Genomic DNA, 141,623 nt, shown 5'->3' with positions numbered 1-141,623 from the left:
TCACAGATAATCAAACTGTAATTATTGTCTGTAAGTCTCTGAAAAACTCAGCATCTCTGCATAATGCAGCTTGCAGATGATCCCTGATGTGGAAAAAGTGTAAAGGTATGGTGCACAAATAGGGACATTCTATCTGATGAGAAAGTTGCTTTCTTCAAAGATCAGCTGCAGAGTTGAAATAGCTCTGGAAAGAACTTGAAGTCACTGCTGTATAGCTCTCGCCCAGAACTCATCTGCTGGTTTGAGTGAGGTACGAAGCTTTGCCAGAAGTTTCCTCTAGTCCCTTTATTCCTGAAAGACTGCTGGAGGCTGTAAACAAAAGTAGATCATTAGGTACTTCAGTGATTACTAGCCACTTATGGGGCTATGCTAGTATTAAATATCAAAAGTAAAGAATTTAGAATGCTGCCCATTAGTTTAATTTTATTATCCAGAATTACGATTGACAAAAGAGAATACAAGCAGGAGTGAGATGCATTACAAATGGTTGATAAATCCAGTTGATATAGTCTACTTGGATTTCCAACAGGCTTTCAACAGTAACTCACCAAAGGCTTTTAAAGACAATAAGCAGCCATGGGGTAAGAGGGAAGATCTCTGTATGGATGAAAGATTGATTAAAAGGCAGGAAATGGCAGGTAGGAGAAAATGTTGTATTTTTGCAATGGAGGGAGGTCACTGGTGGAGTTCTGCTGGGACCTGTGTTGGGAGCAAGGCTGTTTAATATATCCCTAGATGAAATGGAAAAGAGAGTGAGCATTGATGTGAGAAAATAAATTAGCTGATATCAAGTTAGTCTGGATAGTGAAGACAGGAACAGACTGAGGAATTTCAGAAGGATTTTATGAACCTGAGAGACAGGAGAGTAGACTGTGACACAAAATTCAGAGCAAATAAATACGGAGCAATTTACAGAGTGAAAGGTAATCCTTATTTCATGTAAAAAAGATAGGCTGTGAGCAGACACAAGGTCGTCTTCCTGTTACCATGCAGGAAGATGATCTTGGAGGTGTAGACAGTTCCACAGAAGCATCAGCTCAATGCTCACTGGCAGTCAAGAATACACTTCAAAGAGTAGAGAACAAAACAGAAAAAAAACCTGCTATGCTGCTGTCTGCATCATGACTCTTTCTACACTTGAGTACTCTGTGTGGTTCTGATCTTCTCATCTCTAACAGGGTATAGCAGAATTGGAGAAGATTCAGAGAAGTAGAATAAGGATCATGTCTGTGGTGATCTGGTTTCTATACAAGAAAGCATTGAGTAGACTGAGATGCTTCAGCCTGGAAAAAAAGATGTTAGGGAGGGGAAGGGGCTCTACATAGGCCATATAGTAGTTTATGTTAACCTCTGATAGAGATCTACCAAATTGTGACTGGCAGGTGGAATGTGGACAGGCATCTGCTGTTTGCTGCCTCTTCCAATACAAGAACAAAGTGTCAAGAAATGAAACTAGTAGGACTCAGGTTGAAAACAAACAAAGGCAGATGGTCTGCCATGTACCAGGCAGCTGACCTGCAGGACTCACCAAAGGGTGTTGTAAGCACCAAAAACTTACACAGGCTTCAGAGGAGACTGATCAGGTACTTGGATGGAGAGCTACTGAGGGTTACTAAAGAGACAGAAACATCATACTCTGATGCTGGTAGAGTACTAGGTATCGTATTGTATGTTCTTCTCCCTTTTACTGTTCTCTGAGTATCTCCTCACAGCTCCAGTTGTATCAGAGATACTGGCTGAATGGTCAGAGTAGTTCTAAACCAGAACAAGAGGTCTATCAGTAGACTGGACGTGACCTAGCCACCATGCTGCAGGATGCTGCCTTCCATTGGCAAGGGAAACATCTACTTGCTTGGCACCTTCCACCTCCCGTTTCTGCTTTGAATACAAGAAATATGGGATCAATTTCTCTGAAAAAGGAATCAAGTCTACTGCATTGCCTTGGAATCTGTGCTTTTTTTTTCAAAGCAGTTTTTGTCCCTGCAGGACTTGAATTGCTGTGGCAGAGTAACCAATGGCACTGGATGCTGTCGTAGTGAGAGGGAAAACAGTATGGTAAGCTGAATTTTAAAAGCCATAACCTCAATTTGCAATATAGTATTAGAGTTTTGATGTATTAGTCACCTCTCTAGCTCTACTGTGGTGCAGACATTCAGAGCTATCTGAGCTGATTTGAGTGTCTGTCTCTTGCGAAACACTGTGACTGCATATGTCCTGGTTAGCATCGCTAGCCATCGTGACACAGGTTTTACAGTAGTGAGCTAGATACGTTCCTTCTGAATCTGTGAGGTGCAACACTTCTGTGAGATGGCATGGTGATAACTATAAGCAATGTGTTGCCAGCTTCTGGTATATTGAAGCAATCCATCTTTCTGTGACAACAGATCTAAAAAACAGTTAATTCCCAAATATGATCTTTCCCAAACCTTGAAGTCCAATGGTGAATGAAGTAATATAATGACCATTCCAATAAATTGTACAGTTGGAACTTTTTTGAATATCTGGATGAAAAAGGTTAATCACATTTTATGTACCAGTTGAGGTACAAACAGTGGGGGGATGAAAGCAAGGAACTAGGACATAAGGTAGTGTGAGCATAAAATGAATTTAGGAATGAGAGAATATAATGAAATTCTTTGTCAGATAATTCCAGTCAATTCCTGTGGATTCTTTATTTGGAAGTATCCAGTGCTGTGTGGAATACTCTAGCAATTAAGACTTCTTGGAGTTCTTTTGTCAAAGTAGTTTATTAATCAAAAACATTACTGTGATTCTCTATATTCCAGGAATTGATAAAAGGGGAAGAATATAGCCTGTAAAAATTGTAATGTTCTGACTTTGTGCAGAATAACTGAAGCATGCTTGTTTTGTCTTCAGAATGGGGGCTGCTGTGGAGGAAAAGCCAATGGTCCAGGCTGCTGCATGAATGGAAAAGAAGACAATGTGGTAAGATGCCTGTCAACTATTAGTTTTTTCCCTATTTCTGATGTTTTGAAGCCTTAGCTCTGGCTTGTTCTGTGCCTAAGCCCAGTGCTTTTAATTTAGCTATATTTATGCAAAGCAATTTAGACTTATTTATGCTTTATGCTGGTCCTACATCAGAAAGGATACCTTTGATGTGATTTAACATGCCAGTGTGAAAGTGATGTCACTTTTGATTGGCAAAAAACTGTTAATATGTTCAGGGTTCAGGTTTCTGACCAGACATGCATTGTGATCAGAAAAATACGGCTGCAGAACCTGAAACAATGGATCAGGTGGCATCTTTTTGTTGTGTTTGCCATTCTTTGCTCCATGAAATAGTAACAGGGATTTGACTGGAAAGAGGAATGAGTTAGTGTTTTGTGTGGATAGATTTCTCGTCTGCTGCCTATCCATTTGCATTTTCTCTGTCACAGACAATGATGTCCTCCAGCCTGTTCAATTCTTCTGAGTTCCAACCATTGGACCCTACACAGGAGCCAATCTTCCCACCAGAGTTAATGGTAGGCTCATTCAGAAATAAATAGTATGTGGTTTTGTTGTTCTACACAGGGTTTGAGTGTTTGCAGTGTGTTTCTCCTGTGAGGAAATGGCAGTGCAAAAGATGGCTGCTGATAAAAGGAGATGCATGGGGATGAACACTTCCCTGTTTTACAAAAGGGAAGGCTTTCAAGCTGGAATAGCTTAAGAGAGATGCAGGCCAAGTGCCTGCTCCAGCTGTCTGACTTTCTTCTCTGTTTCTCACCATACATGGCTGCTCTTGTGTTGCCTTCCTTTCCGGTCACTGCCTATCCAGGGGTGGAACAGTTGCTGACATCTAGATTTCAATTTACTAGGTCAGATGTGAGCTTCTGCATTAAATACAGCCATATTTGAGCTAATAGCCTTATGCTCCCTTTGCAGTGTAGGAAGAGAAGTAGGAACTATGGGATGTAGCTGAATATATGTTTCAGCTAGGTGACTTCCTGAAAGGACCAACTTCTCTCCACTCAGTGTAGCAGGAGTAGAAGTTGGCTAGCTCACATTGACATCAAAAATTAGGTAAGATTAATTTCTCTCCATGTGTCATTCCTATCTTTTTTGGAGGTAGTTTTTCCCTAAGCAAATGTGTTCCAGCTAGGAATCTAGTCCAGCACATGGCATGTTTACAGCTTTCTTCACGTTTAACAAACAACCAAAATTCAGTTGTTAGTTGTGCTGCTGCACCCAGCCTATATGTGTCCTGAGCTACAGCATGAGTAGGTTCTCCTAGAACATAGCACAATATATATTTAGCTTAAGATAGGTCCTCTCGGTTCCCTAAGATGTTCTCTTGCCTAAGGGTTGATCTCATGTTGCTGGGAGGCGGCCATGTTAGCCTGTTTTCTTCAGTCACTGGATGAAGGAATTAAAAATGGAACCGGAATCTGGCCTTCCTGCTGGGAGCTCAAATTCAGCAGTGCTGAAGACTGACATTTTTGCAGTGAGATGAGAATGGAAAACCCATTACTTCTAAGATGGCTGAAACTACAGGTATCTGACAGAACTTTGGTCAGATGGAGCTTGCTGGCAGAGGTCTTGCTAGGGAGATGTGGCAGCAGGATGCACCTGACAATATCGGAAAGGAAAAACTTTTGTCAGCATGAAAAAGACTCTTGTCACTGCTAGCAGAAGGATGGGGAATGCCTAACTGCCAACAGCAGTGTGGATATCACAGGCACCTGTCAGTAACTGGACTGAGATGGAGCCTGGCCTGGCATAGGCATGAGCAGCATGTGAGCAGGGATTCTTGGCTTGATGTAGAGTCTGAGCTCTATCTGAATTCACTTTTTCAGACTCGGAGTAACAAACAGCAGAAACAACTGTGTTTCAAAGGTGAGCGTGTGATGTGGATCCAACCTACAACTCTCAAGGAACTGGTGGCTCTCAAATCCCAGTACCCCAATGCCAAGCTCGTTGTGGGGAACACGGAAGTAGGTAAGAGGAAGAGCTGATGCTCATTATGAGCAGTTGGAAAACCTTCCATGGATTATTTTGTGAGAACAGTGCAAATGTAAACCTCCTTCATGCCATTGCTGTTAAATAGCTGTTTAGTCTTCAGGCTGTACATAGGAATAAATTTTCTTCTCAGGTAGATCAGTCTCACAGTGAATGTTTTCCCTGTTCTTTGCTGTATCAGGCGAAAAAAAAAAAAAAAAGCTTATCTAGACCTCTGAGCTTTTGTGCTAGTTTTGTGGAATTTTGAGAAGAGGGGAGTGGCAAGGTGTAAAATGACCTCATAATCAATGAATTCAGTTGTGAAACCTGTATTTTGAAATATTTTTCAGTGACTAAACTCTCAAGAAGTGAAATCTTACTGTTTTTTTCCCCCAAAATATAGGCTTCTGCAAACGTTAATGCTGAGGAGGAGGGTTCAGACACATTTAGTAATTCTGTTATCCTGAGCAATTGGTTCAGGGGACAATTCCCAAACTTTGTATGGCTCATTGTATTCATTGTTCTTTCCTGAAGGATTATGTACAACAATAGCCAGGTTACACAAGTACTAAACAGTCTATTTAAGGTTATTGTAAGCCTAGAAAAGAGTCTCTAATACTTCCCTATGAGAATTCTGATATTAGTGGAAAAGAGCTTTTAGATTGCTATCTCTGTGACCTTATATAATCTGTGTAACAGATGGTCAATGAATTGACTCTTTAACAGGCCTGCTGCCATTTTATCAGGAAATGGTTAACTTACTTAGGCTCTTTATCACCTATGTGTAACTGAAGGAGTCCTACTTTTCTTTAAGGTATTGAGATGAGGTTAAAGAACATGTTGTATCCAGTGATAATAGCACCAACATGGATCTCTGAAATGAATGCTGTTCAGCACACTGAAACAGGTGAGCAAAAAAGAGGCAGAATGCCTGTGAAGTGAGTGGGGACTCCACGGCATAGTAAAAAGTATATGAAGGAAAATCGCCAGCTTAAAAGCTGCTTTTTTTATATGCATAGAACTTCCCATGCATGGAACCGTGTGCTATTGCAGAATCATAGAATAGTTTGGGTTGGAAGGGACCTTTAAAGGTCACCTAGTTCAACTCCCCTGCAAGGAGTAGGGACATCTCCAGCCAGATCAAGTTGCTCAGAGCCCCATCCAAACTGGCCTTGAATGTTTCCAGGGATGGGGCACCCACCACCTCTCTGGGCAACCTGTTCCAGTGTTCCACCACCCTCACTGTAAAAATTTTTCCCTATATCTAGTCTAAATCTAACCCCCCTCTATTTTAAAACCATTACCCCTTGTCCTATCACAACAGGCCCTGCTAAAAAGTTTCTCTCCATCTTAAAAGTAATTTGAGAATCAGAGGGCTTTCACTAGAAGGTATATTAGACATTTTATCTGCTTGATGCATTGTGTTTTACATGTATTAACTGGGTTAATAATGGGTTTAAATGGGCAATCTTTTTATTTAGAAGGATTTTAAAATTAGTAACTGGGGGAGAGATGCTGGGTTCGACATTCTAAATGAGTAAATGAAGTATTGCATTTATATTTGTGTTGGAAACAGATCAACCTTACAAACAGTTAGAAGTAATAGGACAATGTAGTGCATGTGTAAGGTGTGGAAACTCGAGAGTCCTTGGAGTTCACTCCTCAAAGGACAAACTAGTATCTATAGGAGAGCAATATCATTCCTAATAGGCTGAGGCAAAAGGGCTGTGGGTTACTGTCATGTGAGGGGCAGTACCACCATGAAGTGTGATTTAAGGGTGAATTTTGTTCTGAGGATGTGATGTTTATACGCAGTGCATACAAAATAGTCTAGTGTGACTGCATGTCTTCTCTTAACCCTACTGTCTGGTTAAACTCAGTGGCATCTAAGCTTTGTAGACACAGTTATAACTGTCCTCCTGTACCTTAATGTTTGGGAGAACAAGAATTATTTTCATTTGTTTCTTTACAGGGGTCACCTTTGGTGCTGCCTGTACCTTGAGCTCAGTAGAGGAGGTGCTGAGAAAAGCAGTGGCAGAGCTTCCTCCTTACAAAACAGAGGTCTTCCAGGCTGTCCTTGAACAGCTGAGGTGGTTTGCAGGGCCACAGATCAGGAATGTTGCTGTAAGTGTTTTCCCACTTCATTAAAGGACTGAAATTGCTGATTGAGCAAAAAGAATTTATCAAAGCAAACTCAAGCAGAGTTAACACCTAGTGCGCAGTGTCTAGAGTAATGTACATGTTATGGCTGTATCTTCAAGTTTTTTGATATTTATCTGATACATACATTCTCACTCTAGGCTCTTGGTGGGAACATAATGACAGCAAGCCCGATTTCTGACCTAAATCCTGTGTTAATGGCAAGTGGAAGCAAACTGACTCTGGTATCAAATGGTGAGTTAGTTACATTTCCTTGTGGCACTGAGGGGAGTGGGATAGTCAACAGTCCTCTGCCATGGGCTGTCAGGTCAGGTCAGAACTTGAAAGTGGAAGATAACATTATGTAAAAAAGTCTTAGTTTGAATCTTCAGGAGTTTTGCCCTTCTTGAAGCTGAAGTTCTAAGACTAGGCCTAAGGTGGGCTTCCTAAATAATTTTGAACTTCTCTGCCAGAATGGATCTTTGGTACTGTGTATGTACCTACAGATGGATCCTTGTGAAGAGCTAGTTGAGAATGTCTATTCATTAAAAAAAAATAGGCATGAAATTGTTTCTGTCACTGTCATACTTTAATCCTTGTGGATTTTTCAGATAAAGATTGAAACTTGTTTAGTTTTTTGTTTGTTTTTTTTTTCCTTGAAGAAAGCCAACTATCTCAATTTGTATTTGCTCTTAGGAAAATTTTTTTTTAAAATAGGATCCTCAAAGTAAGTGAACAATCTGATCAGTGACTTTCTCTTGTACTAGTTTGTGTGCAGGCAAAGGAAAGGGGAAAGAAGGAATTGCATTGGGATGTTGGAAACTAGTTCACCTGGAGGCTCAGCTTTAATTAGATAAAGAAGGAGAGGGATCTCTTTGATGGGTTCCTGTGCAAATAAAAGTTTGTATGTAGGCAGAAGCTGCCATAGATTCCATAAGGACAAAACTAAATCTGAGAAAATCCTTCCTGATTTGATGAAAGAGGATGGAAAAATGAGAACTGATATATCAAGAGTGATCTGTGTAGGTAGAAGCCTCTTTCACACATACTATTGCCATTCTTCGTCTGAGTTATTAATTCATCTGCCGTTGATCTCTCCTTGCTCTACAGAGGGCAAAAGGACTATCACGATGGACGAGAAGTTTTTCACCGGATACAGAAAGACAATAGTTAAGCCTGAAGAAGTACTTCTGTCTGTTGAAATACCCTACAGCAAGAAGGTAGGCTTGTAGGAAAAGACTTCAGTGTCTATGCAGCTAAAATGCTGTTAGTTGAGTGTTATTTTCAATGTTAGGCACTTTTTTTTTCTGTGGAAACTGACCTCCAAATGCTTATGTAGCCCCAAGTGGACTAGGAAGCAAGTAAATTATTTCATTAAAATGTAGCAACATTCTCTTTTTGACAAGCAACAGGAGCTGGGCTTTATGACAAAGTACAGTAAGTCCAAGAAGTTTTCTAGTGAAAGAAATATAAATTTCACTTTATTCTCTGGAGCTTTCTGAGTGCATTCAGTAATGATGAAAGGCGACAAAGTGATGTTCCCAGAGGTCTAAGTTCTGTTTGCAAAATAGTACAGCAAACATGCTAGCAGTTCCTAGTAAAGTGAAGTTAAAGTTCTTGAAATTTCCACTTTATTTCTGTGAACTGAAATGGGAAAAGAAATGGGGAAAAGTGTGTATGGATAAAAGGGAAATTCAATTTCTACATCCTTGCCTTGCAAGACTGAAACCACAAGGACTGATTATTAGGGAATTTTGACAACATGGACTTGCAACTTCAAATGAGCCTGCAAAACTTCCTTCAAATAGAGCAATGAACACTTCTCCTCTATAGCAGCATAAACCATAGCTGATTCAGAGTGTCTAAGAGGTAAAGCTCTCCTTTTTTTCCCTTTAGGGCTGAGAACATCAGGCTGTAATTTTATGGCTGTGAAGGTACTTTTTTAGGGCTTGAGGCTACAACTTATAAGATGCTAGGATTCACAGGGTAGTGACACATTTTCTTTATCTACAGAAAACACTGATATACTTGAAATGCCATCATATTATGGGATAGAACCAATAAATTCTTTGTCTATCCTCTCTAATTTTTGTATCTAACTATTAAGGGAACATAGCTATTTTATTTATGGTCTTTTTCCATCTATTTCTGTGTGATTCTTCTTTCATCTTGTGGTAATTGCAGGAAGCATCACTTTCTGCCAAAATGAGAAACAACTTGAGGTAGTCAATGGAAAACACCATATTCCTCCATCCGCATGACAGTCATACGGCAATTTAACAAAACAAACAAATGTTTACCAGCAGGGCAAGGGCTTCATCTCTAGGTTGTATGCAGCTCATTGATCTGAAAAACTAAAACAACTTTTGAACTCTCTACTTCATGGTTTCTTGGCTGACCTTTGTTCACAAACACTAAGTCAAGGAGACTAAAGTTCTTCAGAGGATGTCTGAAAGTGCTGGCATGTGGCAAACAAAGTCTCCTGGAACTATGATTTCCTTACAATTGGAAGCAGGGCTGTGTCAGCATACAGCTAGATCGAATTTTTTGGTGTATGTTTGTTTAAAACTGATGTACCCTCTTGCATGGATGTGACTTGTCACACCAAGGGTAAGACTGCCCAAACCACAGAAAGCATTAGACTAAAGAAGTTTAGCAGTTTACATGATTCAGTGTTACTGCAGAGGGACTGAGCTCAGGGTAGGCTTTACCATAGAGAGGCTGTTAAGGGATAGGAGGTAACACCTTTTTCCCCTGCTAACTTGTGTGTCAGATATTTAAGATATTCAGGGAAAAAAGATTTTTGAGTCTATGCTTGTAAGGGGATTAGAGCTGAGCAAAAACAGTATTTAGAAAAGGAAACAGCTCACTGGATTAAAGATAAACAAATTCCAGAAAAGATAACTGCTTAGCTTTTTGTATATAGCAAGACATTCCTAGAACAGGACATATCATTTATTTAACAATCCTCTTTCTCTTCTGGACTGTAAAAACATTCCTTGTGTCCCAGATAATTTTCAGAAATGTTATGCACCACTTGCATTATTACTCACTTAGTGACCATCCGCTTTCCATGTCCTTTCCCTTGCATACAACTTTCTCTATCGTATTTGTCACTGTTAGTTAACTTTTATGAAAATAGTATTCTGTATCACATAGACATTTCCTGATTTTCAAATAGAAAAAGCCTGACAACACAGCACGTATATGTTTCCATCTTTGGGAAACAATTTTGACCTACTGTTTGCTCAGTATTGCCATCATAGGCTCAGAGTATCACAATTTTTGCTCTGCTAAAGGGAGAGGAAGTGCTCATGAAGTCTTACTCCATGCTTTAAATTAGTATCCTCCAGCCTTCATCCGTATTGATCTTTATATTCCACGGTGGTGAACTGAAAAATTGACATGGAAACAATGTTTTTGCAGTTGTGAATATTGCCTGTGAATCTTTTAGAGCCGGTGTTCCTACCTGATGTTGCATCTTGTCCAGAAGGGGAGACTAATCTAGGTCCCTAATATGCTGCCCTTAAGAGTAAGCCTTGCTTGGTTTTCCTGTGAGGATAACTAACACTTAGGAGCTTTCACTGTGGTACTTTAGAGGGGACGTGCTCTGTTCTTTTGCCAACAGGTAGGGCAGACCTGGGCAGCTGATATGATGGCTACCTTCCCTACACTCCTAGTGAGGAAAAATAGTGAGTGCCTTTTCTCCCACAGGACTCTGCCAAGAAAATTAAGGTGTCTTGTAAGGAGTGAAGGCAAATATTGTCCTCTTGTTGCAATTGTGTTATTGGAAAGCTTTTCTGAAGTGTGCGGTAGAAGAGGCTGCTTTTTCTCCTCTGTGAAAGCTAATTGCTTTAACAAGTGGAATGACAGAATGTCCTCATTGGGGTGATGCTACTGATGCTTCTCTCCTATTATCTGCTGGCTGCCCACTAGTTACTTGAATTCAGGAAATGAAACACACCCTTCAGTTATATCTCCAGTAACAAATTCTCGAGGCACAAAAGGGGCCTCTTGTGAAACTGTTCCCATTGCCAACAATAGAGGAATTGTTCTTTACAATAAGGAAAGAATTGCTGTCCACTTCTGATTAGAAATAATTAATGGAACAGGCTGCTGTGCTGTGCAGAGTCACTTGGCTAAGCTATCAGAAAAGAAACTTGGCAGAAAAATCTCCAGAAGGGCCACGCAAAGACATTGGATCTGATTCCTCTCCTAGTCTGCAGGATGCGTGAACAGCAATTTGTCATAATCTTCAGGACAGGCAAAGGGAAAAACAGACTGTACTGTGACTCCAGGGTCACACTGTCACTCGGTGTATACTGGTAGAGTGTTAATCTCATATTTACCGCCACTGCTCATAGGTCAGCTGCTGAGTTTTGTGAGTTGTAGTTGCTGGTGCATTTAGAAGAATTTTCTTGCTCTGTGGAGACCAGCAGAGGATTCAGGATGGATACTGAGAATTATATTTGCAGTAACAGATTGAAATTGTCTCATATCAATTAGTCTGGTCTGTTCTAGAACTGTGAAACCTCTGTGATTATTGATTTCAATTCTTGCAGAGTTCAAAGACTTAGGACAGAGCAGAAAGTGAATGGGTTTACCAATTAGACTTCCAGCTTAGCAGCCTAGGAGAAAGAAAAAGTTGCTAAGGAGCAATAAGCTTGTTTATGTACAAAAACAATGTCCTGGTTCTTCCTTTTAAGATAGGGAAAAAATGTGACAGGTACGAGCAGATCTCTGTCAAAGCCTATTTCCCACACCGTCCTAGGTTGGCTAATAACCACTGATCTAATACATTAGAATTGAATCATGTGAAAGTGTAGAGCTGAACAAACATGTCCTACTTGGTCCTGCAAGATGAACTGGATACAGTTCCCTGGAACAGCTTATCCATGTAGGGACAGGTTAACAGCTTGTCTGTATTTATACTCCAAAGCATGCCAAGGTAAAGAATAAAGAAATATTTTCCTGTCTTCTAGGGTGAATACTTCTCAGCTTTCAAGCAGGCTTCCCGCCGGGAGGATGACATTGCTATTGTGACCTGTGGGATGAGAGTCCTGTTCCAAGATGGCACTAGCCAAGTGGAGGAGATAAAACTAAGCTATGGAGGAATGGCTCCTACAACTGTCCTGGCCCTAAAAACTTGCCAGCAGCTCACAGGCAGGTAGGATTTTCTTTTTGTGATAGGAAGGCTCTCTAATGGAATGGTGTTGATTTTTACAGAAGCAGTTCAAATACCTTAAATACTCTCTGATAGTACACAGAACGAGAAAGGGGAAGAAGTGTAGCTACAGTTCTGAAGCAGTCTGTTTTGTGTGATGCTTTGCTTCCTCCAGTATTCCTTACCCTTACAGATGCATGTCAGTTTCTGATTCAGAGAGCCATTTCCTTGCTAAATTCACTCATCTGTTGAAGTGGGCAGAAGCCAGGTGTGGGCATGTGTGGAGGCAGAGAGTGCAATATTGACGAATTTGGGCTATGTCCTTGAACACCATTTGCTCAATAACAAAAAACCAGCAATTAGAACAAGATAAGGAAATACCAAAGGCAAAAATAGTAAAGACAACCAAAAAACTATTACCAATCCAAATGAAGCATAAGGCGCATGAACAGTATATGGCTACCAATCAAATTAGATGATTAAGTGCGTGCACTTCGCGTGTAACTTAGGTAGACTATAAAAGACTAATGCTGACTAACAATAAAGGTCTCCGTAACACCATCCATGGAGTCCGTGTTTTTACTGCAACAGGCATGACCTACAAAACTGATTTTCTTTCAAATTGAACTGAGAAATCTGTGCTTTTCCCTAATAGCTTTGCCACATCTTTAGAAAAGATAACAAGAGCCCAAGAAGAAAGCAAAGCTGACATACAGAATCATAGAATAGTTTGGGTTGGAAGGGACTGTTAAAGATCATCTAGTCCAACCCCTCTGCAAGGAGCAGGGACATCTCCAACCAGATCAGGTTGCTCAGAGCCCCATCCAAACTGGCCTTGAATGTTTCCAGGGATGGGGCACCCACCACCTCTCTGGGCAACCTGTTCCAGTGTTCCACCACCCTCATTGTAAAAAATGACTTCCTAATATCTAATCTGACTCTACCTCCCTCTATTTTAAAACCATTACCCCTTGTCCTATCACAACAGGCCCTGCTGAAGAGTTTCTCCCTATCTTTCTTATAAGCCCCCTTTAGATACTGGAAGGCCACTATAAGGTCTCCCTGGAGCCTTCTCCTCTCCAGGCTGAGCAGCCCCAACTGTCTCAGCCTGTCCTCATAGGAGAGGTGCTCCATCCCTGTTGTCATCTTTGTGGCCCTCCTCTGGACTCACTCCAACAGGTCCATGTCCTTCTTATGTTGGGGGCTCCAGAGCTGGATGCAGTACTCCAGGTGGGGTCTCACGAGAGCAGAGTAGAGCGGTAGAATCACCTCCATTGACCTGCTGGCCACGCTTCTTTTGATGCAGCCCAGGATGTGGTTGGATTTCTGGGCTGCAAGCGCACACTGTCAACTCCTGTTGAGCTTCTCGTCCACCAGTACCCCAATATATACTATAAATAGTATATAGTATATATACTATACTCAGAGATAGAACAGGTGGCTGTTGCTTGAGAGCTTGCGGGGCTGCCATGTCAGAAGAGTTAGTCTGTGCTGGTGATATTTAGGGCTGAGAAGGGCCCTCTGTCACTTTTGTTCCCTTGCAGAGACTGGAATGAGAAGCTGCTGCAGGATGCCTGCCACTTACTGGCAGGTGAGATGGATCTGTCTCCTTCTGCGCCTGGTGGGATGGTGGATTTCCGACGCACGCTCACGCTCAGCTTCTTCTTCAAGTTCTACCTGACAGTCCTTCAGAAACTGAGCAAGAACCACAATGACACTGTGAGTGCTGCTAAGGAATGCAGATTTGGGGAAGGAAGACCTGTATGTGCTGTCTTGGTGGGGAAGGCGTGAGGAGAGTTCAGATTCCAGCAGTCATACCTGGTAACAAACTCCACGTTGCAATAGCTGCCAGAGCTACTCTACTTCTTCCCTGCATGACAGTGACTAGTGTATGTTCCCACTTACTTCCTTGTGGCATCCCCACCTTGCTGTGGAAGGATGGAAGGATGCTGATCTGTGGGTTCACAAGAGGATTCCTGGGCTTCTCCCCTACATTGCATTACAACTGCTCTCATGGGTCTGTGGCTATTCTTTGCACAGAGCCTGAGCCCTGTTTGCCTTTCACCCAGTAGAAGATGAATTATCTTTTCATTAAAACATGGAGAATGGAGGATATCCTGGGCTACTGGGGAATGTGAGAACAGGACTGGCAGGGAGGATGATTGTTCTTTAATATGTCTCTGGCAGAACAATCTGTGTGAGCCCATCCCCTCGAACTACATCAGTGCTACAGAACTGTTTCACAAAGATCCCATTGCAAATGCCCAGCTCTTCCAAGTAAGTAGCAGTATCTGCATGATGTAGACCTGTACTTTTCTGTAGCTCAAACTATGCTTATCTTGTTGCTTCCCTGCGTATGAGCAATACATTTACCTACAGAATGCCATTCGTGAGGCTCGTATTTGTGTCTCACTCCCTTCCTTGCTTTAGGATACAATGTTCTTTCCTATTGTTGCCCAACACTGCTCCTGATGTGTACGGCTTCATAAAAATTGATGTGGGTAGCACTCCTGCATCTGGCTCCATATCCAAATCTAAATTACCCACCTGTTTTCCACAGTTACACCTGTGTCTCTTTGCATCTCTCAGGCTACAGATTCAGGATATATCTCCTTCCTTATTTCTCTGCTAATGATCTGTCTTCTTTAGCTTTGAGAGGAGAATCAAGCTGCAGAACTTGAACCTTTTATGTGAGCTGTCACATCAAACCCTTCTCTTCCATAGTGGTTTCAAAAAACAAAGCCTTTTCACTTCTTTCTCCATGTAGCCTCCTTGTATAGCCACTCTGTCTTGTTTACCTTCCTTTTCCTTGGTTCTGAGCCTCCACCCCGTTCCCCATCTTATTAGAATGTCTCACCTTGCCTTTTGCTCTCCCATCAATGCTTCTATCCCCTGCAATACAAGCAGTAGTAGTCAGTCATGTGCTTTACTCCAGGAAGTGCCCAGGGGGCAGGCAGTTGAAGATATGGTGGGCCGGCCTCTGATGCACGTTTCAGCAGCCAAACAAGCATGTGGAGAAGCTGTTTACTGTGACGACATCCCTCACTATGAGAATGAGCTGTATCTAACGCTGGTGACCAGCACCAAAGCCCACGCTAAGATCCTGTAAGTGTTGCTTCTGAGTTTCAGATGCTGGAAGCATCCTATGCCTGGTGGCTTAGAAAACATTGATCTGTTGAGTTGCAGTTGAGGGAAAGGTTTTTGCATTAGTGGGAATGCCACTTCATTGTGCATCATTACATGGAGGTGAGCTGTACACATTACAGCTGCCTTGCAATTCCGTGTCAGTGGGAACTGAGGGAATTAACACCAAACTCAGAACTTTGCTGGAGCACAAAGTCCTTAGCCCTAGGCAACTTTCTTGTATGTCCCATCTCCTACAGTCAGGCATGAAGAATTAAAAAGGAGCAGTGTAGGAGAGCACCACGGTGTCTGAGAAGATGTAATTTTAATCACTGACCAGAGCATGTGGCTTGAATGTGCCCTTTCCTATCTGCCTAAAAATTTAGTTTGTAACATGCAATTCTACCACAGCTCTCCTGCTGGTGTGTAGTCAGCTGTGTGTATACTGTCTTCTCATTTTTGCCAGGCGCAGTGGTTTTTTTGCACTAGCCACGATCAAGCCCTTTGCATAACAGAGTTTGCTTTGGCTATTAAATGTAGAGCTGTTAGTGCTTAGCTGTAGCAAGGTAAAGAGGTCAGTATTTGGAAGTGCAGCTGTCTCTGAAAACATCTTGTCCATACAGAGCATGACTGATGCATAATTTATAACAATAGTGACTAACCAGCTCTAAAAAGCCTATCCTGGCAGGTAATGCCATCTACGTGCTCATATGAGTTTTAATGCTGTTATACTGTGGGACTAACTGCCCCCCACAATCCCTAATTGTGCTTACAGTGTGGTGGCTCTGCAGGTTCTCATCTGCGCCCAGCTGCTTTGATGTGGGACACTGTGTTACATTGCCTCATGTCAATAGCCTTGCGATGTGCTTTTTGTTCCTTAGGCAATACTTCCTGCCTATTTAGGCTTCCTGTCCAGAGGTTTGCCACAGTGGTCTAACACGGGATGGGCAGCATGGTGGTCATGGATACATAGATGTAGTAGTTTACTCCCAGGTTATGAAATGAATTGCTGTGTCATCGTAGTTGAATCTTAAGTGCTGCAACGTGGTCGTTGATGAATGCTACAAATGCATAAGCATTGTTACTACTACCAGTGCAGAAGGGGTAGTAGAAAAGGCATCAGATCTGTGCTTGTGACCACAATATGCAGTATTTTCTAGAGGTTGCTGTACACATAGCATTTGAATCGCACATTCATGTTTCAAGCTGTGAGCCTGGGTTGTTCTGTAGAGGAAGTGGCAGACTATTTCATCAGGTGACACAAGTATCTAGGCCTATGGTTTTCTTGGTCAAAATATTGCCTCTGAAAACTTCCACTTCGACCAAGACAGATTTTGACCACCAAGAGTAAACTGGAAATCATCTGCCTCTGTGTTTCTAACTAAGGGAAACAGTCAGGGGATTCTTTCTGAGGCATTACTGCAGAAGCATGGGAAAGTGAACTTTTTGAAGAAAAATAGCATTGTTTTCAGATTCTACTGTCTAAGAGTTCATGTGTGAAAGTTCATTCATACACTTCAAGTCTTTTTTAAAAAGTTTGTAGCTCACTGAGATGCATAAACAGCTACTTTGGGGCACAGTTTGTATTGGAGTTTCAGGAACATAAACAAGCATGCTGAAAAAATTACCGCAATTTACAGAAGACAATAAATCATTCAGTTAGCAGAAACAAAGCCACAGCTTTTCTATTCGCAACAGTTCCCTTGTAAAGCGAGCCAGTTACAGAGCCAATGCACAAAATATTGCAAAAGGAGCTTGGAAGACTTTTAAATACATTTTTAATTAAGTGTTCCATATAAAAATTAAATTATATTGCACTTTTCTGATTCCTTTCTGTCCTGCTTGTCATTTAGTTTTAAATCTGTATATGATTAAAGCAGACAAGCATTTTGGTTAGATAACTCTTTTGCTGATTACCAAAGACAGTCTTTCATGAAGCTTTTTGATTTTGGGGAGTTATTTCTTTTTCATCCTTTTAAAATATCCTACAGCTTCCTTGTGATTGATACTCAACAACTTCTCCCTGAATGACAGCCGCGTTTTTCTCTAGAAGTGAACCCATGGTAGACGATACGTGTGTGCAGTAAAATTTCATGTTTATCAACAGACAGGGAGAAATCTTGCCTTCACAGAATCATGGCAGCTAAGGAGACAGTGGAGGCATATCATCACTAACACCAATCTGTCTTTGGTAAAGATGTCAAGAGATCTTTAGTACACATGACAATTGGATCAAATTCAGATATGTCTTAGGGAAAAGATGTATGATACAATATAGTACAAAGAAGCAGACTGGTGGTCAGACTCACAGTCAGAATTCAGATTATAATATAGATTCCAAATTATTTTAGTGTAATATGTTGCCCTTTCTACCTTGGTCTCACATGATATTCATATGACAAACTCCTCCTCTTCTGCATAGCCAGACTTCAGGGAATCAGGCCTGAAAATGCCTCGTATATGATGGGTGCTTACAGAAAGAAAAATAGGAAATAATAACACTGCCTCTCCTCCATTCTTTCTTTAGTTCCATAGATGCATCTGAAGCCCAGAGCGTTCCTGGGTTTGTGTGTTTCATCTCCGCCAAGGATGTTCCTGGCAGTAACATCACTGGCATCGCTAATGATGAGACTGTTTTTGCTGAGAATGTGGTATGTGGTTAAAAATAGCCCTTTTCAATCACGCTGCTCAGGAGATAAGATTTCTCATATTGTCCAGTGAAGTCCTCTACCATACACAGAGATAAATCCTGACTGCACTGGAGTCAGTAGAAGTCTTGGTGCCAAATTCAATAAGGCCTGAGTGCCCTTGCCCCATGCCCCTCACCTCTGTGTATCTCTACTATTCTCTTCTAAGGTGCAGGCTGCTGGGATAGGCTCACTCACTCGCGTACTGTCTGAAGTTGTTTGAGACAGGTTTCCCTTGACTGCTTTTAAATAGACCGATCTGAACAAACAGACCAAAAATTGCACAAAAGGAGCAGATGAAGAGAATTATAACGAGCTGCATATATACACACCAAATGATGGTGGATCTTAATCTTGCTTGTAGGTCACTTGTGTTGGTCATATCATTGGTGCAGTTCTTGCAGACACACAAGAACATTCCAGAAGAGCAGCTAAAGCTGTGAAGATTAAGTATGAAGAGCTCAAACCTATTGTCACAATTCAGGTAAGATAGCTCAGATCTGCTTCTGCAGTTAGCTTGGGACACCCTGATGTCTAGTTAACTTCTGTTCTCACACGTGATTATTTAGCCACATGTTTTGTTAGTCTTTGTGGATGCAGCAGGATATAGATAGAAAGAATAATTTGTATATTTAAATATAAAGAGGACGCACCTTTGATGTAGTACTGATTGGGAGTAAGTTAGCTTGTTCTGTGTTATTTAAAGCTAAAACAAATAAACCAAATTCTGACAGTTATATTGTGCTTAGCACAAATTTGTTTAAATTAACAAGGTTACTTTCGGTTACATTCTCACCCACAAGTGCTTACTTTCAATATTCTCTGGTATAACTCTGCTGTCTTGATTGATATTAATTCATTCTTCGTTCTCTGATTTATAACACTCAATAAGAGGGTGTGAAAAAGTCTCTTCTAGGTCTGTCTCTGCACTGCTTTTCTGAGATTTCTGCAGATCACTTATCTAGTTTCTAAAACTGAAGAAATTAATTTTAAAATGTTCACTCTGCACTGTGACTGTTTCCACTGACTATATGGACGCAGCTCTTAAGTAGTTTTTCTCAAAGCTGGAGAAATTTATGTCAACAATTGTGACCATTTAATGTGTTGGGTTTTTTTTAACTAGAAGGCTTGTTAACAAGATTTCCTTATGTGACAGTGAAAGCAATATAATATATTAGCAAAATAATATAATACCTAATACAGTATTCACATCTAGAACTGAGAAAAACATGTATGAAGCCATTTTTACCGGGGAGAGATTGGAACCATGGGATTCTAATTTTTTTTTAATGGTCAATATTTCATGCCATGTGTTTTGTAATGTGAATAGTATTCATGCAAATACAAAGAGTCTGTGCATTGGCTAGTACAGACATTGGTATTGTCATTTATGAAGAGAGGTTTTGATTTGAATGATTTGTGAGTTCACAAACAGCATGTGAGAACTTTTTTTTTCCTTTTCTGAGGCTTCTAGTTGTTTATTCAGACAGGGAAAATTACATAGGAGCCAAAAATGTGCTGGTTTTTTTATTGTTTGATCACTCTGTGGTTTTTCTTCATTATGGAAAGCAAAAGTGAAATGCAGTTATAAATTTCCCAAGAAAGATTAGCTCGGATGTGAACTGCTTCTGCAGAAGTTCTCATCCTGTCTGAGAAGTTTAGTTTTCTCCTTCTGGGCCATGGACTATAGTTAAGACAAATTTTAAGTCATAGCTCTTTAAGTGGCTACAGACCCTGTGGTTCTCGGTCCATAGGTAAATTGAGTCACAAGGAACAATCTAAGATTGTCCAATTATGATGTTTGCTGTGAAATTGCTGTGTTGCCAAAATTTACTTTGTACTGCATTAAGTCAAGTCATTTGGGTATTTGCATAGTTAGGGTCTGGTAAGTTTTTGTGTGTTTCATCTTGGATATTTCTTCTTCAGTCAGAGGAAACTTTTTTTTTCACTCTGCTTCCACAAAAAAAAATTCATTGTATCATATTTTGTAGGAAGCTATTGAGAAACAATCATTTCTTAAGTCTATAAAGAGGATTAATAAGGGAGATGTGAAGAAAGGATTTGAAGAATCTGATCACGTTTTGGAAGGTGAGAATAAGCATTGATACTTCTAAAATAGGATAGTTTGTGACAAAAGAAGTCAAACTGTCAGCCTCCTTTTTATGCATGTAATACTGAACTCATGAAAGTAAGGCTTACTGGGATAAATTAATTTCGCATTAAGTTTCAACTAACTGTTTATATACAAATAGCTTGTGAAATATTTATTTTCAGTTTGAAATGGACTTGGATGCTCCCAGCTGTGCCCCTGTAAACACTCTTTTCTGATATAAGGACACAATTTTCCTGAGCACAATTTTCCTTTTATACGATTTTTTTTTTCCGCCAAAATGTATCCATAGAAGAGTTTTTTCCTGTTCAGACATAATCTGGTCTGACTCTTACAGAGAGTCAATTTCCTTTAACATGATATATGACTGTATCTTCTGAAAATGCAACATATGTGCTTCTGAAAATCTGATCCACCAGCACTGGTGGCTGTAGGTATCACAAAGAATTTGGCACTGCCCTGTAACATTTTCTCAGCATTGATTGTTTGTCTCTCTATGAGGATGGAGTTTTTTTTTGGTGTGCTGCTTGGTTTCATTCAGTTGGAGTCTGCCAGGCAGGTTGTAGAGACATGGGTAAACAGCAAATATCAACCACTGTTTAAAATCTCTATGAACTGGGAGGGGAGAGTGCCAGAACTGTGAGCTGGAGTACTCTGTCAGACCCCTGTAATTGCTTGGTGTGCATATCACTGATCAGTAGTTCCTGAGAGAAAGAGTCTCAAACATCATAGTTCTTCAGAGAACTATATATTTATCAATAAGAGGGTGTTGTATCCCTCTTACAGATCTGAGAGGGAACTTAAATCATTTACAGACACAAAGGGATTATTCTCAAAGATCATGGAGAAGCATGTCCCCCTTACCTCCCTGTGGGGGAGTTACTTAACTGAAACACCCATTTCCAGGTCTGTCATTATTTGTATTTTGGTATGCACTGCTGAGACTTTCCTCTGCAGTCAGCGATGGGTGCTGGCACTTCAAAGGTGTAATAAGCTCTTGTTAATTGTTTCTTATAGAGTGCTATACTATACAAAATGAAAACACTGTGCCATGCAAGGCAGAAATTGTTCTGAGCTAGAAGAATAGGTTATTTAAAAGGCTGCAATACTGTGTGAATGCCAGGCCAACCCCCTCAAGGAGACAAGAGAAAGGCCCCTGCTGTGTACCAGAGTAGGCGTTGTCTCATGCAAATATGCATTTCTCACTGGTGTACCTAATGAAGGCAGCTATTTTGTTGTTGCTGAATTGAATAAAAGGAAGAGAGGAACAGGATTTTGAGAACTGCTCTGAATATTAATTTTCATGGCAGCTGAATAGACCAGGGCCATGACTGAGAAAAGATGTTGATTATGACACTTATTAATAATGTGTAGCATGGCTGGAAATTGTACCCTCAGCACTGCCAGGTAAAATGCCCTGGGAAAGAGACACATGCAGTGACAGAGTTGATTCCCAGTTAGATCTTCTTAAGGCATTTTGGGTTTCTATTTCTGTTCCACTGTTTCAAAGTCTGTGACCTTGTATTTGATTTGTTCAGCTAGACTACATTTTATTTTTGTCTTTCATCTCAGTGGTGTTTTCAGGGCAGTCTGAAAGGCACCAAGTGCTGCACCTTAAGGGATGCTGGGTCAATGACAGAGTGTGCAGGTTTATTTTTGAAATGCCAGCCAGTTGTGTTTTGGACTGAAGATTTCTAGAAAGTGGAGAGAGGTTGTGTTTGTGCTTTTTTTTTGTTTGTTTGTGGTTTTTTGTTTTTGTTTTTTGTTGTTGTTGTTGGTGGTGGTGGTGGTGGGGTTTTTTTGTTTGTTTGTTTTGTTTTGTTTTTTAAACATTGAACCAGAAGTGCCAATTTTAGAGCTAGGGGTTATCCAGTGCTGGGCAGTGCAAAGGGTTGTAATTTAACACATGTCAAAAGGGCAGTAGCTTGCAGGCAGCACATGGTGGGAGACACCTTATAACACCAGGGACACCCTATCTTTGAGGCATTTCTTTCAATTTTCTAGGAGAGATGTACCTTGGTGGGCAGGAGCACTTCTATCTGGAAACTCACTGTACTGTTGCTGTGCCAAAGGGGGAAGAGGGCGAGATGGAACTCTTTGTGTCGACCCAAAACCTAATGAAGACACAGGTACTGTCTCATTGACCTGCTACCTAAAAGGCATTTGTTTCTCAGTTTCAGACTAGATAAACAGTTGTTTTACAGTTGGTCCTATCTTGTCTTGAATGAAAAACCCACACAGGCTTAGAGTTGGGTACGGGATCTAAAGATCATATTCATCCTACTGGTGTCCTGTAGGCATGGCTATTGAATGACATGTCAGAAAAAGAGATGGTGTAAACACGGCCTATATATACACCATCTTGTGAGATAGGCTAGTGGCACTACAGAGTGCCTTTGGCCTGTTTACTGACCCACCAAGACTATCCAAAGGCTTCATAATACAGTGAGGAGAATGGATAGAGTGGTACAGACATCAAACCCTGTGCTAAATGAGACCTATGTCTTGGTAACCTTATCTCATATCAGTTTCTTCCTGAATCTGGTGCTGTCTGCTGACGCACTGTGTGCCTTCCCACCTCAGAGAAGAAATACTGGGGTTATTGGTTCCAGTTGCAGGACCAATAGGACCTGCAACATAACAGAGTATTTGCACTATTGCAATGGTTGCAGAAAGGCAACGTGTTGTATCTATTTCTTAGTACCAGCTCAGCTCTGTACATTTTCTGCTGTTCTGTTCTTCTTTAGGAGTTTGCTGCTAATGCATTGGGAGTCCCTTCAAATCGGATTGTGGTTCGAGTGAAAAGAATGGGAGGAGGATTTGGAGGAAAAGAAACTAGGAATACTATTTTGACAACTGTAGTGGCTGTCGCAGCCTTCAAGTAAGTTTGGGTGTGGGGAACAGGGCTTTTTCCTTTCAGACCGTCCCAGCCTGCCTCTTTCTGGAGCACCATTTGTGCTGGAGCACTTTCAAGACTTTCATGTCTTGTTACTGTACAGCTTATAGGAAGCCTGTGATTTCCCAAAGCAGGAGTCTAATGGGCTCTTAGATGGTAGGAGGAATTGAACCTGCTTAGAGGGGCTAAGCTTACTTGGGAATGTCAGCTTCTAATAGGAAAGGGAGAAGACCCCTTCCTCTGCTGTTCGTTTGGTGCTTTCTGAAAACTCTTGTATCTCAAATTATCTGCCTCTCCCCTTCATTTCACCCCAAACCCTTTCAAAATCCAGCACTAGCCATGCTGGTGGTTTTGTATAATAGAGGCACGAGAGTCTCTTCCTTGCTTAAAACTCTGCTACACCAGCCTTGCACCACTGTTTCTCTGCTCTTCTGCAAACTCTCTCTTTGGAGTTTTCCATAGGAAGGGTGACAGGGCCACTGAACAGAAACCCGTGCTTTTTAAACCCCTAAAATCTCAGGGAATGAACCTAGACTGTAACCATTTGTGAAGCATAGATTGGAAATGTGCTTCTGGTTTCTGAGAGTTTTGATATGGGCTCATCATTAACTGTGCAAATTTCTGTGATTGTGAGTGAACATGGCCTCTGAGATGACAATTGTGCACTGTGTGTAACACTGCCCTTCCCAATACTGCCCTTGTAGGAGAGGATGCACCCTGCTGGCAGTGCTAGATGAATCTTGCAACACAGCAGCAATTTAATAAAATACCTTTGGAAGAGAACAGCCAAAATGAAACTCCTGTACTTAAATCAGCTTTATTTTTCCTGTTTTGAGCAAACCACCTGCTTTATCTAATTAATCAGTAATTCATGTACATTTTTGTCTTTCCTTTATCTCTGACAACCAAACCACTGTTTTATATGCCAGAGGTTATGGAGTAACCTCTATGGCATTCCCTAGATATTTTACAACCTGAAGAGAGGCACTAAGAAGGCACAATTATTAGAAAATGAAGATCAACTCCTCCTCTCCTCCTTGTTTTCCTCCTTGGATAATAAATAAGCAAATAAAAACAAGGTCAATTTGAAGGCTAGTTAGTGCTTTATTTAGCATTCTCATATAATTCATATGGCATTCTCTCTTAAAGAGCCAAGAGAGTGCCTTCAGAAATAGTCTGGAAAACAGTGACTGCTCAGTTATTAGCATCTGTCTCTGTAAGAAACTGTCCTCCTTTTTAATATAAGAATTTCCGCAAGAGTTTTCATGAACAGGTTCCAACTTCTAAGATCTTATTTATTTATTTTTTTTTAAACTCAATAATTTTCTTAAGAGGGAGATATATAAAACAAGCAGTTTACTCCTCACTCCGTATTGCCACTCTGGAAGACACTGCTCACCAAAAAGAGGAGAGTCTTGCTCTGTAAGAACTGTATTGTGCATTTCAGATTTTGCCTGACAAATGTATCCTTTAATAGAACTGGCCGCCCAGTAAGATGCATGCTGGATCGAGATGAGGACATGCTTATCAGTGGTGGGAGACATCCCTTCCTGGGGAGGTACAAGGTATACATACATACAAAATGAATGCATGTTGTCAGTGTTGTTACTTGAAACACCAGAGAGTAGTAAGATACTGTGAAAAAATAGCTACTCTGGTGGTTTCACTGCTGATCTCCCCTGCTGCAAATGGGTCAGGTCGGCTGGGTTATAGCATTTTTCCTGTTAAAGTCCTGCAGAATGGCTCGGATGACTCCCATCTTGTGACCTTGGCATAAATACTTCCCTCTTCCTTGCAACAAAGACTTTGGCCCCCTGTTGACAATCACACTGCTCTTAGATGCATCTCCATTTGTTTACGATATTGTACTATTGTTTGTTTTGTTAACTTCCTTTCCTCTTCAACCCCATCCAACTGCTTCTGCTTTTCAAAGCAAAAAACCTAGTAAGGAAGGTGTGGCTGTGACAAACGGCCAGCACTTATTTTAGGGAGTTCTCTGAAAATTAAGGTGTATACATGGACCCTTTACTGGGAAGATTCCTCAGTTGCTGCTGTTCTTGTCTAACAGAGGAGAGTAAACCTTTTGCCTATATTTGTCCATTTAGTTTTTGGAGGGAAGCATGAAACAGGACATTTTGTAGAAGATAGATTACTGAGGAGACTCTCTTGACAGGTTGGTTTCATGAAGAATGGGAAAGTGAAGAGTCTGGAGGTGTCATACTACAGCAATGGGGGCAACTCTGTAGACCTCTCTTATGGTGTAAGTAAAATTTTCTGATGGCTAACTAGGCAGAAGATGTTTCCCTGTGCAAGCGTTTGCTCTGAATTCACAGAGTTGTCTCCAACATTGCTTGCACATCCTGGTCTCTGACATGACTGAAATCAGACCTTGATGGGTTTTTTGAGCTTCTACAACTGCTTTCTGAGCCAACTGACCTGCCTTGGCATGTGCCACATAATTCCTATTGATGCTGTAATAACTTGGATTAGGCAAAAAGGTCAAGAAAGTTTGCTTTGCATTACAGAGGGCTGTGATGGGAAACTTGTTGCACAATGCAAGATGATTGATAGTTCCCCAGCTTTGCAGAAAGCTAGTTCCTTGGAATAAGAAACATCCAAGCTGATAGGCTGATCAGGGCAGAGTGCCTAAATCAACAAACTTGTTAAGGACTGGCTAAAACTAACATCAGGTTCTGAAGCACTAAAGACAAGAATGGGCCTGAGTTCTGAGATTGTCTCCAATAATTTTTGGGCTCATGAGTGAAAAAAAAGTCTCCTCTTCTGTTGTGTGAGTGACCAATCCAACAGCCTAGTGTTAGTTATGTTCCTTCTAGCTCCCTTTCTCTAGTTCACTGAGTCTTTGGTAATTTTCTGCAAAAATTAATCCATTTATTTAGGAGAGAACTGCAAGAGTTTTCTACCAGAGCCATATTCAATGCTGCCAATGTGATTGGTGCTGTCCAGAGCAAAATGGAAAGCAAATGTCTTTGCATGAACTAAGGGCCTGATTCAGAGCACATCTATGTGAATTGTCTTTTTGACTGTGTCTGTATCAGGGGACTGGAAAGTGCTCCATGTTGAAATAAGGTTGGGATGTGCACAATCTCTTCTCTGTGCTGCTGCTGGAAGGGAAATCTGGGAACACAAGCCAGAATGAAGCTCTGTCTATTTCCCAATTAAGACAAATAGTGGACAAAGATCTCAGATCTTGCAGTTTAGAGGTCGCTATTGAAAGTCTTTATTTTATATAGTTGCCCTTACTGCCATAGCCAAGCTGCTGAGTCACTTGATATCAGCAAGACTTCTTTTCCACTAACAGATTACTCAGTATAATTAAAAGAAGATTCTGGTTCTTCCAGGTGGGTACTGGCATTTAGTAGCAGTTTGGCTCAGTGTCAGCCCAGGGCCAACAAGGGACTTTGAAGCTTAATCTGTCCCAAAGTCATAAGTGTCAACAGAGAAGTGTGCTTATTGTCCTTCAGGAGGATACCGCTTGACACTTCATTGTAAATGGGAGGGAGTACTGGCTGCACCTCAGTGCTTATCTAGCTCTGTTGACTGCAGAACTGCAGGGTGCGAGAGAAAGTGCTGGGGTTTTTTTTTGTAAATGATTTTCAGAGCTTTCCAGCCTGGCTTCTTAGCTAGTGAGAAGTCTGACATGCAATTCATGTAAAATGCATCCACCTCCATTCCTTTTCTTCACCAGGTTATGGACAGAGCTCTGTTACATTTGGATAACTCCTACAACATCCCCAACATTAGCAGCGTGGGCATTGTTTGCAAGACCAATTTGCCTTCCAACACAGCTTTCCGTGGCTTTGGAGGGCCCCAAGGAATGATGATTGCTGAGTGCTGGATGAGTGACCTTGCTTGGAAGTGTGGCCTGCCACCTGAGGAGGTACAGATCCACTGACACATTTTGGGGTGATGCTGCCTTTGAACAAGCTCTGAGAACTGGACACAACCGCAGAAAATTGTTAAGCATACAAACTTTTGCTTCACTTTTGCTAACCCCTTAGCAGGATATCAAACTTTCTGTACTATAGCCACATTATAGGATCGATTATCTTCTGCTTTATTAAATTCCCTCAGTAGCCTCAATTGTGTAACACCTGCTTTTGGGACAGATACTTAAAAAAAGAAATCTAAAGGTGCTAGGTACCTTGATTCTACTAACAATGTGCTTTAGACCAAATCTCTCTTGAAATTTTCCAGCCTTAATGTCTTAGTCTCCATTTCCCCATGAATGGATATATGTCTGTTAATGCTATTGTTCTGTGGACCGAGCAGAGGAGTAAAACTAGGAGCCAACATGCTTTTGATGTCATGCATTAAAAAGACCTAGTCTGAAGCATTGGCATGTCCTTTATATGTCTCTTTGGGAAGGTGCGGAAGCTCAATCTTTACAGTGAAGGAGACCTGACTCATTTTAATCAAAAGCTGGAGGGATTTACTCTACGAAGATGCTGGGATGAATGTTTGTCAAGCTCCAGCTATCATGCTAGGAAGAAACTAATTGAAGAATTCAACAAGTAAGTGTTCTGGAGCTGTCTTGTTACTGGATGCACCTGTTGCCTACTAACTTCTGATGTTCTCTTAGCAACTTGAATGATATGAAGTCAGATGTTATATTTGCAGAGTGACTTCAAAAAATTTCTCTTTTTGAAATTCCTTCATGCTCACTGTGGGAAGAAACTTCTATCGGTGAGCTGGTCGCTTAAATAAGGCAGGAATCGGACCTAGCATGACATGATTTTGTAAAGGAAATATAGCAAAGAGAGGGAGTCTGTTAAGTCCAACTAGGCTTTTCAAATGGCTATCAAGGCAATTTGTTTAGGCTTTCCACTGCCTTATAGTCTGTTTTAGTTGGCTTGTATATACGACTGAATAGTTAATATTCCAGACAATTCCTTCTATAATGCCTGGGGGAGCATCTTCAGTTCGGATTTCTTTTTTTAGGACCCATAAACAAAGCCAATCTTTCATAAAAATTACTGATTAACTCAGTCTATATTGCGTTCAGGTTCTTAATTTCTGCTTTGATACCCAAGCTGTCGGAGGGAAGTGTAGTATTAAGTTGTGGTGAAAGCTTCATGAGTATATGAATGATGTTCTTTCCTTGCAGGCAGAATCGCTGGAAGAAGAGAGGGATGTGCATCATTCCTACCAAATTTGGCATCAGTTTCACTATCCCATTTCTGAACCAGGTCCGTAAGTGTCATTCATCTTTTCAGTACAGAGGCTAGATTTATGCTGCCTCCCCCATGCCCTCCTCCATTTGCACCAAACTGGAGCTTTTCAGAGAAGTAGTAAATTATTTAAGAAAGAGCACGTATTTTCAGTTTATACTGTCCAAAAGACACTGCAATGCAGCTGTGTTTCCACTGTATTGTCTTAATTTCCCTGCCTATTCCTCAATACTCTTCCTCAATACTCAAACCACTATTGACCTGACTTGATGGACTGTCAGTGGTGTTAGCAAGTTCAGGTCAAGGGTCTGTCTCTTTCACAGGGGCAGGTTTGGGTTACTTCACCTGCTTTCTGAGCTGAAAATACTGACTGAGGTTTGTTATGTCATTGGAACTTCTAGTGAGTTGGTGAGACTAAACCCAATTGACCTCAAGTGTAAACTAGTGGCTTTTGTTACACCAAAGAAAAACATTGCTCTAGTTCCAAATTAATTCTCTCTGTAGTTCATAACTGAAATCTGCCAAGTACTTCATTAGTTCATTTATGATGACTCTTGGATTAATGTTTCCTTCTATAGGCTGGAGCTCTGATCCATGTGTATACAGATGGCTCTGTGTTACTTACACATGGTGGGACTGAGATGGGTCAAGGACTTCACACCAAAATGATTCAGGTAATGATGAGTTTGGAGCTTAACTGAATGAGACATCTTTTCAGGAATATTACACTCACTCTGTAGTATTGCCTCAGACAGCTTCCTCTATGGGCATGCATAGGGTAACAAATCATGGCTAATTCCTCTTAATTGTTTCAGCAGCAGTGCTAGATTTTGAAAGTATTATCACAATTGAGTATGAGAATTAGATTCTTCATCATCTTAACTCTTATTATGTAGATAATGCAGGTTATGCTTACTATCTAGCTTCTCTGGCAATTTCATTTCAGCCCATAAAACTACAGTTTACATACATTTTATAAAAAAAAATGAGTCATATTGCAAACATATTTATCTGCATATGCTAACGCCTTTGTTGTTAAAAAGGCTTAAGGGACTGATATTGCTTTGTCAGGGAAATGAAAGAGAAATCTAGTAGGGCTCTTTATCCTCCGATTCTTATATTTGTTGAGAGTCATACATTCTTATAACTGTGTTAGTCTCACAATAGTGAAGTGCATATTTGTCATTGTGGCAAAAGTGTACGTGTATGTGCTCGCACACATTCAGTCTGAGAAGGCCAGAGTTCACAGTGTTCTGGCTTGTTCTCAGTCACTGAATCAACTGAGTCTTCAAGAAAAATAAATTCAGAATCGAGAGGGTAGAGGTTGCAGTGTGGATCCCAGCAGTGTAAGCAATGAATGTATAAGAGTTGCTTACCAATTGTTTACCTTTGCTCTGCAGGTTGCTAGCAGGTCACTGGGAATCCCCACCTCCAAAATCTACATCAGTGAGACCAGCACAAATACTGTCCCAAACACCTCCCCTACAGCTGCATCTGTCAGCGCGGACATCAATGGAATGGCAGTCCATGTATGGAAACTGAGTTATTTAAACTAGTAGGCTTTAAGCTGGGACTCCAGAGCGTGGAAAGTTGATGTTTATTTATCTGTTGCTTAAGGAAAACATAACCATCAAAAGGCAATTTCAAGGCTAAGGGTACCTCATAACTTCTTTACCTGCTCTAACTACCAACGGTGTTAGATTATGAATGACCGTATTTTTTTCAAGTTGTTTGAAACTCTTTCAGTCCTTTTGTAGTTCTAAAATGGAGTGTTTGTGATTACTCAAAAAGAACAGAACAAAGCATCCATTAAACTAGCTAGTTTCTTAGTAATTAATGTGGCCTTATCTATAATAAATATATTGTGCTGCAGATAGTAATAGCGGATGGTTTGTGGGCTGTGCTCCAGAACCAAAGACCTCTAGGTGTTGATACACTCAGAGCAAACATCCTTCTGTAGCAATGCCGTGGTCATGACTGTCCCTGCATAGTGGAGTTACCAGTCTATATATTTGCAGGGTATGTGACTTTTCCATTAAAAAGAGGAATTTAATACTGGTCATTCTCAAGTTTAAAGAAAAGGGAAAGTGTAACCTGTAAAGTAAAATCAGAAGGCTGTTTTTATTCTCTGTAGAGCTTTTCTGAGTACGCTGAATTTTGGCAGGAGTATTTTTTTTTTTCAGTGTTACAGGATCATCTTGCTAGATACGCTAAGGTGTCCTACTACGACTTGGTACAGATAAAGTTACTGTATAAATGGCTGGACTTCTAATATTTTGTGTCATGGTCTGGAATGTTCTGTGCTGTATTTGAGATTCCCTTCTGCTACGAGCACAGCCAATCTGCTTTAAAATCCCTTTCAGTCAACATTTCTTCCTGTATAGCAAGACATCTGTTAGTGAACTTTGTTCCTTTTTATGATACGCCAAAGTCCTAAAGGCAATATAGATTTAAACAGAAGGTTCTTTGAAACTCTTGAAGGGCTCTTAATACTATAAGCTGACTTTTAAAATCTTAAAATATTGCTTCTCTCTCTCTCTTTGTTTCTAGAATGCATGTCAGACTATCTTAAAAAGGCTTGAGCCCATCAAACAGTCTAATCCCAAAGGATCCTGGGAAGACTGGGTAAGCTGTTTGTATCTCTTGTGAGACAAGTGGCCATTGTCAGATACTGTTTTAATTGGCAAATCCTGTATGCAGGTATATCCTCCAGGCCTTCTGTGTCTCACTAGCAAAGATTTGAGCAAAGACAGTGGAACAGAAACCTGACAAAGGAAGTAACCAAAGCTTGCAAGAGGTCATTCCCAAAATGTCAATTATGACTCTAATACAGAGATTTCTCCAGATCCTGGGGCCTATCTATGACAAACTTTTCCAAATAAAAGTCTTGAGTGATTACATATATCTTTCTAGTCAGTCTACAGTCTTGAACAGGAAGAAACCTGATTTGTAATGAAGGGATTCTGTAAGAAGGATGGCTCTTTGTTGAGCTGCCATCCACCTCCAGTAGCGCTCCTTGGCTGCAATATCTCTGTACCCTCAAATAATAAGAGATTGTGTGCTCTAGGGCTCTCAAGCCATTTTCAGATCCAAGCTCTTCTCTTCATGGGAGAAGTTTTGACTTTGTGATTTGGAAGTCAGAATAGGATTTCCCCTGGCCTCACTGAAGAAAAGAGGTCTGTCAGTTTAACCTTTTGTCTCTGGGGTTGAAAGTCTGACCTGTAGCTGAGAGCTGAACAAACAAGAGTAAGTCTTATCCCTCTGCCAATGGGCAAGTTCTGCCCTTGATAGCTGCTGACGGGGCTATTTGGGGAAGCAGCTGCATCATGATGTTTCCCTTGGCACTGCTGGTGCTGGGTAGTGTGACAGCTGTCTGTCACTGGACACCTTTTATTCATGCTCTCCTAGAAATGTGTGTGGGGTAGCTATTTTGCAGGGACCGTTTGGACAATTACTGTTTTCAAACTCTTGTTCATTTTGCCAGATTAAAGCCGCCTATGAGAGCTGTGTTAGCCTGTCAGCCACGGGGTTTTATAGGTGAGTGAATATTTACTCAGAGGCACAGCTCTTACTTGATTGTGTGGATTGCATCCAGGGAAATTCTGGGACGATTTAGAGCCTCTATCCCCCATCACTGCTCAAACTTAGGGCTGCATTCCCTTCCCTACCTAGAAATGTTAAGCTGAAGTTAACATCTCTACTGGCTGGGGAGAATCAGTTCCTGGTGGAGCACAACTCTTGGCACCAAGTTCAGATCTTGCATAAATCTGAAGTAGATCTAACTTCACTGTAGCTGACCTAGGTCTAAGGAGGCATAAATGAAATCAGAGCTTTGCCTGGAGCTCTGCTATGTGTCAGTCTCATGACTTAGAGCACTTAGCACTAGAGCTGTCATGCAGGGGAAAATGGGGCAGGGGTTGTCCTTGAGGACAAAACTACTTATGGCAATTGGCTGGAGCAGTATCTTGTCTGTTGTGGCATGAGCAAGATACCAGTGTTTTCAATTTCATTCTCCCACTTTAAACCCTTGCTGGTTCCTGTGCAATTTTCTTAGCTTTCCTGCTGGAGGAAAACAGAGAACCATTACCTTTGAGGCAGAGAGGCTGACATAAAAAACTAAGCACAGTGTTGAGAAGAGCCTGTTTAGGACTAAAATACAGTATGACCTCATTTCTGTTGCATCTCTGAAATGTATTTTTCTCTTAACCAAGTGGCAGTTGGTATTTTAATAAACCACTTTTCAGATAAAATATAAGTAGCCAGATACTAAGTTTCCCATGAGTTGTGCTTAAAATCAGTTCTTAGCTTAATCCAGTTTCTGCTTCAACTTGTTTATGCTCTGAAATATAATGACCTCCAAGAAAAGTTCAACTGCACTCTAAAAGCCAAAGATTTGCTACTGGATTTGTGGGAATGAGTTCATAATAGTCATCACAAGCACTGAGATTCATGGGAAAAAAAAAAGATGGCTAGAATAGTTTGATAGCTTTAGTCAGGTTTTGGAATACAGAGAGCTTTAGCAGATTTCTACTTATAGTTGTTTACACTTTTCATTTCTGTATGGGTTTGATGGAAGCGACGAAACAAAAGTAAGTAAAAATTTCAATAAGTTGCAATGTGTTTGTATTCATTGACTGTTCACGGAATGAAATGTGGCTTTGTTTTTATTTGTATCAAGAATTCCTGACCTTGGCTACGACTTTGAAAAGAATGAAGGGAAACCATTCTGCTACTTCAGTTATGGAGTTGCTTGCTCGGAGGTTGAAATAGATTGCCTCACAGGTGACCACAAGGTGAGGGGTTCAGCAGTGAAATAGCCCTCTGTGTTTAGGTGAAGGAAACATTCACAGGGAGCTAGAACAAATACTGGGTGTCAGCCTGTTCCTAGCTCTGTCATTGGTCTGGTGTGACCTTCAGGAAATTTCTTAACTCTCTGTTCCACGGTGCAACAATCCATAAAGTATAATAAAATTATAATTATCTACCCAGCGGGGATGTTAGAAGGCTTAATGAATGATTGCAAAAGTTATTGGATTTGCTGGAGTAAGAGACAGCAGCACTGTGTTAGCATAAAAGAACAGAAACGTACTGGAATGGAGTTAATTATTAAAAATAGCACTGAAGACTTTTAGAAAAAAAAAGAAAAAAAAATCATCAGAATCTGATCTAGTTGGTTATGCTCAGATATTGAGCACTGAAGCTAGCAGCTTGGAACCAATATAAATTGGGTCCATTGGATCTCTGGGGAAAACTGCAGTGAGTTCCTTTGATTTACTTTAGGGATGATCTCAGATTAAAAGTCAGTATGAAGGGTTGAGGTGAGGTAGATTGTTGAACACTGGCCAAGTGTGGGTAGTGGCTGGATACATTGCTCCCCCTCATGCAAGACCATGGTGTACCAGTTTCAATGTTCTGTGCTGATTTATTTTTTTTTTCCTGCCTTTTAGAACATTCGCACAGACATTGTTATGGATGTTGGTACCAGTCTGAACCCAGCCATAGATATAGGACAGGTAAGTGAAATAGCGTTGCTATTCCCACCGTGTTAAAGCCATCACACTACTCTCAGGCTTTTCTAGACAAGCCATCATCCCTCTCCAGGTGGTGCCTTTGCAAAAAGAGCGTTTTAAACTTGTGTATCTCGTGAGGCATTTTAGGCTATCTATGAAAAGCAGTTTGACCTACACTAAACTATGTAACAGGCAGAGAATTATGTAGGGGAATATTCTGTTGGGTTTTTGGTTTTTTTTTGGGGGGGGTTTTTTTTTTTTTGTTTGTTTGTTTGTTTGCCTTGGATATTGTAACTACAGGATATTTTCCAGTTACCAGTACACTGATGCTTTTCAGCATCTGCCTTGCCTGAGGAATGAATCCAGATAATACTAATGTGATGGAATGACCTCACCCCAGGCTTGTTTTCTACAATGTGGCATGTGAAAATAAATCCCACACCTGATTTTTATACGCCTATTTGTCAATATCAAGTCTCATTTAATTCAGTGAAAATTCTTCTGTGAATAGTTAGGGTGGTAGATTCTGTCCTCCAGCTACTTCTGTGTAGTGTCTCAATAGGAAGTTGGACTTAGCTTGCAAATTCCACAAGTTTACTTCCGTATTTTATGCAGTAATAATCACAATGATACTTCCCAGCAAATAAAGGTAATAAATGCGGAGTTGTTTGATGTACTAAGAGATGAATTGTTAGACATTTACACATGCTTATCTAGCCATCTGAGCTCCCTTACTAAATCTAGGTGTTGATGTAGGGTAACTCCAGTGAAACCGCTGCAGGATTTGGGGTTTACAGGAGAGCACGAGCTGCAGAGCTCTGCTATAGTTAAATTGAAACTTCTTTGAAAGCGACATTTTTTCTGAAAGAGACTTTTTTTTTTCTAAGTGGCCAAGGGGAGAAGGAGCCATTCTGTCTTTGCAGCCTGTCGGTTTGGGTCCGGGAGTACAGAGATGGGCTATACAGAGCCTGTCAAAGAGATCTCAATTTCCTGTGTCCTTCCATGAATAGCTGCAGAGGATCTAGGGGCACAGGAGAGAAAGGATGTTGTATGGCTGCAGGAACACAATACACAGCTGGGTTAATAAAAGTTTGTGCCAAATCTTTAGACTGGTCTGCCTGTCAGATTTCTGTGGGCACAAAGAGCAGAGCTTCTTCATGTAGGGCTGTTCAAGCACATCCTTCTCTCATAGCTGCCCCCCTTCTTTTTTTTTTTTTCTTTTTTTTTTTTTCTCCTAAAATTTACAGTAAAAAAAATTCTGCAAAGAAGTCTTTAGTACTTAAATGGATACGGGTGTGTTTTTGCAGGTGTCTGTGCTGGTGACCTGAGAATAAGCAGTACTTAGGAAAGCATTTATACTGAAATAGCATAAAATAGTTTGTCTTCACGTATGTCATCTTTAATCCTTTTAATCTTCTTGTCCTTTGAATTACCAGCAAGTACAACTCATTCAGTGTTAATCTGCCCGTGAAGGAATCAATATTTTGGCATTGATTTTTTTTTTTTTTTCATTGTTTCATCAGAAAATTCCTGTCCTGTGTTTACGGCATATCTGTTTGCGTGTATTTGTAAATTGCTTCACCTGCCAGGGAAATGCAGCCACATCCATATGGGAACACAGGAATTGTGCAAAGGTGCCAAGCTGTACGCTGCAGAAGGGACTAGTGTTTAGAGATGAAAAGTGGGAAATGAGTCAGGAGGGGAGGGCTGAAAACTCTAGTGGAAATCATCGCTGTTTGTTCTTGTGCAGGGAAGAACAACAAAAAAGAATGTAACCTTGTTTGGATGACTTTGTAGATAGAAGGAGCATTTGTCCAAGGCCTTGGGCTGTTCACCATGGAGGAGCTGCGCTATTCTCCTGAAGGAAACTTGTACACTCGAGGGCCTGGGATGTACAAAATCCCAGCGTTCGGAGATATCCCAACAGAATTCTATGTGTCTCTTCTCCGTGACTGTCCAAACAGCAAGGCGGTTTATTCATCCAAGGTACACCTGTGAGATCTGCAGGCCCCTTACTGCTCTATAATTCTGTGAAGCTGAGTGTGATAAAGTGATGATGCATGTGTTTAAATAGTTAATCTTGTTATACTGGCTTTATTCTGAGGTCAGGATGTTTTCCTGTTCCTTACCAGAAGTATGCACATTATCCCTTATAGTTAGGAAAAACTGAAATAATCTGCACATTGCCGCCCTGATTGTCTGTTAGAGAGAACTGAAGTGCCTTTTGTTGTGCCAGTTCTGCTGTAACAGAGCCTGCTAGCCTGCTCCTGCATGTCAGCTCCCTGCTTGCCCTTGCCTTGCACCAGAGCCACCACTGCGGATAACATTTCCAGCAGTGCCATTTCCGCAGGTCTGATATACCAAGGTCTTGTATCAGAGTTTTCATGTTTGCTTTCTTTACCGTTTGACAATGCTCATGTCACCCTTAAAGGTCCATCACTAATCCACGCATCCTTAGCTGTTTCCACTGCAGTCAGTGCTGTTCTCTACAGTTAATGAGGGCTGCACGGAACAGCATCAATCTATTTGCTTTATTTACAGTAAAGCATCATACTGCTGTACTTATGATATACAGCATCAATGAATTTGATTTATTTATGGTTCAGTGGAGCATTTATAGAGGCACCCAGCATCCTTATCTGTATATGTCTGGCCTGGATCCTTACCGTTTCCCTTGTCCGGTCCATCCATCCACAGGAACATCTTTATGAATGAGAAGAACTATTTGGGTGATTAGTACTGATGACAGAATAAAGGAAAAAGGGGCTAGCAGGGACCTCAGTACTAGATAATACTTGTGTAATCCCTGAGAGAAGCATTCCTGCTGTTTTGCAAGGACCTTCAATGGTGGGGCATCATACTCTCTGCCCAGACAACTCACCACTGCCTTATCTGAATTCCCTTTGCTGCAGTTAGCACCATCCAAAAGGTTGTGGGAATGGGCTAGTCCCTTTTTTTTTGCTTTATAACAGCCCTGCTGTGTTAGAAAGCTTGTGTTCTCCTACTGTGTGTTCTTTAAGTGGACTGGGGGTTGTTTTAGCTCAGTCTTTCCTCACTGATCACACCTGGCAGACTGGAGGCTGTTTCAGCTTGGTGTTTCTTCACAGATCACATCTGGGAGACTGAGCAGTTACAGAGAAGGAATGAGGAATAACAATTCCTGATTTGTCATGTAGGGCTTGCTTATCTTTCTGTTAGCCTCGTTAGTCTTTCCAGGGCCAGGACTGGTTTGGGCTGCAGCCTCACTCTTGCTTTTGTTCTGTCTAGGCTGTGGGAGAGCCACCTCTCTTCTTGTCTGCCTCAGTGTTTTATGCCATTAAAGATGCTATCTACTCAGCAAGGAAGGACTCTGGCCTGACCGAACCGTTCAGGCTGGACAGCCCTGCCACCCCGGAGAGGATCCGCAATGCCTGTGTGGACATCTTCACCAAAATGGTAACAGCTTCTGGTTTCATAGTCTGCTCCCTAGCCAGCCTACTCTATATGGAGTGTGTGCGCTGGTGACAGTAGCCCAGGTCTGGGATTAGGGTAGGATGGCGAGGCTACTTAAGCAGCTGGTTTTTGTTATCCTTCACTTAACATGCTACCAAATGAGAGAGATATCCACAGACTAGTGTTGCCAGGGCTCCCATTGCAGGAAGGGCTGCCATATAGTGACGCTGAAGCTGCAGTTCATCCCTCCATCCTTCAGGTGCTGTGTGTAGAACAAAGGCACTGACTTCTTGTCCTGATGTTCCTGACCATCCTCTCTTACGGGACCAGCACCACTAACATATCTTGCAGGTCCACTCTGTGATTTAGTGATGACTTTCGGGGACAGAGGGAGAGGAAAGTTTTACTTAAAATGCTCACATCTGCTGAATGTTATGACCACAGGAGTCTCCTTAGAGGCTGTGGGTATGATCTGAAGGACAGCAGGTTTTAACCCTGTCACTGTCTCTTCATGGGCTCCTCCTCTGTCACTGTGTTGTGACAGGGCAGCATAGGAGTGGGTCCCTGCATAGACTCTTGATGTTCCTGTGACTCAGAAAACAAAGCTGTCTGTCCATGTGGACATCCTCCTGGCTCTCATCAGCTTAAACCCCACTGTGGTTAACAACAAAACCTGGATATCTTAGTACTTCTCACCTAACACTTGCATCGCTCTCTGGGGAGGACTCAGAAATGGCTTTGAGAACTTGCACAAACTGTAAACCATCAGAGCCAGGCACCGCCTCTAACAGAAGTACCATGAAACAGGCATCCTTGTGTTTTGAAAAACTGGGATATGAGCTCAACTCTTTAACAGTACAAAGTTACCTACATCAAAGGGAGCATGGTGAGGCATGCCAAACCCAGGCTAGGACCCTCATTTGTTGCTGTTGTTGCTAACTTTTTTTTTTTTTCCTCCTCTTTACAGTGCCCTTCTGCTCAGCCAGGAACCTTTAAGCCATGGTCTGTGCGTGTGTAAAAGGGAAGTTTGAGGAGCAAATTCTTCTCATGAAACTGTGCTTACGCCAGAGGGACCAAAAGGCAGTAGGATTATAATGGGAAAAAAAAAAAAAAAAAAAAAAATCTGTGTTCATGTGGCTCATCCACTGATTCATGGGGCTTTCACATTTAATTTTCCAATCATTGTTTCCTCTAGGAGAGGGAATTGTTGCTAGATTATAGCTGTGATGTAAATTCAAATGAAGAGTAAGTGGACGGTGATGTTATCCAGATGTAATTGAAAAATCTTACAGGTTTCATTTAAAACTGCTGCAAGAATAGGAGACAGGCTTATTACCAACTGATGTGAAATAGCAGGGTGGTTGTTTCTTTTTTTCTCTGCTACAGGGAAAAGATGGATCACCTTGTCATGCTATGGCAGGAAGGACTTAAATGCACTGAACCTAGACAAAGTCCTCTAGCTGAGATAGGGGAAGGCATGAGAGGTGCTGAGGGCTGGACCCTGTTGTGACCCCTCTACACACAAAGCCAGATATACACTAGAGGAAGATGAGGAGTTCTGATTTTAGCTAACTATGATGGTCTTGCCTATGTAACAAAAGTGATTCAGAGGAAAACCTTAAAGTGTGACCAATAGCCGATTTATCCTACGTTAAATGAGAATTGCTTTGTCTACACCAGGGCTTTAATTAATTTTTAGTTCACATGCTACCTTGTCTTCTCTGATTAAAGACAAAAACTACAGATATGAAGAGGACTTCCAGCAAGATACTGACTCATTTGACACACTCAGCCGTTTTCCCCTGTACATCCACATCTTTCCTCCATCTTTTAAATAGGAGAGGACATCTGAGAAAGGGCCTTGAAGTAACGAAGTTACTCATTGTTCCCAAGGCAATTTATACCAGCCCAGGCAAGGGACAGGACACAGCTGGGGATCAGTTGGCTCTGGGTGCCCTCTACGGTCAATCCTTTGCTGCCATGCTATGGCCTAGCCTTCTTTTCAAGATAACTCTTAGTTTTGCTGAATGTAAGAGAATGAATATGTTTTCTACAGGGACTGCTTGTCTGAAAAATGTGCTATGTGATGACCTCATGCCTTTTGGGTTGAATGCATTTTTCACGTTGGATTTAATGGTGGGCATCCCTCTTAACAGGTTTTGGCACTGTCAGATTTAACACTGTAGTGTCATGTTATCTCTAGATGATGTCAGTCATGTACTGTACCTGCTCATTATGTGCAAACTTTTATCCATTTCTCTGGCCTACAGCCTCATGAAAATGTTCTTTTTTTTTCCCTATTTTTGCACTCCTAGGGCTATCAAAAAACATGGTGCAAGATGATGTAACTCCATTGCCTTATATAAAATTTTGCTCACATACATCCTGCTTAAAATTGGCCTCTATCTTAGGACTTAACAATGTATGCACAGTTTGCAATATTGTTTTGAAGCACTCCAGGGCATATAGTTTGGAAATGTGTAGATTTATTTCTCAGTTTAAAATAGTATAGTTCTACCATCTGGAAAAAAGGGCATTTGTGTATGTGAGTTGCAGAAAGTATTTTGTGCCTACTGGCCTTGCTATGCAATTGTTGTGTTAATTGAAATATGATACTGGTGTTTCTTAAGCTCTGAGGTAGTGGGCAAGAACACGTTTTTATTTTCTCTTGAAAGTTGGCAATATGTAAAAAACCTCTTAGAGAAGAAAATGTGATTATTTGTGTGCAAGAACAGCTATTTGAGCCTGTGTATTCCTGTTCTTGAACATCCAGGAAGGGATATAAAATACAAAGTTTGTAAGGGACGTTGGTATCGGCACTGTTTCTGCAGCATTTGACCTCATGGGATCACCAGACTTGTTCATTCAAACCAGGCCAAGAGGAAGTACAAAGGGAATATAACATGTGCTAACACGGAGCATGGGGAGCTACAGACAAAGTGTGTGATATCAAGGAGCTTCCAGCATCGTCTCAGGGGAAAGCCGCCAGCATTTACGAGAGGCCTGCTCCCTCTGAGAGTCCTGGGACATGTCGGGATGTCACTAATAGCGTAAGTGCTCTTCATCCCCCATGGTTCTGGGAGCACCTCTTTCATCATTTCAGAATAGGTTTGCAGTGTCTCACCTGGCCACGGCGACTGCCTGATCAGGTGAAATTTTTTTAAGCTGAATTTATCATGCCTTTCTTTTGTTACTCACAATGTACATTGATTTGATGTGTATTTGCCAAGTTACATGTATATGCAATGGTCAGAGGAGGCTAGCTTGGCGCAGACCTTAGCCTGTGGAGCCATTTTTGATGCAGCATCAGCAATCTGCTGTTTGCCAGGCACAGTCCTTGCCCTCAAGCCCACCTCAGCTGAGGGCCCTCTTATTACCCTTCCACAGCCAGTGGCTGATGGAAGGAGGAAACATCTTCCTTTAGGGGAGCATGGGAGTTGAATGTAGATGATATCAAACACCTGAGGGGAGGAGTAGGGGCAATGGTATAAAATTAGGGTTACACAGTGATTACAGAAACTGATTTTGAGGGCATAGGAAAAAGGGAAGCTTGGAGACTAACAGGAATTTACAGAGAGATCGAGGTAATACCTGGCTGGGCTGTGGGTGGGACCCTGAGAAACATGAAGCTGAGATTTTCATTTCACCTCTTGGTGTCTTAACATTTCATACATTGCTTTCCCATGGAACTAAGTGCCGGATACCTTAGGGAAGGACTGGGGCGCACTGTGGAGGGCTGGCAGGAAGAGGTGATACTGCTATAGTACAGCCAGACTTAAAATGTGGTCTGCACTACAAAGCTGTTGGAGAACAGTGCTCTTGTTGTGAGTGCACAGCACTGTCCCCTGCGAGTGCTGTGTCAGATCTCTTCACGCACATCCTGCTCCTTGGGATTTCAGCTTGCGATTGCCAAAGAAGGGAAAGCTACTCACGAAGAGAAAAATGTTCCTTTCCTAGTGCTTTTCAGTGAAATACAGCATGGATGCATGACTCTAATGTGATGTGTAATTGGAGATTTGCCGCTTCTCTCCTTCCAGAACTGTATCCTCAGAAGGGGAACTGCGCCATCTTGCTAGACTGTAAAGTATTACGCACAATAATGGCACTGATTACAAGTAATAATTGCTGTAGCTGGATAGTTTGTGGGGAGGGTGAAAGGAGGCCATCTGATTCGATGTCTTAACGCTATTGATCACCTGTCCCTCCATGAGAGAGGGTGGCCAAGTTTTCAGTAGTTGTTTTAGATCAGTTCTAATCAACAGCTTTCACGATTGTTCTTTAATGAGAATTCTCAAATCAGTGTCTTTGTCACATGAATGTATGTGGAATTCTCTGTGAATGTCACAACATTGCAAAATAAAGCTAAAAAATATTCTGGAAACTAGTGTGCTATGGAAAAGTCTGTCACAATTTGAGAGCTGGACACCTCCAGCTCATCCTTGGTGTTTGGCAAGAGTGGACCCTTCCCACAGGCTGCGAGGCAGATCAACTCAGTGGCCAAGGCTGGGAGAGGGCAGGTAGTGGCTCCAGGGTACGCAGCTGGACGCAGCAGGTCAGCCAGCCAGAGAGCCTGGACTTCCACCCAGCCATGCTGGCAGCCAAGTACAAAAGAAAGCGAGGTCCTCAGCATCTCTCTGCCAGGAGGAGCTTACAGTAGCCGCATTGTGTTTTCCACAGCAGCACAGTGATGCATCCTGATGCTTCTAGCCACCTCCACTGGGCCCACCAGCTGCTGAGACAGGGTGGAGGGCTGGCTGGCTGCGTGGCATGGCTGGTACCTGGCCCACACTGCCATATCGTTGTCTCCCTGCTAGTGAGTACAGGTGGAAGTTGGGCTTGGCCCATTTAAGTCAGCCCCTAAAGGAGGGAACTTAACTCAAAACTTGCAAATGGAGCAAACATCATGTCCCTGGGGCTTTCCTGAGCCTAAACATATAGCAGATGCAGGGTCATAAACCAGGAACAGTTCACACAGAACAGATACGACCGGAAGATGGGCCGAGCCTGTCCAGAGCATGAAGGACTGGAAATACCACCAGTGGTTCCCCAGGAGCCTGTGCCACGCTGTGTCATATCTCACCTGCTTGTGCAGACTAGACAGACATCAAGTGACATGCTTCTTGGGGAGGGCTTCTTGCATCTGTATGAGCAGATTTGTCAGGAAGAAGCCATTGCCAAACCTCTTGGCTCAAAAGGTACACCAGAATACGAAATGGCAGTGCAGGCAGGGCATGAGAGGATGCCAGTCTGGTTTGCAGCACGTCCAACCCGCCCTATCCCAAAACGCTAGGTTTGCTGAGGGCTATTTGAGGGCATCACTGTTCAGTTCATGCAGTTTTTCAAGCCCCAATGCCATATGCTTCTCCAGTGCCTGCTCCTGCAGTATTTAAATGCAATTCAGCCACATACAGAGCCTTGATACCCTGTTGTTGTAGTAGTCGCTCTCAGCTCTCTGATGTGTCTTTTGGAGCTGTGACACAGACAAGTGCAACGTGCAGCTGTGGAACAAGGATCTGTCCGTGACCCAGCCGGTATCTTGAAGCACTTGTGTTTGGATTAATGCTCTCTGAAACGGTCCCTCCAGCCGGGGTATTTCTACCAGGTCTTTGGTGTGCTGAGGAGGTCTGACAGAAAACTGTTAGAAAATGGGAAAGCAGCAAGGTCCCAGCGGTAGAAATGAGACAGTTTCTTCTTCTGTTGGAGGGACAGCTCGCTGAACATCTGCTCTGATAACCAACTGTAGGTCCACCCTACTTGGGTGTCGGTGAACTCAGGGAGGAGGCTGTCCACATGCAGCCCGGCCCGATGCAGCACATGACCCAGCTCCTGCCTGAGGAAGCCAAACATCACCACATAGTCATACTGGACAAAACAGGGCCTGCAGAGGCTGACAAGCGGTTTCCAACTCATGCTGGCGTTGTGCAATCCGCTGTCTAAAACATCCTGAACAAAGCTGCTGAAGGAAGGGCTGCTGCCCATGCCTTGCATGAATGCAGAGATCAGCCTCTGGAAAGGGTCCCTGACAAACAGCACTTTGGTGTAAGACCCTAACATGGCCTTTATCTCCGTCAGGTTGAACTCACTTAGCTGTGTCTCTGCAGCGTGCTGCCGAGTGTAGGGAAGCAGGACAGGGAGCATCATGTTTTCCTCCTCCTCTAGCCTTTCCAAAAGCTGCTGCCATTCCTCCATCCCTATTGATGGCACTTGGCAGTAGAGGAGGTCCAGCTTGGTGCTCACCCTCAAACTCGAGAGCAGGTGGGCTCTCCCCTCCCGGCTCCTTGGCAGTGCAGTGACTTTGCCCAATTGGCTGCAGAAAGCTCTCAGTCTCTTCTTCCTGAGCTGCTGAACGTGAAGGAAGGTGTCCAGCGTCAAAGTGAAGCCCTCCTCCACCTTGTGGGCCAGGTGACCTGGGAAACACCATTTGAAGATGGAGGTGAGGAAAGCCCATAGTGGACCACTGCCTATTCCAGTGTAGAAAGGATATAGCATGAGCAAAGAAGAGGGGTAGGAGAGGGGCGAACAGCCCTGCCTGGCAAAGAGCTCGGTTTTACTGGGGAAACAGCTTTCTGTCCCCCTGAATGTAGGAGCTCGTAGACACCCAGATCCTGCTTTCCCCAAACCACCGTATCTGAGCACTGATCTCAACTGTAGCTTTGTACCACTGACCCCGTTCTCCACTAAATCATGATTTTTTTTGCTTTTAACTCCTCACTTTCGATCGAGCTGAACTGAGGACCAAAGAGAGTCAGAAATATTCTGAAAGACTGAGGAGTGGTAAAGTGGTTTGTAGCTACAAATACATGACCCCCTGCAAACCCTTTTGCATCTTTCAATTGGTTAACATCAGCTATCAGATATATGCGAAAGCAAGAAATTATTCTTAACAGCTTGGGGTGATTTAGGACTCCAAATGACGTAACTCTTGCATCACTTCTATATGTAATTTTTTTTTCTCCTGTAGATAAAAAGGCAAAGGCAAATAAAAAGCAAAAGCAAATAGAAGTGATAAGACAACAAAGCAAATATAAAAGGCAAAAGCAAATAAAAAGACTCTGTGAAAGGTGGTTCAATTTCTCAAATTTAGCTTTGCTTCATACTCTTTATCTTTTTCTTTTTGATGTGAAGAGGCCTTAGTGGGTTTGAAAGCGCGGGATGAATGCCTGCCTTGCTAATTTTTTTTTGGCAGCAGCACGTCTGCCTCATCTGCTCCGCAGAGGCATTTAGCAGCCCTGGAGAGACAGTTTGATGGTTTCTCCCAGGTCCTTGGGAAGTTAAATATTTCCCACTGATTTGGGGAAGCTGTCGCACAGGGAAGGGAAGCACAGTTAAAATTAGGAAAAGGATACCGGGAATGCAAGAAGAAACACAGTAGTGCCTGAAGCTGTCCTGGGCTGCTCTTCAACTCGTCCAGCCCCAGACCAGCAATACCTGTGAGATCTAGTGATGACTTTGCCCTGGATTGACCAGGACTGGAGGGGAGGGATGCATTTTTTAGGCAAGGAAGGCATTCATCGCCGATTTCCCTGCCTCCCCAACAGCATTTCACCCTTCCCAGCAAAGGTTTTGGGAGTTACCTCCAACAATCTAACATCTGGTCTACCCACCACACCTGAGATCAATCACCCCACTAAGGACATAAAGCTGCAGGGCTCCGCAGCAAAGGAGTTCTCTGCGGGTTATCCTGTTCCTGGTGCTGTGTAAAAACAGTATTTTCCATGCCAGAAGCATTTGCTCACCAAGAACCCCCCCAAAAAAGCTCCAGGTCATTTCCCCCCGTGGTACAGAAATGCTGCTGGCCATGCAGAACTGCCACGCTGCCCAGGTGTTACCTCCTTGGCTGGTGGCCGGGCTCTGGAGAAGCAGCTTCCAGCTCAGGAAGGTGGCAATGCCCAGGGCAGCTGAGATGGCGAGGCGGGAAAGGAAGCGCATTTCTCGGGTGCTGCCACAGCGCTGGGAGCTGAACACCGTGCCGGCAAGCAGGTGGGGACCTGGAGGAAGGGTGCTGGGGAACCTCCTGTGTTTATTTAAGAGGAAACACACCCAGAGCTGGGTTAAAGTACTGTTTGGGCAGCAGCTGGGCTAGGGGCAGGCAAATGGCCTGAGGCACAAAAGGTGCCTCCTGCCCTATGTTTACAATGTGAGCTTTTGAGGAAGAATCTGTCTTTTTATTCAGTGTCGGTGCCATCCTCTGTGCTCAGCCATGCCAGATGACTATGGTCCCTGTGAGAAACCAGGCCTGCACCCACAGCCCCGTGTAGGGGCCTGCAGAGCCAGGTGGGGTGAGATGTCCCAGGTCCCCTGATGCACTTTGTTCTCTGCTGGCTTTGCTGCTTGGTAAAAGCACTGCTTAGAGGAACGCCCCTGTGGGGAGCGGTGTGCCCCGCGACTGGGGCTGAACAAGGGAGTGCTGGGCCATGGGTCGTGTTCTCGTGGTGCTGGTGGGTCTTCTAAGGCAGAAGCTGGGCGGGGGGGGTGATGTCATGGGGCACATACAGTGTCCTGTGGCAAGTCTGTGATTAAACAGAGACTGGAAGTGCTGACCTGCTGCCTGTGACCCTTTTTACTGGGAACTGCTTAAAATTTGTGACTGCTGCTTGTTTTGTGAAAGCAGCTGGAGACCCCAGGCAGAGCAGAGGCCCCATTAAACTGAAAATGGGGTTTGCATGCGTGTGGGCAGGCGCACGTGCCGCTCCTCCCCTTCCCCAAGGAGCTGCATCCTGACTGGAGAGCATGACAACCCTGAAGACCAAGGCAAAGGGGACTGCAGCAGCCTGGGGAGCGTGACCCGCTCCCGCCCAGCCCCGTGGTTATCACGGCTAAAGACTTTAAAATTGGGGAGTGATTATTTACAAATTGCCTTTTCAGGGTGAGACTTGCTGTCTGCCACCAGCAGCGTCCCTCCAGCAGCCAGGCCGTGGGCTGGCAAGTGGCAGGAACGCAGGCCAGCTGAAAGGCCCTGCAGCCATGGGGAGCTGTAGTGGCCAAAGGAGAAAGGATGGTTGCCTCGAGGCTTGGGAAGAGCAAGCGGGCACACAGACCAGGGCAGGGCACCAGGTCTGGCGGGCATGGGGACAAGGGTTGTGTTGCATGGGGGCCTGCCAGTGAAGGAACCTGGTGGGGTGGAAACCCACTTCCCAGGAAGTCTTCATGGAGCCCAGTCTTGTGCGATGTGTGGATTTGCTCTCGTTTGGACAACCGTGATTTTCCCACCAGAGGGTGCTCCACGCCTGAGGAACCCCTGCCCACCTCCGGGCCGGCCGTGGAGTTGGGCTATATGCAGCGTTTCCCCACGGTGGTTTAACGAACTGACTTCACAGCCATCACGGCCACGTTTGTGACTTTTAAAGTCTGCTGGGTCTCCTTTGAGCCTTCGGGCCCTGGGAAAGGCTGTGAAATGCTTTTCATCTCTTGGCAAGGTGTCAAGATATGTCCCCTCTAGGTGATGGGATCCCCATGTCGGGAGGTCAAATCTTGCGGCCGGACCCTGCTGCCCGCGTGCCTGCAACCTATCCCCCCAAATCCAGGAGAAGAACGGTACAGCCCAAGGCCAGGGTGCATGGGGGCAGGAGTGAATGGCCGCCTTTTGCTTCCCTTCCCAGTAGAAAACACATTTTACTCAAAGCTGTAGTGCCATGCTTACTCCTCCCAGCCTGATGGGTCTTAGGGCAGGAGGATGCCTGAATGAAGGATAAATATTAACTGAAAATAAGTGTTTCTTGTGTTACTGCAGTGTTGACCACCCCACAAGGGCTACCTGACCGTTGTACAAAGTAGTGTACCCTGCTTTTTTTCCCCAGCACAGGTTAGCTGGTGTGGAGAGCAGTGCTGTGCACCTTCCCTGCTCCGGGTGACCAAACTGGTGCTCAGCAGCGCTTCTCCTTTGCAGCTCCCATAGCTGCTCTTCAGCAGCTGGGCAGCAGCATCCATGGCCTGGCTGCCCACCTGAGCCGAAGAGCCCCACAGAGGCTGCTGCAGCCTGTCCAGCCACCAGTGGACCTGGCTTGAGGGCAAGAACGTTGTTTTTATTAACGATCAGCAGTAAGGTTAATAAATAAAAGGGCAGAAAGAACTCTGCAAGTTCTTTTAGTTAAGCAGGTGGCAGCAGCATGTGCCTTCCTGCATTAAAATACAACATTTCAGCAGGGACTGTCCCAACCACAGCCCTGGCGAGCAAAAGTGCAGCTGAAACTGGTAGGAAGAAATGTGGTTTACTGTGTTTTTACAGTCATAAGGTGAAAGCAAAGAGATGTTCTCTGTCTGAGGGGCAGAAAAAAATAGTGAAAAACCCCTTTTGTTTTGCATTGCAAGAGAACAGTGCTTACAAATTTTTATCAGTATGGGTCTCCTCAGAAGAGCACGAGATACAGCGTCTGCCATGCCTTCGTGACCTGCAAACAGGAGGAAACTGCTCCTGAGCTGCTTGGGGCTGTTTTTGGGGAGTAGCTGCTTTGCTGTGGCTGCTTCAGCTGAGGGGCTGTCTGGAGGCTTGTGCCCCAAATGCAGATTTCCCTTTGTTAGCAGAGCATAACTGGTTAAGCCCGTTAACTGGAGGTCAAACTCCCTCTCTGTGGCAGGCAGTGCAGGGGCTGCGCTAAGCCCTGCCAGTCAGTGATACCCCATGGGGCCCTATGGGCATTGGCATCAAAGCACTGCTCGCTCAGATGCCTGGGTGAAACCTGTGTGGTGGTCTCCATCTTCTTCCCAATCAACAGCAGGGCTAACGGGCCCAGGGATGCAAGGACCTCACATAGCTGGCATCACCCAGCAGCTGCAGAGCCACCTCCCAAGTATGCCTGAAACTGCTGTGGAGGTGGGCACAGGGGCAAGAGAAACTCCTCTCTTTCTCTAGCTTGTATCTGCCATTTAAATGGTTAACACAGGGTTGTGTTTTTTTTTTTTTTTTCCCCCTAAGTTTTCTTTCTTTTTGGTGCTGAAAAGTTTTCTGAAGTGTCTGTAGATACTTTAAACTTACTGCTAGGCTTTCCCTGCTTGTCTTCCACGGACCACTTAGAAGTGGTCAACAAGGCTGAGACTGCAATTCTTGAACAGAAAGGCTTCCTGCTCTGTATTGTAGGGAGGCAGCACAGTTTTGGGGCACAGAGGCTGAGCCAGGCATGCAAACACGCTTGCATCCTACTATTTAATGCAATTGTAGAAAGGAATTAATTATGGAATTCATTTGAAGCTTCAGTTTATTTTGGAAAACTCCTATGGCCATGTGAGAAAAAGCTATTCCATTTTTCCTTAAACCAGCAATAGGATCACCCGAATAAAGATTTCCAGATTTAGCCCCACTGATAGCTTGAGCTGGCTTGCTGCAGGCTCCCTTTTTTTCCCTCATAGGACGCAAATGCTTTGGAGATATTCTTATATGTTAATAAACATCCTCGTCTTCAGCCTTCTCGCATTCCTCCCACACTTCCAAATTTTGCAAAAAGTATTGTCTTATGTGACCATGACCCGCAGACGCTGGTGTGCCGGTCCCCTCCCTTGTTCCTCCTTGTGCCCGCCTGCGCTTGTGGGAATGTGAACTTTGAAAAGTGATGGCAAACGCTGCCTCATTCGGTGAGGGATGTTTTTACATTGCAAATAAAGGAAGAGTGGGTAGGAAACCACCTTCTCCCGCTTCTTGTTTGGAAACTCGGATATGACATCTACGTTTTGTATGTCAACTTGGGCCTGTCGCTTGGCAGAAACGTGGGAGCAGCTGGAGGAGGAAAGAGCTGCCCCGCTCCCAGAGCATCGTTTAATGTGGAAGAGTCTCTTGCCTTTGGGAAGGACAGTCCTGAGAGCTGGGCTGCGGGCTGGGGATGTGTTGCACTTGAGTGGAGGGAGATTCCTTGAAATCCAACCAAAAAGTCAAGGGTGGAGTGTGGGTACTTGCGGATAAATTGGGGGGTGTTGCAAGCTAAGCAGGTGGCCTCTTCTCCATCACATCATCTGATTCCCCAGGCTCTAACTGTGTGCTTGTGGAGAAGCTTGGCTACCCAACTTGCTTTGACATTGGGGCACAGACTTACCCCATTGCCCGCCTGCAGGACTGCCTTAGTCATGGGGTCTGCTTGCGACAAGGCTGAGCACTTTAATTCAAGAACTGAAGCATGTCTCCTTTGGCTCCTTTAGTCTTGTGATCATTTAAGAGATTTGGCCAAAAGCGTCCGTTTTTGGCTGCTTCGGGCATTCCTGGTGAGGAGGATTTGGGATTTTCTTCTAGCTCCTGCCAGATGTGGGCAGCTGTGGCATAGCCAATCTGCCCTGGGCCTGTCTTCATCTCCTCCAGCACTTGCACTCGGCACTGCTGCCGAGCTGCCAGAGTTAGTGGTAGGTTAGAAAGGTGGAGTGGACGTTTTTCATTCTGCATTGGACAGAGAGCACCAGGATGGCTTTAGGCAGGTGGGGAGAAGCCGGAGGCTGCAGGGACTGCCTCGTGCGGAAGCATCCGGGGACTGGCCAGCGCTGGACCAGAAATAGTTAGGCAAGGCGGAAAGGAAAGGAAAGGAAAGCAAGTTCACATTGTCCTACCTGCTCTGCTCCTTGGGTGCAATGTTTGGAATGGTTGTACAACTCCAGCGCTTCCTGTTTTCCTGCAGGCAGGAGCTGTGATTGTCACTTCTTATTCAGCTCCTCATCCTGGGAGGAAGACGGTATCGGGCTGTCCGGGGGCAGCAGGATGTTTATGTGGTAGGCTGAGTCAAGGTGCTGCTTTTAATACTCCCTGAAGCAAAGTCATTGGGGAAAATGTACATTTTAGATTTTTATTTTTATTAAAAAAATGAAAGGCTCATAAACATCCAAAGTGCTTTGTGATTGCCACGCGGGCTGTGTGGCTTACTGCCAGCGCTGAGTGTCATTTTTTTTCTAAGGCTATTACACAAGGATTTTACAAGCTGCCATGAACTATTGGTAATTTAGGGAGGATTCTTGTAATTAGTGATGCTATATTGAGAGGCTTTGCTTAATTACTATGTAAGTTGCTAAACCTCACATTGATTCAGCCAGGTCCGCATCAACGTGAGCACCTAATGGTGGTGAAGAGAGGCTGAGGCAGCCGTGCAACCTGCACCGTGTGTCTGCCTGGAGAGCCCTTCTCTCCCCGCTTTATTAAGGACAAGTGTATTTTCCTGGGAGAGAGGGACCAGGGGACTCAATGAATCTGAACATCTTAAAAACTGAGGGGATTACAGCCGACATCTCTCTGTGGCAGCAGATAGGAATCTCATGGCGGGGAGGGGGGGAAGCATATTCTTGGATCCATGCATGCAGAGGAAGGATGCTCATGGGACTAACGGCCATCACCTCCATCCAATTGCCTACCATGAGACTAGCGGGTATCCATCCCATGGCCTCCATCCCACCACCTCTCACGGGGCTAGCAGCCATCACCACCACAGCGGCTCCTCATGGTGTTGGCCAAACAGTGCAGGACCTTTTAATGCCAAGCATTTCTCTAACCAGATCCCAGTCTTCCTTTGCACCTCAAGCACCTCCTGGTTCTCCTGGCCTTCCCCTCTCTTCCTCTGACTGTTAAAATGCAGGGGCACCACGGGGGCCTGGGAGAAACCTGAAGCACTCGCAGACAAACCAGGCAGCGCCTATGCGTGCATGGTAGTTTGGAAAATCCAGTCTTTCACCTTTTCTTTCCCATTTATTTTTAATATGAAGCAAGTCCTGTCCTGGCTGTTATGTTCCTTAGCAACATGTGCTTTAGGGTGCAACTCAGCTGCCCTTTACACTTTAGGGCCCTGACTGCAAGCAATGCACATAGGCAGATGCTTGTTTATTTCATCCAGACACTTCTTTTCAAGTTTCTCAACTTAAGTTGCTGGAGCGCATCCTGAGTCGCTGGAGTGCATCCAGAGAAGGGCAACAAAGCTGGTGAAGGGTCTGGAGCACAAGTCTTACAAGAAGTGGATGAGGGAACTGGGATTGTTCAGTCTGGAGAAGAGGAGGCTGAGGGGAGACCTCATTGCTCTCTGCAGCTGCCTGAAAGGAGGTTGGATGGGACGCGGATGTTGGTCTCTTCTCCCAAATAACTTGTGATAGGACAAGAGGAAATGGCCTCAAGTTGCGGCAGGAGAGGTTTAGGTTGTATATTAGGAAACACTTCTTCAAGGAAAGAGTGATCGGGCACTGGAACAGGCTGCCCAAGGAAGTGGTGGAGTCACCATCCCTGGAGGTGTTCAAAGAACGTGTAGATGTGGCACTTCAGGACATGGTTTAGTAGACATGGTGGTGGTAGGTTGATGGTTGGACTTGATGATTTTAGAGGTCTCTTCCAACCTTAAAGATTCTATGATTCCCCTTTTTGGACTGCTCTTTCCTTTGGGACCAGAGTAAGGATCCTTAAAGCACCCTCAGGAGCCATTTCTCCACCCCACTGACATGGGGGCAAAGCCTTTGCTCAGCCCCCAGCCTCACAGAGATTTTAGAGTTTTTTTTCTTGGGTGGCCACAGCAGCGTTGCTGGGGGCTGTACAAAGGAGATTTGGGTCTGAAACATCTCAGGACCTCCTGGAAAAGAGGTGGTGGTGGTGAAAAACATTGGGATGATGGGAAGGAAACATCAGATATAAAACATCACTCACTGGAGCCAGACTTTGATCTCCCTCCTGCAGTTCCTGAAGGGAAAGGAAGGGAGGTGTGGGCTCTGGGGAGACAGGCAAAGTAACATGCGATCTCACAGGATTTGGGCTCATGTCTCCCATGGATCCTCTTTTCCTGTGCCTCAGCTCCCTCACTGCAAAACAAGGACTTCCACACCCTGCGCCTGCCCTGTTTTTTGGTGGGAGCACTTTTGCTTTACATTTACTGCAGCGTTTTCCTCTTTTTGCCTCATTTTGTTGTGCCACTCCCTGGCCAGATGAGGAAGGCTCTCGCACGTGTCTGGACATGGGGGCACAATTTCTCAGGCAGCTTTTGGCCCAGGAGCTAGCTTTTGCTGATGCTCCCGGAAAGCTGAGCTTTTTTGAGGGCGCACCCAGACATCTGCCCATCACTCCTGGCCTCCGCCGAGGGAGTGCTGCCACGTTACACTTCTGGCTGTCACATTATCTTGGTTGGTGGTTGTTTCCATTATTCATATAGCAACTCTTTAAATATTTAGAGATCTCTGACTTTCAGGGGGTGACTTTTAGAGGAGGCAGCAGTGGCGCTCACTTGGGCTACCTCCACACCTGGCTTTGCGGGATGTTATTTCTGATGAACGACATTTTTGGGAACTCTGGAGTTTCTGGTCCTGACTGTTTCACTCTACCAGAAGTGGCAGGGGGAAAGGGTTTAAGGTCTGTTTGTTTTACTTTTTTGTCCAGACAATAAGTGAGCAAATACTCCCAGGTTGTTTATTTTTGGATAAGGCTGCTCTGCGTCCTGTGAAAGGAAAATGACACATCTCCTGGGGAGAGATGGTCTGGGACAAATGGACCTGGCTGCAGGCAGGCGCGGCTGCCAGAAGCCTCTTGATGCCACTGGTGTGATGTACGGGATGGCCAGGGTGCTTTGGTCCAGCCAAGGAGGGCACAACAGGGGCACAAATGCCTGCTTTGTTCCCCATTGGTGGCTTGAAGGTCAGAGGCAGATGCACAGGAAAGGCAGAGCTTGGCCCCCAGTGCCAGCCCCACACTGTCTCCTCGTCTCCCACCAGCTCCCGTGGGATGCAGGGCTGTGGACACTCAGAGGTGGCCTCATCAGTTTTCCAATCCAACAAGTTGGTTTTGGAGTCTGTGGGATGTGAACCACAAACTGAAATCTTGCTCTCCTGCTTTTTCCTGAAAATACAGCACCTCTCGGCATGAAGCCATGCAGGGAAAGGGCAAGAAGCATCACGAGGGGGTTTGGCTGCAGGGCATTGGGCTGGCTCTGCTTTGCCCCACCCTCCCCTCAATGGGCACCAGGCACCTGACCCCATCCAAGGACACCCAGCTCATTGCACTTGTGTGCCCCTATCTCTTGCCGTCACTGAGCCTCCTGCCTTCCCACAGCTAACGGGATTTAGCTGCTGCAAACAGGACTGGCAGCAAAGCTGGGGCTGTGCCAGTGAGGGTCAATGCCCAGCCCCATCCAGATGGCTGGCAGAGCCCCTTTTCTCGATACGAGCCTCATCTGCGCGTGAGCAATGGCAAGATTCACTTGGGGGTACACCACTGTCCCCCTTGGTGATACCTTTCCAGGGCTGGGCCTCGTGGTTGTGGAAGCCTCTCACCCACTGTGTGGCTGTGCAGAGCTGAGGGACCCTCTGCCCTCCTCTCCTCTATGTCGATACGCTCCTGCAAACCAAGCACATACCTGAGATGTTTTCACTGGAGCAGAGCAGCCCTTCATGGCTAGGCACAAATGGGAAGGTTACAAAAACAATCCCAAAACATTTTTCTTTTTTTAATTTATTTTTTTAAATTACTCATTTGGGGAGAGCACAAGCTGTTTGTCAGACAGGGAAAGGTTGGGCAGGGGAAAAAACACATGACCCCAAGGCCCTGCAGCATCATCCGCACTGAAATACATCAAGGGAGAGGAATTTTCTCAGTCAGGGGAATCCAGCGCCTGTTTCACCATCACGGAGCCTCGGCAGCTCCCGGGGCAGCTCTGCCGAATTCACCCTGGGGCACGAGCTTTGAGAAAGCACAAGGAGCTCACAGCTCCACCGCAGTCTGTAGCTCCAGCTGCGTCCAACATCCTCCTTCTTGGTCTCAAAATTGGTCAGATATTATTTTTTAAATTTTCCTCAGGGTTATTTTTGTCTAAAAGTGAATAGAAGAGAAACTTCTTTTCCTATTTTTTTTCCCCCGGAGTTTTTAGAAGGAGGAAGAGGGGAAATGACTTTCCTCCCTCATTCAAAGCTGGCAAATGCAGCCAAAAGTTTCTCTCCTCCTCCCATTATTTTACTTTTATTAATAAACCTCACCTAAATGTCTGTAAATTGGGCACTTCTGTGGATATTTTCATTCTGGGAAAAAACCCTCCCCTGCTTCTCCTCTCTGAGGAGCCCACATGGCAAGTACAGGTTGAAGGAATTGCTTGCCACAGGCTGAGGCAAGGCTTTGATGGACCCATCTGGAGGTATTTGGGCAGAGGGGAATGTAAGAGCCCTGTACTTCTGTCACTCATTCCTGTTTATCCATGTCTTCATCTGCACATCTTGGTTGACAAGTAGAGTTGCCTCATTGCAAAATCTTCCGCCACTGTGCTACCGGCCACGCTTCTAGCCACCTCCACCACTCTGTGAAGGACATGACTTTTGGTGGCCAGTCTTGCTACTACAAATGGCACATGAAATCCTCCTTGGTGATGTCCCCTCCATTTTGGGGTGGAGAGATTTCCCAATGGCCAGGGACACATCACCTTTCGCAGGGCCCCACAGCATGGCAGCTGTAGGACGCAGTGGACATGATGAGGGAGAAGTAATGTAATGTATTATATTACATTGATTTAATTATGATTATTTTGGTTGTTCTCAAACAGTTGTAACAATATTATTTAGCATGATTGCATTTATCTCCCTGCAGGTGCTGAGGTACATTTGAATTCAGTCTCTCCAAATGGGTTGGAGACAAGGGAAGCAGCTACTTGTCACTCGCGGCATCACGTTTCCACAGAGCAAAAAAGCAATGTTACGAGTGAAAGGGCCTGGAAACACTGAAAAATCTACTGAGAAGAAAAGTAACGCCAACAAGCCAATCATCCCACAGTTAAAGAAGCAGCAGATCCTGGGGTCGAGGCAGTTTTGGTCTGAAAGTGCCGAAGGATTTCAGCTATGCTTCCTCAGTGCAGGGCATAAAATGCAGCAGCTGTTAAAAGTCACGCTCTGGTGCTCCACCTGCCCTGTGTGCTGAATTCAAAAGCAGGCAAAGAAACTCTCAACTAACAGGGCAAGAAAGGCATAAAATGGAGGACCAGAAACCTGCGTGCCTGAAGAAAAGGTCCAGGAGATGCGAACAGCTTTTTCATTGCAGCAGCCGCCTGACTCTACGAGCCTTTGTCTTTCCCTATTTCCACTACACCTATTTCCACTGAATGGGGCACATGTGGACAAATCACATTTTGGGAGCTCTTTGGAAGCAGATATTTCACAGGCACCATTCCTAACTGTTACCTAAGACCTCGCAGAAGGTTTTGCCTCTGGGAGCTCGTGACCCAACCAGTTGCTGCATCCTGGTTGCGCATCATCAGCTGATTCTCCTGGTGAATATGAAGAAGGAGACAAATAAGATGGGTGATGGAGAGGCGGCACCAGGTTCTCCCCCATGCGAGCCCTACACCCTCCACAGACCTTTGGAAAGGCACCTGCAAGCAGGCACCTCTCAGTCGTTTTGGCCCCTGAGGGAGTGCAAGCCAGCAGGGAAGGAGTGGGAAGATGCTGTAGACCCCATGCCAGAACAGCGCTTTCAACAGCTCCTGAGTGGTGGGAACTGGCATCACTGCTGGAGTACATGTGGGAGTGCTGCCCTGGCCTTTGGGGTTTAACTGTAGCAGAGCTCTGAAATGTCCCTGAGGAGCTGGCTCTCAATCCTCCTGAGGCTTTTTTAGACCCTTGGCTGGTGGTTTGGTGTTGCTCCAGCACATTCCCTCTCCCTTACTCCTTCCCCGGCAGCCCCTTTGCAGAAGATGGTGCGGGTGTCCCAGGAGAGCTGCCAGTGCCAGCTGCCTCTATAAATACTCCTGCTGTAAATTCAGAGAGCTTGGTCCCTCACAGGCACAGCCCTGCCTCTGATCTCTGAATTTGTAGGGTGTCAAGCTGGAAACTCACAGGCTGTGAGCACTGCCACAAGAGAAACAGCTATTAACGTCTTGTTAGAAGACTCACATTTCAATTTTCAATTGATTAATAAAAGCAGTGCAATGGTGGCTCTCTGGTACTGCAACATTTTCATTCCCTTGGTCTTATTTAAGTCAAATATTTTAATTTTTGTACCAGGATAAATTGTTTTTTGAAACATGCATACATAAAAAGGCACTGCAGGCTCTGTGGCGATGCGCCTGGGAGCTGGGGTCAGATGTCAGTGTGTTGGGGTCAGACCTGCAGTTCTTTGTTTCGCTGTTTCATGAAGGAGGCAGCATGAAGCTTCCCATGGTTGCAGGACACCTCGTTGCATTTCGAAGGCTCGAGCTTCCCCAGCAGCAGTGGGCTATAGGCAGATGTTCCGCCCCCCGTCCCCCCTTGCTCTCCCCAGCCTGGGGAACAGCAGGAGTGGTGTTTTTCAGGTTGACCTAAAGGGATATTTTTTTACGCTGTCCTTACCCAGATTGACTTTCTGAGTCTTTTCACGTGGTGAAGCCAAGTCCCCAGGCATGGCCCCATCGCATTTAAACCTGCGTGAGGAGGAGGAGGAAAGCCTTGCCTCCCTGCGCGTTTCCAACTGCCCCCTGTAATACCAAAGGATGTCTCAGGGATGGGCTGCAGTGGGAGCTGCTTTCAGTCCTGAGTGCCATACCTTTTACATCCACAGCTCCAGTGAGAGAATTGAGATTTATTCTTAAAAGGAAAAAAATATGCACTTTTCCTTTTCTGAGGGAAAACTCTCACTCCCTTTTACTCGCTTGCCAGGAGGAATGGCTTGCTGGGAGTTGAAGGAAGCTTCTGCTTGAGACCTGGGAAATGTGTGAATTCCTCTTCACGTTCTTGGCACATCTCCTTTTAGCACTTGAGGATTTCTTCCCCAGTCCCAGAGAAAAGCAGGCAAGTGAGAGTAGGAGCCAGTGGGCAACAGAGCCCTTACCAGTGTTTTTCTTTCACAAATGATGCTAAGTGACCTTGGTGGCTTTAAAATAAGGTTGCAGTATGTGAGTACCTGCCCAGTGCAGACACAGCTAGGAAGAGCAGTGCTTTTGCATTACAGGAGATTAAGAAAATCATTGGCATTCAGGCCTGAAACAGCCTGTCCTGAAATTGCAGTACTCTTGTTTCCTGCGGAGTGTGGGCAGAGGTGGGGAGCAACCCCCCCAAGGCAGTCCCATATGTACTGCTCCTCCCGATAGCATCAGGAGCTGTGCTGGGGAGTGGGAAGGGTGGGGGGAATGGTTGTTCTCCTGTGCTTGTATTTATCTCCTGGTTGATGATCAGGCTCAAAAGGCAGGACACGCGTCCCTGGAGCCTGACAAACTCACAAACATCTACCTGGGAAGGATGAAAACCCAAACCTTGCTACTAAAAATATTCATGCAAAGAGAGATTTTCCAAAACAGAGTTCCGGAAATGCTAAATTTGGTGGTGATTCATCGAGGGAGGGGGGCACAACTGCTTTATTTTTTTTCCCCTAAAGTGAGCAGGAACAATGTAAATGCTGAACACCGTTCATCCTACCTCCTTGGCTGGGCTGCTGTGCTTTGAAGTGCCCATCAATAACTTTGTAGGCTCCGGCTTCCCAAGACGGCAGATCTGCTGGAAAAACAGGAATCCCATATCAGGCAGCAGGAAATTCTATTTTTACATGAAGTTCAAATTAAAAATAAAAGGGAAAGATTCGCAACGGGGGTGCAGGCTAAAATTAAACCTTGAGCTTCTCCCCTGATGACTGGTTCCTGCTGCTCGCCTGATGGAGAAACCGATGGTGAAAGCCAAGAAAGAGCCCATTGTCACTGGCTGCTCTCGGTGGGATTTGCTTTGCTGTGATGCTTTTCTCCTCACAGAGAGATTTATGAGTGCGACTTAAACCACCTTGGACCACTGTTGTGGCCAAGGTCTGTGTCCTGGGAGAGTAGGAAGAGGCTTTTTTAACATCTTCTTCATGTGGCTCCTTGACATCTTCCTGAGCCAAAGGGTTCTGTTTCTGTCTGCCTCGTGAGCTGCCCTGAGCTATGTCCCACCCAAGCCTTTCTCTGATAAAAATGTCTGCATCCAGGTGTTCTGACATGATATGCTGATGCATTCTGAGGGTTTGTCTTGCCCAAGTGACTCCACCGTTGCCAGCTTTTGGTCTGCTCCCCTGCAAGGGATGGACCAGCACATCTGGTCTGGATTTTGAGCATTGCCTTACAGAGTTCTTTGAGACGCGTAGTAATGAAAGAAAGCCTGAGCCACAATCCCCTAATCTCTTCCTTTCCCCACACTCCAACACTGAAAAGCGACTGCCAAAACAGCCCTGTGGCTGTGTATTTTCATTACCACTGTGATTTGCACAACAAAAGCAACTGACTTGTAGCCATGCTTTTGTTCTTCAGAATCTCTAGGTCCTACCAGATGAAGCTGCACTGGGGGCTTTCTTCTGAGGTGCACTGGCTTTATCAGCTCTGTGGGCAGGGTGGCACTGTCAGACATGAAAGTGGCTCCGATGACACCTTGTCAGCCATTCTGCCAGGCAGCTCATTTCAAGGCTCACCTGTATCGGCTCTGCAGTTCTTGGACCTTGGGCCAAACGGCTTTTTGCTTGGCTTGTGAAAAGCGATTAAAATGTATCCAGAACAAATGCACAAGGTATGGGTCTCCTGATTGACCACACTGACATTTTTAATATGTGTGTATATACATATGTATAGGTACACTCTGCCTCCTGCTTAGGAAAATTCCCTTTCAAGTGTAAATGGAAAGCAGAAGGGTTTTTGAGCTCTTTGCACCACTACAGAGTTTTCAGCTGGGTGAGAGATGCCCTAACCCCGTGGAGAGCTATAATCAGCTCCTTGGATGTTGCAGAGGGGTGCCCGCAGCCCGCCTTATCAGCGCACGGCCAGGTGGTTTAGGGCTTGGAGGACAAGCAGCATAGGAACACAGCCTGTTAACATTGACGCAGCCTAGAAAAGCTGCGAGTCTCCAAGAGGCAGCAGGAGAAAGGTAGATGATAAACCACACAGGCAAGTTGAATGTTTTGAAGTTCAACAGAAGCAACAGAGCCAATGTGCTGAGCCTGGGGAGGCCCAGCCCTTGCTTGCTCTGTGGGTACCACCACCAGCTCTGCCCAGGCTGATCCTACAATGCACTTTACTCCTCTGAGTTACTGAAGTTGAGACTGGAAAAAGCAGAAGTGTGCAATGACCTTTTTCTGCTGCAAAGCTTTGCTCTGAGCCTTTGGCTGCAAAACACAACCTGAAAGGTTGTTTGCTTGGAAGAAGTGCTTAGGAGCATTTGCAGCCTTCGTCAGGAGAGGGAAGCCCAGAGCAAGTGAAAAATTAAGCAGGGCAGGCTGAGTTTGCCAGACACCTGAAAATGCTCAGCAGAGGTTTGGCTTGCCAGGTGAGCAGGAGCTTGAGAGCAGAATTTCTTCCACCTGAGCTGGTCTCCTCCTACTTCATGCAATTACAGGCAGGTTTGAAAGGCTGGGGAGAGAATGGTGGTGTTGGGTTGCTGTTGAGAGCCAGGTTGTGTGAAGGAAACAGCCTTTGGAGAACAGGTAGGAAAAGTGGGGGAGGGTGTAGAGGGTGAATGATGAGAAGCATTTGGTGCTCATTTTGGATGGTCTTGAACACCTAGGGCTGGAGGGAGTTGCCTGGGCTGCTGGTTCAGCTGTACTGTTATTTTTAGAAGATGGCTTTTTGGTTTTGGGAGATAGCAGTATCTATTGCTGCTCCTGTTTGTGCCTGGTCTCTTCAGCTGAACAGCTTGAAACTTAATGCTGTTGTATTATTTGCTTTGCTTATCTTCTTGTGCACTGAAGTGGGGATGTGGCAAGAGCTGCTGTCAGTCCTGCTACCTAGAATGGGCAAGAAATTAAATTGTTTTGGGCAACCTCATACGTGAATGGGTGGGCATGGCTCACATGCAGTGATAAATAAAGGTCTGAAAGCCCACAAAAATGCAAGTCTGTGATCTCTGCTAGGTTGTGTAAGTACTTCTCATTTCTGTCATTTACTGTAAGATAAAGTGGTGAAATTTGGCTCAAAGGAGAAGTGATGTGAAACGGTGCCTAGTCTTACTTGGAAAAAATACTGATCAGCTGCTCTTCCTCCCTGGGGTGCAATCTATTTTCAACTTCACCCTTTAAAATTATCTTGCTTATAAAATAATAGAATAGTTAGGGTTGGAAGGAACCTTCACAGGCCATCTAGTCCAAACCCCCCTGCAAGGAGCAGGGACATTTCCAACCAGATCAGGTTGCTCAGAGCCCCATCCAACCTGGCCTTGAATGTTTCCAGGGATGGGGCATCCACCACCTCTCTGGGCAACCTGTTCCAGTGTTCCACCGCCCTCAGTGTAAAAAACTTGTTCCTTTACGTCCAGTCTGAATCTACCTCCCTCTGTTTTAGAACCATTACCCCTTGTCCTATCACAACAGGCCCTCCTGAAAAGTTTCTCCCCGTTTTTCTTATAAGCCCCCTTGAGGTACTGGAAGACCACTATCAGGTCTCCCTGGAGCCTTCTCTTCTCCAGGCTGAGCAGCCCCAACTGTCTCAGCCTGTCCTCACAGGAGAGGTGCTCCATCCCTGTTATCATCTTTGTGGCCCTCCTCTGGACTCACTCCAACAGGTCCCTGTCCTTCTTTATGCTGGGGACTCCAGAACTGGACACAGTACTCCAGGTGGGGCCTCATGAGAGCAGAGTAGAGGGGCAGAATCACCTCCCTCGACCTGCTGGCCACACTCCTCTTGATGCAACCCAGGATGCGGTTGGCCTTCTGGGCCACAAGGGCGCATTGCCTGCTCATGTTAAGCTTCTCATCCACCAGCACTCCCAAGTCCTTCTCCTCAGGGCTGCTCTCAATCCATTCTCCGCCCAGCCTGTATTTGTGCCTGGGATTGCCACGACCCAGGTGCAGGACCTTGCACTTGGCCTGGTTGAACTTCATGAGGTTGGCACGGGCCCACCTCTCCAGCCTGTCAAGGTCCCTCTGGATGGCATCCCTCCCTTCCAGCGTGTCGACGGCACCATACATCTTGCTGTCATTGGCGAACTTGCTGAGGGTGCACTCTATCCCCCTGTCCATGTCACCGACAAAGATGTTGAACAGGGCCAGGCCCAACATGGACCGCTGAGGGACACCACTCGTGACCGGTCTCCGCTTGGACGTTGAGCTGTTGACCATTCAATGTCCAAGTGGAGTCCGCTCACAAGTGGTGTGAACCTCATGAGGCCTGCTTCTTGAGCTTATCCAGGTCCCTCTGGATGGCATTCCACTCTTCAGGTGTGTCAACCTCACCACTCAGCTGTTATGTTATATGTAAGAGGTTTTGCTTTACAAAACACTACCTTACTGGTTTGCCCCCTTGAAATCACTGTCATGACTGTCCAGAATGCTCCTGTGCTGGAGAAGCTGAGGGGCTCTGCTTCTGCATTTGCTCTTTGTAGGGGCAGGAACTGTGTACTGGAGGACAAATGGAGCATTTGTAGTTATTTTTGCTTCGCTTTCTGAAGTGGGTTGAATTTTCTAGCTGGTTATTCCTCTTTTATTGCAAAGTGATTTTAGGAGACTAAATGTTAACATCCTGTGCGGGAATCTGGTGTTCCGGGAAGTTATCAGGTATCAGTACTTGATGTTGAATCAAGCGTGTGCAATGATTTCTTTCTTATCTCTGAAGAAGAGAGGCTTGTGAGGCCAGTGAAAACAGAGGGCATGTGAATGCCTTTGGGCTGGGAGTGAGGGGAGGGGTGAATCCTCCAGCAAAAGCCCCTTGGGCAGGGTAGCACTTACAGGGAAGGGGTAACTGAGAGATATTTCTGTCTGTGATACAGCCTGTCTGGCCCAGGTATAGGACCTATGGTCTGACCCCAGTAATCAGGAACAGCAGGTCTAGGAGGTGCCCTGAGGTGATGGAAAGGAGAGGGCTTCCCGTGGAGGCCATTGGGATCCTTGAGCTGCTGCGAACACGAGGCAATCTGCGCAGGAGTGCTCACTGGTGACTTTGGGGTTTCACATGGAAACTTATGTCTGAGAACCCCTGCATGAACAGGCAGTAAGCAGAAATAGCTTCCCACCTGGTGGCTCATTTCAAGAGTGCATATGTGCCCAGATGTAATGCAGGTCATGCCAGCCCCAATAAGATAGGTAAATGCAGAGCTCGTGTCCCTGGAGATCTCAGCTTTTTTTTTTTTTTGCCTGCTCTAGAAACTGACTGTTGCCAGAGGCAGTGCAAAATGCAGAACTTGAGAGGAGAGAACGTGGGGTAGGACCAAAGGTGTGCGCCAAAGCTGATCCATCATCCCTAAGTGGTGGTGGACTCAATGTGCTCCTCTCCCCTGCTGCTTCAGCTGATGCACTCGGGTTTCTTGGACCTGGTCCCTACTTCACATTCAGCAAAACAGAACATATTTTGCAACACATCATGTCTGGGGGAGGAAAAAAAGATAATATCTGTCTGTCCTTCCTTTTCTGACATGTTTGAGAGAGTCAATTTTTATCAGAAAAAAAAAAAAACCAACCCCAAACTCAAAACAGGAAACTCTTATCAGCTTGCCAGGAAGCTCTATTGCTTTGTGGAAGTGTTGCCCTACGGTCATTGCTTCTTTCAGTAGCTGTTTGTGAGTAATTTATGGCTTTAAGATGGGCGTCAAATCTTCCATGCAAGCAGGGGAGAGGCCCTAAAGCTGGAAGGGGTAGTGGTAGGAGTGGAGGGTGGAGGGGAAATACCAAGGAACAGGATTTGTATTATCTTACTACATATATTTACAATGATAAGATTTTCATTGTCTTCTATGGTAAATTATGATCCTGTTTTTGTTCTGTATTTGGATCAGGAAACAACAAACATATGTCTTCAAAAAATGCACAAGCTTAGTCTTCAGTGACTGTTATTCAGCAGAAGTAATCGAGGGACTTGGGATGATACGTAATTTATTGGCAGGAGAACTTCTAAATTATTACCTTATGAAATTCTGTGTGCTTGTATTCCAAATGTGTGCATGTGTCTCTGTGTATAAAACTCTGTGTATGTGTGTGTGTATATATATATAAATAAAAAGCTATTAAAACTTGTCACAGGGGGTTAGCTGGTTCTTTTTCATGCCCCACTGTTGCTGTGCCCATCTCTGACATAGAGGGCTTGTTCATGTCCAGAAGTAATTTCTTCAAAATAGCATTAGTTCAAAGTGTCTTTGGATATATAAAGGAAACAAAAAGTAGTATGCAATGCAGTAAAAGTATCTTAAAACTCAGTATGTGTGTGCTTTGTGTATTGAAATCAGGAGTGTACAATTCAAATCTGCAGGTAGTTGTGCTGGCTCCCTGCCCGCTATTTCCTTTTATTTTGCTTTTTTGTCCCCTGGTGTATCTGTTTGAGTGCTTCGTGGATTGCTGTCAGCCCTGCAGTTGCCTGACATTACAGCAATCTTTCCAACAAAGGCATTTGGTGTCCTGGGAGCTGTACGGGGCATGCACAACGTGAAGAAGGAAGCGCAATGCTACAGCGTAGGCTGAACTACGACACCAGGTTATCGTGTTCGTCATGTTGACTGCTGACTAAAGTGCTTGTTTATCTTTTCATTTGTGCTGTCAAATCTATTTTGCCTAAAAATAAGAATTGAACTTTTGTCTGGAAAGCTGAGCTTCTGGACCATGAAGGAAAAAGAGTTTCCGAGTGCATAACCCATGACCAGCTTTCTTAAAGGCACTTCGGCAGCAGGGCTGTGCAGAGGAGCTGTTTTGATGCCCCAGTTCAGCTCACGGAGTGCTACCAGTGATGCAGAGTACATCTTTGTGGGCTCCTGGGCTCTGGCCTGCACTTAAAAATACACCATGGCACAACCGGGCTTTTTCGGGAGCAAAGCTTTTGTTGTCTTGGCTTGGAGGGTCCCTCAAGGCTGGAGGCGTTCCTGTGAAACCAGCTCCAGAGAGGTTAAAGATCTCCATCCTTCCACCTCATAACAGATAATGAGTGCACTTGGAAACCTGGCTGTGCTTATTGGCTTCTGGTCTGATATTCCTCTCTGAAACAGATCTTTAAATACAAAGATCAACTTTTTTTTTTTCTTTTTTTTTTCTTTTTTTTTTTTTCTTTACCCTCCAGTTTTTAAATGATGGTCTTAAACCCAGAGCACCCTGTGCAAAGAGCTGAGCACCCTGGTGTTTGGTCTTTTCATGATTGCCTGAAGTCTTTGGCCCAGCACAGTTGATAACACAGAGGTACAGCATAATAACTGCACTTGTGTGTGAACCTATTTTTCTCTTTTAATATGCACTTATCGTCCTGATAGCACATTTGAAGACATTTGTCTGAAACCCCGTAAACAGTGGCTTTTTTTTCCCTCCTTGGACTACATTCCGTGTTTGCACTTGCACTTCATTAGGAAGTAAATAGCTATTTGCTGGGGCTGTAAAAATCACTCTTCCTCTCCTTGTACTTATCTCATCTTCCTGGGCAGAAGTCAAGAGCCTCTTTCTCTCCCCCCGCCCCTTCCCTCTTGGATATACAATTGAATACAAATGATCCAAGGGCTATAATATGCCAGGTATTTTGCACACTCATCTCTGGGGAGCTGATAACAGCAGCCTATGTTTCTTGGAAATGGCCTCTTGGCCTGCTGTCTCTTGCTGGAGTCAGCAATTGCTCACGGGGCAGGGAGGTGCTCACCTCCCTTGCCCCTGCAGTGAAGGACTTCAGGGCAGGTGATGAGGTTGCATCTGATGCTGTGAGGTGCCTCAAGAACAATTAATGCTATAAGCTCACTGGCAGGTCTGGTGGCTTAATTGCAAACCTCCAGCTGCAGCAGGCGCGTGCCTCTCGGGCGGTAATGATGGCCCAGGGCTCTTGGCAGCACCACACCAGCTTTTGTTCGTAACTGCCTTCCTGAAAGGAAGCGGTGAAAGGCTACCAGCCCGCCTTTATTTCTGTGAAACGAAGTGAAATGAGTGAGGCGACCCATTGGAAGCAGATAGAAATATTTGTGACCTTACGTGATCCCTACAGGGCTGGGATAGAGGTGGCCAGAAAGGGCAATGTGTCCTTGTTTGTCATGATAGTTGTTTATCATCTTCTGCTCTGCAGGGCTTAATTCTCTGTGAAGGAGACATCCATGTTTCATGCTGGGTGGACAGTGGCTGCTCTGGGGTGGCTGGACAGACTCTCTGTGGAAGCATGACTGCTTTCAACACACTCTACTTGCACTAGCCTGCCCTGACTGCATGGATGTGGCACCTTTCCCCAACTTTCAGCAGCTTCCCCCTGTCCCCTGGTCCCACCTCTGAACCCCTAGGGCTCCCTTTGTACCTTTGGCAGCTTCTCCTGAGGGCTGGGCTGGGAAGCCACCTCTGCTGTGCTGTTTTGGGACTTGACATGGACTGGCTTTCTCCAGGGGGTTACAGGACAAGGGCCATCACTATTGCCTATTTCAGAAGGTCTTTGGGGCATCAGAATAAGCACTTTTCTTTCCTTTCTTTACCCACTGTGCAGGTTGGATGGAGATCTGTACTTTCCCAGAGCCCTAGTGGGAGGGGAAGAAGGACAGAGAGTGGCCTTCAGAAGAGGAATTGCTATGAAAAACCACAAACAAAGCCCATAACTGCTCCTTCCAGGTTCTCAAAAGAGATGTGAAACTCTGACCTTGGGTCTTTACTGAAGTGCTGCCAAGGCTGAGATGATGTGTTTCTGCGGTTTGACTGAGCAGTGCAGAGGGCTGAGGGGGAGGGAAAAGCTGTTCAGGCCTAGACTTTGCCACTTCATATGCAGCACGTGGTCTCTTCTCTGTGCTGTTCTGCCTAAGGACTGTGCCTGAGGCCTGGCAGAGCCTCCTCCCCAGCATCCCCTCTCCTCACACACATGGTGAACATAGCTTGCAAGACTCGGAAAGTACTGCAGGCCAAGGGCTGGAGCAATTGAATCAGCAGAGCTTAAAGGAAAGTACTGCTGCCAAACCTCACTGCCTCATCAGTCACCATTCCTGGGAAGCATTTATGGGGAAAAAACCAAAACCACCAGAAACCCCACCACCATAAAAGTTGTCTGGTTGCACAGGCATTGTAGGCCTAGTACCGTGGTCTTGGAGACCATCAATGGTCCATGGACTATGGTTTGCTTACTGGGGGCCTGGATGTCTGAGGCATTCAACCACTTCTGTTGCATAGCATTGCTATGCTTGATGCCTACAGCTGGCAAGGTAAAGTCCATGTGTAGCTCTGTCAAGAACTGATTGCTGGTTACAGTATGCACTGCCTGTCTTGGGCTGAAGCAGGTTTGAACCAGAGCTTAAAAACTAGGTCCCAATGTATCATTGGTACTCAATCATAGCAGATTTTTTGGTTCAGGCTCCCTGAGAGACCTAGGGTTGACATTAACTGCTTGCATGACTCTCATTCTGTAAATACCTCTGTCTACTCCTCTGCATGTGAGACATCTCTGGGCAGTGAAACTTCTTTCCTAATTGCTCTTCCAGTTGCTGGATTCTCTGTTGCCCCTGAGCACGTTACAAAGCTCCAGACTAGCACTAAATGGCAACCAGTAGATCATCTCCTTTCCTCTTTGCTCCTTTCAAAGCTGCCCAGTTTCAGAAGAGTCAGGTCTTGCACGGCTCAGAAGGAAGAAAGGATTTAAGTGTGCTCTGCTGATGTATGTTAGTGACTGCTGGTGGGACCCCAGGAAGCATGGCACTGTTTCTTTTTATGATTTAGTTTGCAAGCTGTGGTTTCTTGGCAGAGAGGATGGTTATCGGTCTGCTTTTACCCTTTGGCAGGATGAGTCATCAAAGATGATGCTATTAATTAAAGAACTAATCTTCCTTGTGGCAAGTGGTATAAGGTTTGCTCCATGCTAGAACTGGATGGATAGGTGCTAGTTAGCTCTTACGGATGCTTACGCTGCTTATGACTTTTCTGCATACATAGAGGAATTAAAGTTGCTGACTGGCATATGAAGGAACTCTTTACTAATGGACTGAGTCCTTCCATCCTAATCAGGGAGCAACTCTGCTCTTGAGAATTTAACACATTTGCTAGCTGGGACCCCAGTTACACAGTTACAGTACAAACTGGAGACACTGGTGCTGTGTGACGTGTTGGTTGGATGCGGGTAAGTCCCCCTTGTCCTCTCTGTGAATGGCTTAAACATGGCGAGCAGACAGGCAGTGAGCTCTTATTTCCACTCTCTTAAAAAAAAAAAAAAAAAAAAAATCTGCTGAAATCCTGCCTTGAAAGCTGTTGGTTGAAGGAGGTAAGAGTCATGGCCAGAGAGCTTTCCCTGGCAGCTGCACTTACTTCTGGTCCCTGTGCTGCCGTTGCCTTATAAGGAGCTTCTGTGATTCTCATGTTGCTGATAAATGTGTAGAATGATAGACTGAGTAGTGGGTAAAAGCTGTTCAGAGAGAGGTTTTAGCTGGCATTTGCTTGCAGTGATCTTGTGAGGTGTAAGGAGAAGAATTCCACGTGTACATTTGTCTGTGCAATGGCGCAGGCGAGAAGGACAATGTAATCCAGGGCCTATAAATATCTCCCACGTTCACGTCTTCAGAAGACATTAATGGAGCCCTTGCTGACGCTTGTTTACATGACACATAACTAGCTGGAGAAGAGCCCATTTTAAACTCTGGCAACTTGTAGGGTTTGACATGCTCCTGACTAGTAAAAGGATCAGTGGAACAGGCAGGCTGGAGTGAACGTGTGTGATATTCACTGGGGATTTCTCTCCCTTTGGGCAGAGAGGAATTGTTTCAAAGTGTGTTCATCCCACCTTAAATACTGCCTTTGTTGCTCTATCTGTACTGCCTAAAGGAGTTGGAAAGCTACACAGTGACTGGCTTGCCTGTAGTAGCCTTGAAATTCTTAGTACGTGGAGTTTCCAAAATAAGCCTTGTTTTCCCCCACCCTTACACAAACTGGGAAGAGGAGGGAAAGGCTTATATGCACAAGAAAGGAAAGGGAAAGACTACAAAATAATAGCACCTATATTGTTGAAACTCTACAAAAATAACTTGGATGTTATAGTCAAGCTTTTCCTCTTGAATAACTCAATGCTGTTCTCCAAGAGTGTTTCCAAACATCCATCTGTCAAGCTTTGAAGGACTTGAGCACTTCTGAGCATAGGAAGGGGCTAAACAGCTTAGCACAGAATCATAAATAGTTTGGGTTGGAAGGGACCTTCAAAGGCCATCTAGTCCAAACCCCCCTGCAAGAAGCAGGGACATCTCCAACCAGATCAGGTGGCTCAGAGCCCCATCCAACCTGGCCTTGAATGTTTCCAGGGATGGGGCATCTACCACCTCTCTGGGCAACCTGTGCCAGTGTTCCACCACTCCCATTGTAAAAAAGTTTTTTTCTTTTACATCCAGCCTGAATCTGCCTTCCTCTATTTTAAAGCCATTACCCCTTTTCCTACCACAACAGGCCTTGCTAAAAGAGTTTCTCCCCACCTTTCTTATAAGCCCCCTTTAGGTACTGGAAGGCCACTATAAGGTCTTCCTGGAGCCTTCTCATCCCCAGGCTAAACAGCCCAAACTCTCTCAGCCTGTCTTTATAGGTGAGATGCTCCAGCCCTCTGATGATCTTTGTGGCTTTCCTCTGGACCCTCTCCAACAGGTCCACGTCCTTCTTATGTTGGGGACACGTCCCTTAATTTGCCAAAGCCTACATGTGGAATCACCTAATCCCTTTTCCCACAGCTTTTCTTATAAGAGAAACATTGAAATAAACAACAGCAGAGGAGGAAGCTAGCAGTGATGCAAGAGGTGTAGCATGTTCTGAGGTGAATTCTGGAGAAGCTTGTCCCCAGTTCCTGCTGGGCTTGTAGGAACACTCACTCTATGTAAGGCCAAATCACCCATAACTCTGTGTTCCTCAACCAAAGGTTGCTGTCATATGGACAAAGCATTAAGGAATAATAAGGAGAGCATTGTAAAAGAATAGTTTCCAGACCGAAATCTGAATTACATTGTTGTATGAAGTTTATGTTGGAACTTAAGATGATGGAAAAACTGATTCTAACCTTTTCTGTTTGATTAAAATTCCCTCTGAACTCCAGCATGCTGGCTAAATTCCAGCTCACAGAAGTAATTGCCTTTTGCTAAACTACACACCTCCTGTGAAATCTTATTCGGGGAACTTAGTGTAATTACTAGCCTTTCCTTCAAGTAATGGTTGTGTAGTGCTGTTGATCCAATCTGCCTGTCGCTTTCCACAGTAGAGAGAACTTGATTTTCAAGAAACCCATATATTAGCCCATAGGGCATGTAGGTACAGATTTCTCTTATTTAAATCCTTCCCAGAAAGGAATAGAAAGAGAAGACCAAATGCGGTTCCTACTTGGAGAAAGAAGAACAAAAAGGTCCTTTTCTCTGACCTTGTGGAAGCTCTTCTGTCTAAGGATGGGTAGAGAGGGCTATGAGAAGATCAGAAAAGTGAGTGAAATGTGAAATGTTCATGTGATGTAACCCTGCACCCACAGACATAAGCAAATGAATAAGTTCCTCTGTATAACTTCCTGGGGAAACCTTGTTCAGTAACTGAGAACTGCTCTGAGAGAAAGGAAGCACTGTTGGACACAGATAATACCTTTGAGAGCATTGCTCTGTGAATGGGCAAGAACATGCACAGGCGGGAAAGCTGCTTGCACAGCCTGAGGTCCTGGCAGACTGGGGAAATCGCATCCTTGCCACAGATGTGGGACAAAATACAGGTGCCTGAGATTGCCCAAGCAGTTGTATCTCTGAAGTGGGATAGGGAAAAAATAAAGGGAGGGGGTGGAGATGGTGTGCGGCTACTGTCCATGAGAAGGGGATGGAAAAATATACGCGTCTTCTCATGGCCATACCACAGAGGACAGGATTGAATGTATTTTTTTCTAGAGAACCTCAGGGTGCTTGAGGTTTGGTGGGGTTTTTTCCTGGCCTTTTTTTTTTTTTTTTTTTCCCTTCTAATTTCCCTTAAAGCTTAGCAAGAGTAAAATGTGCAGATACATTGATCTGAATATGGAGGACTATTTGTAAACTGCCTCTCTGGAAACACAGCTTCTCAAATTGCTGTCCTGTTCTCTCTGTGTAAGAGGGTGGCTTTGTCTCCTGCTTTGTTGCTGGACTACAGTGCAATCATATTAAGTAACTGCGTGTTTGTCACCGAAATGCTTGTGTTGGTTTTTCCCCTCCAACACGACTGGGGAAGTCGCACTCTGACAGTGCAAGTGGTTTCCGAGTGAGTGTTGAAAGAAAATCCCCACGCCACAGTACTGCAGTGTTGTTTTGTTCACTTGCCCTGTGCTAGCAGAGCTCTCTGTGCTGCTCTCTCGCTGGCACTTCTGACTGAACCCCGCTGAAACATCCTGGACAGCCTGGCATGGGGACAGACGTAAAGAGTGGGAGCCTCTGCACGAGGCACGGAGCAGAGGCAGGAGCTGTGGCATGTGCTGCAGTGCTGGCACGGTGCAGGGGGTGATGGCCGCTATCAGCGATGCAGAAAATCCCCTGCTGTTTCCTGTTTAACAGCAAGCCTTTTTATGAGATGGCTAAAGCACAGCTGCAGTCAATGCAATGAAAACTAATCTACGACATGTGTTTGAACAGGCTAGTGGTTTGCTTTGTGAACTCGTATGACCAAACAATCAAGCACAAAAGGCTTTGTGCTCTGAAAGCCATTTGATACCTGCTACAATATTTGGCGTACCTGAGCACCTTGTTGGTGTATACTGGAAAAAGACTAACAGACCTCCCCTTCTCCCATCCCCTTTGAGAGAACCAGTAATCTTCTGCTTTTGAAGAAAGTGATAAATTTCAGCATGACACAATTGGCACAAGCAATGTGCTGTATGAGCGGCCACCAGAAAACCATGCCCGCATAGAGGTTCGGCTGATTTGGGGTGCTCTGTTCAGCCTCAATCCTGTCCCTCAACCTGGAGTCAGACATGCAAATTCCACAGAAAGACCTGGACACGTTAGTAGGTGTGCTTGCTGTAATGACTGTTAAACTGGGTGTTACTGGGTGGTTGAAATGGACTGACATACAGTCTGCTGGCTTCTCTCTAAATTTGCATTTATTGCTTCTTGCTCTCCACCCTATGATTTCCTCTCCCCTCTCTCTCATCCTGTAGAAATGCTAAATGGAAACTCTGCCAACCATTACTGCTCACACCCTCTTCTTGAGTGCTTCCCCAGCGCTATCTTAACTCCTCTCACGGTCTTAGTCAGTGCATCTCACTGTCCCCTTATGGGGATAATGATCACTCTAATGAACTTGTACTGAAAGGGCAATGAAGACAGAAGTAAAATCAGAGCCATCAAGATTTAAGGCAAGGGTTTTTGTGTCCTTTACAGATTTTGATAAATCTGTAGTATTCTCATCTGTGGCCAGCAGGAGGAAACTCTTTCAATATAACTCTTTTTCCTAATGAAGTATTTATTTGGTTGTTATCTCTCCCCTATGTTGAACAAGATGAATTGTGGGTACAACTCCACTTGCTTCAGCAAGTATCAAGGTTGTGATTAGACTGCCAGAAGAGAAAGGTGATGTTGCAGATGTTAACCACTCATTCCGCATTGCACACCTGAGTCCAGCAGGGCTGATCTGTACATGCACGTTTGGGAATGTGCTAAGCATGATTTCCTCCTTCTGTTGCACGTAGAAATAAGCTGCTTTTTTTTTTTTTTTTTTTTTTTTTCAGCTGCATTTCCTTTTGCTATGTAAAGAAACAGACAGATCTGGCCTTTCTTTTTTAATAATGTTTTAGGACCAGGGTACAAAAAAGGTTAATGCATTAATTTTTAAGACAAGTGATAAATGTACTGCAATAAGCACATCCTACATACACAGAATATATTTCTCTATATAATATGAACACAGAGATATAAAATAAGTTATACTTGTCTTGGTTTTTCATCACAGTAGGAGCTCAGCTTATATAAAGTGACAACAGGAATTGGAACAACACGCTGCTCCAAAGCAACAACAAAACCCAGAAGAGTGCCTGCGTGTGTGTGTGTGTGTGTATTTGGGAAACAAAATAGGAAATTGAGGGATTTCTGCCAAAATCAGGTCTTGAAAACAAAAATTTTATAGAGCACGAAAGAGCGGCGGAAGGTCTCCTGGCTCAGGGTAGAGGTTCTAGAGGGGATCAAGTGTTACTGTGTGGTAAGGAGGATGGGTGAAGGCTATATTTGTGGGGGCACAGGCAGCAGAGCAAGCTCTGCCCACTGCTCCACTGTGTTCTCTGCTCTTATGATGAACCGTCTACCCAACAGTGTGAGGTTCTGATCTTTACAGTAAGAATGGGACCTAGCAGCTTTCACTGTGCATGATAAGAGTAAATGTATCACTTCACAGAAATGATAAACACCACCATTGTTCAAAGAGAAAACACTCTCCCCTGGTTGTGAAATGTTCAGTGAGCCCGGGAGTGGTGTTCCTCCCTTCCAACCCACCTGATGTCTGCCTCTAGTGCCCCCTGCTTCTGTTTCCCTTCGGGAGGAGTTCTCTTGGCCATGCCTGCAGAACAAATCTGCCCCAGGGATTGAATGGGACGTAGAGGTGATTGGGAATTCTTACTGCCTATCCCCCCAGCAAACAATGAGGAACTCCATCTGCCCAGTTCAGAGCTGTTTCAGATTTTATTTATATTTTTTTCTTTAAGGACAGGAAAATGCTTGTAAGATTTGCATCTAACAGTGAATCAAGGTTCCTAAAATTCTTAACTCTGAGGTTTAGTATCTAGTATTTTAGTGTGGGCTTACGTTAATTGGGAAGTGCTCTTTAGTTTGGCCAATAGCTTGGAGACCTTGTGGTTTCCTTTTCACTATCAAGATCTGTCTCCCAAGGTTTGTGAGACCCATTAAACAGCAAAAGGCACAGCCAAAGCTCAGGAGTGATACTGGCAGTTAGCAGATTTCTATTAGTGCCTATTCCACTCTCAAAAAAATGCAGCCACTTCAGTTTTTTCTTCTACTGCCGCTTATCAGATTCTCCTGGTCTCAACATCCTTTCTTTACCTTCATATTTACAGACTACACATCAGAAAGCAGGGACACTACACTGGAAGACTGCATGTTATCATGAAGAGGATTGGACTTTTTTGTTCTACTTTACTTTTTTTTCTTCATACAGCAAAATAGGTATAAATCCAAAGGTGATCTCACATCTAAAGGTATAACTTAAGTAAACATGTTTTTCTAGACTTTTTTTTTCCCCCCTCCTTTTCCCTCTCCCCTGTAACCTTCCTTTCACTCTGTTATTTTCCTTTTGGATGGAGGGAGGAGATGGGAAGGGAGCTCATTTGGCAGCTCATGACCCTCCAACTTGACTTTAATGAGATGATTCGCCAAGGCAAACTCCTCATCATCCAGCATGCCATCTTTGTCAATGTCAGCCAGTTTCCATATCTTGCCCAGCACCGTATTGGGCAGCTTAGACCTTACCATCTCCTTCTTTGCGTTGGCACCAGTTATTTTACCATCGACAGGCGAGAGCGTGTAGAAGATCTCATCATACATGGGCTTGTCCCTGGCCACCACCCACTCAGCATCATCGATCCCTTCACCAGCACCTTCGCCATAGCCATGGCCAAATGGACCATGCAAGGTGCCCTCGAAGGCTCCTCCCTTCACCATCTGGGTTGGCCGCTGTGACTCTTCCTGGCGTACAAGCACCATGAGCTGGGCGATGTCATTGGCCAGCATGTCTTCCACAGTCTCCAGCAGCTTGCTCTTCAGAGGCTGGAACTTGCTAAAATCCTGGGCTTGTAACTGATCCTTAAAGTGGGACAACATAGCAAGAGGTGAGCGACATGGCCATGCATGGTGTAGTAACAGTGTAGAGCAGGATGCCTGTCTGCTGTTAGCCTCAAAAACCTGCTATTGTAGAGGAGGAGTGGGGAGGTCAGCATTCTCTCCTCTGATGGCCCTACTCCTCAGCATGTGATGGGGTCTTCCTGGCTGGCCTTGCTCTTACTTAAATTCTCTTTAGGCCCTATGAAAATGATGTTCTCAGCTTATAAAGAGGGGCTGACATGGTACAGAGAGGGGAAGTGGTTTACTCAAAGGCCCAGATGATGGCCATATGCAAATAAGACTCCTCCTTTCCAAGCCACATAGATGCAATCTCCTTGAAGATCAAATTGTTCAAGGCAAACCGGTTGTGCAGCACTTGCTACATCCTCCAGCCAGTGTTCTGCATTCCCTCCCTCTCTGTACCCTGGGGAGGAGATGCCACTCTGGCAAAATACTATTTAACTCATCATGTAGTGCATCTTTTAGATGCCATAAAGACAGTAGCAGGTCTGTAAAGAGGTAAGCATGGCTCTGTTTCTGTACTTTTCACAGCTAAGCAAAAATACTTTGAGCAGGGCTTGCAGATAACTCTTCTAAAAACTGCAAAATGACCTACAGCTTTATCCTTCACCCTCTGCTTGTTCAGTCCACACTACTGACTCATGCTGCATTGGTAGAGTTATTTTTAAACACTTAAACACATATTTTAACAAGCAGCAAATGGGATCTTCTATTGGATACACTCCATAGGTCGCGTTCCCAAGAACTTATGGAAAATATACTTTAAAAAAACCAAACAACTAGACGCTCCATAGGGAGCTAGTAATGACTTCAACAGCTAGCAACTCAGAACAGGTTTCTGCTTGGACTGAAGCCACGTAGCAATGTAGCAGTGTCCAGTATTGTTTGAATGTACAATACAAGGCTCTGATCCAAGGTCCTTTGAAGTCTTTGACTTACATGAACACTGGGTCAGGTCTGAGCTCTGCAGAACATAAAACCCGCCTCTCTGCTTAAAACAGAAGAGGGGCTTTACGTTTTCACAGCCTCCTTTCTCTCTTTCTAGAGACAACAAGCGAAGTAGAAGACAAAAACAAATACAGCTCATGAGGAGAGTGGCATACGTAGGCTTTTCAGGATATAGCTTTCCTCTTAATACAAATTAGCAGTATTCTTAGGCCTGAAAAATCTGCAAATGGAACCTGGAATTAAAAATAAAAACGGAAGAAATAATTTGCTGTAAAGTGCTATTCAGGCAAAGATTTGAGAAAAGGCAGCTGTAGCTTCACAAGAGCTCTATGTGCAACAAGTGTTCATGTCCAAATATAGCCTGCACATACTTCAAGGCCCATTTCAATACTACAACAGGCCTTTCCCACAAGAAACAACTACCAACGTCTGCGTGGCTCCTGTCATATTCCCTGCAGGTACTCTAACAGTCTTCTGCTGGATGTTTGGTGCTCTGGCCATGATGCCACCACTTACCTGCATCTTTCTCAGATTAGGGAAGTCTCCTGGTGAGATCTGATGCTCCCGTTCAATGCGGGCATAAATCTCTCCCAAGTTGTTAACAAGCTCTTTCTTTTTATTGTCTTTCCCAAACACCGAGGGCATTTCCTTCTTTAGGGAACTGATGATGTAGGCATGGACCTGAAGGGCATTAAATGATATGGAATGAAGAAGACAAGTACTAAAGAGCACATAAGAAAATTCTTCCCAGGACAGTATGTGTGCCTAGGACTCAGCTCCATCTTGTCCTACCCTGAAGAGCAAGCTCAGCTCCTCAGCTTGCCTGTACGCACTGCTTATTGCTCCAGTGCTAAGTGCTGCTCAGCTCTGTGCTCCAGCTGCGCTGAGACAAGGTGAAGACAGCGTTATGAGTCCTGGGTATACAGAGTGTAACATACCACTGCCTCTAGGAAGTGCATATGTGTCTCTCTCTTCTCTCTTCCCCCCACCCCTTTGCCTTCCACTGGGCATGGCCTTCCAGGGAATAGTCCCCTTCCAATACAAACCAAACATACAGGTTTTGGAGGTTGCTAGACTTTGTTTAATGTTTTAGTACAAATACCAGTCCTTAACTTAGCCATTCTGTCTTTTTTCTTTTTTTTTTTTTTTTTTTTTTTTCAAATGGTGGACCAAGTGTTTTGTATTGGAAATTAAGACCCTTGCACAGAAAGCTTTTTAGGTATCTTTTCATTTCTTTTCTAACTGATATGGGGGTTCTTCCTTGTGTTTTGAGGGGCTTCATTCAGCTCATTTCAAACACTCAGAGATATGGCAGGCTTATTTGCCATTCTTGTGAGTCTCCACCTCCTCTGCATCCATCTAAGAGCCAGGTATCTCACTTGGCTAAAAAAGTTTAGGGCAAAAGGCTTAAAGCTCAATTCCCTTGGTATTCCCCTGACATACTGAAATAGTCCTAATTCTCAAGTTGCTACCACAGAGCTTTCCAGATCCCTTTAAGTGCTCCCTGCTTTGATCTGTGGCTATCTCCCTCACTCTGGTTGGTCATGATTGATGCACCAAGCAAAGGAGGTGCTTTTGTCCTTGAAGTGCATAGGACTGATATGCTGGGCCTGAGTAAAATGGGATGGAAAAAGAATAGGATCCACCAGCTCTGCAAGCCAAACTGGTCAAAACCACTTCCCCATAGCCTGCATAGTGCAGGCAGCCCAAACTGAATGCTTGGGTTCTCCTATGCCAACACCCACCTTGGCCAGCCGTGCTCGCTTGATGAGATCGTTCAGCTTCCTCAGGGCTGCATTGCGGGGCAGGCTCTGGATATCCCTGAACAGGTCCTGCTCCTCTGCCTCAAATAACTTGCGGTTGTCAGGGATGAGCAACGGATGGGACCAGAAGGAGCCAATGTAGACCCTGATGACCTCAGGAGTGTTGACAATCTTTCCCAGGGACCACATGAGGGCACCGTACACACGCATCAGCTGTTGAGTCTCTATCTGGTCAGCCTTATTGAGAACAACTCTCATCTTGTCCTCGTGGTTCTTCAGGGCCTTGATGACCTCAGAGAATTCATCAGAGATGTCCAGCTTGTGTGCATCGAAAAGGAGAATAATGCGGTCAACCCGCTCTGCAAACCACTCCAGTACAGCGGCGAAGTCATAACCTGCAAGGGGTGGAGGAAAAGCAGAGATGCACATGTATGGGAGTAGAAAAGCCTGCTTGCTGCACCTGAACTATGCTGAGAGTAGGCTTGCAAAAAGGATGCTTCCCCAGTAGATCAAGTAGCTTGATAATGGAAACATGAAACATCATTCCTTGTCCCAAAGAAGCTGGAGCTGAGGTACTGTCCTTCACACTGAAATGCCCAAGATGTGTGCAGTTAAGGATAGTTCTCATCTTCTCCACATTAAGAGATCATCCAAAGAAGTCTCGAACTTGTGCTAAAAACACTTAATTCAAATACATATCATGGGGAAACTGCTATATTCAAAGAGCTACTGCAAAAGTCTTGCATGAGCCAACAAGAAGGGTCTAGTTTCTGAATTACTGGCCATCAGCATAGCCTACAAAGGCTGTAGAAAGATGGATAATTGCAGTAGTTGCACCCAGACTGGTTTGAAATGTGTATCTCTGCTGCTTAATAACTCTCAGGTCTTGTCTAGCTGCGTGAGACTGGCTTTGTCCCATCCATTACAAAACCCAGCATGCAAATAACCTGCCTTACCGGAGTAATCGTCCTGTCATACCTGCTACATGTGCATAAAGCAAAATAATTTGTGTTTACTTTGCGAAGCACTTGATGCTTAGAAGACAGCATTGCTGTGAACACCACAGGTAGACTCAAGTTACAAACAGTGGGTTAAACTTCACACGCCTCAGAATTAAGGACAATGGATGGACAGTGTTAGACTAGCTAATACAGGGCATGATAAATAGTGTGTGTAGAGTTGCTTTTAAAACAACAGCAATGACAGCAACACAATAACCTTATTTCCTAGCTCTGTGGTGGCTCTGGTGAAAACACCTTCTTGAAAGCCTCATTGAGAGACTAGTGCTCTCCCTCTGCTCTGTCAGGCTCTCCTATGCTGTGCAACATTTGAGGTTACCTGTGTTGCCAGAGTGCTGTGCTTTCTTAGAAGAGATCAGGACAGAGCATATGCTATTTGCATTCAAATCCTTTAACATACTATTTTAATCTTGCCTTTCATGAATAAATGTATAATAATTAGTTCAGTGATTATTTCCCCCCCTCCCCTCTTTTTTTTTTTTTTTTTTTTTTTTTTTTTTAATTTTCATTCTGTCCTCTCCAAAACCTAGAGGACAACCAGTGCATCTTAGTATTTAAATTAGAAATACAGAAGGGAAGACTGCTGAGCTCTGATCTTGCTTTTTTTTTTTTTTTTTGCCACTGGCCTTTTTTCCCTTGTGACAAAGCAAACCGGGGTGAAATCTTGGCTCTCGAGTCAGGAGTAAAGCTTGTGTGAACTTTTTCTTCTGCTGGATAAATTGCTGTTAACTGTTTGCCACTGAGAACTTTGATACAACTGCAAAGTATAATTCCCACACAGTGTTTTGCTTTGGTCAATTATAATTTGCTCCTTACAAAAAAAGCTGGGGTGGGGGGAAGTGCTCTTGGATGTGGATCACTTATCCTGCTCTCTTCCATGTGATCTAGGGAAATCATAGGTGGAGGAGACAGATGTTTGTTCCACCAGTGGTTTTCTGCTTACTCAGGACACTGGTGCTGCCTCTAGCAGCAGCAAGTGATGCTGGGCCCTGGCTCTTTGCTCAGCTATGTTTGACTCTGAGAACTTGAGAGAATTCAGAACTGGTATTACCTTTGACACAGACTTGCTGAGTATTCAATATATTACATTGGTGTCTACATATCTTGCCCAATCCATGTGTCTGACTTCAGTAACAATAATGAGTTAGACCCTCTTACAATTGAAATAAACTTGGTCCTGCTTGCTTTCAGATACCAACAGCCTTTTAACCTTAGATGTTCTCACTGTAGGGAGCTCACCTCTACAGGGCTAATTGCGTATCTGCTGTAAAGCTATGCATGCTGACTCCATCCCAAATTGCACTAGGAGGCACTGGCAGCAGGACAGAGGCAATGCCAACACCTCATTTCACTTGGACTGAGTTCAGGCTGTAAGCTGTCCCTCTGCAAGCAGATCAACAAATTTGCAAATAGGCACACCCTCTGCCCGCCCCCCCCCCCCCCCCCCCGTTTTGCTAAACATGGCATGGACATCCACAGCTGATGTTCAGTTCTGTCTGGGCTGTACTGGAAGTCATCTAGCATGGCAAGATAGTTTATTCTTCATACGCAGAGCTATACAGTTTGCTTTTTCACCATGGAAGCTAAGAGTCAGGGTGACTTTATTTGGAGATGTTTGTGCATTCAATCTTGTCAAATCTCATTGACTGGGGCGCATTCTTGTCAAGCTGGCACATATTTGAATTGCACTACAACTACTACTTCCAGTCTTTTCTTGTGGGGCTCAAGGGGGAAACAGTCATGCTCTCTAAGGCACCTTGTAATGCTACGGTGATGTCCTGTCACAGATCATGTGGATGTTTTCTCACTGGTAGTACAGGAATAGCCACTGTTAGGCTCTCTATTGCGTCAACAGGAGCTGGGATGAGGTGGGGAAAGTGTCTGCACCTGACAGTCAGACTACCTTTCAGTGATGCAGTAAAAGTGGGGACTGACTTTTTTAGAGAGAGGAAAAAAAAAATGGTATTGTAGTTTTGGTATTAGCTAAGGACTTGGGAGACTGACCTTAGCCCTTTGATCTGCCTGGGTCTCAGAGTTCGTCCAAAAGTATCTTTACGTGCTTAGCTCCGTTAATTTTTATCATGTGTCAAGCCTGGATCCACAGTAGCACTTACAGGGTATCTGCTCTGGTAAGCCCCTCTTTCCTATTCACAAACAAAAATGTTGTTCTACCCGACAAGAAAAGGGAATTAATATCTATTCAGACCTCTTCTATGTTCCCAGCTGCTACAGTAACATACAGTGAGTCTTGAATGTCCCTGTGGACTTCATTAGATGTCCAGATTGATTAGAAGACTTTCTTTCCCAGCTTCTTTGCTTGTTAGAAGATACTTTCCCAACAGTTGCCCTGCACATCTCCACTAAAGAGAGACCAAAGCCCTGGGGAGTAACACTTTGTGATATTTCAGAGCAGTCACAACAGCATGGATTCATGTGCATTCCACGCTGGGACAAAAGCCCAATGCACACATTCCTTTTGTGTGTCCCGCTTGCTTTGGCGTTTAAGGGAACGTGTGAGACCTCTCCTGTTCGTGCCCAGCTAAGCAAGAAACACCTCTCCTCATGCGTAGCTCTTAATAAGTGCTGATCACACGTGCATTCTCCTGTATGGAGGAGGAGTTGGCAGGAAAACCAAGGTGTATGTATTTTGTTCTTAAGTGACAGAATACTTTAGAGGAGGAAAAGATGGAAATTATAGTGAGAGTGGTATTGTTGCTTAATGGATAGCATACCATGTGGAAAGGGCAGGCAGGACAGACCTCTGTTTACAACTACCTACTTGGAGCCACTGACTGTGATGGTGTCTTCTCACACAGACAGGTGCCTAGAGAATTGCCACACAGGTGATTTATAGGGTTGGCTTTTTAGTTCTGCTTCTAGCTTATAAAAGACGAGATGGCTACTAAAGCATTTGGATAGCAGGGTAACAGTGTAAAACTTTAAGGACAAGCTATTAATAAAGATGTTTAAAATTAAGGTCTTATATTTGTATTTTAATGTTTAGTTCGGAGCTTTCATTTCCAAAGACTTTCCAACAGCATAGAGAACTTCAGACACTTTGCCTGAATCCAGCCAGAGCTGGAGGTGCTCAACACCTGAAAACACATAAAGCTAATTCGGAAACTAAACCTAAGCATTATAGCCTCACTTCAATTCCCTGCCTGTCCCTTTTTTTATTCCACAGATGCATAGCGCCTGACTCTACTTTCTTCTGGCAGTTTATTACAGTGTGAGCTTAGACCAAGAACTGATCTTGATTTACAGTCAAATTAGGAGTTTTCTAAGTGTCCCCTTGCTCATTCCACCACAAATGCATTAATGTCTCTTTACGCCCTTAGTGTTGTAGAGCGTTGCTAAGGCCTCTCTCAAAAGCAGACAGTTACTATCTCCGACTTGGCAGCGTTTCAGCGATGGGCGAAGCTATCTGCATAAAGCAGAGTTTTATTGTGAAGTTACAGAGCATTTGGGAAGCCATCTGCTTGCCAAGCTGCATAAATGCAAAACCATTATTACAGGGATGTTCAGACAGAAATGTAAAGGGGAGAATTTTCTGTTTATTAATTCCTGGCTGTTTGTGGTTGCACTTGCATTTCTGTTGAAAAATATGTGTATTTAAACGTCCTCCAATATCACTGATGCAGCTTCTTTCACAACCACCAGATAAGGTGAATATGAATAGAAAATTAATCCCATCCATACAGTATTGGGAGGACAAGAGAAACATGATAATAACTTTCCTCTATCAGTTTTTTTTTTTTCATGGGACAGACTTCCTTTTAACAGCATGAAAAGGACTCAACAGATTTAATACAAAGCTGACAAATCAGCAGGACTGTCAGTGGATTCAGCCTACAGAGAAAAAATTATCTTCTTGCAGACACCCTGCCACCTAGACTCCACAAGGCAGGCTGGCTTAATGAATACTTGTCTGTGCACCGCTGGAATACCTGGCAGTGCATTTCACTAAGATCTGGCAGGATTATGCAATTACATTTCTGTCAAGTCAGACCAGGCATGATACAGTCTTTACGCTGACTGTGGGAAGATGGATGATATCTGACCCAGCATAAAATCTGCCTGGCTGTAACATTTTAAAGCCAATTTAAACCAGCAATGAGTCTGCATGTATCGGTTCAGCATTTCTCACCATGTAGCTACAGTGGTTCTTGTTCTTTGGTTGTTTGTGGGGGTTCTGTTTTTGGTTTTTGTTTTGTTTTATTTTCTGTCTGATAGTAAGCTCAGTGCTGTATTTCCTGCTTGTGGAACTGTGGCCACAGCCTCTGGTAGTGGAGTTCAGGTGGGACGCAAGAGCCACACTAAGATCAAGAAATCCTGAAAAACCCAAAGCTGCTGCTTTACACTAGGTATCTCAGAGCTTGCTAGCAGTACTGCTTTAAACTGTCCTGCTGCTTTTTAGGAATTTACCTCTTTCTTGCTGAACTGCAGTCACTAGGAGCTCCCTTCTTGTCCTGTTAAAGCTGGTATTATCCAGAGACTGAAAATTCACTAGATTGTGGCTCTCTATAGGGCAGTTTTATGGCTGAGTCCCTATTTGTCAACTGATAGATTGGCTCTGTGTGGCTGAGGACAGCATCAGAAGAAGACGGGACAGTTGGCATAGCAAACACCGACTACCTAGAGAGGGAGCAGCTCTTGGAGATTAAATGAGTGCCAATTCCAAGGGAGCTCGTGACTTGATCTGAATTTTTAAATTGAGTAAGAAGGTTTGGAGGCTTGGTCTAACTGGTCACAGTGATGTCTGGCCTGAAAGTCCTTCGAAGTCCAGAGAACATGACTATGTTATGGCAAAACAAGCAGGCAGCCCACACTGGAGGGGGAAAATGCACCAGCATGGGTAGGTGGTACTTGAGTGTGACAGATGGCTGTAAGCAAAGGAGAAGGAAGGTGACATTGATGGTCAGGGGAAGAAAACAAAGGGAGGAAAAGTGACACATCCCTTTGAGAAAACATAAAATGAGTAGGAAGCAGGGTGGGTGGCTGTTGTGAGACCCAGGGAAGGATGGTGCAGTGGAGAGAAAAGGGTGCTGGGAAAGAGTATGAGAGATGAAACAGCTGGGACGGAGTGGAAGAACAGTGATTTGGGCAAGTTTCTCTCCAGGTGATGAGCTAGTGGTGCCAGCAAGGAGAGGACAGAAGAGAAGATGAAAAGCGAGGGATCAGTATTGGATATATCTCACTGCAGCTCATCCTAAATTATCTTTGTAAAAAGCTGCCATACTCCTCTCTGGAAGTGGCTGCCTTCCAAGGGGATATAAAGAGATTCCTGTAATGTATATCTGTGGGTGTGCTGGGAAGTAGACAGAAGTCCTTCAGGATGAAAAGATTTCTATGAATGTTACATGTCAGAACTTCTAGAGCAGGTCTCAGCTTGCTGATCACTTCTACTTTTGCCTATGCTTAATCACCAGCTCCAGGACAGATTATTTCTTTCACAGCACTAAGAGCTACATCTTCCAGACAGTGCTCCACACTTCTTCCTCCTTGGTACCAGAGAACCAATGGAAACATCACATACGTTTTGGAGACTTAAAGGTTTCCAAAGCAAAGTCAAAAGGACTCAATAAAGCACAGCAAATCTGCCTATGTTCTCAGTTAGGAAAGATGGGCTGGTGTCAGATTTCTAACACTAACATTTACATTAACCACTACCTGGAGTGGCAGACTGTGGCTTTTTGCTTTCGTATTGTTTATTACAAGGGTTTCAGGGTTGGGAAGAGACCCAGAGTATGACAAGGCTCTTGCTTTATGTCAGTGGAAATTGAGCGAAACCTCACTAGACACGTTCAAGTTGGGAGGAGTAAAACTGATGAGACCATGGTCCAGGGTAAACTTTCCTTATGACAGCCTGTTTAGCTTCTAAGTGCACAGAACAGAACTTGTCCCCTCTACCCTTTACACATTTATATCTTTGTCATTTGTGACAGATGAGCTCAGTGTTTCCTGGTACTTGAGCCAATCCTCAAAACAGTTCCTAGCCAGATTTTGAGACCTCAGAAGGCGTCTGAATATAGGCCAAGTTTTCCAGAGAGGTCAGTGCAGAGCAGTGCTGACACATAGCTGGAATTCCAAGGAAGTTTTTTTACTATAGTGTTCAAACACAAACTGAATTCTCCCAGTACACATAGTTCTAATCTGAGGAGAAATAATGTTTGAAAACCTGGCCTGAAATGGCCATCAGTAACTGATAGCTGCTACCAGTCACCAGGAAACAAAGTCCTTCTCCATTGTTACTCAGGATACTAAAAGAATACGTGATGGGCATAAATAATGCAAATTGATGAGATACTGATGGGCATGACTATCTTTCCTTGATGGAACAGATACTTAGGATATTTCTGGAGTGCACAGTGGACAATAAAATGGACAAATTGAACAGTAGAGCTAAAAATCTGACTTGCTAGATCAACTGTTCAAAACTACATGAAAACTAAGTACTTACTATATCTTAACAGGAGTGGGAAAAAACCAACCATAGCCCTTTCTATCCATGCAACTATTTAATCTCAGTCATTTCGCATTATTTTTTTTTTTTTCTCTTCCAGTTCTGGAAATGCAAACCATAGCAATATTTCCAACCCAAATCATGCGGATTGCACCTCCCCCATCTCCTGTCCTCACTCTGAACAAAATCATGGTTTGATCTTCTCAAAACCCAATATAATCTTAAGCTTTTGTTTGAATCCTGCTTTCAGGTCAGAAGAGTTAGGCTTGAGGCTTAACATATTTCTACGACTAAAAAGGGCCAGAACTGTGCAGATTTTATGCTCATTTTTGCGTTGCTGTTAAAGGAAGTGCAGAACCGTGTGACTGTAGAAACTGAGCCATTCAGTGGAACAGTATGCGTTTGTGAGACGGTGATAAAATCAGGCAAGTTGGCAGAGTGGCTACTGCACTGCAGTAACGGAGGTGAACTGGGAAGTCAAAACTAACCAGTGCACTTTCACCCTCCTAGGCGCAGTGAAATACAAAATATAAGCAAACATCATCAGTAGGGAGTATTATAGCAAATATTTGAAATGCCTCCCTTTTAGAGGCTTTCAGGGTGGATGCTTTCTGTTGTGTATCATGCTGTTGCTAGCACACGCAACAAAACTCTTCGGGAAAAAATACTTTCTTGTTGCCATTGTACCCTAAACAACATTGCATGAAGTGGGAGAACATCAATTCCCTTGGCGTTTGCCTTTCCCTTCCAAGCACGGCTATTCGAGACAGTCAGTCTGAGCGCTCTGCACTGCCCAAGACTGTTGTCCATTAGTTATTTTCCTTCTCACTTGCAGGCTGGTGAGTGACTAAATATCCCTGCTGCTAAAGCTGCTGGTCATTGGGAATTCTTCCTTCCCAGGAGAGATGTCAAGGCTAGCGTGTGGTTCCCAAGGCTTTAGAAAGCCTGGGCTGCACTGCAGCTGGCAGAATGGAACTGGGTGGAACCCTGAAAAAAGGCTGGAATAGTGCGTACTGGAAAGAAAGCCAATAGGGAATGACGCTGCCAGTCCTTACTTACTGGCCAGGACCTTGTGCTCACTGCTAATGTGGGAAAGGGAGGAGATGACATATATAGGGTGAAGATGAAGTAAGCTTTCAGGATATATTCAGGAAGTACTACCCTGAAACAAGGATCAAATACAACTTGGCGGACTTGGATCTGCTTAGCTCAGGGCATGTGTAGGTTGACACAGCTGGCTAGCACAGCATGTAAGGCTGAGCCCCCCAGGGATGGCACTGCTACTGAAGCACAGGAGTTGCTGTTACCAGGTGGCTCAATTAACACAGCAGACGGCTCAAGATGATGAACTACGAGGAAGTCCTAACTCCTGTCCTGGCTCTGCTTTACTGTATGACTTGACCCACGGTCCTTGCCTTTGTCCTCATTTATTTCTTCCCTCCCAGCAGGATGGCCTGGGCTCATTATGTGACATGAGGATAGTGTTTTGCAAATGGATAGCATCCATACTATTACCAAATTGTCAAAGCAGCCGCAACTGTGCTGCTTTGGTACAACTACCTCCCCTCTGGGCATCTCTGCAGCCTGCTGTTGCCTCATGCTCAGCTGGAAACAGTAAAAGAAAGGAGAAGGACACAGCGAGCGACAAGCCAATGCAATGACTAGTTCTTTACATGTGGACATAGATCCATGCCCCAGTATGTGAAAAAGACTGTAAGATAAATGGCTGTTCTCCAGGCAAGGATAATACAGAAGCAGTGAAGGGCAGAATGCTTTGGGCTGTGACATCCTAGGAACACTTCTCATCAGGCCTCTAAATGAAACCTGTATATCCTAGGGGTCTACTACCGCACCTGTGACACTATGGGTGCCCACTGTGAAGAAGTGCATGACTCACAGGAGCTCAGTAGGACAAATCACTGCAGGCAGCTCCCTGGCAATACTTTTCACCAGAGCCTGAGAGCAGTGGCAGCTGTGTCAGTGCTGCTGATCTCATCGCATGCCGAGTGGATGTGGACTTCAGCTATGACAGACTGCATCACCCTCAACTGCTTGACAGGCCTAAACCTGCAGGTCTGCTACTGGGCAACTTCATGGGTGGCTCTGTAGGGGAAGGTGGCTCTAACAATCCTGAAGTGGTGTCCTGGAAGAGAGCCAGTGCAGAGCTCTGTTTCTCAGGATTATACAGTATCCCTCAGAGGAAAGCTTGCTACCCATCTGCAAAGCCCTGCTGCTGGCTACACAAGGCTGACCACTGCCAGCAGTAACACTGGTGTGCTGGTGCTTTTGCATGCTGTCTGTCCAGCGGAGAAAGGATTGCGTTATCTGTCATATTAGTATTTCCAACAGTAATAAGGCAGTGAATTTAATTCAGAGTTGAGTTCAGACAAATGAAAAGCTTCAGAACCTGGTCTTGGCCCCTGAATCATTCCTTTAAACCCAGTTTCCTCACTCCTGCTCCTTGAAACCTGGACGCAATAACAGGAACAGTTGTTGTGGTCAAACTCAGGGGTATAAGGTGGCGCTGATAGATTGTTAAGCTTTGATACCATGGTATTCTGCTACGCTGGCACTGTATAGATTAGCTAATTCTCTTGATGTCTAATGAGAAACGAGACAGACTTCTGATGTTCCCAGTGAGACGAATTTCCTATTTTTAGAAATGCTGCTGGTTCTCATAGAATGGGCAGGCTGGGAAAGCCTGCTGCATCTTTTGCATCTTTACTTTTCCCCTCAAATTTATGACAGGAAGCTATCCACTACTATCCACCTCCTTCCCTGCCCTTGCATCACAGGTACCCCAGTCTGAGGGTCTCAAAACCTACTACTAGCAAACAACAGGGGTAAGAAGACCTCCACTGTTCCCAGCAGTTAAGAAACTTCAAGGTGTTTCTTGGGAAATATCTGTAAGACTCCCTCAGATCTTGCTTCATTCCCAAGTGAAATCTGAGCAGGCTGGGAAGGTACAGAAGGGCAGGAGCATTATCTTGTGTCAGCAGTTTTTAACACTGTCTTGTTTTCTGCCTAGAAACTACATTATTGCTCTATCTGCCTCCAAAACCAACTTGCTAATGAGGGCAGCTGGCTCATAAGCTTGGCGGCAAAGACGCCAGCCTCGCCACTTTTTCCTATTCCTCTTCCATGGGAGCCAGGAGGTGAGCACTCACTTCCAAAACCAGCTTCCTTGAGATAAGCTCAAGCCAATGCCTAGCAGCAGCCCTTCCTAAACATAAGCACGTTAGCACTCTTTCTGCTCCCTGGGCTGGATCCCCTGCAGACAGAAATTGCTGGAGTTCCGCCAGCTTCAACAAAGCTGTGTTGATCTAAATCAGATGAGGATCTTGTCCTGTAGCTATTGAAAGACCATCCATGCTGGCAAATGTGAGCAGTTTCAGGCTGTCCTAGATATAAATGGTGATGTTATGAGATTCCACCTACTCTGCAGTTTTAACTGTTGGGGCTACGTCAGTTGACAGTCAGGTTGTGACAGCCCCCTTATGCGGCTGGAGGTATAACAGACCAAATTCCTGGGATGATCAGGAGATGGCTGTCCTCCATCTAGAGTTCTTACCTCCTGGCAAAAGGGTGGAGTGACCATACACACTGTAGTGACAGGGCCAACGTACAAGCACTTAATTGCACTAAGGGCAGAAAAATTGTCCAGGAAGAACTTGCCCCACATGCTGAGACAGGCCTCTAGTCCCAGAAACAGGTACAGCGTGCAAAAACTTAGATAATTGGGACTCCTCTTTATCCTTCTCTGCTTATGAGGAACATTCCCTCAGCTGTTCCCAGATGTTTGGGGAGGCATTGCTGGCTCAGGTCAAAGTGCACCAGTGACTTTCTTAACAGTGCACAGCTGTGCATTTGTGTGTTCTGGCATTGCTGGCATTTACTAGAGTAGCTGCAGGAATGGGACACCAAGGCCCACTGGGAGGCTGACAGAGAAATTTTGCAAAAGAAGGAGCAAGAAGTACCAGTACATTTTGCAGGAGGATATTTTTAGTACTGGAAAATGCAAAAAATGTTGCAATATATGTCAGAATTTGAACTGGTGAGGAGATTTGGGAAAGGGGCTATGGAAATTTTTTTTGGGACTTGAAACGGGTCCATTTTGACTCATACAGAATGTCTTTTTTTTTTTCTTCCTTTAAGAACAAAAATATTTCCTCCTAAGCAATTTTTCTTCACAGTGAGAGTTCCATAAGAGAACTGGTTGTTTTCAATGGCATTTTTTGACTGAAAAAACACTTACACCATGTAATATAAATTTTTGTTTATCTCCACTTTTAAACACTTTCTGCTGAAGGAAGGAATGCTTGCACAGCATGTTTTTCAACCTTCTGATGAAGGCTTGCACATCTTGCTACCTTTTATAGACTGCCTTGAAGGAATTTATGATCCTCTAGCAGTGCAGAGGCTCATGTTGGAAAAGCTTAATGTGAGTTCTCCACTAACTCTAGCTGTCCTTTATAGCTTTACTGACACTTCTTTAGCTAAGGTCCTTGTGGTGGAAGATCCCAGTAAAACATACACGACCTGGCTCTGTGCCAGGTGGTTGTCCAATTAAAGGAGAAAAGGAAGTTTCCAAGCACAATTTCAATGCAAAGGAACATTATAAAAGTGGGAAAGGCATGAGTCATCAGAAATCTTACGGGACAGAATACCGAAACATGGAAAAGGCCTCAGCACTTTGGGTAGAGCCTGTGCTGCTGAAACTTAATTGTGCATTATTAATAGACTGTGTGAATGAGAACTGATCTTCTCAAACCTGAATGCTGTGATTACTACTCTTGGCTTTCTTCGAATTAAAAGATGCAGAGCTACCAGCTTTGTCTAAAGAACCTGCAAGAAATGTGAGCTAAGCCACCACCACCACCTTACAGAGTAAGGAAATGCCCACAGATGTTAGGTTTAAACTATCAAGATGTTGCCTACTTCACAGGGTCAGCCTGAGACACTCAGAAGTTCACTAACAGACTTTGTGCTATTCATCAGATCGTTTAGAGCCCGCAGGATTTCCAGATTCCCCAACTGCAACAAGGAACCTGGGTGCCAATGGCTCTTAAGCCCAACCCAGCCCTGAGTTAGATTTAGGAGGCCTGGACAGTGCAAGAAACCTGGCAGGTCAACTGAAAAGAAAACAGATCGATTGCCATGGGAGCCTTGTCTATGGCTCATCAATAAGTCACTGAAAGTGTTTCTGCAAAGCAGATAGGTATTAATTGACTCTTTCTGATTGAAATCTGTTCTGCTAGGAAATACTGGACCATGACGCAGGTACTGCTGACCTTGCCAGCAATCTTCCCTGAAAGCATTTGAATTCTCTGTAGCAGACTGCAAATCGAGTCCAAAGGGACATTGGTTAAGTAATGCTGTATCTCTGAGTGGCTCCTACTAGTGCTTCTGTCTATAGCTGGTACTGCTTGAGGTGAAACTCATAGAATCCCTTTGGTTTTCACTACTGTTGTTTGGAAGACTTACCTCTGCTAATCCTCTGCTTTTCTCCAGAAAGGATTCCTGGTGTATCAATGACACTGATGCTCTCTAACACAGGATTAGGTAGCTGGGCACAAACGAACCTGTGTGAAAATAAATGTATTTAAAATAAAAGCAAAAGGCATTTACGATGTGCTGAACATCACAGGCAGAATGGGACAAGCCAGGCTCTGATTTCATTTACAAGTCTTCAGTGGGAGCTACTCTGGATTTAAAGAAATGAGAAAGGGTCAGTTCTGGCTTCTTTCTCTGACTATTTTGCTGCTTCTGGAACATCGGTCTCAGTCATGACCTATGACTACAGGTTGCCCAAAGACGTGTTGGGCAACCACCACCCTGGAAACATTCAAGGCCAGGTTGGAGATGTCCCTGCTCCTTGCAGGGTGGTTGGACTAGATGGCCTTTGAAGGTCCCTTCCAACCCTAACGATTCTATGATTCTACAGGTTTTTTTTTTTTATGTGGACCCTAAATTGTGACTTATTAATGAAAATGTGGAAATACAAACGCTGTTTAAATTTTGGCAAGAAGTGGTATTTGTTTTTCTTCACATAAGCGTTTCCCTGCAGAGTCCTGAACTCAAGTGAACTGAAATAACTTGTTTAAAAAAAAAAAATCAGCAATTTGTTCTCTTTTAAATCTGGTCTTAAAGAGACAGAAAGTGTGCTATTCTTGCACCACAGGCAGCATGAGATCTCAAGAGGTTACTTAGTCTATCCTCCTGCCTCAAGGCAGGATCAATCAGATGTTTGTCCAAAGTGTTCTTCAAATCCATAATAATGCAGACTCACCAACATTTGCTGGGAGTCTACTCCATTACTTAATTATCCTTACAGCAAAACCTCTTTTTCTTAGCATCTAAATCTCCCATGCTACAATGCTTTTCAGTCTCAAACACAGTAAATGTGGAAAATTATTTATTTTTCCCTTCTTGCTGCAATGTATGCTGTTGTCATCCTGTTTCCCTTCAGTCTTTCCTCTAAAGAAAACAGTTTGGATTTTTTCTCGCTACCTCTTTCAGTTCTCTCTAGCTGCCTTTCCAGCTCATTTCTAAATCCCTGAAGACCCTTGCAGCTTTCCTGCAAGGTCCTCTCAAACTGCTCCACATATTTCTTCAGGCACAATGCCCCAAGCTGACGTGGTACTCCAGCTGTGACCTTGCCAGTGGTGAACAGAGTGGATGGATTGCTCCTTATCTCTTACATATGACAGTCGTGTTTACATATCTCAGTAATATGTTTGCTTTTTTAAGAGCATTATGACACTGTTGACTTACCTTCAGTTTATAATCCAGTCCTACCCCCTCTGCAGCTCTGTTTCTGTGTAATTGCTCTTCAGCTAGTGGTTCCCCATCTTGTATCTATGCAAATCACTGCCTAAGAAGAGTAACTTGTGCTCATCTATTTCAGTTGCTGCCAACAGTAAAGGACAGTAAAAGCCTATCCGCTTACATGGCTCCCAGTAGCATTTCATGGATAGCCTTTTTGTGATGGCATTCCAGGCAGCTATAAATATGTGTGTGTGTGTGTGTATGTATGTATGCATATTAATAGGGTGGTGTGACATCCAGGCATAAAAAACATGTTACTGTGGGAGGAAGCAGAACCACAAAAAGGATGGGGGTTGGCACAAGGGCGACAAGATGCAGTCAAGGCAGACAAAGCCCTGCAGCGCTCTGACGAGTGGCTGGTTCTGCTGAAGTCCCTGCTGCTATGAACTCCTCCAGGCTATGCTACAACCTCACCCCAGTTTTTCTACCTGTATGACTGCAAGAAATTCTCATGGGTTAGATAAATGTCTTCTCTCCTAAGCTGTCTGCTATTTCAGACCCCATATTACAGCCTCTCTCTCCTACATCCACAGCTTGGCAGGTGGCAACAGGGAGCATTTCTGAATGTGTAACACCTCATGCAGAAGAGGGGAGCTGGCTTGATCCTCCTGTTGAGTGCCAGGCACAGCAGCAGAGAACAAAAGGCTCAGGAGGTCATGTTATTCCCCCTTCCTGCCAGCCCAGGTTTGCTCTCCATTCTTATAGCCCTGAGCATTCCTTGTGCTCTAACATTAAATGGCTCAGGCAAGGGGATTTTCCACCAGTTTCTCTAGGGAAAGTACTCCACAGGAGATTTCAGATATAAGGTCAGAGGCCAGCGTGAGTAAGTGCATTCTGGCTCTGTTGGCAAGGTTGTTAAGGCTGCTGCCTTCCTGCTGTACCAGCAGAACTGCAGGACTTCAGGGAATGTGACCTAATTATGTCCGAGGCCATATGAAGGGAAGAGTGTGGTGCCAAACTAGACTTTCAAAACCTTTATAGGCAGAGTGTGGGGATGAAGGAGGAACCTGTTATCGATGATGTCTCCTGCTGTTGAAAAGACAAAAATGGGACTGACTGCACCTTAGCTTCCCAAGACAGACTTTGGGGGTGAGAGGAATCCTGCAACTAAGCCAATGTGATGGCTGAGATTCCTGATTTTGCTCCAGGTCCTTGGTGCCAAAATAAGTCTTCCTGATAATGAGGTGCAACCTGTAATCTCTCTGCTGGGATCCTTCCAGAGCTGAGGTACTGCCAGCAGAGCCGGAGTGAGAAAACAAGCCCTTCTCTCAATACCCAGGAACCACCTGGGGCAAGGAGAGGCAGATAAGAGACAGGGTCAGAACATGGTACTGCAGAGCTCTGCTATCCTCCCTTCAGCCCTGGGCAGCTCATCAGCCCTATCTCTGCCCTTAGCCAGGAAGGTATGAGCAGGCACTCCCATCCCCTGGAAATGAAGGGAGGGAGGAGACAGGCTCTGAGTAGCGCAACTAGCTGCTGTCTCCCAGCCAAATCCTGACTGTACCACTCTCCTCTTTCTTCCTGGAACGGAGCAGGTCCCAGCCTCTGTTGGGAAGAGAGTACCAGCTGAGGCTTTTTTTCTTCCACTTAGCTCCCCTGGCGCAGCAGGCTCTGCACCCCACAAGGCACAGTGCTGTGGGCTGCCACCTCTCAGCTGAGACCATAACGGTCTGTCTGAATACTACTGACTTGTGCTGCTCTGTTCCATTCCACTGGTGTCAACAGCCAATCGTTACTTCTAACCACCCACGGGTAAAGTGGACGTGCCCATGGTCACTCTCTTATCTCGGCTTAGAGGGATAGCTCCTGGAGATTACCTTCCTCCTCTAAATTTCCTGTTTACAGCCTCTTAGCTGAGGCCAGTGCCTTAATAAACACGTAGCAGCAGCAAGATACACACAAGGCAGAGACAGCTGTGCATTGTCTCCTGCCAAGAAGCCAGGCCCACAACAGGGGTAAGAGTGGGTGCCTTGATGCAGTCCAGTGGGTGTGCCCTGACTTACATCTTCTAAATTTCTAGTCTTCTGAGTCAATTCTTGCATGCGCTTAATTTCCTAATTAGCTGGGTATTACCATCTGCATTTTCAGCACTGTGATGCTCACACCGCTGTGCTAGTCCTCCTTAGCGTGTTGTCTTCTGCCAGTTTAGAAATCATTACCTTTTTTTTTTTTTAATGTCAGCAGAAAAGGGGTTAATTAGCTGTTGTGGCTACTCCCTGCATTGCTAGCAGGACTGCACTGCTACTGCTGCTGAATCACTGCGTGCCCTGCTGTCCTCACAGGCACATACTTGATTCCTTCCTCACAGGAGAAGGAAGAGTAGCAGGTGAGGGAGAAGAGCACAGTATGATACAGAGAACTAGGCTAATGGATGCAGAGATCCCTTGCTGAATTAGGAGCAAATTGTATTTGGCACACATCAATCAGTCCAGTTCAGGAGTGTTTCCTTTTCTTGCCCTCCATGCCTGCCTGGCTTCCTTACTCCTGATGTTGCTTCTCTGCAGTGAGCTGTCTACCAGCTGTGGCTGTTGTTGGCTATCAGCAGAGTTGCTCTAAACTGTGTTCTCTTCATCTACTATCTCTGCACTTTAGGCAGGAGGCCTGTTATTTTCTTAGAGCAAATCACCTTCCTCCCTTGGTGTACGGAGTGGGAAGTTACCTGACCTAATTGTTGGCCAGGTGCAGATGTTCTAGGCACTGCAAAATACTGAAAACATCTCAAGAGTCTCTCTGGTGCAGGACTATGTTGATGTATTTGAATTACAAGCCTGTACAGTAATCAGATATTGCTTCTAGAGTCACCCTGAGGCACTGTGAGGTTCTCTGCATAGTAGCAACTCCAGCTAGGTCCCTCATGGGGGACTTCAACCACCCCAATATCTGTTGGAAGGACAACACAGCAGGACATAAGAAATCCAGGAGGTTCCTGGAATACCTTGATGATAACCTCCTTCTCCAAGTGATAGAGGAGCCAACAAGGAGAAGTTGCTATGCTGGACCTTGTTCTCACCAACAAGGAGAGGCTGGTGGGGAATGTGAAGCTCAAGAGTAGCCTTTGCTGCAGTGACCATGAAATGGTGGAGTTCAAGATCCTTAGAGCAGTGAGAAGGGAGCATAGAAAGGTCACTACCCTGGACTTCAGGAGAGCTGACTTTGGCCTCTTCAGGAATCTGCTTGGTGGAGTACCAAGGGATAAAGCCCTGGAGAGAAGAGGGGCCCAGGAAAGCTGGTCAATAATCAAGGATCACCTCCTCCAAGCTCAGGAGCAGTGCATCCTAACAAAAAGAAGTTGGACAAAAATGCCAGGAGGCCTGTATGGATGAACAAGGAGCTCCTGGACAAACTTGGACACAAAAAGGAAGCCTACAGAGGGCGGAAGCAAGGACAGGTAGCCTGGGAGGAACACAGAGAGACTGAGCAGCCATGGATCGGGTTAGAAAAGCTAAAGCTCTGATAGAATTAAATCTGGCCAGGGATGTCAAGGGCAAAAGAAAAAGCTTCTATAGCTATGTCAGGGATAAAAGGAAGACCAGGGAAAATGTGGGTCCTTTCTAGAAGGAAACAGGAGACCTGGTTACCTGGGACATGGAAAAGCCTGAAGTACTCAATGACTTTTTTGCCTCAGTCTTCACTGGCAGGTTCTCTAGCCACACTGTCCAAGTCACAAGAGACAAAAGCAAGGACTGGAAAAATGAAGAACTGCCTACCATAGAAGATCAGGTTCAAGACCATCTAAGGAACCTGAAGGTGCACAAGACCATAGGATCTGATGAGATGCATCCGTGAGTCCTGAGGGAACTGGTAGATGAAGCTGCTAAGCCACTATCCACCATATTTGAGAAGCTGTGGCAATCCAGTGAAGTTCCCAATGACTAGAAAAGGGGAAACATAACCCCCATTTTTAAAAAGAGAAAAAGGAAGACCCAAGGAACTGCACGCCAGTCAGTGTCACCTCTGTGCCTAGCAAGATCATGGAGTTTCCTCCTGGAAACTATGCTAAGGCACATGACAAACAAGGTGATTGGTGACAGCCAAGATAGCTTCACCAAGGGCAAATCATGCCTGACAAAACTGGTGGCCTTCTACTATGGCATTACAGTGTTGGTGGATAAGAGAAGAGCAGCTGATGTCATCTACCTGGACTTGTGCAAAGCATCTGACACTGTCCTGCAAGACAACCTTGTCTCTAAAGTGGAGAGACAGGGATTTGACAAATGGACCACTTAGTGGATAAGGAATTGGCTGGACGGTCGCACTCAGAGAGTGGTGGTCAACAGCTCAATGTTCAAGTGGAAACAAGTGGCGTTACGCAGGAATTGGTATCGGGACCAGCCCTGTTTAACATATTTGTCAGTGACATGGGCAGTGGGATTGAGTGCACCCTCAGCAAGTTTCCCAATAACACCAAGCTGTGTGGGGCGGTCAACACATTGGAGGGAAGGGATGCCATCCAGAGGGACCTTGACAGGCTTAAGAGATGGGCCCATGTTAACCTCATGAAGTTCAACATGGCCAAGTGCAAGGTCTTGCACCTGGGTTGAGGCAACCCCCAGTATCAATATGGGCTGGAGGATGAAGGTACTGAGAGCAGCCCTGAGGAAAAGGACTTGAGGGTACTGGTGGATGAGAGGCTGGACATGAGCCAGCAACATGCACTCGCAGCCCAGAAGGCCAACAGTATCCTGGGCCACATCAAAAGAAGTGTGGTCAGCCAGCCGAGGGAGGTGATTCCGCCCTGCTACTCCATGGACCAGTTGGAGCAGCTCCAGAGAAGGGCCATAAAAATTTATTGGATGGATAAAACACTTCTATGAGGACAGGCTGGGAGAGTCAGGGCTCTTCAGCCTGGAGAAGAGGAGGCTCTGTGGAGACCTTATAGCGGCCTTCCAGTATCTAAAGAGGGCTTATAGGAAAGACAGGGAGAAACTCTTCAGGAGGGCCTGTTGTGATAGGACAAGGGGTAATGAGATGTAAAACAGAGGGAGATAGATTCAGACTGGACATAAGAATGAACTTTTTTACACTGAGAGTGGTGAAGCACTGGAACAGGTTGCCCAGAGAGGTGGTAGATGCCCCATCCCTGGAAACATTCAAGGCCAGGTTGGACGGGGCTCTGAGCAACCTGATCTGGTTGGAGACGTCCCTGCTCCTGGCAGGGGAGTTGGACTAGACGACCTTTGAAGGTCACTTCCAACCCTAACTATTCTATGATTCTCTTATCTCATCAATCTTCTCTCCATGCTTCTCTGCAGGTCCTTTCCCTGTCTCACTGCAGCCTACACCAGCACTCCTGTGGTCAGTGCTGGTAGGAGAGGAGATGCTGCACTCTCTGGATAAGATATTCTCTAAGCTTGGAAGTTAGAAAGGGAGTCAAAGCCCAGCTTTCCCAGTTGTTTGGCTGAGCAGCTGCCATTTTTGCGACATCTCCCCCAATGTGTTAGCAGGGAAGGCACTGATGATGGGTGTAGTCAATCAGTTTGTTCCCATCTGCCTGCTGTAGCACAGTTTGTGCTCATCTAGGATATGGGTGTGTGCTGCTGGCTTCCTGCAAGGCCTAGATCCAAAACTCAGTATGGTGGGGCTACATCTAGGGGACTGAAAGGTTACATTCCTCATGTCACAGAGCCACTGTCCAAACAGTTACTTTATGGGAAAGACATTAGAGCTGTCATCAGCTTGCACCTGAGGTTATATGTATAGGGCATCAGAATGTGTCCCCCCTTTGTCACAAGGCGGACATCCAAGCAATACTTAAACATGCAAGAAAGCAAAGACATGCATATTGTGCCAGTTCCACTTCTCTACTGACTTCACTGGCTACGTCTGGTTGGACTGTTTCAGGGAACTGAACTGATGGCAGAATGGAAGAAGCTAGCAATATACAAGCAAGAGGGAGCAAAGTGTAATGAAGAGATTCACCTCTAGGATGAGCTTGACAGGCTGTGCTGTGTTTTTTGCTCAAGTAAAATAAAGGTTCATCCTACTTGAATTCATAAATCTACCCTTCAGTTACTGATGTGCACCTGGTAGGACTGGAAGGGCTCTGCATCATCCATGTGGATGGTGGAAAAAAAAAAAAAAGGAAGAATAGTGTAATGCCTTATCCCTTTAAATTTCTAGCTATGCTGCTCATTAGGCTCTACCTTTATTCTCCAGAGCAACTATGTTCTTGAGTACTGACCTGTTCAAAAAGGCATTGCCAAAGGCGTTGAGTTTCCTGAATGGTTTTTTGGGATCCACCACCAATGCGTTTCCAGGAATGATTCCTTCCACATCTCCTTGCATAACTGCTATAAAGGAATCAGTTGTAGGCTCTGGTCCAATCCTCATCCCTGGGAAATCCTGCTCCAGCAGGTACCTGTAGGCAAAAAAAACAAGGCGTGGGCATGAGACATGAGCTGCCTAAGTCCTAAATGAGTTGTACTGAAGATTGCAGTGCAATTATGAAGCTCAACTGTATGGATCCTTCCAAGACTAGTTTCAGGACTGTCACCGAATCTTTTAATAAATGTTGTGGTAGTTTTTCTGCTCAGGATCTCCACATTTAAAGCTTTCTTACTTCAGGTGGATTAAGAAATTGAGGCAATTATAGCTACTAGGAAGAGATTCTCATGATGTTTGATCATTTTGTGTATTATAATCCTCAAGACATCTGGAACAGACTTAGCATAGCAAAGTAAAAACAGCAGTTCACTGTGATTACAGCTAATCCTGAAACTTTACTGGCCTTTGGTGCCAGTATCAATTACTTCACTGCTGCTCATTTCAGCAGACTCATTCAGCTAATGTGCTTAGCCCCAAGTCCAAAGCAGTTGCTCAAATGCCACCTTCTCCCGTATTTTACTCTAAAGTCTCAAATCTCCCTTCTCGTGTGCTTCTGCAACGCAGCCACACGTCTGCATTACAAACTGCTTGAGCATATTGAGCATTAAGGATGTGGGTGGCAGAGTATATCTCAATATTCATTATTAAGCTAAACAGCACAGTGAGCACAGCATCCCTTATTATTTATTTCCTAAGCCTCTGGCAGCCTCTCTGAAAGTACAGTTTGGCAAATTTCAGGGAAAGATAATCGCCCATGGGGCTGTAGTATTTTGAACAGGATCCTGGCAGCATATCCTGACTTACCCTGCCACATTCAGGGTGTGTCAATGGCATCTGTGGGACAATTCCCTCTGCCTCATTGAAGGAGCGAAATGCCATCACTGAGGTCAGGTCTGTGTAGAAAACACCCCATCTGCTGGTTCTGTAAGGCCATTATATCCATGTGGCTTGCCAAAGGGAGCTAGAACTAGTCTAGCCCTCAGTACAGGATGCTGTCAGGCCACCGGACTGGATTGTTACATGATGAGCATAATGACTGCCACAGTATGGAAGTTAGTGCAACACTGTGTTGCTTGTTGCTAGCACATAGCTGGCACTTCCTCTTCCATTGCTTTGACCTAATCTTTAGTAGGTAGAAAGATAAACAGAATTGCTGTGATGTTAAAAGTAGATTCAGGGGATGGGGGAAAAAAAGAACACAGGAGAAGGGCTAAGGATTTTTCAGGACTGAGACTAGCATGTTTAACAATCAGCATTGGTTCACTCAGGTGGGTCTTATCAGAGAAGGCAAGTTCCTATGTGAGGGACTACAGGTCCACTGGCACAAAAGCTTGTAATAACTTTTGCAGGGTGCCTGCTTTCACCATCATTTTAACAGAGGTAATCACCATCCAGTGCTTGAGAAAAAAAAAATGTGCTTGTTCAGGAGTGCTATTTGCTGACATACCATCTTCAGTTCCCTATAGGCAAGGCCAAGTCAACTGGATCTAGAGGTAAAACAAGCAAATGTACACCCAGGACATACTGCAAATCACTGCTACTTATCTGGGTTGGTACACATTAATGAAGAGAATGGCTGCAGCAAAAATAACTGCAGCAAGGATATCCAAAATTCCCTTAGGAGCTGATCACCCCCTTTTATCAGTATTTTATCATGTATGTTCTTGTATCTTCTTATCCAAAGTGATTTTCAAGACCTGTGCTCACTAGAATGCCACCAGAAGTGACTTCTCTTAATGGGAACAACTCTGAGATGAAACAGCAGCTGTTCAACAGTTCCCAAAGAATTTAAATAATCCAGGAAAGGATTCCAGGAAGGGAACAGCCCTCTCATCTCCTACACTAGGGTGGATATATTCTATCTACCTAAAGCCTCAAACTTTCCTACAAAAGTGGGTGTGGGTCACTACTTACAAAAGTAAAAACTGCAGCCAATGCTGGTGTGTGCCCTCTCCCTGGCTGATCATCACAATACACCTTCCTGGCAGTGACAGTAACTTCTCTCTAGCTTGAAGCAGCTGAGAACAAGGAGGAGCTACTTTTCTCCCACCAAGGGCTCTGTAGACTATCATATGAATGTTCTTGGCTCCATTCCATGGAAAGCTCTTTACACTGAAACAACCATTTGCTAGGTTAGAAGCCACTTGGCCAGACTCTAGAAGCTAAGCTTAGGCCTCCTGGATGGCAATGCAAAAACGTTAGCTTCTGATGGACATTGCTGTGATGCTAGTCACTGCTACTGGCTCTCCTCTGCTCCCACTTTGTACTTCACTTTGGGTCTGACATAGCATACTTAAGAGTGATATACAGATGGGCATTCACTGAATCTGTAGAAATAAACTTTTGATTTCTCCCCTTGCAAATTCTAGAGAGAAAAGGAACAGGTAGTGATAACAATTGCCAAATGCAACAAATCAAGTGTTTTGAGAAAAAACCTTTATTCCTAACGCTAGGTTGCAGTTTTGCTATAACAATAACCTGCCTTTTGTAAAAAAAAAAACAAAAACAAAAACAAAACCAACAAAAAAAAACCCCAAAAAACACCCAAACAAGTTAGAGATGCATATGTAATATGCTAGCTTTGGAGCAACAGCAAACCCTGGGAGGTTTGCTTGTCATTTACAGACAAAGCTTTTGAGAAAGTCTAAGGAGAAGTCCTGCATATGCAAGTTCCTCATCCAGTCAGGCTGGTCGAAAGAATTTTATCACAGCTCCACTCAGCTGATTTTTCAAAGCATTTCTGTGTTTATTTCTTATGTAAGGCTTTATTAAAAACAAACCCACAAACAAAACACCCCCCCCCCCAAATCCCAACAGAAGTACAAGAGAATGTTAATTGACTTAATGTGCAGCAAGTGGTATGAAATCAAAGAGATGAAGACTTGCACTGCCCAGTATCATAGCATCTATTTTAAGTAAGGCATCTCTGGAAAATCTGGGCATATTGTGCAGCAGGGTGTCTGTAGCACAAAAATCTCATTGTACACAGGACAAATACAAGGGGATTTATTGACACTGATTGGGGGGGGAGGCACTCCTGCTATGCAGTGACACAGGCTGCCTCTGCTAACAGAAACAAGCCAGAGAACACACGCAATTGTCACATTTGTGGGGATTTCTGGGAGAGAAAAGTAAACAATAGCTGTGGAAAACACCGATAAACAGTGAGCAATTTCCCCTGCCAGTGCATCATGCCTTACTCTGAGCTGCTGTACACCTTCAAGAGCCTGGAGGAAGTGATCTCCAGCCAAGTTGGGGAAGCCCAAAGAGAGCGCCAGGCAAGAGGTGATTTTTTTTTTATGGCCAGTCTGCTTTTTGAACTGTCTGGAGATAGTATGTGGCTGGGAGCATCAAGCCATTTGCCCCATTTCAGGCCTGTCCCTGCTCCTGGTGAGGGGGGGGAAGGTGAGGGAATAAGGACACAATTAGTGCATTAGCGCCAGCCTGGCTTGAGACATCCTTTCTCAGACTGGTTTGAAGCAGTGTAGGAGCTAGGCAAGGAGATCCCAGGCTCTCCAGGCAGGAGTGCCGCAGGATGTGGGGGAAGGGGCCATTTGCTCGTGATGAGTCATACAGGAGCAGTGCAGGATTCTGTGTGTGGCAGCAGAGGTGATGCAGAGCAGGAAAGGGAAGAAGGGCAGAGCGGGAGGAAACAGTGACAACTGTGTGGTGCAGGCAGAAATAAAAGGTTCAGGGCCACACAGGGAGGTCACACCAGAGCTCTGCATGTAGCCTGTGACAAACAGTCTGGAGAGGCCAGGACGTGTAAATGATTAGCTGTAGGAGGAAGGGATGGCTACACTAGAAAAGCAAGCCATGTTGACAGTTAGTAGGACTCTGGCAAGGTTGTTTATTTTATTAGCAGGATGACTGGATTGAAGCCAGGATTATTTTTAGAAAATACCACAGAATCTAAGTTAATTAGGAGAGTAATGTTCTGTCCTGCACTCCCACCCTCTTACAGGAAACAAAAAGCAATAATGTTATAAAAGCAGGCTTCAGTGACATCCTGCTGTGGCTGTCACATATTCCCAGGTAGAAGTGTTGCCTTGCCTTTCCCACCACAGCCTTTCTGGCCCTGCAGAAAAGCCTCAGTCAAATGCATGCTGAGGACAGAAATGGGAGTGAGTGAGAAGAGAGGATACAGCAGGAAGCAGGAATGGAAAAGCTGCAGTTAGGGACGCTACATCTTTCACATAGCATAATAAGGCTTAGTTTTCTGGGTCCCTGAAAGCAGGCGAGAAAACAGTCTGGCTCCACTGAAAACAAGCCAATGCTCTGGTCTTGCTACACTGGCTTTCACCCACACAACTCACCTCCCTCCTCCTCACCTCAGCCTCTAGGAATGTTTCTCACTGCTGACCTTGACTGCCTTCTTTCTGCCGTCAGCTCCTGACAAGAAAGCAGTCTCATTGCAAGATGCTGCAGCATCTGAAGCTGGTGCTTCAGAGCCTTGCATTTCTTCCTTGTTCTACCTCAGATTCCCCAAGGACAAAGAAAGATGTTTGGGAGACAAACCCACCTCAGGTAGGTGACTGAAGTCCTTTGTCTTTTTTTTTTTAAATGGTGTACTGGCATCCAGGTGAACTAGGACTGAGCTCATTCCACATGAGTGTTTAGAGGCACTAAGTCATCTCCCTAAATTGCATGGCAGTACAAGCAGGATGCAAGGTAAGAGTGGAATGAATACACACGGATAACATTAATTATCCCCTATCCTGACATGATTATGGAAGAGGTGTCCAGAGGCTGTTTCTTCCTTCACTCTAACATCAAGACATAATGGTTGTTTCCCCCTCCCATCCCCAGTCCTCTTAACTCCTCCCTGCTCTCAGTTTTAGCTCCCACTCGCCTTCCCACAATAACTCTGGATGCTAATCTGGTGCTTATCCCAGCAGTCTAACGACCAGTGCCTGCAAGCTCAGGCTGGAAGCCTATCACAAGTAACATTCAGTTTTTCTGGCACCTTCTGCCTTTCTTTGGTTGGGAACATACTAGTACCAGACCCTCACACTCTTACTATAAGAGGCCCCAGGTTCTCCAAGACTTCTCAACTTTCATTTTCTTATGTGCTATTTTACAAAAAGAAAGCTCTGCTTCCTGGAAGGCCATCTCAGTTGCATTTTGCACTCCCGTGAAGCACAAGCTCCCAGTCACTTCCGCTTGACCATAGTCTCTGGGTAGGTTCATCTCAGCCCTGTGTACAGAGGCTGAGAGAAGAAGGCATAGGCATGAGTAAAATGCCGTAGTCAAAGAGAGGATTAGATCAGCTTTGTTGATGGCAGAGTAAAAGGGCTGTTGCTGTCCCACAGAAGCAAAGACCCAATCTCCTTTTGCCTGGAACACACTTCAGGCACGTAGGCCTCCTGCAAAAGAAGCTCAGGCTTACAGAAAAAGGACTTTACTGAACAGAGAGGGCCAAAGGCAGGAAGTCTTTGCTAACAGCAGCATGCAGGTGATACTGTAGGGAAAAGGTGATGCTGGCAATCCAGAGAGCAACATTAGGAAGAAATGCTCTGGTTACACAGCCAACAACCTCAGGAATAGATATTCAGCAACCTCCTTGTGTTCAGGGAAAGTTCTGCTTTAAGTGTCAGTAACCCAGAGGACTGAAAATGCCCTTCATCAAATAGGTTTAGTACCAAGTCACAGAACAAAGATCTGGGATGGAACCAGACAGCTATGCTATCCAGGCCAGCTTCTCTAGTTTTCAGAAGAGCTACTCCCTTTCCAACCATGTGGTAAATGCGTCTTAGGGTCATTCATGCCCCTTTACCATCTACCTGACCTGCTAAGCCTTTTCACTCTTAAATTCTGTTTGCCAGGTGCATGACAAGGTAGCAAAAATACATTCTGTTCTTGGCTCCTAGCTAGGGCATTAAGTAGCAGGAATATTACAGTACACAAACCCCCCTCCCTGCATTTCTCAAGGTCACTTCTGAAGAGGTATAGTCAATTTGATTCACCTCCCTCTACTCTCCACAGCTCCCTCCTCCTCCAAGAAATACTGGTAGAACAAAGGGCTGGCTGCTTGTGGCTTGCATCCAGATTTACACTGGGGTAATTCCACAGATTTCAACACAGCCACACCAGAAAAAGGCTGGAATTTAATGCTAAGCTTATGAATCACATAGGAAACACAGACAGCACAGCCTCAGCTATGATCCCAAGAGAAAGGCTGCTGCAAGTTCAACTAACAGTGTGGCTGAACAGAGATCCCTGCAACCAAGTCCAGCTGGACAAGTTTAACCCTTTCTTTGACACTTTCACATCAAACCTGCTGCTGGCAGCTGCCCTTTCTTTACAGTTAGGAACGAACTTGCTGCTCCCAGCATCTCAGCAGAGCAGGACACAGTTAAAACAGGGGTTACTTTTGGAGGCCTAAAGATGGACAGGTCTCTCTTGTGCGTACAGACACATGCCTCTCAAACTACACTCTTGAGCATTGCCTCTGGGAACAGTACAGAGAAAGAAAGACACAAGCATGAGACGTGGACCATCACAAACCCAAGCACTCACTTCAAGGTTCCCTTGGCCATAGGTTGCCCCATCACACAAAAGCTACATGAAGTTGAAAAGAACAGCTGCTAGAGGGGCTACCCTGACCCAAGCAGTCACAGGGATAACCTGTGCGAGGCTTCCTGCAGCCTTTGCACTTTGAACGGACAAGAGAGCCCCGAGTGACTCACGTCTCCACACCAATGCCCTGCCTGCACTCCTCAGCCCTGTGCTACTTTTTGCCACGTCGGGACATCTCACCCACTCTGTCTGTGTGAAAGAACGCTCTCGGAGTTTGAGCAGAGGTGGTTTTTCAATTGAAAGCTGTCGATGGGCGCCGGGTGCACAGAGCGGGGGTACAGAATAGGGATCCAGACGTAGCATGGGTAGCAAAGACCCTTTCTGCCCCACCACAGCCCACGGGCATCGAGGGTGCAGACACGCCCGGGAGGGAGGGAGGTAGGCGGCTGGGTTTTACCTGATGAAGGTGGTCTTCCCAGTGGAGTACTGCCCCACGAGGAGCACCATGGGCTTGTTGTCGAAGTCGGCATCTTCCAGGGCCGGCGAGTGGAACTCGTGGAACTTGTAGTGCTCTTCGAGGGGGAGCAGCTTGGTTTTGTAGAGCTTCTTCAGGCCCTCGCTGACCGTCTGAAACACCTCGGGGTCCTTCCTCCGGCGGTCGTCGGTGCCCAGCCAGCTGAACATCTTGGGGCCGCCTGAAGCCAGCTCCGCAGGGACCACCGAAGCTGGGGCAGGGAGCAGGGGACGGGAGTGGCCGCTGGCTGCCGGCGTGGGCTACCCCTGCATACCCGCCTCAGGGCGCGGGGGGAGCGGGCGGTGGGGCCCGGGGGATGGCCTGGCAGGCCTCACTCCCCTCCAGCGCCCACCCGCGAGGGCCGCCTTCCGTTACGCGACCCGCACCGGCGGTTTCAGTCAGAAAACGGTCCCCGCGGGAAGCTAAAAAAGCCGCTTTCTCCTCGCAGCCTCGGCTGAGCGGCGCCAGTGGACGCCGCCTCCCTTCACGCCGCCGGCTCCCGGCGTGAGCATGCCGCGGAGGCAGGGCGGGAGGGGCGGGCGGCGGCGGCGGCAGCGCCCTCCGAGCGCGGCGGGCGGTGTTTAAGGGCGGCCCTCCAGGAAATGGGCCGGCGCCGGAAGTCGGAGGTTCCTGGCAGGCGCCGCCCGTTCTATGCGGCGGGTGAAGCCGCAGCGGGCGCCGCCATGTTGAGGAGGGGCGCTAAGCCCAGGAGCGGGGCGGACCACAGCGCCCCCTGGGGGCCGCCGTGGGGATTTGCAGGGCGGCCCGCCATTTTAATTCCCTTTCTCACCTCACTTTAAAATAAACCCCTGCGTGTGCAAATTTCACTGAGAGTCGGGTGTTTCCGAACGCTGCCATCTCTGGCTGGGTCCCCAACAACCCTTCCCCAAGCCAATGATTCGGCTGCATTGCTGCTGCCCTCATTTTTCAGGGGCTCACAGAGATGAGGCTGGCTGTGCCCTTAAGAGTTCACCATTTAAGCAGATGAGACGGGCAAATTAGTTGCTGTCTCTACTCCTTTATCCCTCCAGCAATTAGGGCTGATGGGACAGCTGTCGAGCGAAGGCTGCAGTGCTACAGCTGAAGCCCGTGCAAGTTTTCCAGCAGCAGCCTGTAGCTCAGTGTGTTCCCAGGGCCAGCCATCAGCCATAATGCCCCACTTTCCTCCTCACCGCTGAACGGCTGGGACTGAGCAGGGAATTTTTCCTAAAATATCCCCAAACGACTTTTTCACTTGAGTTGATCCAGCAGGTCTGAGAAATGTGGCAAGAGGCAGTTTTGGAAGTGATCCCGCTCTATAGCAGTCTCCTGCCCTTTGCCAGCCATGTACAGATGGGAGGAGCCTGGGCCTTGCGTAAGCAGGAGTGGCCATGCATTCAAAGTGGTTGTTTTCCATGAGTTGAGGGGTAGGATAGGACTGCCTGTGCTCCCATGTGCTTGGACAACAATCCAGGTCCCTTTCTATGCATTTGGCTACAGGAGCCATTTTCCTGGCTGTTCCCATTGCGTGGTCCCATGTGCTTGTGCGCTCTGCGGCATAGCCTGACCCATGAGGTGTGAGCAATGTCTCCAGGGACTGGTTTTCTTTTTCTGGAAGAAAATAGCAAGCTGACTGTATTTTCTGAAGGTCAGGCTTCCCTGCTTTCCTGCCAATGCCTAAAGCTATTCTGAAAAAGGAATTAATATTTTGAAACCTCCTGAAGACTAATTTCCCTTGTTTCTTTAGTTTTATAAACAGAGACTTTTGACTTTAAGAATTTGATGACTCCTTTCCAGTGAAAACTCCTGGAAATTAAAGACCCCATAGAAATCAACATGCTTTGGCAAGAATTCCTGATTTTATAGGAAAAAATCGCTTTCGTCTTCTAGATAGTTCTACCATTTAAGGGGCTGCACTCCTCTAATGCCATTCTTGTATTTCTACAGCTATATATGGAGTCTCTGTGGTGCTTGCTTGCGATATCCTCAGAGCTGAGTAAAGGTCAGGCCAGGAAGCCTTTGATTGTAAATCTCCCCAGGCCACCTTGATGCCCTTCCTGAATGCGATCAATGGGGGAGGAAAGCGAGTTTTCTGTTGTGCAAGCCGTGGGAGCTAACTGCTACAGGTACCGCAGAGGCCTGTAGTTTACAAGAAGAGGATATATATTAATCACTAAGTTACACTAATGATAAATAGGTATACCTAGTGGCCACGTGGCCAAAAAAACATTTCCTTGCCTTGTCTGAAGAGAATCCCTTTCCTTTGGATTCTTTATTGCTGGGGCAGATCACAAGCAAACGTGACAATTTTTATAGACTTTCTTTAGGTGACTTACAAACATTGCACAATTTTATTTATTTTTCAGTCTGATTTCTTAGCCATTTCTCTCTGGAAGGCTGACTTCCTTAAGGACTCTCTTTACCTTGAAGTATAGAGCTTGTCAAAAATAAAGGGGAGTAAAATTAGGAAAGGAACTTTGGAGTATAATTAGGCTTTTCTTTTTGCCAGAATCTGAACTGAAAATTTTAATCTGTTTCGTTGTTTATTCCCTTTCATTTCATAAACAGGGATGTTTTAATGGATGGTTTTCTGTTGGACAGTTTGGTTTCATGGTACAATCTTTAGGCACCTTTTTTTTTTTTTAATAATTACATTTTTAAAAAAAATCTGAAAGCAGAAAAAGAACAAAACCAATTAGATTTTTTTTTCCAAACAATGATTTTTCATTTAAAATGTCACTGCTGGAAGAAGGCCTGTTTTCCTTGAAAGTTTCTGAGCTGTTCAAATGCAAAAGCACTCTCTTCAGTGCCCTGCACAGAAACTACTGTACTGCAGTGCTCAGGACACACCCGTATCTGATACTGATGAGGGTCTGCTGCTGCACTCTGCTATAGAATTGGTCTTTTTCTCTCAAGCCGTGATGAATTAAACTCTCCGTCGTGTCCCTGCTGTTGGTAAGATGGCAGGCAGTCACTCAGCTGGGTGCTTGCCTTGACTAGGAGAGAGAGACTTTGCTGGAGAAGATTCACTTCCATTGCTGGAATTGAGTGGGGCTGGACTAAGTCATATAGTATTGGCATTCAAAATGAAACCTAATTTTGGGGGGTAAAACATGACGTTGTATAACTGAAACTCATTCAATCAAGTCATGGTGACCTGTGTGTTTGCTTACCTCCTGCCTTAGGTTGAATAGTTTACTTCCTCCCAAAGATCATCTGAGGATGGGGAATTCAGCAAGTCACTGAGTTTGAAAAGAGGTGGTGACTCAGTCAGTGCCGTAACACTTCGACAGTTTTAAGAAGCTTGGGGGAGCCATGTAGTTCAGTAAAATTAACTTCCTGCTAGTGCAGTTACTGTCACTCTTTGTTCATTACCAAGTAAGAAACCCAAATAGACAGTGTCAAAAGTTCAGGTAGTGATGGGTTCAACAGGGAATAACCGGCTTTGTGGGAAAGGGATGAGGGGAGAGGAAGGTGCAGCAGGCCCCCAGAATTAAACCAAAGACAGTAATTTGATAAGTAAGGCAAAGAGAGTTTCCTCTGGTTCAACTAGATCAAACTTCTTGACCGCCTGCTGTTGCCATGCAGCCTAGGAATAAACTCCAGCGTAGTCTGTCCCTTTCCTCACTCATTGCTTTGCCTTTACAGCTCTGTCTTCTTCTCATGCCCTCACTGCTCATCCCTATTCCTCTAAAATACCTCCCATGAGATTTCTCTTACCATTGGTCTCAGACGGCTTGGTACACGCATGCTGTCCTTTTCCTGCCATTGCCGTGCTACTCCTACCCCCTCGTTGTGTGAGGTGGAACAAGGTGCTAGTACCCAGAAGTGCCACCAGAAATTGAGAACTTGGGGTTGTATAATGTATATACAGTGAGTGGGAAGCATGCTTTCCTCCAGAGTGTTCACTCCTTAAATTTGTACAGCAAAGAAAGCATGTTGTATTGCACATAGGGGACCTGACCCATGTGATGCCTGTAATAGTGCTGGACAGGGAAATCCTCTAAGCCCTTCGCCGTCCTTGCGGCACAGAAGCTTGGAGGTTTCTCCTGTAACTGTTGGATGGTTTTGACTGTCTCCGTCATATACTTCCCTCAAATTTACATAAATGTTCTTCTTAGAAATTGTTATGATTTAGTTATTGACAAAGTGGAAAGACTGTCATGGTCCCCTCTGTTCTGAGAAAATATGGTGGTTTTGAGGGTATTTCTGAGCTTTTTCTTACCTGAAAGCAGAAATCCTGTTAAAATGTATTAAGACACAGTTGAATGCATCTTCCTGTTCTACCTTGTCAGTGATATAGAGAGAGACGTGGAGTTTTGTGCTTTGAATAATCACACAGCTAAGTAAACAAGGAAGCTGCCATCCACTGAAGCGATGGGTGAGTCAAACAGCAGTCTGCATGATGGGCTGTGCTGTTCTTTCATGTCTTCTATGCAATATTTTGTATTGGGTTTTTCAGAAATTTTCTGACATTACTCAATATGCTTTTTTTCCCCGCCTCCTGCTTTTACCACAGTGCTTAATAGGTGAGGATTAACTCTCAGGGTTACGTAGGCAAGACTTATATATACACACACACGCATGTGTGAGTACAAATACACACATAGGTAGAGATAACATATATACTATTTCTAAGCAGCAGGCGTCACTGCCAGTGGAGCAATTATCTTTCGCTGTGAGAACACACCTGGAGAAGGTAGGATATCAAATGCCAAGTGCTGTGTAGAGGGATTTGGTGCTGGCATTCAGCAGTCATGTGTGGCCAGCACAGAGTTAGGATTTTCTCAGGGTTTGAAAGGCTTGTAACTCTGTCACCACTTCTTAGAGGCACGGTGCTGAGATGAAGCTGTCCTTTAGGATCAAATGGGTATATTAATTACACGACGCTGCTGGCCCTGCTGAATGCAGCAGCAGCTGCTGTACTTTTCTCTGTAAGTGTTGAAGGGAAAGGCAAAAAGTTTGTATCAGCAAACATGAGAAGAATGGATGTCATGTAAAGCAATTAGATGAGCCGTGTCAGCTGCCCTGCATGTCACAGCTCCAAAGCTTCTGCCTGCCAAATGGCTGGAAACACAGGCCGGTGTTTTAGCTAACCCAGGTTTTGTGCACCCATATTCTGTCTGGTTTGCTGTTTAGGGGCAGTTTAGCTGATACTTGATCACAAAATATTCTACAGAGATCAAAAGTTTCATCTGACTTTAACAGGAGTTGTGGGCCATCAGAATCTCTAATGATTAGGATGATTATGAGTAGGATGTAGTAACCTTAAGTGCTACAGCACAGATCTTGAGTAAATAGGTTTTTTGTATTTCCGCTGATTTTGATGTAGCTTGGACTATTTACACAGCAAAGAATATGTATTTTAAATTCTCAGAGTCTTTAAGAGTGAATTTTTGTGCAGAGAGGTATCATTTGAAGTTCTGAAAGCCATCAGGCCTTTTTTGCTACAGACTTTTTGTTAACATCGGTGGGAGGCTCTGTGGAAGGTTCACTGCTTCGCCTTGAAAATCTCAGCACCAGAAAGTGTTCGTCAACTTTTGGGCCAGTAATCTAAGCACAGGAAATTCAGGCAAGGTCCTTCACCTGTCTGTACATTCATTCATTTTGTAAGAAAACACAGTTCGGTGCTGCTTTTCAGGATATTTCTATTTGCTAAAAAGCCCACAGGAAGAGTGGGAGTCAGCTTTGAGTTTTTATTTCTGAAATATACCACTATGTTTAATCAAGGACTTGAGGTTGTACCTGCAAGTGCTGTTTTTATTTTTCTGTGTTTAGAGGCTCATAAAGATTAACAAAGCTTAATGCAGTCACATTTCCATTTTGACTAATGACTGCTAATTTCTGTGGCTAATGTTCTGCTGTATTACAAGAATGTCTGTAAAAGATGGCCTGGCATCATTTGTTCTGCTCACCCTAATATTTATTATTTTGCAAGCAAACATTTGCTCTGTTCCACACAATCAGGAGTGGCTTCTCAGCCCAGATACAGATTGTCTTCGTTAAATCAGAGCTGGGCTGAGTTCTGTCAGCTCCGGGTTTACCTTTTGAACTGCCCACTGCCCCAGTGTTGCCTGGGATAACGCAAGAGGCTCTCAGAGAATTCTTTCATGGCCCAATTACCTTTACTACAAGTGAACGATTTTCTGTGGATTCTTCAGATTCTTATTTTAAGACTTAGAGATGTTGAGAAAGATCAGGGGAGATCATAGGATGCTAATGTAGTGGAAGGATATATCAGATGGTGAACATACAAACTAGGGGAACATGCAAAGAATAGAGAATCAAATTCATCCGACCTGCTGGTTCACGGCTTCTGTCTAAAGCTTTTAACCTCTGTCTGCTAGACTTGGCTGATTTTCCTTAGAAATTGTAATTGCCGGAAGAGACATGCACATGCTCTCTGCTCCACCCTTGCCGGAGGACGTGGTGGGACACTCTGATTCAGTCTGGTTCAGTAACGTTGCTGAGTGGAGTACAAGTGATTTCCAGGTATACTTTGGCTACTTGTTTACAACTGTATCTGGCACCTGCTTATACAGATGACTGCGGCTAGACAGCAGATAAAAGGTTAAAGCATGAGGTGGAACACCTTGCAGTTGTCTAAGCAGTGACTGTTCATGACACATAAAATCCTTCATTGCATCTTTTTTTTCAAAGATTTACAAGTAATTTAGGAAAGAGTTTAAAATAATACACCTAGAGGCAAGTTCAGCTGAGAGGTTTTCAATACATACACAGTAGCTGCATCATTGACTCGCGACACACACTGCTACAGTCAGGGCTGCTGGCTCAGTTTCTTGAAAATAAGGCTACATATTCAGTTGATTTAAACCTCCATTTTTGAAAGCATTGTTTTTTTCATACTATCTCTGGGTTTTGAGGCCTATCTATAAAGTTTAGTTCTTTTTCAAATAAATGTCAGACTGAGGTGAGAACTGGTGTGAAGGGTTACAATGATTTTATAATGCCTGGTAATTATTTTGTCAGGCATTGTGGATGCTCTGCGCACCCAAGAATCAAGTCTCAAGTATTTGCTCTTCAGTGTAGCTCGAAGAAGTATGTCAATTGTTCACTACTTCTTTCCCTGGGGAGCCACAAAATGAGAAATTCTTCATACATGTTTTGTCTCTCTATATAAAGTGCAGGCTGTTTTCTTCCTCTTGTTTTTCTCTTAAATCTCTCTCTCTCTGTTGTTCATGTTGTAGCCGTGAAGGTCAATGGCTGTAAAAAGGCAAGGTTTGGAGGGAGAGACAGTGTTTTTCATTTGGAGAAAAAGTAGGCAAGTTGTTAGGCACTTAAATCCTTTTTCAGATCTGAAATGTCTACTGTACAATAGAAAATGGAATTTTTGTTTCCAGGGTTATATTTTAAAGATTTTCTCTTGGTTGCCCTTGAGGATCATGCCTTGTGGATCGGTTGTGGAATGGTTTTATAATAAACGAGGACTCTGTGTGGGAGGACAGTGCAATCTGCAGTTGTTTGGTTTCTCACAGGGAATGCTGGTGACCTTCAACTTCGATGGGAGTAACAATCAACTAGTTCCTCACTGAGACCAGCTTCCGAGGGTGCTTGGGGCAGTTTTGAGTCTCAGAGAGGCTCCTCTGCAGGGAAGACTTCCAAATACTGTATCATTATGGCATGTGAACCATTTATTGAACTTTGTAGCCTGATTCATTTTTTCAGTCCACACCGTAATGGAAGGCTATGATTATGATCACCTTGTTACCGCTGATGGGTGTGATTTGCCTGCTGAAATTTTAATAATGATTTATCCCAGAACCCCAGCGCTTGCAGCAAAAGGTGATGGCTGCTAATGTTTAGCATAGCTGCTAATAGTAAAAAAGTGCTATGAAATCACTCTTTACTGTTTTCAGTGAGGGGATGATGAACATCTGTCTTGAATACTACAAGAAAAAAAATATCTCAGCATGCAATTTCATGTGTGAATCTGTGGTAATCAGAAAGATGGAATGTGATCTCTTGGGAGAGATTTTGTTGTTCTCCAAAATCAAGGAAAAAGTGCAAAATAACCATTAAGGGGTTGTGAGTAATGGCTTTATAACACCTAATGTATTCCAATTTTTTTTGTTAGCCTTTAGTTTGTCTTGCTATTTTTTCTTTTTTTTTTTTGGGGGGGGAGGGGAAATGTCCACATGCCAGAATGTGATTGAATAAAGACTGTCATTCATGTTGCAGCACATTATGAAAATATCCTGGAGAGCCTAAACAGTCCAGAGGGAGACTGAGAATAGCTGTGTGTATGGCTTCAAAGCCCCAGTAAAAGTCAATGGGGTCACTCATTTTGATTTTACTCAGATATACAGTGAATGTAAAGCCCTGAAGATGCCATGATAGAAGCTAGGTTAGAATTGGATGGGTCCCCAACTTGTCCTGGGAGTGTCACGCCCCCACACCCCCAGCACTAGCTAAGGAGAAAATTTTAAAAGCTATTATTAAATTGATTTTTTACACTTATTTTAGTGTATTCCTGTGGAGAAGACGCTGCTCATCCTGAGAAACAAGGAGTTTCCAGCAGGACTGTGCAGGGCAAGATCACTGCAAAATCCTCAGTGGAAAGAAATAACCTGGCCTTACTGTGGAAATCACCATGCCTTTTCTGCCATGCTTGAAAAAAAAGAAGTCACCTGTGCCTTTAGGCAGAAGTATCTTTCAAAAACACACCCTACCCATCCAGCAGAACTACCAGGCCTTGGTGGAGACATGCTTGAAGAACAAATGCCTGTTCACAGATGAAAACTTCCCTGCTCACATCAGCTCTATTGGAACGGGAGCACTGCTAAAGAAACTGCCCCGAAATTTACAGTGGAAGAGGCCACATGTAAGTGACTTTCAGTGAATAATCTCATGTAAGAGGGTGATTACAGCTGATAGCCAGCAAATGGTTTTAGCATCGAGCAGCCTACTCTTAGACTTTAATTTAGGTGTGCCTTAATGCCTCTATAGGCAGATACACTTTTTGTATCAGCTATCATTTTGGAAGCTGGGATACATGGAGTTTCATAATTGCCTTTGAAGCATTTGTTGCCCAAAATCATAACCATGTTTGTTCAGTTTATATCCAGTAACGCCTGGAGCAGGCAAAGGGAGGATGGCGAGCTAGAGTCCTTGGAGCTCACAGCTCCAATGATCCTAGTGTGATTCCGTGATGACAGTTCTCATGGGGAAGATCCCTCTTCCCAAAATTCAAGATTTTGACCTTTTAGAAGATTTCCGAGTTTCTAGACAGTTCTTAGCATTTGACCGCTCTTCCATGGACCGCATACTGTTGTGATGCTGGAGGCTGCTGCTTTCACAGGCAGTGGCAGGTGCCTTATCTTGTTACTGGGCTGTTTTTTTCCTGCTTAACTGTTTAGTCTATTCTTTATTGTACTTAGAGCAGTCTTTTCTCAGCTGTCAAGGTTGAACTTCTGCCCCAATCAGTAACTGACCATCAATCAGTGAGTTGTTTTCAGTTGTGGCACCTCTATTGTCTGCTTGTGCCCGTATTTCCAAAGTCTTTGCTGGTATCTCATGCTTAGACTGAACATCACAACAAGAGACACCTGTTACTGAGCGCTGGTCACAGAGCTCGTTCTCATAACAAATGGATAACAAGTCTAGAAGGCCAGGACAGGGGATTGGCATAGTTAGGTAAGGCCTGTTAGCTCTGGCCTGTTCCTAGCAATGGCAGTTCTGTTCTTACAGAACCACTGAGCAACATATTGACAATCAGATCTTCCTGAAAGCAATGTATATAATTATCTGAGAATTTCAGTAGCACTGACTACTTACATTGTCTTGTCTGTAAGGGAATTCTGCCAGGTAATCTCCTAGCTAAGTTATTTTCTAGCTGTCATATTCTGTCAGATTTAACCACTTTCTCAGAAGGGCTATGTTTCTGTAAAACTCATGAAAATCACCAGGAAAGTAGAGGCACCTTTGCAGAGGGAGCAGGAGAGCTTGGGAATAGCAGCCCTGGTTCTCAGAGTTTCATAAGTAATTTGGTCTTGCAGATGATTTGTTTTGAAGTGGAGGAAGAGTGCAGTCCTCAGGGGCCTGAGCTGTGTTGTGCCAGGCCCTGTGGCTGAGGCAGCTGTATCAGCAAGAGAGGTATTTGGGAAGGAAAGACCAACGTGAGTCCTGGCTCTTCAGGTGTCTCTCCACCACAGGGACACTGGAATGGGCTTGAAACCTCCTCTGTGTCTCAGTCCGTCGTTCTACTGGTCTAAAACTACCTCACAAAGATGTCTGACATTTACTCAGAATGCAAAACTTAGCCCAGCAAAGGCTCTCTGAGGATGGATGCTGTGAATCCTTCAGTCCCTGTGCTGCAGAGGAGACACTGAGGTTCTGCCATTCAGCCTGCAGGCTTGTAGCTTGCTGCATCTATGACTGATGGCCTGCAAACTGAACCCCCAAATTCACCAAGGATAGGAGTTGGTGCCTAATTACTCTAACTGCCTTCTGAGGGTTTGCTGTTTCTCCACTACTGCCTGAAGGGGAAGACAACAGTGTGAAAATTAGCTTGAACAATTTGTGGGTCAGTAGAGTGAAACCTAAGTTTGACACTTAGGTTATTAATTTGACCCCAGAGGCACTTGTGAGAGGAAAAAAAAAACAAAACAATGTAATTTCTCTCTGAGTCACTCTTTTCATAGCTACAGGAACTTCTGTAGCAGCCACCACTTAATCCATAACTTGATTGTCAGTCAAATCGTCGGGACGTCAGCCAGGTTAGCTGAAAGTTTGAATAGTTATGCTCTGCCACTGTAGCCTCTTTTGGCTGAAACCTGTCAGCAATTATGGAGCAGCAGGCCTGGCAGGTCTGAAGGGTTGTCTTCTCCGTCAGGTGCACATGGAAACCCATGGCAATGCATCTGAGCACCAGTGGCTTATGTCTGAGACCAAATTAAATGTAGACCAAGCACAAATATGTGCCCAGGTTTGTGTCAGGTTAGCCAGAGCACATGGTAACACTAGTTATATCTGAACCAGAACAATGTCTGCTGGGACAAAGGGACCCTAATTATTTTGAAAACTTTGAATAGGCAGAAGATAGTGTTTTGTGTCACATATCCATGAGGTTTTTACATCCTAGACTAGGAACTCACTGGACTTCACACCTTATGAGATTGCAGCTCTGCATGCAGAAAGTCCTTGACTTCAAGCTAAATCAGCTCACATTACTGATGACTCTTTCCCTCTTTTCTTTTTGATTGTGTGCTTCCCAGGCTTTGCACAGAAGTCCGGTATTTTATACTGCAAACAGAAAGCAGCTTGATCTCTGCCAAGGACTGGTGGGTAAGGAAACTCCTTTGTATAAGTATCTGGGTATTCTTATACAAGATAACATTTTGTGTGGAATTTTGACTGTATAAAACGTAGCATAGAAATAGAAGGGGCACATATCCTTATCTCTCCACTTGGCATGGTGTGGATGAAGCAATCATTAAGATGGGTCAGGCTCAGTAAAAAACCTGGCAAGCTCCAAGGAGGGATTTGAGGGGTGAGAGGTGTCTTCACAAGCTAAAATCACCACTCTCTGTGTTGCTTCTGTGCATGCTAGTACTGCAATAAGAAGTGATCCTGAACTTTTACTCATGTGTGGTGTTGCTACTTGACAATTCAACAGAGATCACAGAAGCAGGAAAATCTGAGATTTATGCTATCTTTTTACCAAAGGCTTAATGTGAGTGCATTCTCTTCCCAACTTTGCAGTTAAAAAAAATATTTTTTTTTGCTTGTGTTACCTAAAGTAAAAGGATATGTTGTCATCTGTAAAACAGGTAGGGGCAGGACTAAATTCATTTTTAAGTGCTTTCAGCCCTTAAACACAAAATCTGATAAGTACAGTCTTGCATATGAGATCCATTGGAAATGATTTTTCTTTTCTGAAAAGTTAATGTTGTCAAAGAAAAAGGGATTTTTTTTTTTAGTAGTGTGTCTTTACAGAGAACAGAAAAAAACCCCATGCAATGCCAGTAAAAAAAACCCAGAATGTTTCTATTGAGAGCTATTTCTTGCTAAATTTCTTATTTAACCAAACAGTATACAAATGAAAAGATGATGAGAGAACAATTATAAACCAATCATGGTTTGGTTAAATAAAGCACACGTCTGGATAGTCTCATATAGTTTTGTTATAATTTTAAAGACATCAACAGAACAGCTCTTCTGCAAGGATCTTGGTGGTGTTTCTGAACTCATCTAACAACTCTCACTCTTCAGCTAACTGTGTGTGTCCATTTGTCTTGGTGCAGAGAACTGCTGGTTCCTGGCAGCCCTGGAAGCCCTGACGTTCCACCAAGACATCTTGGCTGCAGTCATGCCACAAAACCAGAGCTTTGAGAGGAAATATGCCGGCATTTTCCACTTCCGGGTACATCTGCTCCCCCAGAATGCAGGGGGTCTTCAGAAATCCTCTGTCACATTTTGTGTCATGCCCTTACATGATTCATACGTGGTTCCCCTTGGCCAGGGCAAGTGGCCAGAGAGTATCCCAGCCTGGAGGGTAGCCCATCACCCCTCCCATGAAGAAGGGCAGGCAGTGGATCAACTGCAAGCCAGTCTGAGGATACACCTGCACTTGGCCCTTCTCTTCAGCTGTGCCCTACCCGTATTTTAATCCAGACAAAAGTCTTCCTCCATAGCAGCAACAGTCAGTAGGGCTTGAGAACATCTGCTCCAACCTTCTACGCTTTTGCTTTGCTCTTGCTGCAACTCTGCTACCTTGCAATTAGGAACTCCTTCCCCAGAAACCTAGCTGTGCCTAATTTCCCTGCTTAATCCTTTTTTACCTGATACAGGCTTTGTTTTCTCCTCTGGCAGGGTGGGGCTGAGGAGTTGGCTCTGTGTGTGAGTCAGCACATCCCGCTGACCCCAAGCAGCCCTGCTTCCCACAAGGCAGCTTGTCCTGTGCTCACAGCTAAGCTATCTTGCCTTTCCTGTTGTTTCAAGGGGAGGTCCCTTCTAAGGGAAACATCAGCTCATTCCTTTCCCCTGACAGTTCTGGCACTTCGGTGAATGGGTTGACGTGGTGGTTGATGATCGCCTGCCAGTGAATGAGGCGGGGGAGCTGGTCTTTGTCTCCTCAGTCTATAAGAACGTGTTCTGGGGAGCCCTTCTGGAGAAGGCATATGCTAAGTAAGTGACTCATTCCAAGTTATGCAAATAGTCTCTCTAAAATATGTTGGTTGGTGCCTACGCAGTTTGCTCTTGTTTCTAAATGCATCTTCTAGGCCTTGCCACATTGGGAGCATAGTAAATGGTTCTCATCTTCCTATTATTAGACAATAGAAGCTGCCACTGCAGCAGCTGTTATCAATCCAGTCCCTTGAGTTTAAATCCAAGGGTTTAGGAGTAGGTGTGAAAACAGACCTATCTTGGAGTGGTGTCTTCTGAGTGTTATCATTGTTTGGAGTGTATTGGCTACGATGATGCCTTCTTTGTAAATACTGCAGAGGAGCAGAAGGCCACAGATAGGGATTTTCAAAGGTGAATGATTTCTGATGTCTCCTTTGAAGTATTATCAGTTTGAGAAACTTCCGAGGAGTTTTGTTTTGGGGGTCTGCTAAAGCATTGTCCTTTGGTTTTGGTAGAAGTTTTCGCTCTGAGGTCCCCCAGAGCTGAGGCATTCAACAAGTCACATGGCACGGTGAGAATACTGGCTTCTCTCTGGGGTGTTTTGTCTAAAGTGGTTTATCAGTACTAAGAAGAAAGCAACAAGGCATAGCTGCTGGCATTTGTTAATCTTGGGCTGAAATAATCTCTGGAGAGAAGGGAAAAATCCTAGTTAGCGTTGAGAGAAAGATCACAGCAAAGAAGACAAAGTTCAGTTATTTTCATTTAGTGTTAATGTTAGAGCAAAAAGACTGGAGAAAGTTGCACTGTAACGGTAAAGAAAATTGAACTGGAGACTGACCTCTCAAGACCGTGTGCCTCTTAAGGCACTATGTCTTAGTTACAGCACAGTGTCTGGTGGTAGATTCAGGCAATGTTCGCTAAGGCATAGTTATCAAAGAAGTAGTGATAGGCATGTTATCACTACTGTGCGGTGAGGGATGACAGTGAGTGAAGAGTCCCTTGCTTTTGCAAACCTTTATTTTATGTTTTCATTGGCACACTGTTCTCAACCTATCACCTGTGTCTATAACCCCAAGAATATATTGATGTCTTTTTTTTTGTCTAGACTCTATGGCTCCTATGAAGATCTGCAGATTGGGCAAGTTTCAGAAGCCTTGGTGGATTTTACAGGTGGTGTTAATATAAGGATCAAGCTTGCAGCAGCTCCTCCAGATCTATGGGATATCCTAACAAGAGCAACATACAGCAGATCTCTCATGGGCTGTCAGACACATTTAGGGGTGAGACGTGGAGTAACATCAAATGGCTTCACACCAAAAAGCCTTTCCAGACCTGTTTCCCTCTGCTCAGCTAGTCATGGTGACTCAAAAACTATCAAAGCTGCCAGACATGACTTTCTGTAGAAATCACATTCTTAATGTTAAAGGTTGCACATAGATTGATTTCCTGCTGCTTTCAGCTCCTTGTTTTTACATTTAAGAACAGATTTATTTATCACAGAGCCTTTACTAAATAAAGACCTACTGCATTTTCCTGTTTTTGCTAAGTAAATTTTCCATTTTTATAGATGGTGCCGTGAGGCACAGAGACTCATGGAACAGGCTTGTAGCTAAGATGGAGAGGTGTGCAGTGCAGAACATGAATACAAATCATGGCTTCCAGGGCTTACACTAACACTTCAGCTGCTGGGAAACTCTGCTATTCCACAGATCAAAACCTAACCTCCTGGACTTCTTAAAAATTAGATAGTCTTAGCCAAAGATCCACAATTTAGGAAGGGACCTTGCCAATCAACTTCCCAATTCCAAGCATGCTGCAAAGTATGTCTGTTAGGAGCTCAGATTTAATTATTTTTTTTTAGTTCAAACCATTCCCCATTTGCTTTGAGAGTCGTTGCGTACACAGGTACAGGTCTCTGGTCTTCGTATGAGTCTGCCGTGTAAGTACGGCTAGAATAGAAAGGTTTATTTTTCATTCTGTTTCTCTTCCTTGTATACAGGCAACAAAGGTCCTGAAGAACGGGCTTGTTGCTGGCCATGCCTACACAGTAACTGGCATTAGGAAGGTAAGACTAGCCCTAGTGTCCTGGGTCCAGGCTTGTTTGGATGTCAGCAATTTTTATTGCTGGTTCAATTTACAGGTTATTATTTATAGGTTCAGCCCTTAATCAGGGTAACTATGGTATCTCCTCCAATGCCGTTCTCTTAGTCTAAGGCTAAAAGAGACAGTGTGCTTTGTAAAGATTCAAGTGTGTCCATTTTGGTATCGTCACCTTGACACAAAGAACAGTGGGAATGATTCATAGAGCTCTGCTGAGAGCATCACCTACAAATTCATCTTAGCTGTTAAGGATGAAGGGACTGGCCTTTGGGGATGCTGGGAGGATGAGCTGAAACCTACTTGGGGTAAAAAGCCTTGCTCTGAAGTCAGAGAAAAGGCTATAGAGTAGTAAAGATAATTGAATAGAAGGGCCAAAACATGAAAAACTGCAGATGAAAATGTGAGTCAAGGCTAGGTTAAGGGAACTAAGCTAGGCTCTTGTGCAGGGAGTATCAGGTAGACCCCACTGATCTTCAGAAGTATCATTGGGAGTCCTCTAAAGATATTTGTCTAGAGGTAAGAGACAGTAAAATAATAGGTCCCAAAGAGCAGGAGAAAGCTTGAGCTTTCTCCTCCTGGGTTGATAGCTGACTATCTTGTCTAGCCTCAAAAGGAGGTTAATCAGGATGGCACAGGACTTTGTGGGTTTTGGACATGTGATATAGATGTGGGGAAAAGCATGTTCGGTACCTCTGCAAGAGATTCTATGAAGGCTGGAAGAGATTCTGTGAGCTGGATGATGTGTGCCTGTGTCTCCCACAGACAGCAGAAGGGTTTTAGGTATGGACTTTATCAGCAATGTGCCTGTCAGTCTGGCTCCTCTGGTGGGATGAAGGGCTGGGCAGGAGTATGGGACTGACTGAACATGAGCAGATGTGAAGTCAGCTGTTCTGTTGTACGCTGCCAACAAAGCCCCTAGTTGGCCTGGCTCCCTCTTCTCCCACCGTGGCATCCCAGTTCAGGAGGCCCTAATCCATGTGATCACCCCCCCGGGGCTGCATTGTGTTATGCTGTTGCACTGGGGTAGAACTTAGCTTTCACAGTAGTACACTCCTGCCCCCCATAAGCACAAAATGAACAGGTGTTGGAAAGGAAGAGGAGTTTGTTGTGGTCAAGCCTCCAAGTTAGAATCTATGAGGTCTCTGGTTTCAGTTACAGAAGGTAGGATAAAGCATCTTAATATCTTTGTGCCTGCATTCAGAGTTACATATTCATAGAGTTTTATCATCATACTTGCTGCTATCTATGAGAACAAATGAAATCTGTGTTAGTATCTGACATAGTACAGTGACATAAACCAGATGAGAACTGCTGAGACCTTGGTGAGCACAATGTTATTGTTTTCTGCAGGTGACCTGTCAATACGGACCAGAAAACTTAGTGAGACTGAGAAATCCATGGGGAAAAATTGAATGGAAAGGAGACTGGAGTGACAAGTGAGTTTAAAAAAAACCGGAAGATCTGATGCTGAGTGGGAGGGAAGGTTTCTTGGAGGAAAGATGCTGCCATCTTCAGGCATGAATTAATGCTGAGAGCAGCATTAAGTCACAGTTGCTTGTACAGACCTTCTGTTTTCAAAGCAGTGACTCGATAGCTTTCTATTTCTCCAGCAGATAGTGCTCATATGGTTGGGCTCACTTCACATATGATACTTCAACAAGCTCGGTTCTGTTTTTTCATTCACTGAATGCCAGAGGAAACATAATATGAACATCAGAGGCTGACCATGTTGCCATGATCTGAATGGCATGCAAAGTGACAGATAGCTGTGCAGAAGGCTCTAAACAAACAGCATGTTTCAGGGCACACAGCCCTTTTTCACAGGAGGGACAGTGTGAAGTCCTCCACAGGCTGCAGTGTTAGGGTTGGGTGACTGCAAAGGAGTCCTCCCTCCTGGCTATTTGGGAAAATACAATTATATGTGAGATCAGAGGAAGCAACTAGTGAGGCAAGTAGGCCCTATATTTGCATCTGCCTGAAATTTTTGATTGGGATCCATTCTATACCACGGGCAACTGTAGACTTGTGTCCTATTTATTAGTATTTGAAGTGGAGCATGTTCTTTCCTTCGAAGCTTCACTTCATTCCCCGCACAGACCCAATTTGCTGAGGCTCAGGGGTAGAGAGAAGGGAAGAGCATAGGGAGGTGTTGGTAATGTGAGTGACTTTCACCTTGTCTGCAGAGCAGTAACTTCTCTGATGCGTGTCTGTCGCATAATGACAACATACCAGCTGTTCTTGTTGAAGAGCATAATGAGCAACATACTGTAGGCCTGCCTTTTAAACAACTCCCAGCTGCCTCTTGTGCTGTCCTAGTCATTCATTCATTATGCCAAACACTCTTCCTATTATGTCTTCTTTGACAGAAAATTAACCAACAAAACAAGTCTAGGTTTTATATTTTAAATACTTGGAAGCTGCGTGTGCAAATGAATGTACTGGCTGATGGAAACAGAGTATTTCTGGCTTCTGCTGGAGAAAACTGGAGCCATTTAGCTACATCTCATGGGACTCAGAATGCTTGTGGAGAGTCTCCTGTGGCTGAAGGCATAAGGGGCCTGTGTTTAGTAGGAGATAAATGTGGAGATATGTGGGGACAGGGATTTGGCCTCTTTTTATAGAGGAAAGTTGTGTCCTCTGCCTTGAATTTGAAGCCACATTTGGTTAGTCACCTCATGTTTTTGCCCTCAGCTCTTACAAATGGGAGCTGCTGAGCCCAAAGGAGAAGATTTTGCTGAGGAAAAAGAAGGACGATGGAGAATTCTGGTAATGGCAACAGTCCTGCATCTTCTCTGTCTGCCAGTAGCTCTGGGGCTGCATCTGGAGGTGAAACAGCACATTGCCACTTAAGTCGAGGCATATGTGATCTACTTTGTAACAGCCCATGCTTGCTTTCTTGACAGTGTGAGAAGCAGTAGCTGTGCTGACATGCAAGAGATGCGCTGTTCTTCAACGGCAGGAGTGAGGGAGAAGCAGGACATACTGCCAGGTCTCCCAGGGCTGCTGGAGATATGCGCAGCTTTCAGGAGCCTTTTATTTTTGAGATAGCTTTGGGAAGCTATTGCTTGCCTTGTGTTGTTCGTGGTTTCTCCACAGCTTCTGCCATGAGGTGGCAATGTTGTCACCTGTGTCGTTTCACTGCGGTCCCTTTGGTGGCAATATTATTTTATATCTCTGTGCAGATATCCTTTGCTGAAACTTCAGTCGTGCATTTGCTATTGCTAGATGCTGCTGTTGGAGCAGACGTGCTCTTTTTTACTGCCTAATAAAATGTGAGCATTACCACATGTAACACAGAATGGTGCAGCTTCGAAGTTCTCTGCTCCCTTTCCTTTTTTTTTTTTTTTTTTTTTCGTAAACCATATGGACTAAACTAAACTGCTGACAGGAAGTCTCTTGGCACTCTTTTCCCAGGATGTCTCTGCGAGACTTTAAGATCCATTTTGTAGATCTGATGATCTGTAAATTAACTCCAGACCTGATGAGCCAGGAAGATGGGAAGAAGTGGATGTACTCCCTAAAGAGTGGGAGATGGGTTAAAGGAAGCACAGCGGGAGGAAGTCTGGGATTCTTAAATGGTGAGCGGTGCTTAGAGCTCTTTTGGATGACTGTGGGGTAACATTGCTCTGCTGACTCAGTGACTGGCACCTTATACCCGTAAACACAAAACTGACAGCAGAAACATGCCCTTCCTGCTTGACCCTCCACACAAACAACAGAAATAAGCAGCTGAAGGATTTTGACTAGCTTCTGCTATCACAGAAGGAGCATCACTTGCAAACGTAGGGCAGTGGGCTGGTTATGGCATGAAATGAGCTGCAGGAGTCCTAGGATCAATTGCCAACACTGAGCTTCTTTGGGCCTTTAGACTATTCTGTTAAATTTTGCATCCTCAGCCCCTCCAGGAAGTGGAATTTTAAGTAAAGTGAATGGGAAATGCAGAGGCTCAGCCCTTCTGGAATAAGAGTGGGTGGGGTGTGAAGTCAGCTAGCCCATACACTGGAGGTGATAGAGGAACAGTGATACATTAATAAACAAAATGAACTGTTAGTTGCAGGTGAACGGAAATGTAGTTCCTTGTTCCTTCTTCCTGTGGTGGCACTGCTAAACTTGTAAACTGCACCCTATGATCAAATCCCTGTGGGGTCTGGAGGTTCAGAAAAGTTGTGACAATGCCAGGCATCATGTGGGAAGCTAGCAACCAATTTTGTGAAGGAAAATGACATCAAAATGTTTTTCTTGTTTTGCTTAGGCACTTTCTGGATGAATCCTCAGTACTGGCTGAATATTTTACCAGCTGAAGACAGTAAGAAAAGCCTGGGTTCCTGCAATGTGGTTATATCCCTGATGCAGAAACACAGCAGCAAACACCGGAACCGAGCTCCTCACCTCTTCATTGGATTTTCACTCTACAAGGTGCGAAGAATTGCTTTGCCTTTCTTGCTTTTCACCAAATAGGAAAACTTCCAGCCCCTGTAAATTGTAGAGCTTTGCAGACCAAGAGTTTTGTTGTGCACAGGATGCTGTGCTCTTTTCTCCTTGCCCGTGTCCAGTGTCCTCACACATTAGGGCTAGGTTCCCTCAGGCTCTGTGCCCTGCTTGCTGCCTCTCAGGCATGGTATGTGTCTTACTGCAGAGCAGTGAGAAATGCCTCTTGCTTCAGAGCACACTGGGCTTTATTTTGCCCTCTCTGAGAGTGTGTGCAAGAGCTGGGAGAGGGTGCCAGGAGTCCCTTTACTCTGGGGCAGGGAGCCCACTGCCCTCACTTTATTTCCAACCGTGGTAAAATTGTGCATGAGAAGTGTTCCTAGTATGACGTGGCAGCTGCCCATGTGTGAATATTGCTAGTTTCCTGTGTATCCAGGAGTAAGTGGAATCACTAGGAGTGAGAGTTCCACCCCCTCGCCATTCTCTGAGTGCCTTGCAGAGCCACTCTCCTCCCTTGAACAAAGCCACAGCTCTTGTTGCTGCTGTGAGTTTGCAGTTAGAGAAAAGGCTGTGGGGAAGGATTTTCAGGTGGAAGGCTGCGGTTTCAGAAGGCAAAGGCCCCCGCTGGATGTACATGGCTGCTTCCCAAGCAATGATATGGCTGTTGTGTGAGACCCAGTGGTCCCTGTCTGACAGATGCTCTGTTTCCTTTCTTTCTGCAGGTGGACCTACAGGTGAGTCCCGTGTCACCACTGCTGGCTGTTTGCTGGGGGACCTGGGCTGGTGCAGCAACATTGAAGGTGTGGCGTTTGCCTGTGTTCCTTGGCTGACAGCTGATAACAGTGTATTTGAGTTCAGTGAGGCACCACAGTTAAGTTACTATTAATGCAGAATTATCCACTGACTCTTCTGGAGAGCAGCCATATCAGGAGGGCTCAGTGGCCTTAAAAAGGGGCATTAGTTGTTCAGCTTCCTTGTTGGGTCTTCAAAGGTATTACAAGTGTCATCAGTGTTTACCCAATCAGCACTTTGCCCTCCCTGTAATTGTGGGATGGTGGCCCAGTTCTTGGCTGTGTCTAAGACGGACTCACTGCAGCTCTCAAGAGAGCCAGAGATACTTTTCTGCTGCCTCTCAATCTTGGGATGAGGCCAGAACAGAGTCTGTGTCCCCTGCAAGTCAGGAGTCTCCCGGGGAACTTGGGTTCCTTCCTGGCTGGGGATGCTCTGGAGATGATGCTACAGGAGTTTCCAGATTCCTCAGGCTAGCTGTATTTCTACCATTTTCTTTAGCCAGGAGCCTTTGGGACCTGAGGAAGGATCCTGGAAGTTAAGCCCTGATGGAAGTCCCAATTTTGTCCCTGACATCAAAGGGTTATTTAAAACATAGAAAGGTTTAACTCCTTTTATCCTGAAAGGGCGTATCTTCCACTCTGTTACTACCAGAACAGCTCTGAAATGAGAGTCACTTTGAATTTGGGTTGGGAAAGAACTAGTTTGGGTGTATGGTCAGGGCAGCAAAATTGTGTTATGTTACTGTATTTCCAGCATGGTAACCATGAGGTAAGATACCACTTCTTCCTGACTAAAATATTTTGGACACTCTCAGAGTTACAAGTGAGTTAAACTTCTGGGCAGAAGGGATCTAAGTGTGGCCGTAGCACACTGCTGCCACACCTGAGAGGGAATGGTGGAAGCTAGAACTTTAATTTCAGGTCTGTAGTGGTTGCCAAGATCAATACAGAGAGATGGCAAGCTGAGACCATCTCAGGTATTGGAACGACAGTCAGCAAAGTATTGACTGGAATGCAAAAACTTTGAATTTAACATAAGGGGCATGAAGAGGAGTAACCCTGAACCCTTCAAAAGAAAGATTGCTCTATTAGGAAGAAAACTACTGGCAAAGGAAGAGGCATAGCATCTCCACTATGCGGCTGCAGAGTAAAATGGCTAAATGTTTTGAGGAGCAATCAAGATAGGAAGGTGACAGTGGTTTTAGCTAGCAGGATTATTTATTTGGCTTGTGTACTGGGCACTCAATGGCATTGAAAATGAGTTCAGTGTTGCCTGGATCAACACTTTACCCATCATCCTATTGCAGAAAAGTGCCTTCGGAGCAAAACATCTGTATGAGCCAAGTGTGCTAAGCAGATCAAGGACACATGCTTGGAGTCAGGGCTAGGGATTAGGCTGCTCCTGCAGTGCACTCAGATGACAGGTGCTCTGAAAAATCCTCTGCTACCAGATGCCCAGTGCAAAGGACAAGCTGGGGGCAAAGTGCATGGTACCTATGGGATAGGAGGGATGTTCTCTAGAGCACTTCCTGCCTGCAGTAATTTCTACCAGTATGGAAATGACTTTTGCAGTAGCCATTTTGACAGAAGCCACTTCTCCTCCCCAGTCCTTGCTGCTGTTCCTTGCGAGTACTATTATATTGTTGATAAGGTTGCAGGAAGCCCTGTTCCTTGTTGTATTAGTATTGGGCAGGGGTGGTGCAAAGTGAGAACCACTATGTCCTGAGAGGAGACTGAGTCCTTTGGGCCCTGTTATCTGCTCTAAAAAAAAAATAAATCTGAGGTGTGAAGGCAAGCTGTCTATGCCATGCCTATGAATTCTCCATGTGCCTTTTGTCCATTTGTTTGTCTGGTGCAGAACAAATTTCTCTTCTGTTTCTTCCCTTAACAGTACCAGGAAAGCAACAGAAAGCTGCCCCCAACTTTCTTCACCCAACATCAGCCTGTGAACAAGCACCAGGTCTTCCTTGATGAGCGGGAAGTGACTTGTGACTTCCACCTGGAGCCTGGTGTCTATATGATTGTCCCATCCACTTTGGAGCCTCAGCAGGAGTCTGAATTCATCCTGCGGGTCTTCTCCAGGAAGCACGTTCTTCGGTGAGATGCTGCTGCCCTCTGCCAGCACCTGGTTCTCTGGGATGGTGGGATGGTCTGGTCTTCCTAGTCTAACAGGGGCAGCATAAAGACTTTACTCTGCAAAAAGCAGCACAATCTCTTTTGGAGAGGCTAGCTGTGGGTTTCTCCTACATTAGGATGTTCAGTGGCTGAAGAACTGCTTTTGGCCTTATCCTTTCAAGAAGTATTGAGCTAGGCCCACACAAGGGGTTCTTGCAGCATGCTCATGTTTGAGACTGGAGAAAGACAGTAGTTTTTCATGCACCATCAGTTTGGCAGGAGACCCTGCTGGCAATGCTAGGATGGTTGCTTGTGCAGAAATGATGTTTTGGAGACATCAGATGCCAGCAGCCCCTGGGGAGCTGTATGGACATGAGGACTTCCCTTACTGCAGCTGTAACACTGGGGAAGAAACCATACGGTGGGACAGCGGGTTGGGTCCCCTTCTCGGGATGGGGGATGCCTCCTGTGATGAGACAAACACACAACTGTGGGATATCTCCTTAATGTGTCTGCTTTTTTGCATCTCCAGGGAAATGGGCGGGAATACTAGTTTCACCCTCTCTAAGGTGAGTATGAGGGGAGGTCTGTGGTTTGGTCTTCAGCTCAGGGTGTTGGGTTTTTCCTGTTGCTCTGCCCTATGGAGAAGCTGAGTGAGAATGTGTTTATGTTGCAGCACTTTTGAAAGGGTGGCTTGGGTTTACAGGTGGAGTCCCTTGAACCATGAGGACAGATGCAGTCAAATGTAGGGGATGAGCAAATTTTTAGATGCCTTTATTAGTTGCCTTTTTGCAAACTTATTTTAGTGACATCATCTTAACTTGCTCTGCAGTCTTTCCTATTCATGGTAAGAATAGGCTTTTTGGAGACTCCTGGTCCATTTTTGCACTTCTCCCCACTCCTTTCATGCCTTGAAATATTTGAAGACAACATGGGACCTGAGCAGTACTGTTCCCATGCAGCAGGTCTATGGGTTACTTTCAAAATAACTGAGCTCAATAGCAGTGCATGCATGTCTGCAACTCGTGCCAGGGAGTTCACAGCATAGTCTGTTCCTCTGGCTTAAACAGGCCACCATTTCTTCTTTCATCTCCTCTATTGTCCTGTATGAAGGAGGACAGACACCGTTCTCTGTGTTCTTGACACAGAGTGAGCCCCATCCTTTTTTACAATGCGAGTTATAGAACACTGGAACAGGTTGCCCAGAAAGGTGGTGGAAGCCCCATCCCTGGAAACGTTCAAGGCCAGGCTGGATGGGGCTCTGAGCAACCTGATCTAGTCGGGGATGTCCCTGCTCCTTGCAGGGGGGTTGGACTAGATGACCTTTGAAGGTCCCTTCCAACCCTAACCATTCTATGATTCTATGATTCTATGGTAGCTTGGTGGGAAGGAAATGTTTCTCCCCACTGAATGTTACCTGAGTATTTGTTTCCAAAAAATAGCATTTCTATGAGGTGGGGAGTGATCTTAGCAGTGGGCTGCATTAGTGATGTAGCACTGATTGCAGTAGTGGAGAGAAAGTGGAAGAGCAGAAGATGAGAAAGCAGCTGGGAAAGCATCTTTAGTTACTGTCTTGGATGGTGACATTTTTCTTCCTCAATGATTTTTTTTTTTTTAATTATCTTAAAGGAAATTGTTGATAGATATGAAGGCAAGATTTGGAAGGATTTCTTCACAAAGCATTTTGAACAGGTAAGTGTGTATATGAGCTTCCAGGAAGTATGTGCATGAGTTCAAGGGAGGTCTGGACATGGAAGCATGGGGAACAGAGAGGGGCCACAGGAAGTTGGGCTGTATGTACAATGCTGATTCCATGCAGCAGATTTGACCGCAAAGCTTAGGAATGTGTTAGCATTGAGACAGGCATACTTCTCTACACAACAAGGTGTGGATGCCTGGAACTTAATGCTACAGGACACTGTGGATATGACAGTGTCAACAGGCTCAAAAGGTGTTAGGAAACTGATGGGCATCAGGTCCGTAAACAGATACTAAAGGAACAGGCAGGTATGTACCCTCTAAGATCCTTTTCCAACAGGTATGGGTGCCAGGGAAATGGAAGAATAGACTGCAGGAGCTGATCAGGCTCACATGGTCTCCCTAAAGATTAATTTATATTGCCTGTGTTGGGGACAAAGTGGTGGGCTGTGTGGATCCATCCCATCCTTTAGGATGTTCTTACACTTATTGGGGAAAGTCACCTATTAGAGAATCCCCCTGAAACATTGTCACTTGTCCCATGCATCTTTCATCACAGTTTAGTGGCAGCTAACTTGCTCTGAGAGGTGAAGTAAGTACCAAGTGTCCCATTACCTCCTTTTTTCACTAATTTTCCTAGTGAAATAGGATCCTTATTATGAAAGATTGTTTTAAATTATTTAGCTGTTCTAATTTAGGATGGAGTTGATCATCAAGGATCCCACTAACTATGGTGAGGGATGCAAGTGTTTCACCTTTCAGCAAAGGTGGTTGAGTTTATTTAGCAGCATATCCTATTTGCGGCAAACACAATTTCACAAAAACACATTTGCACTTTTGATAGCAATATTTTGACAGAAGGTGTTACTAAAAAGTAGCAATGCTTTTACTTTTTTGCCACTTATTTTGGTTTTGATTTTTGAGAATGGTGTGGCTTTCAGTGCTAGAAATTGCCACATATTGTGAGGTGCAGGTCCTTTGCTGTCAGGAGGTCCAAGTATGCACAGAGGGGAGTAGTACTGCCATTTCCCAATGCGTTACCCTGGCATGCCTTAATGATCTGAAAACAGGCTTTTATTTTTGAAGAGTGACATTTTAAAAAAATCATTCAAACAAACAGATGTCACAGTTACTAAAAAACCTGTAAACTTTAGTATAACAAGGAGGAGAGGAAGTTTCTGCATTGAAAAGTTTGGGGAGGAAGCATTCCAAAGTTTCCATCTTTTCCTTTTAACATTTACAGACAAAAAATATTTGAAGCAGGTCTCTTGACAGTGTGCTTGATGGGACAGATGGCACCAAGGCTGAAAGGTTAAGAATCTGGATCCTCACTCAGTGTAAATCTGCACTACTGCATTGATCTGTCTGGAACCCTGAGAACTTAGCCCAGAGCAGACTGCAGCTCTTGCAGGCCGAGAATCTTGTCATATTCAAAGGGAGTATTTTCTATTGATTTTAACAGTGGCTGGAGTGGGGCCAGAAGAGCAGAGAATGAAGATGGGACATGCTGGGAAAACAAAAGAGGGAGAAAAGTGATTTAATACTTTTTTTTTTTTTTAAATTCTCTTCCATATCACAGTATCCTGAAATAAATGCTGTTCAGCTCCAGAGGATCCTGAATAATGTATCTTGGAGAAGTAAGTGCTGAGAAATAATGTTTTTGTAAAAATAGCTTCAGCTACTGTATCCGTTTCTTGAATTCTGGGAAGAGAAACTGGCTTGAGTCTGACTGAACTGACTCTTCTGATGCCATATTAGATTTCCAGAGAGAAAGGATTTACTGGGATGTGGATCAACATGGGAGAAATTTTATAAGCAAAACTAATTTAGCTTGAATTTCAACAACTGAAAGAATGAGGGGGAAGAGCAAGTGTAGATACTGTATGTGGGTGCAGACTCTGAACTTGACCTCCGAATCCAGCTTAACCTCAGCCTTGATTCTGAAACCGTTCTCATTTCACCCTGTGCCACTGCTACAGTCTCTGCAGCGCCACTGTGAGAAGGTGCAGGAAGTTAGCCTGATCTGTAAGCAGTTATGGAGGGGAAGGAGGTCTTGTCTTTACCATAATGTGCCTGGTTCATGCCTGCTCTTCCTATTCACTCTTGCTTGCTGTGCATGCATAGGGTTCCTTGCTCTGTTTGTGCTTGGGAGACAGGATGGAGGTCCAGGTAGCCTGTGTACCTTATGCTTGTGAGAACCAGGTGAGCCCTGAGGTTGTCCCTCTCATGAGGACTGTGACATCCACTCTGCCAGTGGCAGCCCAGAGCACTCCACAAGCTCATAATTTGATCCCTAGTTATAAATGCCTTGCTGCTGTTCAGGCAGGGTTATTGCAGTGGCTGTTTCCTCTGAACAACAACAGTGAAGTTACAGATATAATGATGAATCCAGATTTCCTTCCCAGTTTCTTCACTGAAGTTTCTTGCAACAGAGAAAGTACACCATCCAGCCATTATAGGCAACAAAGAAGGTGAACAAAAGATTGATGCGATGCCTTTTCCAGTGAGGGTGAATTTGACGTTGCTCTCTTTTCTACAAAGGTGGACACTATAGCTGTTCTGCCTTTGCAAAGTGACCCACCAGTCTTATCTGTGAGAAGACTATGTTAAACAGAGAGTCATTATTTTTCATAAGTGATCAATTTTAAGACATTAATTTAAAAACTTTACAGTACTTGATTCGTATTTAATAAACAGGGCTATTACAAGATTAAAACATCTTCTCTTGCTGTGGAGAAGGCATTGGTGAGTTATGGTTCTGTCCCTTGCTCAGTGGAAGCCTAGAGGCAATCTATAATCACGATTTGCAGTGAGATTAGACTCTATTTCTGCTATTCTTCATGTAACTTTTGTATGAAGCAGGAATGCTAAGCTTTGATGCAGCATCCTGTTTTCAGTGATGCCTGTATTTTTAATTAAATTATCAGAGCTAGAAGTGTGTCTATGAAAGAGAGAGAGATGCTTAGCACAAGGGTTTCAATTAATTTGCAGTGCTGCTGCCCAAAGCTCTTCAGGTCAAGTGACTTTGCTCAAGGTCATGCAGTAAATTCTGTTTGGAATTACAGCTTTGGATGTCCTTTTCCTTCCATTTTCTCTAATAGCTGGAGATAGTGCACCATATTTCATTCCATATTACATGCCTGCAGGGAGCTCATATTGGATTTTCTGAGACTAGTAGAATCCATCCTCTTGCCTCATATTTTTATCATCATAAATGATATGTCTTCTCAAGCGGATGCTAAGTTTCACAAAGGCTTTGGAGCCTGAGCGCTCTCAAGTGAGGGGGGATGTTGGGAGAGTCCATTTTTCTGAGCAATGTTCAATGAATCCTCAAAACAATCTTTTTTTTTTGGGTTTTTTTTTTTTTCTCTCCTCTCCAGATTTCCAGAGTTTTCACCTAAGTTTCAGTCTGGATGCCTGCCAGGGTATCTTGGCGCTCCTGGATGTATCCTTGACATGAGTGATACTTCTAACTCATACAATATTTCACTGGAGCATTATTTCTTAGGGCAGACTGAGTGTTACTGTGATTTCTTTACCACCAGGACATGGCCCTGCTTATTGAACTTCTCACCCTCCATAACAACAGTTCAGTTATGACAGAATAGAATTGGTTTGGGAAAAGGTTGATTCCAGCTGCCCCTGAAATCAGCATCCAGGTTTCCATAGTGGGAGGAGGATCAAGTCTATAGATTAGGCTTATGGGCTAAGAAATCATTATCCTTATATTATAATTGTGTGAATGTCAGAATGGCTATGAGTTTTTGGGTTGTTTGGGTTTTTTTAATGTAATGGGTGCTCTCTGAAGTTGAATTGAGATGTTCTGACCTTAATTCTCCCATGAAGCTGAATGCCTCTGGCACACTGAGTATCCAGGAATTCAGAGTCCTGTGGAAAAGGCTGATTTTCTATTTGGTAGAATAATAATTTCTGTATCCCCTTGCAATATCTCCTTTCTCCAAATCCCTTTGATGTCATTTGCTGCTTTTTGAGTGATTTGTTTTGTTTAAAGATATTTCTCCCTACTTCCCCCACCACAGGAAGTTTTCCAAAAAAAAGACACTAGCAGATCAGGAAAGCTTGACCTTGTGGAACTACATGCAGCTGTACAGGAGACAGGTGAGCCCACAGCACATCTTAGCAAGTCTCATCCTCTTCCTTGTAAAGGCTTCAAGAAGCTCAGGGCTGGGAAACAGCTTGAGATTTTTAGGTAGAGCCCAGGAGGAGTAGAAAAAAATCATAGGCTGTGTGGTCTTAGCCATATCTGCTTCCCTCTTTAGCTGAAAATTATTCTGCTGTGGAATGGGCTACTTAATCTTTGCCCCAGTGTGGTCTCATACTGATAGTTCTCTGAAACAGAAGTGTCTGTCTATTTTAGACTCAATTTTTAAATCCCGTCCTGTTCGTTGCTAATTTAATTTTAAAAGACTGTGTGGGGTTGTGCAGATACACTCGGGAGGCCAGATCTAGCTGGTATTAAATTGCTACCTCTGCTGACAGTGACAGCTCAGGGACTGAACCTGGAAGTGTGAAGCTTGCACAGAGGCAATACTGGTGCTAGACTTCTGTAATATAATCTCTGAAGCTTGATGTAGAAATGGAAGACCATACACGTGGGCGTCACATTCCGATTTCGGACGAGAGGAAGGCCCCCTTGCGTTCTAGCCAACCTCAGATGAGTCTGGGAGGCTAGGGGCGGCTGGACCGACCTCATACACACCGGAGCGTGGTTTTGTTCGTATTCTCGGGAACAGAATTAAGACTCAAAACAGAGTCAAGTGCCAGGTAGCTTTATTAACCCGATAAGAAGTTTGTAAATGGAAGAGAAAGGAGAGAAAGGAAGGAAAGAGGGAAAAGAGTTTCGGTTGTAATAGCTACCACCACGGAGCTGCAGCGTCCCGGCAGTTCAGTTCGCTTGATGGGGTGAAGATCCGTCCGGTGTTGGTTGTCTCGATGTCGGTTCTGTGGATGTGTATTCCGGCGAATGTGTATTCTGTTGAATGAAGTGAAGTGTAGAAGTGTAGAAGAAGAAGTCTGAGTCTGTAGTGTCGAAGAAGTGTCTCGAAGAAATCTCTCTGTCTCAGTCCAGAAATGTCCCTTTTTATGTTGGTTGTTTTCATTGTATTTCGAGAGCTGGTTTTCCTAGCCGCACCCCTCACCTGGTGGCGATATGCATGCCCATTACCGGGTGATCCATTACAGGGTGATATGCATCTCTGGGCGCATGCTGGGTGCTAGGGCTAGATTTCTGGGAACCAGCTCTGCATTCAGGTTTGGAAGACAACAGGAGTTGCCTTGCAAGATAACGGGAAGCCATTGCTCGGGTGGTGACCCACTGTTTCAACAATGTTGAGACAAATTTTTGACACAGTCTTTTACAATGGGTCCAAATGCTCTACTGCTGTTACTGAGCTTTGTGTAGAGGCTGGTGCTCAGTAGCCTCTTTTGCAGGTTTACAGCTTAAATATCACTCTTCTTTTTGGTGTGTGGTTCACTCAGTTCATCTGAGTCAGTGAAAGCACAGTGAGAAACCCAGGTGGACCTCTGCTAAAGCAAACTAAAATCTCAGGCAATGAGTAGAAAATACTTTTATTCCTTCCAAATGCTGCTTGACGTTGGAACTGGTGCTTTCTGTATGAGCTTCCTCTGGATTTTTTTTTTTTCTGTCCTTTCCTACTCTTCTGTGGATTATTTCTCTTAAACACAGCAGCTGTTATTACCCTCATTCACTCGTGAGGGTATGTGTATTTTATTGTGTAAATAAATTTGTATTGTATTTTATTCCAACTCTAGCAGGACTGTGAGTATAGGGATCAGATCTGAACCCTTTAAAGTTTGGAGGAGAAATCACTACACAGTGATCTGGTTTGGGCTGGCTGATATTTGACAATCTTAGGGGAAGTTTGAAAAACTGGGCTGTTGGAGAAGGGCCCACTCAGTTGTGTGTGCTCACAGCTGTATGCACACCAGTAGCTGTGAACATTCAGCTGCCTACAGCTGGGAGTTGCCATCTCATTCTGTTTTCCTTTTTTTTTTTTTTCTTTCCTCTTTTATGAAGGCATTTCACTCAGCAATGAAATCTGTAATTTGATGGCAATCAGATATGGTGACCCTGACTTGAAGATCAGCTTTGAGAGCTTTGTGTGCTTCATGCTTCGAGTGGAGATCATGGGAGGTGAGACTGGCACTACATGGCTGGCTGGACAAGCTGGGCTGCCCAGCTAAGCCCTGGCCCTCTGACACTGCTCCAGCTAGCAGTGGCAAGGTCAAAATCAGAAGGACTGGGTTTCTGAACAGACAGCAAGGGACAGATATAGAGGAAATCGAACTCTTTCTCTTTACCTTTCTACCAGTCACTTTCTACAGACAACCAGGTTGTACGTATCGGACTGCAGGTTTGCACCAGCCTTCTGTAGGAGGGGGTAGGCAAATTACAGATGGACACTGCTCATTTTCCAGGAAGAAAAGAGCTTTGGAATGTACTTTTAGTGGGATTGCAGTTGTGATGATGAGACAGATGATACTCAGTCTATGAGCTCATGCTGTAGACACTTCGCACGTGTCTCAAAACTGTAGTGAGTGAGGTTGGGACCGCCTGTGTTTTGAGGTTTCACAGCTGGATGGACAGACAGTAACATGTCTGACTTTATTCAGCTGCTCCCTGTGTCCCAGCCCTTGGGGTCTTCCAGTGACAATCAGAGAAGGTCACATGCACTTCTGAATAGCTTACAAACTCTGCCTTTGAGGTTTTTCCTGAAACAGAGTGTCTTGGCTAGTGTTCATCTCTTGGCTATCAAGTTAATGCTTCTCATTTAATTCTTTTGCAGAGGCCTTTCGCAACTTGACACAAGATGGCAAAGGGATATATCTCCGGGAATCTGAGGTAAAGGCCGTTCCCTGACTGACAGATGCAGGCTCCTTCATTGCAAGTGGCACTGCGTGTTTTGTTCTGTAACATTAAAAAATGTATCTTTACCTGATCACTTACAGAGTAGGCTAGAAACAACAAGGGGCTTCAGGCTCTTAAGTCTTGTGATTTATTCTGGCTTCTGCTCCTTCTGGAGACAGAAAATCTCTAATGCCCCGTAGTCCAGTTGAGTTGTGACTATCGCAGAGTGCTCTCAAGGGTGGATGAGTTCAACCTACTTTCCCCATTATGTTACAGTGGATGATGATGACGCTATATTCCTGAAGCAATGCTGTAGAAGAGGGGACAACCAGACCTGTACAGGATGAGGAAGGCTGCCTCTTACCAACTTTCTGTGCACACTGGACTCTCTGGGCTCAGCCTTGCAGTTTACCTCTTATGAAAAGTCTTCCCCTCAAGCAGACTTGGCCTAATGATCACAAACTTGGTGAACTGAAGTTTTGCTAATTAATGTGTTTATTTTGAGTCCTATTTCACTTCAGATAACCCTTCTGAGAAGACACTGCTGGATGCCAACCACTATGTGGTTGCACAGTGTGACGCTATGGAGGGTAGTGACTGAGTCGCTGGGATCGCCTGCTTAATGCTGATGTTACAATGTTAATACTATGGTATGCCATATATTGTAGTAGTGCCCAGAGGCTGTGCTTGCTGATGGGGATCTTGAGCCTGGGAGAGAAATGGCCCCTGCCCTTTGTGGATTGTCACCAAATAGAGGAAATCCCAGTTCTGCAGCTGCTAGGCCCATGGTAGAGGGCAGGAATCTGTGTGCTTGTGGGGGAAGAAGGAGTGGGGACTATCCGAATGAACACTCTTCCTTAGCCATGACTGAAAGGTTATTTGCAAGAATCCAAAGCATCTCTCTTGCTTTTATAAGTCAGTAAAGTGAAGTGAACCTAAGTTGATTTGACCAAGTGATGAGCCGGGCCTCCAGCTTTTTGTGGTGGATAAAGGCTGAGATGTTTGCGGATTTATTTCAGAAAGGCAGTGGGTTTTCTCTGCAGATTGAAAAGTATAGTACGGTGAGAAGTAAACTGCCCCCATATTGTCTTTAAGACAGCAGAGACTGGCAGGGAATAGATGTTCTCTGTACCATGATACAGAGCAGGCTGGTAAAACATTTGAATGTTTGTCAGTTTTTTTTTATAAAGGAGAATGAGAGAGAGAGTGTATGTTTGTGTACTTTTAAACAATGCAGGCACGTGTAGGTTGTAGCTAATTAAATAGTGGAAACTGGGTGTGTAGCTGTGAACAGCATTAGAGAACATGTTATAAGTGGGACTATTCACATAAAACTCTGTGCTAGAGTTACTTGATACATCTATCTGTAGGATCCTTTTCCACTTTCTTACCATTTATTTATTTGGGCTGGAAATGTCCATGCTGAGCGCCTGTTACAGGTTGCTGCTTTGATTCTTTTGCATTCCTGTGGACAGCACAACTGTGTCTGTTTTCCAGTGCACAGCCTAGTCTGGGCACGGAATGAAACAGCTCCAACAGGAATGAACATATAATGAAAGATCATACTCTAATGCCTTTGTAGGAAGAAGCTTGCATGGGCAGCCTTCCCCCTGGCTTTTTGTGACTTTTTAGGTGGTTAATCTCATAAATATCCTTTTAGACTGTGTATGAGATTCAGGAATGAGGTGGACTGTGGCTAAGAATGTAAACACGAGTAAAAGACTGAGCTCAGGTATGTGCTTACCACTGCATTGAAGCCTGTGCAACAGCATAACCATATTTAGAGAGAAACCCCATTGTGTGTAAGTGTTCCCAGTCAGGAGGCATTAAACAGTAAAAACAACAGTGCACTTTATTCCCCAGAACAGTCTGTTTCTAAACAGTATCATTTTCATACTGTTTTTATGAGAAAATTCTTAGAACCAGATAGATAGCTATATTTGTACTTGTTTATTACAGATGATACATCTATCAGCTATTGTGAGTGGCCTCCTGTGGTGGCACTGGAGCCCCAGGGTCCAGATCCACGAAGCAGGACAGGTTAGAGAGAGCAGGGACATCCAGGGCCCTTGAGCAGCGGTGTCACAGCACTGCTGTCCTGGCCGGCTCCTGAAGAAGCTCAGTTAGCAGCTCCCATCGCAAAGCAGGTGCCCTCTCCCAGCTCTCACGCCTGTTTCCTTTTGTGACTCACAGCTGAACAGGATGGTGCAAACTAAATTAGCCTGATTTAATTTGCACTGAACTCAGCGGGAGTTGTTATAAACACTGATTTCCTCTGTGCAGGAGCAGCACTGGAAGAACCGAAAAGCTTGATTGAGAGACCATAGGTCTCGCTTCTTCAGTGCGCTCTAAAAAGGGGGTCCCTTGCACCCACAGGGATGGCCAGGGAAGTCTGTGCGAGTGCAGAGTGTTCACAGCAGGACTCTGATGGACATGATGGGATGAAAATCTGTCAGTCTCAACTGGGTCTTTGTTGCACAATGTGTGTAATCAGCTGAGCAAGAATCATTTAAGGCTAGGAGTATGCTGGACATAGCTCTGCCACAGGCCGTGTGCAAAGCATGGTGCAGGACACCCAGTTTTAAATTGCAGTTCATTTTAATGTTGTACACATTGTTTTTTGTATCAGATTTTGTACTTATTTACTTCACACCTCTTTAATGCAGAGCAATGTAATTGCAGGGAGATTATTTTGCTATTGATTACTTGATCCAGGAATGAAACAGAATTCATCCATGCCGTGAATCACTAAGCATTTGCAGCAATAAACTTTACTGAGCCACGTGACTTGCCGTTACAGAATTGTAAAGAATGCTTTACTGGAATGATTATACCAAGCCGTGAACAATTCAAACTGAATTATCTAGCTCACAATAAAATGTTTTTGGCAAGGGCACCTACTCGGACACTGTGAGGCTTTTATATTGCTAACAGAATAACGTTTTCTGGACAATTCTGAAGATATATTATGCCTCATTTACAATGTGCATTGTGGAAAAAATGGTCTAAAAGGCTGCTGAAGGATGCATTTGTTTGTAACCACAGCGTTTATAGAGATGCTGAGCTTTGCAGTGGGTGGTATTGCTCTAGGAGAAATGAAAGAAAAGTGGGGCTGCGGCTTGAGACTAGTGTTGCTAATAAAGGTCGCTTTTGGAAAAGGTAGGTGTAAATAACAAGAATAGCAAATAATGGCTGGAGTGTGAAGAGGAGCTGGCTGATGAGGTAGACTGTAACAGTAAGACTGGGATGAAATTGAAAGGAACTAATCAACTCTTTGCAAACAAAATACTCAGCTAGAGCTTATTGCTGCAGGATACACACACACACACACACACACCTGAAAGTATTCAGTGTTTCCTGGGTATAGTTGGTGCACACGTTTAGTGTGCAGTTGGGGTACAGCAGGTGCTTGTCAGCCTTGCTGTGTGCATTCTGTGTGGTCATGGCTTCTGTCCAGATGTCCCTTTGTTATTATTTACAGTCCCACAGTGCTGAGGGGAGGAAGATCAGGTCCCTGGGGTGCTGGCTACTGTGTGTCCCGGAGAGCAGGACTTGCTGTCTACTTAGAAAAAGAAGTACTTCTGCAATGCTCAGCAGGGAGAGTGATCTGTCTGTGTTCAGCCTGGGGCTCTGCAGTCAAGACTTGGTCTGAACCTCAGCCTCCTGAAACCCAGCCCATCAGCTCCCCTTCCCTTTGCCTACCAGAGCGTTGCTGCTGTACAATCACCCTACTGCTGTGAGCCAGGTTTTTCCCATAAGCAACACTTCTTTCTCAGTGGCACCCAGGAGCTCGAGTAATGATCCCATCCTAAGATTTGGGGCTTAGCAAGAAGCCAGCGATCACCGGGCAGTTCTTCTGCACCTTGCTATCGGCATGCACGGCCCTGCACATACACATGCACCCCAGGTCACCTTCCTCAAAAATAGTTACAATGCTGTGCTGAAAAAGAAGGGAAAAAGATGATCTTCATTTTTTTTTCCTCCCCTGCTCAGTGAGCAGCTCCTTGCAGAATGAGATGCTAACGAGCACCTTTGCCTTTCCTTCCTGCTGTGTCTTACACTGGATTAGACCTGGAAAGCAGTATCACCAAGCTTGAAGTTCAATTTATCAGTGAAGTCAGGATTGATTTGTTACACTACCTATTGTGGGGAAATGAATGTCTCCATCGCGCTCCCTTCCAATGCAGGCAGACCTTTGTTCTGCTCAGATCGGCTATGTAATGTAGGAAGCTGACTTTCCACAGATAAAGGAAAAAACCTACAAAATTCTGACTAATTCCACCCAGCCTGGCAGTGCTGAGACTGATGCCACTGGCAAAGCACTTGCCTGGTGTTTCAGTGTGGAGATACCAAGCAGAAGATGTGCTTTCTGCCTGGGCTTATCTCCTGGTTTTTTTTTTTGTTGTTGTTGTTGAAGAAATGGTGAAAGTGTCACAGAATATGATTCTTGGGTGAATTACATGTCCCTTTTATCACTAATAACGTTACAGCTGGACAGACAGGTTGGTCCTTGGAGTCCAAATTCATAGTAAGAGTCGGGTTGAAAACAAAGTTGGGCTTTGTAGAAATTTTCCACTGTTTTGTGAGACAATGGAAATGGACTTTACTACTGCTGTTGAGGAGAACAAGTTTTTCCAGGAAAATTTGCACCCATAATCTAGCACAGGGGATCTCTGTTGAGAGAGCATGCAATTAAAATTCCAGTTTTCCCCTGAAGCCCATTTTGATGGAATATTTAGTGAACAATGTACAAATGTGGAAAGTACATTTTCAGATTCAAAAGACCCAGAATATGGATTGTTGTGAAGAGTCATATTTTAAAAGATTATTTTTTTTTTCCTAACAAGTCATATATGCATCTCATATGGCGGGAAGGGTTAAGAGCTGAGCACCCTACAGAAACAAACGTGGCTACGAGAAGGATGTCTATAGCTGGCGCTCATTAAGCGAAACGAAATGAAGGAGGTAGTTGCTCTAAAGTAGCTTTTTTTCCTCAGGTAAAAGCAGGATTTCTTTCTCATAAATACTCTGCAGCTAGGCATAAACCACTTATTGCTTGAAAGCAGCTCGGTGCTGCTGAAGAGCTGGAGCTCATGAGTGAGAAATTGGGTCTTAAGCAACCCTGACCTGGGTGCTTTCAGCCTGGCTGCTGGCAGGAGCAACACTGCTTTTTGCTTGGGCTGAGGCTGCAGAAGTCTGCTGCCTCTGCAGCTAAACGCTGAGTTTCCAGAGGTTGCGAGGAGCGGCGTTATGTCTGAGATTGCCTTGTTACCACTGTCTCTCTCTTCCTGCTGCCCCCTTCGAAACCAAAGTATTAGTTAGGAATACTGCTCCAGAAATTGTGGCCGTGCCTGCTCTGCAAGTCTTCAGATCCAGCCCTCTATTAGCGTGTTTCCCTTAAAAATGGAGGAAGTGATGCAGAGCTTTGGAGTGCACAGCAAGCAGGTCCCTTCCAGGGAAAGGGCCAGTGGGGTCACAGAAATGGCCATGGACGGTTTTAGATGCGGTGAATATCTTGAAGGGCTGCACATCTTTAGGTATGAGATTTCATGTTGCCCCTTCTCTGTAATGTGGGTGTTTATTGTCATTTATTGTGTTTCCTTTCAGTAGGAAAAAGAAAACACACTCACCATCACAAAGTCTTCCTACCTGCTCCTTAATCTTACACGCATTTCAGAAGAGTCATAACCCTAGTCGTAAAAACTGTCTCCTACTCTTAGGCCATGGGTGTGTATGTACCAAAAGATTAAAACTGAAGGACTGAGGTGCTCCCCCGGATCCCCTGACCAACATGAGCTCCAGTTTTTTGTTAGCTCCCGCTCTGCAGGCTGATCTCTGAAGCGCAGGAACAGGCTCATGTCAGACCGTGTGTCCCAGTACCAGGGTCTGACAGCATCCATGAGAGGGGTGGGACAGACCCTGGAGGTCTTAGTTTAATTTGGAACCATACTTATCTGAGACCCCTTTTCTGAAACCCACATGGTGCTTGCACCGAGTACATCCATTGTGGCCAGCTTCTACCAGCATGGTGCTGGTAGCCTTTCAGCAATACTGGAGAAATGTTACCCTGATGTTAAGATGCTCGTCCTCGGAGACTGTGGAGAACCATGACTCCTGGCCTCCCAATGCTCATCGGGCAAATACAGACAACAGAAATAACCCTGAGCTTCTCCGAAGTAGTTTGATTTGAAGGGCTCACGATTTTTGAACAGCTGAGATGAGCATTACTGAGAACTCAATTTCCACTTCAGCCTGCTCTTCTAATTGTGCAGGGCAGAGTGCAGAAGCAAGGCTTGGGCACTTCACAGCTGTCACCTGGATCAATATTTTCCACAAGTGCACAAGTTTCCAAGAGTTTAAACTGCTGAGTTTTGCAGAACTTTAATTATATCAAATGCAAAAAGAAAGGGATACTCTATCAAACTAAC

At 44.6% G+C, this 141,623-nt stretch overlaps 4 protein-coding genes across 4 annotated transcripts in view; 2 read left to right on the top strand and 2 right to left on the bottom strand.

The window, feature by feature from the left end:
* The window catches only part of XDH (xanthine dehydrogenase), a 54,705-nt gene extending 13,136 nt beyond the window's left edge, over positions 1–41,569 (top strand). Inside the window, exons 7-37 of the mRNA XM_010122378.2 lie at positions 1,987–2,055; positions 2,878–2,946; positions 3,399–3,485; positions 4,797–4,938; positions 5,753–5,845; positions 6,911–7,062; positions 7,239–7,332; positions 8,188–8,297; positions 12,060–12,244; positions 13,786–13,960; positions 14,429–14,518; positions 15,177–15,346; positions 17,892–18,015; positions 18,416–18,535; positions 20,043–20,139; positions 22,166–22,290; positions 22,909–23,042; positions 24,535–24,622; positions 25,231–25,317; positions 26,764–26,955; positions 27,444–27,589; positions 28,183–28,264; positions 28,825–28,920; positions 29,647–29,775; positions 30,797–30,871; positions 31,731–31,783; positions 32,925–33,039; positions 33,694–33,759; positions 35,554–35,742; positions 37,024–37,191; positions 38,156–41,569. Coding sequence (XP_010120680.2) covers positions 1,987–2,055; positions 2,878–2,946; positions 3,399–3,485; positions 4,797–4,938; positions 5,753–5,845; positions 6,911–7,062; positions 7,239–7,332; positions 8,188–8,297; positions 12,060–12,244; positions 13,786–13,960; positions 14,429–14,518; positions 15,177–15,346; positions 17,892–18,015; positions 18,416–18,535; positions 20,043–20,139; positions 22,166–22,290; positions 22,909–23,042; positions 24,535–24,622; positions 25,231–25,317; positions 26,764–26,955; positions 27,444–27,589; positions 28,183–28,264; positions 28,825–28,920; positions 29,647–29,775; positions 30,797–30,871; positions 31,731–31,783; positions 32,925–33,039; positions 33,694–33,759; positions 35,554–35,742; positions 37,024–37,191; positions 38,156–38,206 — 3,573 coding nt within the window. The 3' untranslated portion in view covers positions 38,207–41,569. The remainder of the gene's footprint in view (positions 1–1,986; positions 2,056–2,877; positions 2,947–3,398; positions 3,486–4,796; positions 4,939–5,752; positions 5,846–6,910; positions 7,063–7,238; positions 7,333–8,187; positions 8,298–12,059; positions 12,245–13,785; positions 13,961–14,428; positions 14,519–15,176; positions 15,347–17,891; positions 18,016–18,415; positions 18,536–20,042; positions 20,140–22,165; positions 22,291–22,908; positions 23,043–24,534; positions 24,623–25,230; positions 25,318–26,763; positions 26,956–27,443; positions 27,590–28,182; positions 28,265–28,824; positions 28,921–29,646; positions 29,776–30,796; positions 30,872–31,730; positions 31,784–32,924; positions 33,040–33,693; positions 33,760–35,553; positions 35,743–37,023; positions 37,192–38,155) is intronic.
* On the bottom strand, positions 41,447–45,117 carry LOC147601303 (carbohydrate sulfotransferase 8-like). Its single transcript, XM_086744022.1, has 2 exons — positions 45,018–45,117; positions 41,447–43,595 (listed from the first exon to the last, which is right to left on the bottom strand). The coding sequence occupies exons 1-2, from the start codon at positions 45,115–45,117 to the stop codon at positions 42,784–42,786; spliced, it is 912 nt and encodes a 303-aa protein (XP_086600148.1). The 3' UTR covers positions 41,447–42,783.
* A 26,531-nt stretch (positions 45,118–71,648) lies between these two features.
* On the bottom strand, positions 71,649–104,657 carry EHD3 (EH domain containing 3). The gene is made up of 6 exons (XM_010124930.2): positions 104,053–104,657; positions 96,934–97,110; positions 89,409–89,506; positions 76,425–76,837; positions 75,196–75,360; positions 71,649–73,692 (listed from the first exon to the last, which is right to left on the bottom strand). The coding sequence occupies exons 1-6, from the start codon at positions 104,277–104,279 to the stop codon at positions 73,165–73,167; spliced, it is 1,608 nt and encodes a 535-aa protein (XP_010123232.1). The 5' UTR covers positions 104,280–104,657; the 3' UTR covers positions 71,649–73,164.
* Positions 104,658–112,699: 8,042 nt separating this feature from the next.
* Positions 112,700–135,498, top strand: CAPN14 (calpain 14). Its single transcript, XM_086745400.1, has 20 exons — positions 112,700–112,930; positions 115,323–115,392; positions 116,352–116,470; positions 117,098–117,234; positions 118,280–118,454; positions 119,174–119,239; positions 120,625–120,710; positions 121,966–122,040; positions 122,689–122,852; positions 123,527–123,690; positions 126,385–126,590; positions 127,141–127,177; positions 128,238–128,300; positions 129,886–129,943; positions 131,687–131,751; positions 132,153–132,221; positions 132,347–132,425; positions 134,365–134,481; positions 135,134–135,189; positions 135,472–135,498. Exons 1-20 carry the CDS (start codon positions 112,700–112,702, stop codon positions 135,496–135,498), a joined length of 2,064 nt encoding a protein of 687 aa, XP_086601526.1.
* Positions 135,499–141,623: the final 6,125 nt, after the last annotated feature.

The sequence above is a fragment of the Chlamydotis macqueenii genome, chromosome 3 (assembly GCF_036417535.1).
Source record: "Chlamydotis macqueenii isolate bChlMac1 chromosome 3, bChlMac1.mat, whole genome shotgun sequence".
NCBI classification, from domain to species: domain Eukaryota; kingdom Metazoa; phylum Chordata; class Aves; order Otidiformes; family Otididae; genus Chlamydotis; species Chlamydotis macqueenii.
This window is presented reverse-complemented; position numbering and strand designations above follow the sequence as displayed.

Bases quoted from the DNA above. Each gene is read 5' to 3' on its own strand.
- LOC147601303 (XM_086744022.1), bottom strand. From the start codon at position 45,117: ATGCGCTTCCTTTCCCGCCTCGCCATCTCAGCTGCCCTGGGCATTGCC. The intron at 43,596-45,017 runs GTAACACCTGGG...GGTGTTTCCCAG, and splicing joins CCCGGCCACCAGCCAAGGAG to GTCACCTGGCCCACAAGGTG.
- EHD3 (XM_010124930.2), bottom strand. From the start codon at position 104,279: ATGTTCAGCTGGCTGGGCACCGACGACCGCCGGAGGAAGGACCCCGAG. The intron at 76,838-89,408 runs GTAAGTCTTCCA...CACCCCTTGCAG, and splicing joins AAAGCAGAGGATTAGCAGAG to GTTATGACTTCGCCGCTGTA. The intron at 73,693-75,195 runs GTAAGTGGTGGC...TCCCACTTTAAG, and splicing joins CTAATCTGAGAAAGATGCAG to GATCAGTTACAAGCCCAGGA.
- CAPN14 (XM_086745400.1), top strand. From the start codon at position 112,700: ATGCCTTTTCTGCCATGCTTGAAAAAAAAGAAGTCACCTGTGCCTTTA. The intron at 116,471-117,097 runs GTACATCTGCTC...TTCCCCTGACAG, and splicing joins CCGGCATTTTCCACTTCCGG to TTCTGGCACTTCGGTGAATG. The intron at 120,711-121,965 runs GTGAGTTTAAAA...TTTTGCCCTCAG, and splicing joins AAAGGAGACTGGAGTGACAA to CTCTTACAAATGGGAGCTGC.